At 40.9% G+C, this 144,179-nt stretch overlaps 4 protein-coding genes across 7 annotated transcripts in view; 3 read left to right on the top strand and 1 right to left on the bottom strand.

The window, feature by feature from the left end:
• Positions 1 to 30,459, top strand: part of maml2 (mastermind like transcriptional coactivator 2) — a 199,336-nt gene extending 168,877 nt beyond the window's left edge. For both annotated transcript variants that reach the window (XM_003219310.4, XM_016992675.2), the window contains 3 exons: positions 17,381 to 17,566; positions 21,725 to 21,836; positions 26,471 to 30,459. In XM_003219310.4, the coding sequence (XP_003219358.2) occupies positions 17,381 to 17,566; positions 21,725 to 21,836; positions 26,471 to 27,441 (1,269 nt within the window). In that variant the 3' untranslated portion in view covers positions 27,442 to 30,459. The remainder of the gene's footprint in view (positions 1 to 17,380; positions 17,567 to 21,724; positions 21,837 to 26,470) is intronic.
• Positions 30,460 to 39,236: 8,777 nt separating this feature from the next.
• On the top strand, positions 39,237 to 90,778 carry mtmr2 (myotubularin related protein 2). Of its 2 annotated transcripts, XR_010004047.1 has the most exons (16): positions 39,237 to 39,579; positions 56,049 to 56,142; positions 64,519 to 64,594; positions 65,541 to 65,635; positions 66,846 to 66,956; positions 67,660 to 67,761; positions 71,637 to 71,720; positions 74,528 to 74,677; positions 75,273 to 75,461; positions 75,879 to 76,064; positions 78,075 to 78,281; positions 84,275 to 84,367; positions 85,411 to 85,524; positions 87,546 to 87,722; positions 89,244 to 89,496; positions 90,455 to 90,778. XR_010004047.1 is itself a non-coding variant. In XM_062974562.1 (15 exons), exons 1-15 carry the CDS (start codon positions 39,491 to 39,493, stop codon positions 89,403 to 89,405), a joined length of 1,929 nt encoding a protein of 642 aa, XP_062830632.1. In that variant the 5' UTR covers positions 39,237 to 39,490; the 3' UTR covers positions 89,406 to 90,378. The 2 variants fall into 2 exon arrangements, 1 of the variants encoding a protein (XP_062830632.1); XM_062974562.1 differs by lacking the exon at positions 90,455 to 90,778 and having other exon boundaries at positions 89,244 to 90,378.
• cep57 (centrosomal protein 57) lies at positions 89,500 to 121,921 on the bottom strand. Of its 2 annotated transcripts, none has more exons than XM_062974564.1 (11): positions 121,589 to 121,921; positions 116,490 to 116,646; positions 113,486 to 113,665; positions 110,524 to 110,645; positions 109,956 to 110,072; positions 108,713 to 108,790; positions 107,755 to 107,874; positions 103,792 to 103,872; positions 102,280 to 102,506; positions 101,744 to 101,888; positions 89,500 to 89,863 (listed from the first exon to the last, which is right to left on the bottom strand). In XM_062974564.1, exons 1-11 carry the CDS (start codon positions 121,616 to 121,618, stop codon positions 89,636 to 89,638), a joined length of 1,485 nt encoding a protein of 494 aa, XP_062830634.1. In that variant the 5' UTR covers positions 121,619 to 121,921; the 3' UTR covers positions 89,500 to 89,635. The 2 variants fall into 2 exon arrangements, with proteins under 2 accessions (XP_062830634.1, XP_003219360.2); XM_003219312.4 differs by lacking the exon at positions 89,500 to 89,863 and adding an exon at positions 99,840 to 101,270 and having other exon boundaries at positions 121,589 to 121,914.
• A 133-nt stretch (positions 121,922 to 122,054) lies between these two features.
• Positions 122,055 to 134,739, top strand: fam76b (family with sequence similarity 76 member B). The gene is made up of 10 exons (XM_003219313.4): positions 122,055 to 122,443; positions 123,878 to 123,942; positions 125,051 to 125,105; positions 125,572 to 125,727; positions 126,742 to 126,944; positions 128,156 to 128,203; positions 128,754 to 128,834; positions 129,291 to 129,426; positions 130,242 to 130,343; positions 131,562 to 134,739. The coding sequence occupies exons 1-10, from the start codon at positions 122,288 to 122,290 to the stop codon at positions 131,649 to 131,651; spliced, it is 1,092 nt and encodes a 363-aa protein (XP_003219361.1). The 5' UTR covers positions 122,055 to 122,287; the 3' UTR covers positions 131,652 to 134,739.
• The last annotated feature ends 9,440 nt before the right edge of the window (positions 134,740 to 144,179 follow it).

Raw genomic sequence — 144,179 nt, 5'->3', positions numbered from 1 at the left:
AGAGCACCATAACCTTCCACCAGGATTGATACTTCTCCATGTCAGAGAAGTAGTGCATATCCTTTGGGTTTTCATCTGGAGGGAATATTTATTTATTTATTTATTATTTACAGTATTTATATTCCTCCCTTCTCACCCCGAAGGGGACTCAGGGTGGATCACAATGTACATATACATGGCAAACATTCAATGCCATACGACATACAGACAGAGACAAAGACACAGAGATAATTTAACATTTTCCAGCTTCCAGGCTTCATGAGGGTATGCTCGATTCCAACCACAGGGGGAGCTGCTGCTTCATCATCCATTGTGACACCCAAGTCCTTGATGGGTTATTTCCTCATTCCTTTCTGCACGCTGCTGGATGATTTTCATGGTGTTGTAAATTAGTTAAATTAGCCTCCCCACATAAGTGGTACCTAAATTACCTACTTGATAGATGCAGCTATCTTTCGGGTTGCTTAGGTCAACAATGAGCTGGGCTATTTTTAATGGTCGGGCGCTCAATCCAGCATGGGATGGCTTCAAACTCATGACCTCTCGGTCAGTAGTGATTTATTGCAGCTGGCTACTAACCAGCTGCGCCACAGCCCAGCCCTCAAGATGCTGAATTGGGAGAAAATGAGGATATTTTAGGAAGAGGGTATCTTGAGTCGTTCATAGTTGGACTAAAACCCAGAGTGGATTAATCAGCCCTCCAATACTTGCTGTCCTATCCTCTACCAACATACGGATAAAATGAACTCATCTTGGAAAGCTTCTGAAAACACCCTCAAACTAAGAGACCCATTAGATGTGTTTTCAGTCCTATTTCCTTGTCCCTTGACTGAGATTGCACTACCCTTCCTCCACAAAGCATTTAAGGCCTGACATTTTCAGAGTGCGGACACTAACTATATGGAAGGAGTTCCAAGACTATTCCCAGAGAACAACTGTTCTGTTTGTGGAAACCAAGTGGTTACATGAAATCCCAAGACATCAATGCTTGGCAAAATATTTAGAGCCTGTAGCTAAACTTAATGATAGGGATAAAATTATATACTTGCTGTCCAATTCAATTAAGTTAATGCATCCAGATTGCCAGTGAAAGCAGCCCAACTCAGAGTCCCCATGGGAATAATTGAGATTAATTGTTTCTTATAAAAATGTGGACTCAGTAAATATATCTGTAAGTATATTGTCAGTATTCTGTATCAGCTATTTAGTTAAATATGCAGTACAAACTCACTACCAATCAGTACTGATACCCATGGCAGCACTTTAGGAATTTTCTAGATTCTCCAGGGGATTCTATGGTAGGTTTCTTTTACTACAGAATAGACATGGGAAAGCTTCAGACCTCCAGGTGTTTTGGACTTCAACTCCCACAATTCCTAACAAATTACCGGCTGTTAGGAATTGTGGGAGTTGAAGTCCAAAACACCTGGAGGGCCGAAGTTTGTCCATACCTGATATAAAATATCCCAAAGGACTAGAAAATCCCTAGAGAGGATACCTATTTAGGAATTGCCTAGGTTCTTGTGGCACATTTAAAGCTATATTTTAATAGTGTAGACAGGAGCCGTGAAGGTGCAATGGGTTAAACCCTTATGCCGGCTGAACTGCTGACTTAAAGACCTGACGGTCGGAGGTTTGAATCCACAAGACGGGGTGAGCTCCCGTCTGTCAGCCCCAGCTTCCCATGTGGGGATGTGAGAGAAGCGTCCTACAGGATGGTAACACATCTGGGCGTCCTCTGGGCAACGTCTCTGTCGACAGCCGATTCTCTCACACCAGAAGCGACTTGCAATATACTCTCAATTTGCCTCTGAAACAATACAAAAAAATAGTGTAGACTTCCTCAGTTCCTGAAATAAGTTAATACATTGTTAAGAACAGAGTTTAAGAGGGTTATTTTTTTTTGGAAGGACTACATTTTCCAGAATCATCCAGTTGTATTCTGGGTGTTGTCATCAGAGGAGGAAAAAAACAACGATGCCAAGCTCTGATTTAAGATGCTGGAATCATACTTCAAGACTATATTTTATGACTGATTGATTGTGCTTATATTCCGCTCGTCTCCCAAAAATGTGATTCAAAAATAATGGGAAACACATAAAGTCTTCAGATTAAAACCTGTGGGATACACTTCTGTCCCCTTTGTTTTGCATTTGGAAAATATGTGTCTCGGGCTTCCTTTTTTTTAATCAGTTGAAAGATGAGATATAGTGATATGTTTTAGCGAAATGTGCCTAAAAGCAGCAGAAACAACAAGCTTTTTAAGTGGTTGTTTTGCTCCTTGTTCTGTGCTGATTAAAAAAAAGATTGTCAATAAAATTAAACAAGCCTACCCTTAAAAGAGGGGAGCACACATAATCCTCCAGAAAAGAAGTACTTCATTTATCACAGTCATACTTATCTCATACAGAGAAAGGGGATTAGGTGATAGCTTTTGTGTCCTGAGTGATTGCACCAAGACAAGTCCTCATATCATAAACTGGCCACTGGCAGCTGAAAGCTGAAACCAGTATGTTCTTTGTCATATGATTTCGCATAGACTTCAAGCAATTACATTTCAACAAAAATTAGGTTGTGCTGATATTATATATTGACCAACATTTCACGGATTGAAAACTAGAAGACATGTGGCCAAGTAATATCAGAGAGTAGTCAAGGTGGCCGTATCTCTGGATTAAACCTCTGGAAAAGAGAAAAAGAATAGCACAATCATGCACTTCCCAGGAGGGTCAAGGAAAGCAAACTGCTGCATCCTCTTTTAGCTTCCTTAGGAATAACTTTTGCCATCTTGACTTCACTCTGGTGTTGTTTGCATTGCACACAGCTCCCATTTTTCAAATGTGAACTGTTGTGTATAGAGTAGAGCAATGAGATTGTGTCAATCTGATGTTACCCCAGGCTATTCTCCCCATTCTTTCCATTTTTAATTCAATTTTTAACAACAACAAAAACATAAAGAAAACTACAAATGCACAACACAAGCTTTCAAAGCTCCACTGGCTTCTTTATCATTGAAAGATGTTTAAAATCTGTTAACACCATCACTAGTGTATCTGCCAATTGTTCTATTATGCAACTTAAGCCAAAACAGTTGCTGTTTTTGCAATCCTTTTTTTTTTTTTTTCATGTCAGGAGCGACTTGAGAAACTGCAAGTCGCTTCTGGTGTGAGAGAATTGGTCATCTGCAAGGACATTGCCCAGGGGACGCCCGGATGGTTTTTTTAAATGTTTTCACCATCCTTGTGGGAGGCTTCTCTCATGTCCATGCATGGAACTGGAGCTGATAAAGGGAGCTCCTCCGCACGCTCCCCAGGTTGGATTCGAACCTGGCAGTCTTCAGGTCAGCAACCCAACCTTCAAGTCACAAGGCTTTAACCCACTACTTCACCGCAGGCTCCTTGCAATGCTATTGAACTAAGTTGAAAGCACTGATGAATATTTGAGTGGGGGTTCAACACGTAGATAAAACAATGTAATTCAATGACTCTCTTGGTTTTAAAGATACCAGGATTTGGGCACACATGAAATGTTTACTCTTGTCGTATGCAACTATGAACTGACTATGTCATTCAGCAACTATAACGCCTAGTCCCTAGTTGATCTACACTATTGTTATGCAGCCTTGCAGTTCATCCCATGCCCCCTTCCCATGGTTACAGCTTTGCACTTATCCCATTCCCTGTCCAATTGTTTACAGTCTGGCCAAGTTTACAGTAGCTTACTGCCATTGGTTGATGACTGCTGTTTTAATTGAGTTTTAAGTTGTTTTATATGCCTATTTGTTTTTTTTAATTGTATTTAAAATTGTGTTTTATTTTATGTTCTGTTTTTAGGCACCTTGTGCCGTGTGTAAGCCGCCCCAAGTCCCTTCGGGGAAATGGTGGCGGAATACAAGAATGAAGTTGTTATAGTTATTATTATGTCACTTGTGCAATTGCTAATAAGGTACAACTACAGCCAGTGTGTCATAATGGTTTGAGCATTGGAATACAACTCTGGGGACCAGGTCAGAATCCCCATTTGGTCATGAAAACTCACTCTGTGACTCTGGAATACTGGGATTTCTACTTTGGCGAGAGACTTAACCATTTTCTGCTGAAGAGTTGTAATGCAGGAGATTGGGTTAGATAATTGTATCAGAGTACTCGAAGTTCTTCACCAAACTACAAATCTCAAGATTTCACCAAATATAGCTACAATAGGTGTCAATAACTTATGGCCTTTAGTTCCAAGAAGTAACCCTCCTGACATTCCTTATATCTTTCCAACTTCATTGAATACAAAATATGTGTGTAACAGACTGGGAGTTGTAGTCCAAAAATTACTTTTCCAAGTTCTTTTATGAGAGGGGAGAGAGGAAGATTGTGTAGAGAAGACACATTTCTACCATATTTGTAGTATAAAGAGCTACCCATTGATACCTAAAGACCTTGGTAATTGTTTCAAGGATGAATGGAAAACAGAGAAAAACAAACAATTGAGCATATCCCTACTTCATAGTTATAGCAGATTGATGCCATGGAACCATGGAACCATCCTCCTATGGAACCATGGGCTTTGTAATTCAGTAGTAGTTAAGTCCCATCTAAGAGCCCTGGTGGCGAAGTGTGTTAAAGCACTGAGCTGCTGAACTTGCAGACCGAAAGGTCACAGGTTCAAACCCCAGGAGCGGAGTGAGCGCCCACTGTTAGCTCCAGCTTCTGCCAACCTAGCAGTTCGAAAACATGCCAATGTGAGTAGATTAATAGGTACCGCTCTGGCGGGAAGGTAACGGCGCTCCATGCAGTCATGCTGGCCACATGACCTTGGAGGTGTCTGTGAACAACGGCAGCTCTTCAGCTTAGAAATGGAAATGAGCACCAACCCCCAGAGTCAGACATGACTGGACTTAACGTGATGGGAAACCTTTACCTTTTTACCTAAGTCCCATCTACACTACTATATAATATAGTTGGCATTATATGATCAGTGTAGACTCATATAATACAGTTTAACTGTATCAAACTGCATAATATCAGTCTACACAGACCATATAATGCAGTTCCAAACTGCATTATATGGTAGGGTAGATGAGGCCTTAGAATTCTCTAATCCATTCCCCTGAACTACAACTTTCTGTCTGAGAATTCTAAGTATGACAAAGAATGACACATCCTACGATTCTATAGGATGGACTCATGGCACTTAACATGGTATCAAACTGCTACTGAATTTACCCCTGAACTAGAGTGCATTGATTGGGTTTAACTACACACTTCTCCTTCAGATTTACCAGATTTAGGAGGGAGCCGCAGTGCTGCAGTGGGTTAAACCCTTGTGCCAGCTGGACAGCTGACCTGAAGATTGGACTGCTGACCTGAAGGTTGCGAGTTCCAATCCACGAGATGGGGTGAGCTCCCATCTGTTAGCTCTGGCTTGTGGGAAAATGAGAGAAGCCTCCCATCAGGATGGTAATACAACATCTCTGTAGATGGCCAATTCTCTCAAACCAGAAGCGACTTGCAGTATGTTCTCAAGTCGCTTCTGACACAATTTTTAAAAAGGAAATTTAAGTCCAGCCTTTCTCACAAGATAGTCGTGAGTATAAAATATTAGGGGATGAGAAACCACACTGAGTTGCCCAGAGCTTCTTATAGGAAAGGTATGGAAAAGTTACTTCAAATGAAATGTGGTTTGGAGACTTCAGCGACTGGACGGAGTCTGTGTTCCAAACCATGTCCACATGGAGTGACCTCCCAAGAATGAAAGTGAAAAAGAATCCATCCCGCCTATGACTTTACGAGGGATCTCTAGGTAGCTCTGTTCAGGGTTTTAGCCTGTCGCTTTACCACCCCCCATTTCCTTTGTGCTGGCACAAAAGAATCTGGCCTTTAGGATTGGCTGGAGAGAGATCAGTGCAGCCATGTGAAAAGTTTAGAAGGCACTGGAGCAAATGTGTCATTAAACATTAGAAGTCATTCAATCACACCCATGTCTTCATTTACCAAGGGGAGGGTGGAGGGAGAGGAAAGATCTCCATATAGCCAGCCACAAAAGAATAGTAGCCACTCTGGAGGGAAAAAATCCTCTTCTTCATACTGCCAGCTTTCCTTATCCTCCAACCAGTCACTTTATTTGTGGGGGAAATTTGAAGAGAGGCCTCCTAAATCCCTTTTCATTGCAATGCAGTGTTGCTTTCTTCTCCTCTCCTTGAATCTAGGTTGTGTAACCATTTTTCAAGGAGAGAGGGTGAATTTGCCATGTGCTTTTCTAATGGAGTGAAAAGGTGAACGGCCGCATTCCCAAATGCCACAGCCAACTTCCCGGCTATTTTTAAACTCGGCTTGGCCTTCCCGAATGAATACCTGTGTGCCTATTTTGGTTCTGTTTTAAAGCGAAAACTTCAAATGTTTCGTAATTGAGAAATAAAAGAAGGAGAGAGTAATGTCTCTTTCTGCTTGTTTATTTGTTTGCTTGTTTTAAAGTGGAGAGGAAGAACAGAGTGGCAAAGAGAGAGTTGTTTTCCCCCACCGATCAAGAGGGGAAAATAAATACGGAGGCTGGAGAAAATAAACCCAGAACAATTAGAATAAAGAGATGTCTTAATTGCCTTGGGCACAAAGGAAGCACTTTGCTAGATGCTTGGGACAGGCGCCATCTGCCGGAGATGAATCAGGCAGATTTCGGGATTGGTAACAGAATGCAGAAACCAGGGATGTGTCTACATTAGTGTTGTGCATTTGTATGGAATTACTGTTTGTTTTGTTTCATTTCATTCATTTTGTCTCATTTTTGTATTTGTCCCCATTTCCGAAAACTGGATGCCTATACGAAAATAATTTTATCTTGTGTACGAAAGCAACAAACATTTTTATGCCATTGGCAGCAATGGGAGGGTTTCTGGAGCTTGCCCTATGCTCATATTTAGGGCTAGAGGGGTGAAAATCGCCAAACACGGAGGACATGTGGACCCGTTTTAGCCCCCCAACTTTTAAAACATTTGGGTCTTCCCCCGATTTCTAGTGATTTTTTTTTCCTTTTTATAAATAAATCCCCTATAAAAGCATTCCATTTTTCTCCCAGTTGACCGGGCCTTCTTAACTTCTGCAGCAGAAGAAGGAGGGCCAGCGGAACTACCGGCCAGCCAAATGGGAAAGATTCTCCACACAAACACACAGCCTAGCCCCAAGATTTCACTTCTTAATAAAAATATTACACCATCAACTCCTTCAAAAGCTTTTTCTGATCCTTGGGGGGGGGGGGTTATGAAAACGTTCCTCAAAGGCAAAAGGCAAGCCAAGCCGAGCGGAGACACAGCAACAGCAACCCAGCCCCAGCACCCAGCAGCATCAGCAATTTATTTATTTATTTATTTATGGTATTTATATTCCGCCTTTCTCACCCCAAAGGGGACTCAGGGCGGATCACATTATATACATATAGGGCAAACATTCAATGCCCATATACACAGAACTGAGACAGAGACAGACACAGAGGCAATTTAACCTTCTCCTGAGGGGATGTTCGATTCTGGCCATAGGGGGGAGCAGCTGCTTCCATCATCCACTGTGACGGCACTTCCTCATTCCAACGTCGTAAATTAGTTAAATTTGCCTCCCCACTTTAAAAGTGGTAACTTATTTCCTACTTGATAGATGCAACTATTTTTCCGGTTGCTAGGTCAGCAACGAGCAGTGGCTATTTTTTTTTTAATTGACAGGTGCTCACCCCACTACGGGCTGGCCTCGAACTCTTGACCTCATGGTCAGAGTGATTTATTGCAGCAGGCTGCTCACCAGCCTGCGCCACAGCCCGGCCCCGGCAATGGCTGCTTTAGGGGCAGTCCCCCCCCCCCATATACCCTCCCTGCCCTTCCTGCCCAGCCCACTTCAGTGATTCCTTGGCCTCTGATTGGCCTCCTCCCCGCCTCCTTCTCTGACGTATGAGGAAGTGATTGCAGGCATGGAGGCCATGTGGCCAGAAAACGAAAGCAAGCACGATGACAGTGCAGCTTTCATTTTTGTGTCGCCTTATGTTTTGTATGAAAATGTCATCATTCATTTCGTGTAGACAAACGGTTGACACAAAACGAATGCACGAAGGAAACGAGGGAAACAAATACCGCACACATCCTAGTCTACACCAGTAGTTCTCAATCTTTGTAATGCCGCGACCCTTTAATACAGTTCCTCATTTTGTGGTGATCCCAACCATAACATTATTTTTGTTGCTACTTCATAACTGTCATTTTGCTACTCTTATGAATCATAATGTAACTAACTGATATGCAGGACTTATTTTCATTCACTGGACCAAACGTGGCACAAATACCCGATACGCCCAAATTTGAATGGTGGGGTTGGAGGGGGGTGATTTTGTCATTTTGGAGTTATAGTTGCTGAGATTTATAGTTCACTTACAATCAAAGAGCATTCTGAATTCCACTAACGAGGGAACTCAACCAAACTCCGCACACAGGACTCCCATGACCAACAGAAAATATTGGAAGGGTTTGGTGGGCATTGATCTTGAGTTTAGCTGTAATTCACCTACATCCAGAGAGCACTGTGAACTCAAACAATGATGGATCTGGACCAAACTTGGCACCAATACTCAGTATGCCCAAATTTGAATACTGGCGGAGTTTGGAGAAAATAAACCTTGACATTTGGGAGTTCACCTACAAAGAGCACCTTGAACCCCACCAACAATAGAATTGGGCCAAACTTCCCATATAAAACACCCATGACCAACAGAAAATACTAGTCTTTGGCAAATCCTCTGACACCTCCCTTGTGACCCGCCCCCAGGGGTCCCAACCCCCAGGTTGAGAAATTCTGGTTTACACTATGGAGTCCTATAAGTGAGGATTGTGGGACTTTCACAATTCTTTCACATCTCCTAAACTAGCAAATACATGGGGGGGGGGGGGGGGTCATCAATATGAAGCAGTCACAAACTCATCAGTCTACGTTACACGTTTGAACTGACATGGTGTAGTACAGAGCTTTCCAAACTTTGTGTTGTGACACGTTAGCGTGTCAGCTGCAATGTGTAGATATGTTTCACGAGCGTAACAAAAAATGATGGAAAATCTTGGGAATGTATGTTACTACCTTTAAAAAAGTAAAAGTTTTCCCCTGATGTTAAGTCCAGTCGTGACCGACTCTGAGGGTTGGTGTTCATCTCCATTTCTAAGCCGAAGAGCTGGCATTGTCCATAGACACCTCCAAGGTCATGTTGCCGACATGACTGCATGGAGCGCCGTTACCTTCCCCTCCGGAGCAGTACCTATTGATCCACTCACATTTGCATGTTTTCAAACTGCTAGGTTGGCAGGAGCTGGGGCTAACAGCAGGCGCTCATTCCGCTCCCGGGTTTTGAACCTGGGACCTTTTGGTCCGCAAGTTCAGCAGCTCAGCGCTTTAACACACTGTGCCACCAGGGGCCCCTATTTTACTATCTTACAAATCATATATTTTTTAAAATATAAATGAAACGTTTTCATGAGGTAGTTGTGTCCCCATACATTTTAGTATTACAATTTCTGTATATGTATTTAAGGGATTGGTTTAACCTCCGCTTTACTAGTGAAACTGAATTACTGTGTCGTGAAATGATGCATGTCTAAAAAGTGCATCAGCTACATGAAATGTTTGGAAAGCTCTAGTGTAGTGATTTGAGTGTTAGACTACAGCTCAGAGGACCAGGGTTCAAATCCCCACTCAGCAATGGAAGCCCACTGTGTGACTTTGGGCACGTCCTGCTCTCGGCCTCAGAGGAAAGCAAAAGCAAATCCTCTCTGAACAAATCTAGCCAAGATGACTCTGTAAAAGGTTCACCTTCTGGTCTCCATACACTGGAAATGACTTGAAGGCACACAACAACAACAACTGCCTTAGTGAATGCTAGCCTAGGTTTGCCAGTAGAAGGTAGGGTTCCCCAGATTCCCCCCTGACATATACAATCGTGTCTCTTTGACTATATGAAGACTGATACTCAGAAAATGTGTTCTCTATTAATGTGTGTGTGTGTGTGTGTGTGTGTGTGTGAGAGAGAGAGAGAGAGAGAGAGAGAGAGAGAGAGAGAGAGAGAGAGAGAACATCACCCGCCCACACAGACAAACTGCACACCAGCCCACTAATAGAGCAGAGTCCACCGTATAATCACTATTGGGCTTGATGTGGGTAGAGGGCATGTTTCCCACTTTTAAATGCACAGCTGCTCATCATATAGTTTGGCTCTAATTTGAAAGAGCCGCAGAGAGGAGGTGACCAGATATAATAGGCATTGTAAGCAATTTGAACCAAAGCGCACACACACACACCCTCACAAGAGCATTCCAGACATGGCCTGATTATGAAGTAACTTGCAATAAAAGAGGCTTGCACCTGTCTTTTGACCCACAGGACTTATAAAGCTGCCAAGTCAAATTATATTGAGACTTCTATTGTCTATACTTTTTTAGAAAATTGTTTTTTTACAAGTGGGGTCCCACCCTCGCATTGTTATCCTTACCTTTTTACTTGGACTGAGAGTACAGTGAGACCTCCATATCCATGGAGGATATGTTTCTGGCCAGGCCACAACTATGGAACATGGTTAAAGTAGCTTACTTCTTGTCACAGCATACCTTAGAGTTGTGCTGGAGGGCCTAGAGATTCTTAGAAAAGTATCCTCAAGGAATTTGCTGGATTCTTCCATGCAACTCCATGGTAACCTTTGTGGGAGCATGCTAAAGTCCCTTGAAGGTCCTAGCAAATTCTTAGAGATACCCTTTTTACCTGGGAGTGGATAAACCACGGATATGGGTTCTGTGGTTATGGGGGTCTTACTGTAATATGCAACAATCTCCTTGCTGTGTAGTTCATTTTTCTATCTTTATTGCTTACTGGAAAGCTGTGCTAACAGAATAGCTAGCAGCAGTCTGTTTGTGTCAGTAAAGGTTTTCCCCTGACATTAAGTCTAGTCGTGTCCAACTCTGGGACTTTGTGCTCATCTCCATTTCTAAGGTGAAGAGCTGGCGTTGTCCACAGATGCCTCCAAGGTCATGTGGCCAGCATGACTGCATGTAGCACCGTTACCTTTCCGACAGACTGGTACTTATTGATCTACTCACATTTGCATGTTTTTGCACTGCTAGGTTAGCAGAAGCTGGGGCCAAGAGTGGGAGCTCACCCCGCTCACCAAATTTGAACTGCTGACCTTTCGGTCAGCAAGTTCAGCAGCTCAGTGGTTTAACCCGCTATGCCACCTGGGCTTTGTTAGTGTAAACCACTGTTAATGCTACCATCAATGGCAGAGATGAAGCTGAATTCCCCAGTGAAACATTCCTTATAGTTCGAATGTTGTGGCACAAGATAAACGACCAAATTTGCTTTCCTATGAGACCTCCTCCAAAGCTGCTGCATGTAGAAGCCTCCTGCTTGGTTGACTTCCAACCATACAGACTAATAGCATTTCTTTTTAAAAATATATTAAAAATCAAACACGCAGATAAGTTAAGGCCCAGTTTGGAAAGTGCCATTTTATCTTCAGTGATAGATTTTTCAGACCCAGATTCCATAAAAACATACACAGTATGCAGATACTTTAATCGTTTTGTAGCAGTGGCTTGCTTGCTTCACCAATTTTAGTATAAAGTTCCCTTATATCCACAAGCATCTCTGGAGACCAGTGTTCAATTCCCTGCTCAGCCATGGAAACCCACTGGTGACCTTGTGTGGGCCATAAGCTCTCAGCCTAAGAAAACTGCAGGATAAGATTGCCATGTTGGAAACAGCTTGATGGCACACATAAATAAGAATATTGCATACTCTTTTGAAGGTTCAGATTGAAATCTAGAATAGAGTTACTACCCTACTGACAACATCGTCACAACCTGCTGTTCATAATATCAAGTCAGACTATTGATCCATCTAACTCAGAATTGTTCCCTCTCACTGGGAGATGCTTTTCTAGAGCTTAGTTGGAAGTCTTTCTTTTCACCTGCTATCCTTTTTTAAATGTAAATGATATGAATCAAACTTTCAGAAAACATATGCACGAACCCTAGTCTCCTGCTCTGTGAAGGGGGAAAGAAAGCTCATTGCAAAATGTATAGACTTGGTCCCTCTCTCAGTTGTCTCATTCCTAAAAGCTTTGCTCTGGCTGGTCTTCTCCGATCCCCCAGCCCCCATTTGGTTTGCTCCACAGCTGGAAAAGAAGCATAATAAGTTGGGGATGGACACAGCAGGACAAACTGTAGCTATGATCTCATTGTCAAACTTTGGGCATGAGAAGAATGCAAATGGTGTAATGAGTCGCTGACATGCATACCTGTGGTTGGAGTGAATGGGGGAAGGAAGGGGAACAAACGACTTTTCTGTCCAAACTGTTCCAGAGAAAACCATCACCGGTTAGGCATGTATTAATTCAGCCCTCAAAAATCTTTTATTTGCTGTAAGGTGGAAAATATATAGTGCGTACCCAGCTTTTAAAAGGGCGGGAGGAGAGACAATCTTTTAAACCACATCTTTTTTTTCTCCATTATACTTTGTGTATAATGATGATGACAAAGAGCATAAAGGAAACAATTCACCTAGAGAGAGATATTTGCTCTTGGCTGTCATAATCTTTCTGTTCTGCCTCAGTTCATCAGCCCTGAATAAAAGATTACACTAATCTCTTAAGAACTTGATGGTATCAGAATGTTTTCCTTCTTTCCAAGCTTCCTTCTTGTAAACCTATGTTAAATCCATACCCTGTTCCCCCACATTTTTTCTTTACCTCTCCTTCTTTCTCTTTCTCTCATCATCCTGAGACTCAATGTAGCTGACATTAAAAAACACGGCACTGCTAAAAAGACAAATGATTGGGCCCCAGAACAAACCAATCTCAAACTCTCCCTAGAATCGAAAACTAAGACTGTCATAATTTGAACATGTCACGAGAGATTCATTCAATTGGAAAATATGATAGTGCTCAGGAAGATAGAAAACAGTAAGAGAAAAAAAGCAAACACATTAAAGGTGAATTGAGCATATAATATAATACAGACAGTCCCCATGTTACAAGACAGCAAAAAAGTGAATCTGTCCCTAGAAAGGGAAATCTATCTCTAGAAAGGGAAATTCACTCCCGAAAGAGTTATTATGGGGAAAAGATGGCTCAACTGAAACTTTACCATCAATCCTTGTTTACACAATAAGCCAGATTTTTCAAAATTCAATTATCACAGGCACAAAAGGTGAAGTGAAATCTTCTGAACGGGGGCACAGGCAGCTAAACAAACACTACAGGGACATTAACCCTTTCCTATGCTATCCAAAGCTTGTTTGTGTGCAGAGCCGGCCCTAGGTATTTTTCAAGTGTAGGCGAACAGAATTTTGGTGCCCCCCCCCCCCAAATCAATCACTGAAAAATAAAAGCATTGGATAAGTGAAAATGTTTGATAATAAGGAGGGATTAAGGAAAAGCCTATTAAACATCAAATTACATTAAGATTTTACAAATTAAGTACTAAAACATCATGTTTTACAACAAATCAACAGAAAAAGCAGTTCAATACCTTGCGGAGGCAGGTCGCAGGAGACAGGAGTTGCCTCGATGGCGCCCCCAACAAGATGGCGCCACAGGCAACTGCCTAGTTGGCCTGGTGGTTGAACCGCCTCTGTTTGTGTGTGTGTGTGCATTTATATGGATGAAGTTAAACTTTTAAAATCACCTGTTTTGACCTACATACAAATTCAACAAACTTATAGAACCGATCTTGTTTGTAAATTGGCGACTGCCTGTACTTGGGTGATCTAAAGCAAAGCTTTCTAAACTGTGTTGCAACATGTCAATATGTTGGCTGCCATGTGTGTGTGTGTGTGATGCAAATATAATGAGAAATGACATAAATATTGGAAAAGTACATTATTGCATATCATATATTTTATGTCACCATATATTACTATTGATGTATATGTCTATATCTCTTCTAAGGGGTTGGTATAATCTCCGGTTTCTTAGGAAAACTGAATTACGGTGTCGTGAAACAATGTGTGTATAAAAATATGTGTCACCAAAATGAAATGTGTGAAAAGCTCTGCTATAAAGATTTTAGACAGTGTAAAACAAACACATTGCAAAATAAATGTTGGTTTCTTGCATTTTGGATTGGAGGTATAGATTCATAACCTAGAGTTTCAAATTCATAACTCCTTCATTTTTAGTAAAGCTGTGTAGTTCAGTTGTTGCACCGTTGCCATGATGATAAATTACCAAGTCAGGTAAAATGAATTAGCGTGTGATGATGACTAGATAGAGTCCGCTGGGGATCCCTTTTCTTATTCAGGAGCAGGAGACAGAAATGGAGCCCTATGTATGGAAAAATTCCTCTTGGGATGCCAACCAATGGCACAAAGAAAGCTAGTAGAGGCTGATCTCAAATGGGCCGGACTCCCTCTTCCTTATCCACAGGGAGACTGGAGAACACAAGATCTACTTTTCTGTGTGTGGCAAGGGACTCCTTTTGTTAGGTGGCTTTGGAGATTTTTTGTTGCATTTCCCATCTGGTTGCCAGTTCCAAGGTGTCTTTGGAATGCAGTCAGTTTCTGTAGCTTTGAAATTTTCTAAGCTGTGTCTGGAGAAGGATTCCAAGAAATGATACCCAGAAACCTGATGTAATCCCTCTTACTTAGAATAAAACTCTTGTAGCTTCTCTGTTAAGCCTCAAAAAGCTTTTGGTTACTTGGTAGTCTTTCTTGTCTAGGGGAAGGGAGGGAAAAGTGCTTGATGATGATGAAGAGGAGGAGGAGGAGGAGGAATTGTATTTATACCCAAATTTCTCCAGGTTTGGGATCCAGTGTCTCCCAGTCTGGATCAGGAGATCTTAGGAGCCCCTGGTGGCGCAGTGCGTTAAACCCTTGTGGGGACAGGACTGATTGTTTATTTATTTTATTTATTTACAGTATTTATATTCCGTCCTTCTCACCCCGAAGGGGACTCAGGGCGGATCACATTATACACACATAGGGCAAACATTCAATGCCCATAAACACATCAAACAGAGACCAAGACAGACAGACGCAGAGGCAATTTAACCTTCTTCTGAGGGGATGTTCAATTCTGGCCACAGGGGGGAGCAGCTGCTTCATCATCCACTCTGACGGCACTTCCTCATTCCAGGTCGTAAATTAGTTAAACTTGCCTCCCCACTTTTATAAGTGGTACCTTATTTCCTACTTGATAGATGCAACTATCTTTCGGGTTGCTAGGTCAGCAACGAGCAGGGGCTATTTTTTATTTTTAATTGACGGGTGCTCACCCCGCCACGGGCTGGCCTCGAACTCATGACCTCATGGTCAGAGTAATTTATTGCAGCTGCTCAACAGCCTGCGCCACAGCCCGGCCCCTGATGACTCGAAGGTTGGGTTGTTGATCTGAAGGTTGCCAGTTCGAATCCAACCCAGGGAAAGCGTGGATGAGCTCACTCTGTTAGCTTCAGCTCCCCATGCGGGGACCTGAGAGAAGCCTCCCACAAGGATTGTAAAAACATCAAAAACATTTGGGCATCCCCTGGGCTACGTCCTTGGAGATGACCAATTAGCTCATACCAGAAGTGACTTGCAGTTTCTCAAGTCTCTCCTGACATGAAAAAAAAGGAGATCTTCGGGGCACTTTGGCTAAAAAACATGCATTGACTACTAATTAGTACACACTTTGGAGCATGTGTTTAATCTTACATTCATTTTGTACCAATAATGTGTCCTTTTAGTCACATTTTCCCTGTCAAAGTGACACAACATTTGCCCAGCAAGACTCGACACCTGTGTTCTTGAGCATTGTGTGGGCATTTTTGCCAAGGAGCCCCGAGTGCCATCCTGCTAAAGCCCAAGCAGGAAATATGGCAGACTGCCCTAGCAGAAGGCTGTACTGAGCACGTGCAGAAACGAATGAGACACTGCTTAATGCTTAATCACTGTCAACCTTTGTTCTTGTTAAAGACTTGATTGTTGGCCGCGGCGGGGTAACGAGGCACGGTTTCCTAGCACTGTTGCCACGAGAGATTGTGAGAGCTGATCCGCAGCCCAAGAAAAGACATAACGCGCTGGGCTCTTGGAGTCAGGCAACGTTATTGCTTTTCCTCATAACCCAGCAGAGACAATGTAAAATATATATATATATGAGCAACAGGAGTAAAGTATGGGCTTTGATTGCTGTTATTTTTCTTAACATGTATGAAGGATGGATGAATCAGTCTACCGGCATCACTAAGAGGTTGAGAACCACAGTTGGTGACACTGATCCAAGGGGATGACACCCAAATGACTGTCTTGTTTCCACAATGAATGTTTGCATACATACATTACATTAGCATACATTTATTACTTTTATAAAGACATCCCTCTAGTTAGATATAACCACAAAAATATTTTTCATAAGACCAGCTCATATGTACTATCATCATCATCATCATCATCGGGTATCACTCATGACCAAGTATAATTGTCTTCCAAGGATTAGCGGTGGATCTGTAAGTGACTGTAGTGACCTTTCCAGATCCATATGGTCTTTTGCAGTAAGGACATACATTTCCAAATGAAAGGTGGTCCCGACAAACATTTGCTTGACATGCCTTCCTCTTGGCATGTTTCTCCCTTTCGGCTTCTATTTGTGCCTTTGCGGTGTGTTGTCAAGGCCGAAATCACTGGGTTGTTGTGAGTTTTCCAGGCTGTATGGCCATGTTCCAGAAGTATTTTCTCCTGATGTTTCACTCACATCTATGGCAGGCAACCTCAAAGGTTGTGAGGTCTGTTGGAAACTAGGCAAAGGAGGTTTATGTATCTGTGGAAAGTCCAGTGTGGGAGAAAGAACTCTTGTGTGTTGGAGGCAAGTGTGAATGTTGTAATGAATCAGGATGATTAGCATTTGAGGGCCTTGCAGCTTCAAGGCCTGGCTGATTCCTGCCTGGGGAAATCTTTTGTTGGGGTCTCCTCTCCTCTCCTATTCATAGAATAGATGTACCTATTGCCAGAATTGGGAATAATTCTATTACACGGACTGCTTTGTCGTTCTCTGTCGCTCTAGTTGTTGCTACATAATAACACTGATTTCTACTTGTTGTTAGGAAAGCTTCCCAAATGGTTCCCAGGCAACCAATTACTTTTTTTTTTTTTTGGCATTTCTACAAAGCGTTTGCTAGAGAGCAGAGGTTTGCCACAGCACCCGCCTTGTGATTTGTCCCAAATGTATAGATTTCTTCCACCAGGTTTTTGTAGAAGGCATTTCACTTTGCGGATTCTCATTGACCCATCAGAAGGTTGAGAAGGGGTGCTTTCTAGTTTTGCATGTGTCTTTGGTAAACTTATTTTCCCCAACTGTTATTTTTCATCTCTCTCTTTTTTTTCTTTTCTTTTTTTGGTGCCATTTCTAGGATCAACACTCCGTCCTTGGCCAAAGTACAGCCCCCAGCCCAAGTTCTGGCACTTGTACAAATCCAAATGCTGGAAGCAGTTACATGAATTCACCCCAGCAAGCGTTGCTGAATCAGCAGCTGAAACAACAACTTCTCCTGCAGCAGCAGCAGCAACAACAACAACAACAGATATTAACAGAAGCAGTAAGTTTTCAAGTGTCCTGATTTTACTGCCCAACTCCCTGTCATGCAAGGCGCTATACCACGTATGGGCAAACTTCGACTCGCCAGGTGTTTTGGACTTCAACTCCCACAATTCCTAACAGCCTCAGGCCCTTTCCTTTTCCCCCTCAGCCACTTAAGCATCAAGGGAATGTGTCCAGAAAAGGGTGAATGAAATGATCAAGGGTCTGGAGAACAAGCCCTATGAGGAGTGGCTTAAAGAGCTGGGCGTGTTTAGCCTGCAGAAGAGAAGGTTGAGAGGAGACATGATGAAGGCCATGTATAAATATGTGAGGGGAAGTCATAGGGAGAAGGGAGAAAGCTTGTTTTCTGCTGCCTCTGAGACTAGGACGCAGAAAAGTGGTTTCAAACCACAGGAAAGGAGATTCCACCTGAACATTAGGAAGAACTTCCTCACTGTGAGAGCTGTTCAATAGTGGAACTCTCTGCCACGGAGTGAGGTGGAGGTTCCTTCTTTGGAGCCTTTTAAGCAGAGGTTGGATGGCCATCTGTCAGGGGTGCTTTGAATGCGATTTTCCTGCTTCTTGACAGGGGGTTAGACTGGATGGCCCGTAAAGTCTCTTCCAATTCTATGAAGGGTTCCATGTCTGAAAAAAGTTTGGGAACCACTGCCTTAGCTCACCAATAAAGCAATTGATTCAGTGGGTCTGCTTTATTTGAGCCTAACTAAAAGAACTTAAAGGACTGTCTTTGACCGCAAAACTGCCATTATTGAATAAAAGAAGTTCAAAGAGATTCAAATGGGAAATTGCAGAGCAAGAATTTATGAAGTTCCGCTGTGTCTTCAGTGGCTCGGACAGGGCTTTGATCTATGTGAGCTTGTCTGTATTATCAACCCAACTCTTGTTTCGTTTTGTGGTGGTTTGGACAGGGACTTTGCCTCATGGTTTTCTTATTTCTTTCCTTCTTATTTCCTTCTAATTCATGTCTCCATCTCTGAGGCATGAATTAGAGTCCAACCATTAGACAAAAACTGTTCCACACCATTCAGATGTTAATCTACTCATCTGTACTAGGATCTCCTTATCACCTCTCAACCATTGTTAAACAATTGCTGTTAACACAATCATCTGCTCGTATCTTTTGCATTTCCCTTCTCTGTAGACCTGCACACACAAGCACACCATGCATATACATAAATATCTGTCAACAGAGAGAGTACTCCATGCAGCTGATGAAGCGAGCTATAATTCATGACAGCTTATGCTAAATAAAACAAGTTAGTATTTAAAAGTACCCACAGAACTCGTAGTTTTATTTTCTTTGGGACTTACATTGGCTTCAAAGCTCCTAGTATGAAAATGTCATAGCAGAACTTTGGACATCATTCAATGATGCAAAAAACTTTATTTAGTCTAGATTCTCTTGACTTGAGTTGGGCTTTCAACAATGCAAAACATAATTCAAGTGCAGGGTGATGCATATTAGTGGCAGGGTACATTCATTTAGCTCTCATTTTTGCATCTCCCTGAAATGAAGACATGTGTGAATGCATACAATTTCCTGCTCACAATGCAATTCGCATACATAAAAATGTATTCAAAAAATTTATTCTTTTGATAAATATTCATGGAAAAATGCATTCATGCTTTTCTCCATAGGAAAATGTATGCTAAATTGTGTACATTTGAAAAATGCATGCAAAAATGTACACATCTTGACAATTGTCCCAAGAGGCATACATTGCCAGGCATGACTTAGATGAGGACTTATAATCGGATTTTGTTATCTTCAAGTCTGAGAATAGAAAAATCTTAGTTTGACTAGTTTGCCACAATTTGATAAAGTTACTTTTTGATATTTCATGTTCCATACCCTCTTCCAGCCACTGTGCTGTATTTTGGGAGTTGTAGTTAAAAAACTAACTTCCTAAAACTCTCAGATACACACATCCCTCCCTTGAAATATCTGTGATCTTTTGCACTGAATATATGGGGAAACCAACCTGAATTTTTTTGCCGGTGGAGCATGTGTTGTTTTCTCGTTGAGCAATTTCCAGCCCTTCAGTCGTGATTCCATGATATAAGTAAACAGCACAACACATGATTGCAGATGAAGGGTGGGAGGTTTGTATCTTCAGCCCCAGGGAAAGCAGGTTACAGGGCAGCCAAGTTGTGCAGACAACGTCAGGCAGATCCCACTTCTTCCTGAGCAGCTGCTTCCAGGGCAAGAAAGGACCACCCGGGTGGAGTCCCTGCATACCTTCAGGCGACACTCACTTTCCCACTGGGAAACCTCTTTGCATTGGGAGTGCAGAGCCAGGCAGAAAGTCATTCCCTTTTGCAGGGAGAACAGACACAACATGTTGTCGGAGGGTTTCATGACTGGAATCAATGGGTTGCTGTGAGTTTTCCAGGCTGTATGGCCATGTTCCAGAAACATTCTCTCCTGACGTTTCGCTCACATCTATGGCAGACATCCTCAGATTTTGTGAAGTCTGTTGGAAACTAGGCAAGTGCGTTTATATATCTGTGGAAGGTCCATGGTGGGAGAAGGAACTCTTGTCTGTTTGAGGCAAGTATGAATGTTGCAATTAGCCAGCTTGATTAGCATTAAATAGCCTTGCAGCTTCAAAGCCTGGCTGCTTCTTTCCTAGGGGCATCCTTTGTTGGGAAGTGTTAGCTGGTTCTGATTGTTTCCTATTGTTTTTAACACCTGTATTTAAAAACTCTAAAATTAGGACAGTAAATAATGAATAACACTCAGAAGCCAGGGAAATGCCAGACAAGAAACAATCAGGGCCATCTAACACCTCCCAACAAAGGATTCCCTCAGGCAAGAAGCAGCCAGGCTTCTTCAGGTTTTCCCCTGACGTTAAGTCCAGTCATGTCTGACTCTGGGGGTTGGTGCTCTTCTCCATTACTAAGCCGAAGAGCCGGCGTTGTCCGTAGACACCTCCAAGGTCATGTGGCCAGCATGACTGCATGGAGCGCTGTTACCTTCCCGCCAGAGCGGTATCTATTGATCTACTCACATTGGCATGTTTTCGAACTGCTAGGTTGGCAGAAGCTGGCGCTAAAAGCGGGCTCTCACTCCGCTCCCGGGGTTTGAACCTGCGACCTTTCGGTCTCCAGCTCAGTGCTTTTACACACTCCGCCACCAGGGCTCCTATCTGTAAGGCTATTCAATGCTAATCAAGCTGGCCAGTTGCAACATACATACTTGCCTCAAACAGACAAGAGTTATTTCTCCCACTGTGGACCGTCCACAGATATATAAACCCCACCCTCTGAGGATGCCTGCCATAAATGTGGATGAAACATCAGGAGAGAATGCTTCTGGAATGTGTCCATGCAGCATGAAAAACTCACAGCAACCCAGAACAGACACACTTTAACAGATACTAAGAGAGATAACAAGGAAGGAAAACAGAAGGATCAGCAGTGTTCCAAAAATGAGTTTTTAGCTTATGTTACTGACATTCATCATAGGCAGCATGACTGGGTCAAATTCAAAAATAAAAATATATATTAATAAAATTGCATTATTTGAGGCATCGGTAGGATAAATGTTTTTGAATATTTATATAAAACCGTAATTTAAGATAATAATAAGACTTTAATAAGATAAGACTGTCCAACTCTGAATACCTATATACTCAAGTATAAGCCGACTTGAATAGAAGCCGGCCAGAACCCTCACCCAAGTATAAGCCAAGGGGAGCTTTTTCAGCCCTAAAAAAGGGCTGAAAAACTAGGCTTATACTCGAGTATATACAGTAATTATGATATTATATATTATTATATTGTACTATATTATTACACCACACTATATATAATACACGACCAGTATATTATATTATTGGTATTATATAATATATTGTACTATATCATAAATAATAATAATATTCATCATCATCATCAACAACATCATCTCCCCAAGAAAATGCTAACCCTTACATCAGCATTCCCAAGCCAGCATTCTCCTTAGATTTCTGACAGGGATTAATGGGAACTGCATTATTATTAATAATAGTAATAATAGTCTGAGCTGGGGATTAATGTTTTACGTGCTGTGGGATCCTTCCTATTCCTCTCCTTTAGTCTGGTCCATGCAATGACTTCCATAGAATGAATCTAAACAACCTGTTTCCTTCTCTTTTTGTTCTGCTCTCATTAGGAGAAGATAACTCCTCAGGACCAGCTGAATCGGCACCTCGCGAGGCCACCACCGGACTATAAAGACCAAAGAAGGAATCAAGTCAACATACAGCAAACCCACCAATATTCCAGTAAGCATATTTAAACACAAAGATCGAGACCTGGATCTGAAAGATGAAATGGTTTTGAGTTTCTGAAATGGAGCTCAGCCCTCTCTGTGTATAGTTTTTCTTTTATCCTTTTACTGTCTCCTTGGTCCCTTCTTCCATCAATTTCTCCCTTCTCTCAATCCTCCTGCCTGTTAATTTCCTCTTCACTGTCGTCTGTGCCAAGTACAAAAGTCCTCTTGTCCCCAGAGCCCCTGCGAAGATCCCCCTGCCCCAGAAAAACCAGCTTTCCACTTTCTTCACAGAAGATGCATTGATTTTCTTTTCTATATCGCTTGATTGACCTTCCCTCCCCGGCTCTTAAAATGTCTGTGGCATCAGAGTAGCTCAACTTGAAAGGGGTGACTCACAGATTTTGAGCCTACTAAATGTATAGAGAAGCCATGAGATCAATTATGGTGGATTTAAAAATAGGAGTCTATTTCATTCTGCTGGAATGTATCTGGTGGCTGACAGTTGAAGGATTTGTCCAGAGAAGAGAGACATGTAAAATGCAATACATCTTCAGTTAACTTAAAGCACCCTCCATGCCACTCATCTTAAAAATAAGTGCACAAAGTTGAATTGCAAAAAGCCTAAATTTTCAGAGATCCCATAATATTAAATGTAGACCAAGGTCTTACATCATCACACATAGCTACAACTATGGAGCTCCATCATTGTAACTACAGTAGAGTCTCACTTATCCAAGCTAAACGGGCCGGCAGAAGCTTGGATAAGCGAATATCTTGGATAATAAGGAGGGATTAAGGAAAAGCCTATTAAATATCAAATTAGGTTATGATTTTACAAATTAAGCACCAAAACATCATGTTATACAACAAATATGACAGAAAAAGTAGTTCAATACGCAGTAATGTTATGTTGTAATTACTGTATTTACGAATTTAGCACCAATATATTACGATATATTGAAAACATTGACTACAAAAATGGCTTGGATAATCCAGAGGCTTGGATAAGCGAGGCTTGGATAAGTGAGACTCTACTGTACATCTTGTGATGCCACCCCCAAAAAACATACCTTTTTCATCCAAGTAACATCCCAATGAAAGGCACTGCAAATCAGCCATAGATGATTTGCATAACTCTAAGGTAGATGATGAAGACATTGAAATAGTTAAAGGTTTTCCATTCCTTGGATCAATCAGAATAGAGATTGCTTGATCCAAGTCAGAAAACCAATCAAAAAGTCAGAAAACTAGGATTTGGAAAGACAGCTTATAAGGTAACTACTGATTAGACAAGATCCTGAAGGGTAATGATATGTAATTGAATAGGTATTAAATATAGAGATGTCCAAGGCATCATATTTCCCATTTCTACATTTCATTGTAAAAGCTGGATGGTAAAGGAAGCCAATAAGAAGATAATTCATTTGAGATGCAGAGTTCTGGGATACCATGCGTTTGCTGAAAAGACAAATTAATGGGCCCTAGAATATATCAGGTCTGGACTCTCCCTATAAGCCATCATGAATAAACTACAACTGGGTTGCTGTGAGTTTTCAGGGCTGTCTGGCCATGTTCCAGAAGCGTTCACACATCTATGGCAGGCATCCTCAGAGGTTGTGAGGTCTGTTGGAAACTAGGCAAGTGAGGTTTATATATCTGTGGAATGTCCACACTGCCAGATAATTCAATTCAGTGTGCATTTTATACAGCTCTGTAGAAGGGGCCTCATATAATCCAGCCCAACCCTTTCTACTATGCAGCAGGACACAATCCAAGCATTCACAAAACATGGACAACGTATATTCTATACAATACTACACAGGGACATAGACCCCCCCCCCTACCCTCACGACTTTCACAGTACACAAACAACCAAATGCATACTAAACATAAAGACAACCATACAACAGACATTCAAAACCACCACTACCTCAACAAGTTCTCACCAACACCACCAGACTATGCCACAGCAACGCGTGGCCGGGCACAGCTAGTCTTATATATGGTCCTCAAGAAATATTGCAAATGCTTCTGTTTGCACGGGCAGTGTTAAGCGTATAAATCCCTCCCGGAGTCATAGGCCTGGGCAAGAATTGTAAACTGACACATTCTCTGCTACCACTCATTTCTTTCGGTATCTAAAGGTCTGGTTCTGTTCTTTTCCCGACACTAATTGGAATGCAATTCCTCCCCATCTGGGAGAAATTAGAGTGGCAAAAAGGGAGGTTAAAAATAGCAAGCGATTCAGAGAAAAAAGGAAACTTTGTCTTTGGGGTGAGATAGAAAGCCAATGTCCCAACCACGGTGCCCTTTGAAATAACTCATGTCATTACTCAATAATACGGGGTGTGGGCCATCTGTGTACGAGTCAACATGTTCCATCTATGCTGGTGTTTAAGATGCCCCGGCAGCTCTTTCATGCTTTTATGGCGCTGAGCTGGCAGACTGTCTGCCTGGAATGATTTTTCGTCACAATGACGGTCTTAACTAATTCTGGAAGGATGCAAACTAGCCTCCAGTTGCAAGGGCTAATTAGAGGTGCGTCTGTGTTGTGGAGTTAATGCAATTTGACAGCGTTTCAACTAACATGGCTCAATGGTATGGAATCCTGAGAATTACAGCTTGGTGAGGCATCAACAGTTTTTGGCAAAAAAGGCTAAAGACATTGGGAAACTGCAACTCCCGTGAGGCCATAGTGTTGAGCCATGGCAGTTAAAGAGGTGCCAAAATGCATTAATTATTCAGTGTAGATGCATCTGAGGCATGTATATACTAACATGGTTCTTCATATTTTCATTCATTTCTAATCCTCCATCTATATCCTTCCACTACTCCCTTTGATTTTTTTTTTTCTGATGGATTTTCTGCCTCATCTTAGGATAGTGGGATTTTCTTTGGGCTGAGTATTAACAATATGCAATATCCTGTGTGCACAGGAGTGATATCCTGAACTGTATTTGCACTCCATAGTGTGAAAGGCTCAATGGATCCTGTTTAGGGAGAAAAGTGGGACATAAATAAAGATTTATTATATTATCTATTATTATAAAGGGGCTGGGACCCCCAGTGGCAAAGTGTGTTAAAGCACTGAGCTGCTGAACTTGCGGACTGAAAGGTCCCAGGTTCAAATCCTGGGAGCAGAATGAGTACCTGCTGTTAGCCCCAGCTCCTGCCAACCTAGTAGTTCGAAAACATGCAAATGTGAGTAGATCAATAGGTACCGCTCCAGCGGAAAGGTAACGGCGCTCCATGCAGTCATGCCGGCCACATGACCTTGGAGGTGTCTACGGACAACGGCGGCTCTTCGGCTTAGAAATGGAGATGAGCACCAACCCCCAGAGTCGGTCATGACTGGACTTAACGTCAGGGGAAACCTTTACCTTTACCTTATAAAGGGGCTGGGCTTAGCACAGCAGGCTAAACCGCTGTGCTGCAGAAAATATCCTGCTAATCATAAGGTTAGTAGTTTGAGCCCAGGTCGGGGTGAGCTCACCTGCCCACCTAGTAGGTCGAAAGCAGAAATGCGAGTAGATAAATGGGTACTGCTTTTAGCAGGAAGGTAATAAAGGTGCCCTTAAGGACATAGATCGGAGAAAAGCTCCTTGGCATGAAAAATGAAGCAAGACCACCTCCCACGCTACCCCGTGGCCAGAGTCAAGCACAGCCTCCAAGATGCCGGAAATAAGATGGAAAAAACTGCCTTTACCTTTGTTTGTGTTGTCTGTCCTTGTTAAATGTATAATCGGCATTGAATGTTTGCCGTATGTGTGTTCTATAAGATGCTCTGAGTTCCCTTCGGGGGTGAGAAGGGTGGACTATAAATACTGTAAATAAATAAATAAAGGAGATTTCTAGGTAGAGCTAAGAAATAATCTTGTCTGAAGCTCTGGCTCCCAAGCAGAGTGGACTGTGATGGACTAAATGGATCAGTGATATGGTTTGTGCCTTTCTAGAGTCATGCTTTGTACACTCTTTCATATCCCACCTTTCATCAGGAAATTGGAAGCTGTCCCAAATATTGCTGTATCTCCCATTTCCTGGTGGGAAGAACATCTAATTTCCTATATAGTCTTAGGAGCTGTCAAAGGCAAAAAATAACATCATTGATGTCCAACAGAGTTTTAGAGTGGATGGATGATGTAGGAAAGGTGTTACGATGGGGAAAAGTCTTACTGGTGATGGTTAATAATAATAATAATAATAATAATAATAATAATAATAATAATAATAATAATAGAAAACACTATGTCACATGATTTTTGATCCTGGGTTATAAATGTCATTTCCCAATTGATTATATCATAAAAACAAGGAAAAGGTTTATTAAACTGCAAAAACTTTGTTTTTGCAGGATAGCCTGCAGCACGTTTTGCTATAATTTTTTAATTAATATCTCATCAAGTATTGACCAATTCAACATAGTTTGTGGAAGCCTCAGAAATGAAGTTTCTGGAGTATAACAACTATTTTCAAAGTAAGCACCACACAATTGAACAAGAATAACGATTTCAAACCAGAAACAGAATATTTTTCAAATTTTGTTACATAATGTAGTAATTATTTAATACCTGCCGCTCCTTGTGGCTTGAGCCTTAAACTGATAGATCAATGAGATTTCACTCACCATCTTATCTCCTTTTCTAGGTGGATCAGCCACTGTGAGCATCAGTTCCAGCCTATGCTTTTCCAACCCCATTTCAACTCCTTTGACACAAACGTCAACTCTACTATCGACAGCTCATGGAACCAGGCTGCCTTCTCTTCCGGCCAGTCACCACATGAGCTGTTATGGGAATGTCCCTCGCAGTCAACCCAACGCGTACAATGTGACATCTTCAAGGGTGAGCCCAGTCCCACAGAACAGGAACCCAAATCCAGTTGTATCTAGTCAGAACAGTCCAGCAGCCTCTCAACAAGTCCCTCCTGGGCAAGGAAACAACTTACCGACATTTAATAGTGGTCCCGGGATCAACCCCCAGCAAGGGAAGCTTGGCTTGAGCCAAGGGACCGCCACACAAAGACCGGCAAACGTGTTGGTCTCTTCGAATTCCACATCTCAGAACTGGGTTTCTCCAGAAACAGGAGTAAAACAAGAAACACGAAAGGCCATGGGTTCCCCTTTCCCAACAGGGAGCCCTTATACAAACCAGCAAATGCAACGCACAGCTGCTCACCAGCAATTCTCCCAGCGTGCCATGGTGCCTGCTTCCCAGTTGGCCACTGCCCAGATGAGGACACCCGTGAGCCAGATGAACCAGACTCTAAATGGACAAGTGGCTGGGTCACCAAAATCCCAGAATGCAAGGTCTAACCAGGTACGGGCACAGGCCATGCCACACTTAAATCCAGCTGGGGTTGGCATGGCATCTCCACCACACACCTTGCCATCCAACCATTTTTCATCCTCTGCCAATCCAACACCTGCCAGGGCTTATCAAGGAACTGATCATGCTAGCGACCTAGCATTTGACTTTCTGAACCAGCATGGAGATAACATTGGGCCAGCGCTCAACAGTGATCCGGACTTCATTGATTCTTTGTTGAAAACAGAACCTGGTAATGATGACTGGATGAAAGACATCAATCTTGATGAAATATTAGGTGGCCATTCCTGAGACAATGCAGTTGACAATCACAAACGCATGGTGTTTCTTTACGGTCGTTAAATATGTTTGCCCCCAAAACTTGGATATCACACTGTAATGTTTGTAGACAAAAAGAAGGTATCCACTGGATTGGATCCAGGCTTAGTCGTGACTGACTCAAGTGCTATTGATGTCAGTCAGCCTCCCTTAGTATATGATGAAGCCTGGATTAGGGTTGTAAAGAACAATTGCAAATTTTCTCATCCTCATTGAGAAAAGGGGTCTCAACACAATAAGACACCCCATTGGGACTGCTGCAAAATTTTTTCACATTTCAGGACTTTTGTGGAAATTTCATTTGCACAAGAAAACATTTGTTTTTGTGTAAAACAAAATCCCATTTTTTTGGTTGGGATTCTGTGTTTTGCTCTGCAAAAAGTCCCTGAAAGCAAAAAATATTGGAAAATGTCCATGATCTCACTTCATGAGGGGAAAACATTTGAAACAATTTCTTCATTCATGCAAGAATGAAATAAGCAAGGATTTACATCTCTAGTGTGGATCCAACCCACAGCTTTCCGAATAATCAAAGGGGCTGTTAGTGGTTTACCCTGGGAAACCATGCAAACAATTACTATATTTGCCTACACACAAAATCTACTTTTTCAAACTGAAATAATATTTACATCTATATGTCTAAGTGGAAACTCAGGAGGAAATGTCCATGACATTAGATATACTATATATACTCATGTATGAGTCAATCAGATATAAGGGAAGGTTTTGGAGCCAAATTATGGATTTTGATATTATACATGGATAATCTAGTAATTCCATGGAGAAGGAAAAGCAACAGCACTGTCTCAGAGGCCACTATTTTCCATGCAGGCTTTTTAAAAAAAAGGCTTAGAGGGGATCAGTGCTCCAGGATTTTTTTTTCGTGTCAGGAGCAACCTGAATTGCTTCTGGTGTGAGAGAATTGGCCGTCTGCAAAGATGTTGCCCAGGGGACGCCCGGATGTTTAGTGCTCCAGGATGGACTAAGCTCTTTCCTTTTGCTAGGGAAGGGTTTCTTTTTGTTACCTGAGTTAAGGCACAAAACTTAATGGATAAGTTGACTCAGGTTTTGGGGGTCAATTTTTGGACTAAAATTATTTGACTTATAGATGAATATATACAATATATCTGCTGTTCTATTCAGCTGGATAGAGCGAGGGCACATGTACATACAGACATATCTGGAGCAGTGAATGGGGAAAACAAAATATTCAACCAGAAACTCTTTAGGAGTTATCATAGTAGTCACCAGACATGAGCAAAAAATAGTTGCTCTATAATAGGATACACATTTTCATATAAAAGGTCCCAGGCTCTTCTGCTATCCTCCAGGTAGAACTGAGAAAGATCCCTGCCTGAAAACCTGGGCAGCCACAACCAGTCAGTCTTGGTCAAGGATGGAGAACTTACGGTGCTCCAAAGATTTGGGGTTACAACTTCCATCAGACCTAGCTGTTATAGCCAGTATATTGAGGAATCAGGGGAGCACCTGTGCAACAATTTCAGGAGGGGTGTGCCTTCTTAATTCCTGGATGGATCAATGAGCTGACCAAGTACAAAACAGTATTTATGTTCTTAGATCAGATAATCCAAAATGCAATGCCTTCATTCTCGGTACTTGTTTATCATGCAGGTTCACTGCCATCCCATCTCTTCCTAAGTCTTATCCTTATAGGATAATGTCATTCTTTAAGCACTAGAGACCTTCAAAAAAATAAGTATTCAGCCATTTCACACCTCAAACGTCATCCATCTTCAACACTTTTTTTCCTACCCATAATTTCCTGCTCCAAGACCCTGCTCGTTCCTAGACCTTTTTGTGTGTGTCCTATTTGCCCGTTTGCTGAGCTAATCAGGCTTAAGGCAGTGCTTTCAACATTTCATTGTATGCTGCCAAAAGATCCTTTGACAGAGGACAGAATATAAACATTTTAATTAATTATTAGGGTACATTTTGGATTCATTTGTGCCTTTCAGCTTAGTGCAGCTTCTGTCAGGATATTTCAGTGTCTCACGTGCAGAGAAATTGAAATATTTGTATCCATAATGACAGGAAAATTCTAGGAGTTTATGTCCAAAGGAAAAAACTTCTCCAGGCTGTGTTTATTTTGACGGGAGGGTGCAGTTAAAGAAATGTAAGCTGGAATGCTCTATATTGCATAAGTTTACACATACTTAGCTGTGTAGGAAAGGTGATAAGGAAACCTGTTAATGAATTGTGAAGATGCCCAAGACTGCCCCAATGGATATTAAGTTGCAATGTGTATCAATATGCAGTGGTCAATTTGCTGGCTTCCCTACAGAGTAATGCAACAGCAGCTCCTAGCTGAATATACAGACATTGCAAAACTGCTCAGTTCTCTATCCTACAGATGTTAAGCCTACTTACAAAAAGTGAGTCCCAAAATTAATCATTTCCATAGGTCTCCATCCTCCTCTTCAAGGACATAGAAGAGCTAGACACCATGGTAGCTTAACATTTCTGGTTTCCCATCATTTCATCCTTCTGCCTCTTGGCACACATCCCATTTTTCAAACGCACAATATCTTTGGAGCAGGTGAGTGTTTATTTCATGGCATCATGTACTAATAGTTAGTGTTGGCTGTGTGACCAAAACGCGGCAAACCTAGGATGTATATGTATCTTTGGAAACAACAAATCCTACATCCTTCATAACATTATGTATCTTCTTTCTCTTATTTGTTTTGAAACCATTCTGGTTAAATGCACTGCCCTTTATTTTTGCATTATTGAATCAGGAGCATTTCTCAGTATTGGCTTGTAAATATATATAAAACCATTTTTGTAAACTTTTGTACAAAAAAATGTAATATTTTGGTAGGAATACTGGTATCATATTCTTTGGGTTATATTTATACGTATGTGAAATAAAAATGTACTGTCTAAACTTCGTATTTTGTATAGCCAAGGAACAAAAAAAATTGCTTACATTTTGTATCTCAATATATGACGTTGTTGTTGAGGATTATATTTATTTGGTATTGTTTTCATTGTGTATATATAACACTTCAGCTGCAGCTTCTAATGTGGGAGAGAAAAAGAACTATTTTTTAAAAAAGAAAAGAAACTCGTCCCTTATAAATTTATATTGATGCTTTCACTGCTAATTTTGCAAAAATTACCACTGATATTGCTGATTCCCCCCTCCCCCGGGGATGTGTGTGCATTGCTCTGCTCATTGAGTGAAAACAGATTGCTCTTTGGGTGTTTTTGCAAATTCAAACTTCTGTATTCTCACAGGATTTCATACTTGATTTCATTAGCAGTTCCCATTTGCCTAATGTTGTTTTTCACAACAACTGGGGAAAGTACTTTTTAAAACTGAAACTTTCAAAGTACTTATCCAACATAAACGGGCCGGCAGAACGTTGGATAAGCGAATATGTTGGATAATAAGGAGGGATTGAGGAAAAGACTATTACACATCAAATTAGGTTATGATTTTACAAATTAAGCACCAAAACATCATGTTTAACAACAAATTTGACAGAAAAAGTAGTTCAATATGCAGTAATGTTATGTAGTAATTACTGTATTTACGAATTTAGCACCAAAATATCATGATGTATTGAAAACATTGACTACAGAAATGCGTTGGATAATCCAGAATGTTGGATAAGCGAGTGTTGGATAAGTGAGACTCTACTGTATCGCAACCTGGCAGCTCCTGGTAAGTCATCACTTTTCCAAGTGTGCTTGACCAAAACACAAGGCTCCTTTGCATTTTCGCTTATAATGAATGGTAGTCCATAGCTTCATTCTTCCAACAACTGGAATACCTAAATGGGAGAAGCTGGGCGAACTGCTGATATTTTGGGAGTCTTAACTTCTATCAGCCCCAGAATATCCAGCTCTGGCAGGAGATGTTGGGGGTTGAGCCTGGGACCTTTGGCTGAGTTCTGGCCATTCTGTACAAGCTCTTGATCGAATGTCTGTGTCTGGGAACCATGCCACCAAAGTCCATTGCACTCTCTCTATCCACAGACATCGCCATGATGTCATTTGAACAGGATTGCAACTTTACTCAAGCATAGCTGCTATTAGCTAACCAGCCTGCGCCACAGCCCGGCCCCGCTGAGCTGCTGAACTTGCTGACTGAAAGGTCAGTGGTTCAAATCCGGGAAGCAGGGTGAGCTCTCACTCTTAGTCCCAGCTTCTGCTAACATAGCAGTTCGAAAACATGCAGATGTGAGTAGATCAATAGGTATGCTGCAGCGGGAAGGTAATGGCACTCCATGCAGTCATGCCGGCCATATGACCTTGGAGGTGTCTACAGACAATGCCAGCTCTTTGTCTTAGAAATGGAGATGAGCACCAACCACCAGAGTCAGACACGACTCGACTTAATGTCAGGGGAAAACCTTTACCTTTAACTATAGTAAAGAGGGGAGCTATGGCTCACCAGTTACTGTTCTAGAGTCTGTTCTAGATTCTCATTTCACCTAGTTGTTGTTCTGTTTCTTCAAATTGTTTCCAACTTATTGCAAGCCTAACAAGCGGGTTTCATGGTAAGATTTGTCCCGATGGGCCTGCCTTTGCTGAGGTGGAGTGAGTGTAACGTGCTCAAGTCACTCACTGAATTTTCATGGCCAGGATTTGAACCCTGGTCTCCAGAGTTGTAGGATCTCATCCCATGAGGGGGCAAAGCATCATCTTACCATGGCCTTTTGTCCCACTGTGTTTGCAAACAAATTTTCTTTTCTCCCCCAAAATCATCAATTTTCAAATTTATCACACAAGTAAGTGCAATTCCCACCCACTCCTTTAAATAAAACCTGAGGAAAGTTTGAAATTGCGGATGTTCAAAATCTTATCCGTTACCGGGATTTGGATCCCTAGGGTATAATCATCACTAATGAAATTATTTTGGAAACACTGTAATGTGGGGACTTGTAATTCTTTCAAATGTATGGCACAATTATAGTACCGGTAGTTATTATTCCAGAGCTTTCTATTGATTACTACCTCTGGTTTAAAAAGGGGAAAATAAAAGGCAGCAAAAGCACAATTTCAAAAGGTAAGAATCAAGAGAAGCAAAGTAGAGATCTCTAGAAAATGTGCAATTTCTACTGAATACATTCAATTTTTAAAAATACGAGGATCACACAGCTAGGTTTGGGAGATTACTGGGGTAGCAGTACATAGTAGGACAGCAGCCATAGCAACACACATTTCCCCAAGTCACTGTAATGATTCAATGCAGGCAAATCTGATAAATCCCATCACACATGTTTTTTTTTCTGCATGCTACCATTTCCAAGTGATTCCTGTCCTGTCCCTCCAGTTTCTAGACATTTTTAACACAGTTCCCTGACAAACAGCCCCGCATTGCCCCCTCCACATTTTGTTGTTAATTGCCACAAGTCCACTTTTTTGGTTGTTCAGTTAGTATTTCCTTCCCATTGTTGCAACAACTGAAGTGCCCACAGGACTATTCTATAGCTGGTAGATGGGGATTTGGAGAAACATGCAAAATGAAGACTTCACCCCATCAGATCTCAACAAATGTTGTAAGTATTCTATGCCTGGCTTTGGGGACATGGTCAAATGCTTTTAAAGCTATTTGCATTCACCAATTTAAAACAATGAAGCAAAATTCACAACGCTGTAAATTGCAGTCAAGCCACAGTCACTGAATGCCAGAAATTTGGGTGAAGAGCCAGGTTTTATTTAGGTGCCAAAATGGGGCTTCCATTGGTATCAATTGTTCCTACAAAATAAGGTCATTACATGATGCCACAAGGAAAAGTCAATTTTTCATGTCTTTACATAACACATTGCTCCCATTGGGCCCCGGTGGTGAAGTGCGTTAAAGCGCTGAGCTGCTGAACTTGCAGACCGGAAGGTCCCAGGTTCAAATCCCGGGAGCAGCGAGCATCCGCTGTTAGTTCCAGCTCCTGCCAACCTAGCAGTTCGAAAACATGCAAATGTGAGTAGATCAATAGGTACTGCTCCAGCAGGAAGGTAACTGTGCTCCATGCAGTCATGCTGGCCACATGACCTTGGAGGTGTCTACGGACAATGCCGGCTCTTCAACTTAGAAATAGAGATGAGCACTAACCCCCAGAGTCAGACATGAGTGGACTTAACGTCAGGGGAAACCTTTACCTTTACCTTACCCATTGGTGGGACACAAAAAAGAGTCTCTGGCAGATTTCAATACTGCAGCAATTTTAGGAGAGGTGCTCATTTGAGATCTGAGATTGAGAAAAACGTTCAGTGAAATAAATATTTTTTTAAAATAAAATTGCTGCAGAGTGTGGGAGTCATGTGAATATTCTAAAATGTATCCAACTCGTGGCTCAGTGTGGCCTGGAATAACCTTTACATCTAAAATAGAATCACTGTGTACAAAGAAGGGAAAACTAAAAGGACTCCAAATGGGCTTTTAGTCTACTGAGGACTTCAACCACTTTTGAGTTTACCAGAGTGAATGGTATTGTATTGGATATTGTTCAGTATGTACTGCAGGTTTCCATCATGCACAAATGTGAATTATTGACATGCTTTTAAAAACTTTGATAACAGCATGACTTTCCATCATGCATCACTTCCTAACTAAACCAGTGGCTGCTGTAGATTGTGTTTGCTCTGATGCAGGGAGGATATCTTTTTTGTACCACAACTCCAAGACCACAATCCTTTTGGCAGATATAACTATGCCAGTGAAGATGGTGGACAGAGCATTAGCACCACAGCAATGGGAAGGGAGGGTAATACAAGAGGGGTTTTTTGTGTGTGTGTCAGGAGCGACTTGCACCAAGTCGCTTCTGGTGTGAGAGAATTGGCCGTCTGCAAGGACATTGCCCAGGGGACGCCCGGATGTTTTGATGTTTTTAGTATCCTTGTGGGAGGCTTCTCTCATGTCCCCGCATGGAGCTGGAGCTGATAGAGGGAGCTCATCCTTGCTCTCCCCGGGTTGGATTCGAACCTGGCAGCCTTCAGGTCAGCTACCTAACCTTCAAGTCACAAGGCTTTAACCCACTACGCCATCGAGGGCTCCTCACAATACAAGAAGTCATCACTGTCGAGAGAGGAAGCTTCTTGGCTGATTCCCAAGCTGCACAAGACTGGACCAGGAAGCTTTCTATAGTGATAGAGTTGGCATTTCCTTCTGACCCAGTGTTCTGGTCCATACTGTTCTTTTAAAAAGATGGCTAATTGTGGCACAAAGAAGCAATACATGCAATTGCAACTGACCAAGGAAAGCCAGCATGGTGTAGTGGACTTTGAGGGTTGGTGGATATGACTCTGGAGACCAAGGTTCAAATCCCCGCTCAGCCATGGAAACCCATCGAGCAAGTCACATACCCTCAGTCCCAGAAAACCCTGTGGTGGGTTTGTCTTTAGGATGTCATAAATCAGAAATAGCTTGAAGGCACATATCAACAAAGTCAACAAAAGGATCCCAGCCTTAAATTCCAGCAGCTAAGTGAACTTGAATTCACCCTAAAACAATGCTGTTGAAGAAAGAGGGCAATTGCCCATTATGAGCATCATCAAAATGGACAGCCCACACTGTATAGAGTCTTAAGATAGGAATTATAGTTTTTCTCTGCCAAAGAGTGCTGGTGCTTCACCAACCAAAGCCCCCGATAATGCAATGAGTTAAACCCTTGTGCCAGCAGGACTGCTGACCAAAACATCAGCAGTTCGAATCCGGGGAGCAGAGTGAGCTCCCGTCTGTCAGCTCCAGCTACCCATGCGAAGTCTCCCACAAAATGGTAAAACATCCGGGCGTCCCCTTGGCAACATCCTTGTAGACGGCCAATTATCTCACACTAGAAGTGACTTGCAGTTTCTCAAGTTGCTTCTGACACACACAAAAAAACCAAACTACAAATCCCAGGATTCCATAGTTGCTATTATTGTTGTTATTATTATTGTTATATATTAATACCCACCCTTTTTCTTTATCTAAGGAGACCCACCATGGCTAACACTAAAAATTGTAACGTTTAGCCATGCCAGTTAAAGTGGTGTCAAACTGCATTAATTCTACATTGTAAATGCACCTCCAGATCACTATAAGGCAGCTTTCCACATTTCCTTATGTTCGAATATTTTTGAGAGACATATCAGCTCTCAAGGCCAACTGTGCATGAGCAGCATACAATTTGTAACAGGTTAAATAATAAAGTATGATGATAAATCCCAATGTAGGAGGAAGCTGCCCATCCCACTACATTCATTCCATGTTATGGCTTTGGCCTGATTCTTTGCATGTAAAACCTCTTGTCCTATAAACTCCAGGCCACCCTTCCTCCCCTTTTCCTGTTCTGCTGATAGAGAGGATGAATACAAGGAAATACCAGTTTTTCTGACCAAACACATGAACGCCTGTCATTGTTGTTGGCTAAGAACCATAAAAGGTGTCACTGCACTCGTGTCCTTCTGCAAAGGGAAAGTGGGTTGAAAACTGTAAAGATTAATATATTTGTTACTGCATCCGCCTCTACATATGTCACCTAGAGTTTTCGTTTCATCTTTTCAAAAGATATTTTATTGGTTTTCCTGTAGGAGATAACATAGCGACTTTCTGGAAACCCCTCCTGACCAGAAAGGGCTGCAACTTTTCACTATATGGTTACATTGCCACACTTATGGGAAACATTGTTCATCTGCCATTGTTTGGGTGCTGTCCAGACTGTATTTTTCCCCTGGCAACTTTTCTGTGGTTTCCTGTGACTTCCATCCTTTAAAAAAGGAAAAATAGATTTTTTTAAAAAACATGAGGCTTCAGAACTGGAGAGGGTTCACAGGTAAAGAAGGCTCAACATTAAAAGCCATTTTCCAGATTTTAAGTTCTTTCCCCTTACAGTACTTTGGATATTTCATGCTACCAATTAGAAAGTAGTGTGCAGGAGCTTTTCCAACTTTTCTTTCATTCCAGAAGATGAAAGAAACAATGAAAAGAAGTAAAAAGGGTCATAAATGAAGGAATCACAGAGTTGTAAGTGTAGTAAGATACTACACTGACACAGAAAAAATGAAATGCAAGAATGCAGGATGAGTGGAGGAAAGTCATGGTGCCTTTGTATTCTGCTTTGGTTCCCCCAGGCAGGGAGCAGCCAAGTTTTGAAGCTGCAAGGCTATTCGATACTAATCAAGGGTGAAGGCCTTTAAAATATTTAAATACAAACAAAAACTTTAAAATATACTATTGTACTGCAAAGAAGAAGAATGGAAGTACAAACTTACCCTCCTATTTTCCCCTTCTTTTTCCTACCTGTGCCTCTACTCCCTTTACTTCCATCTCTTTTCCAAAGACTGTCCTATCCCTCTTTTATTATACTTTTGAAAACCTTCAATAAACATTATTATTATTATTATTATTATTATTATTATTATTATTATTATTAATAATCAAGGTGATGTAATACTGTTTTGGGCTTGTCCCAGTGTAAGCCGCCCCAAATCCTTCGGGAGATGGAATGTATGCAGCAGAGTCTCACTTATCCAACATTCGCTTATCCAACATTCTGGATTATCCAACACAGTTTGCCTCCCACCCAGATCCACAACTGTTTATCTAGGCAGCAAGGACTGAACTTTTTATGGATTTAACTTCTGACAATGTTGTTACTGTAAGTTCATTTTATGTAATTCTAACTTTATTTGTAGTCAATTTGTTAGTAGCCAATGTTTTTGTAGTCAATGTTTTCAATACATTGCGATGTTTTGGTGCTAAATTCATACATAATTACTACATAACGTTACCGTGTATTGAATTACTTTTTCTGTCGATTTGTTGTAAAACATTATGTTTTGGTGCTTAACTTGTAAAATCATAATGTAATTTGACATTTAATAGGCTTTTTCTTAATCCAACATTTTAGCTTGTCCAACGTTCTGCCGGGCTGTTTATGTTGGATAAATGAGACTCTACTGTACTTTTGAAAACCTTTAATAAAAATTATTATTAATAATAATAATAGCAAAGGTAAAGGTTTCCCCTGACATTAAGTCCAGTTGTGACCAGCTCTGGTGGTTGGTGTTCATCTCCATTTCTATGCCGAAGAGCCGGCGTTGTCTGTAGACACCTCCAAGGTCATGTGGCTGGCATGACTGCATGGAGCACCGTTACCTTCCTGCTGGAGCAGTACCTATTGATCTACTCACATTTGCATATTTTCGAACTGCTAGGTTGGCAGGAGGTGGGGTTAGCAGTGGGCGCTCATTCCGCTCCCGGGATTTGAACCTGGGGCCTTTTGGTCCACAAGTTCGGCAGCTCAGCGCTTTAACACACTGTGCCACCAGAGGCCCCTAATAATAATAATAAAGGTGGTAAATTGAAACATTCACACAAACAGACAAGAGTTCTTTCTCCCACCCTGGACCTCCCACAGATATATAAACTTCACTTCACTTCACTTCACTTTATTTCTTAATTAGTCGCTCTCCACCAGAGTGCTCCGAGCGACTTACAATTTAAAATATCATTCCACAATATAAAAACATTCAACATAAAAACATTTAACAGTGACTATTTGGCAAATTAGATCTGATTTACTTAAATGCACAACCAAACCCCACTTGTATAGTTTTCCAACAGACCTCACAACCTCTGAGGATGCCTGCCATAGTTATGGGCGAAATGTCAGGAGAGAATGCTTCTGGAACATGAACAGGCAGAACGGAAAACTCATTGCAACCCAGTGATTCAGGCCTTGAAAGCCTTCGACAACACATTGTCCAGAGAAGGGCGACTAAGGGGCCGGGTTGTGGCGCAGGCTGTTGAGCAGCTGCAATAAATCACTCTGACCATGTGGTCATGAGTTCGAGGCCAGCCCGTGGCGGGGTGCGCACCCGTCAATTAAAAATAAAAAATAGCCCCTGCTCAGTTGCTGACCTAGCAACCCGAAAGATAGTTGCATCTATCAAGTAGGAAATATGGTACCACTTATAAAAAAAAGTGGGGAGGCAAGTTTAACTAATTTACCACCTGGAATGAGGAAGTGCCCTCTGAGTGGATGATGAAGCAGCTGCTCCCCCTGTGGCTATAATTGAACATCCCCTCAGGAGAAGGTTAAATTGCCTCTGCGTCTGTCTGTCTTGGTCACTGTTTGATGTGTTTATGGGCATTGAATTTTTGCCCTATGTGTGTATTAAGTGATCCGCCCTGAGTCCCCTTCGGGGTGAGAAGGGCAGAATATAAATACAATAATAATTATCAAGGTGATCAATTGAAACATTCACACCTGCCCCCAACAGACAAGAGTTCTTTCTCCCACCCTGGACATTATTCCACAGATATATAAACCCCACTTGCTTAGTTTCTAACAAACCTCACAATGGGTTGTTGTATGTTTTCCGGGCTGTGTGGCCATATTCCAGAAGTATTCTCTCCTAACATTTCACCTACATCTATGGCAGGCATCCTCACAACCTCTGAGGATGCCTGCCATAGTTGTGGGTGAAACGTCAGGAGGGAATGCTTCTGGAACATGGCCAGACAGAGCAGAAAACTCATCGCAACCCAGTGATTCAGGCCTTGAAATCCTTCAACAACACATTGTCCAGAGGAGGGCAACTAAAATGGTCAAAGGTCTGGAAGGCAAGCCCTATGAGGAGCAACCTAGGGAGCTAGGCTGAAAGGTGATAGGATACTAGCCATGTTTACATATTTAATGGGATCTCCTAGGAGCTGAGCCTCCAGGGATGTGGGCGTCCCTGGGAAGGGGGTCTTGGAAGCCACCCCCGGCGGATACCGAGGGTTTAATGTCTTCCAAATCCTGGCAGGGGGGAAGGAGGAAAGCAGCTCCTGCCTCCCGCGATGCGGCTCCTCCCGAAGCGGAGGAGGGAGGCTGAGCATCGAGCATCACATCCCCGCCTTGCAATGCGCACTGCACTGTGGGCTCAACATGGCAGCGCCCGCGCCCTCTCCACTCCCGTGACAGCAGCAGCAGAAGCAGCCTGATCTCTTTATCTATCCATCCATCTTCCTTCCTTCTCTTTCTTTCCCTTTCTCTCCCCTTCTCCTTCTTTCTTTCCCCCAACCATGGAGAAGAGCTCCAGCTGCGAGAGCCTGGCCTCCAAGCCGGCGCAACCCTCCGCCACCCGACAGCCCAGCATCGACTCGCTCTCCAGGTAACGGACGTTACTTCTCGTTACTCGTTACTCCACCCAAGGGGGAAGGAAGGAGGGAGGGGGATGTCGTGACTTTCCAGCTCTGATCCTTCCCCACATCCCCAGATTACAGGGAAATCTGTGCTTCTAACCAAATGCGGCTTAACACGCCTCCTTAGCCGAGCTTCTCTAAAAGAAGGGCTTGGTTTCCAAAGAATGTACAATAAGATGCTCAGGGTCTGGTGGAGGGATTTGAAGGTTGGGCGTTTGAATAGTCACTGAGTGACTATAGGAGTGAGTCACACTCTCTCAGCTGGTGGTAAGGCTCCAATGAACAGAACACCAGGCATGGGCAAACTTGGGCTCTCCAGGTGTTTTGGACTTCAACTCTCACAATTCCTAACAGCCGGTAGGCTGTTAGGAATTGTGAGAGTTGAAGTCCAAAACACCTGGAGAGCCCAAGTTTGCACATGCCAACACAGTCTTTATCATTAATTATTGGTTTTGGTATCAACACTGTATGAAAGATATTAAAGAAGACATGAGGGTGGGATTCGCGACCAAAAAAAATCAGAATTTGGGAAGAATATGGGGAAAGGGAAACAAAGCGTTAATCTCCAGATTATACAAATACATATAAAGCTACAACATGGAGGATAACGGAGTCAAGACCATAATGATATCCTGGGCCAAGGACCTAGGTCAGTGATGGCCAACCTATGACACGCGTGTCAGCACTGACACGCCTAGCCATTTTTGCTGACACGCTGTAGATTGATTGGATGACTAATGCCTTTTGTGGCCAAATTTGGTGTGATTTGGTCCAGTGGTTTTGTTGTTTACTCCATGGGAATTATCATTCTATTATTACTCTATTATTATTGTAGTATATTATTATATTATTACTATTATATTATTATTAAATTATTCATTATTCATGACTACACTGAAACTAGAATAGAGAGAAATCAGCGAGAAAACTGCAAGAGGTACCATAGATTGTTGTACATGGAAATAATGGCAGTAAATAGTTTTTGATTTATTAAATACAGTTTATATATTACAATTATATATTTTTGTTATTTAAACTATATATATTGTGAAATTATGGGTTTTTTTCTCGAAGTGACACACTACCCAAGTCATGCTAGATTTTTTGGTGAATTTTGACACACCAAGCACAAAAGGTTGCCCATGATTGACCTAGGTCAATCAGTAGAATTAGTTAACTAAGAATACCTATGGAATCAAGAATTCAAATTCACACTATCTGGATCCATTAGGCAGAATCAGTATAAAATTTTTTATAGATGCTATATCACCCCAGCAACATTGGCGAAAAATAGACAAACACAACAAGGTATTTGCTGGAGGTGTAGGAAACAGAAAGGGACATTCTCCCATATATGGTAGACCTGTGGGATAAATAAAATGTTAAATAATAATAATAATAATAATAATAATAATAATAATAACTTTATTTTTATACCCCGCCCCATCTCCCCGAAGGGACTCGGGGCAGCTTACATGGGGCCTAGCCCGATAAAACAATCAATATCAATAGCACGACTATAAAACAATTATACCAGTAAAACATCAATAGCAATAAAACAATCGTTAAAATCAGCAAAAAGCATACAAAAAACATACAATATTAAAACAGGAGACTAATACATAAAATACAGAACAGAATGTGATATCCTACATGATATCATATAATACATAAACTTTTATTGAGGCTCCAAGAAAACCTTTTGGTTCAAAAAGGGCTCTGTTGCTAAAAAAAAAAAAACTTTGAGAACTTTTTAAAACTTTGGATTGTGTCTTTTAGGTTAACACCAGTGGTTCTCAACCTTTGGACTTCCAGGTGTTTTGGACATCAGCTCTCACAGTTCCTAACAGCTGGTAATCTGGCTGCAATTTCTGGGAACTGAAGTCCAAAACACCCGAAGACCCAAAGTTTGGGAACCACTGGTTTACATAGAGTAGTGGTTCTCAAGCTATGGGTCCCCAGGTGTTTTGGACTACAACTCCCAGAAATCACAGCCAGTCTACCAACTGTTAGGATTTCTGGGAGTTGAAGCCCAAAACATCTGGGGACCCACAGGTTGAGAACCAATGACATAAGGAAAACATCAAAAGGACCAAGAAATCTACCAATATAGCTTTGTTGTATCAAGATTAACCATAGTCAAAGACTGGAAAGGGGGGAAAGTTTAATTAAAAAGGATCGGAGGGAAATAATGTGGAAATATATTCTAATAGCTAAACTACCCAATAATAGGAGGAACAAAAGTAATGAGGACTTTTTGGCAAAATGGGAGCTGGCCATGGCATATCTGTACTGAGAGTTAGTGACATAGAGGAGCTCCACTAGGAATTTAGGATTACAGTAGAATCTCGCTTATCCAACGTTCTGGATTATCCAACACAGTTTGCTTCTTGCCCAGATCCACAACTGTTTCTCTAGGCAGCAAGGACTGAACTTTTTACAGATTTAATTTGACAATGTTGTTACTGTAAGTTAATTTTATGCAATTCTGTCTTTATTTGTAATCCATTTGTTAGTAGCCAATTTTTTTGTAGTCAGTGTTTTCAATACATTGTGATATTTTGGTGTTAAATTCATAAATACAGTAATGATTACATAACGTCACTGTGTATTGAACTGCATTTTCTGTCAATTTGTTGTAAAATATGATGTCTTGGTGCTTAATTTGTAAAATCATAATGTAATTTGATGCTGTGGGGTCCTGGGAGGTATAGTTTTACCAGATCTTGTAGCCTTTTCTGCCAGAGAGAGCTTGTGCCTCCCCAAAATACAACTCACATGATTCCATAGCATTGAACCATGGGTATTAAAGAAGTGTCAAACTGCATCAATTCTACCATGTAGATGCACTATGACCATGACACCTAGTCCTGCACACATGGTAGATAATTATGCCATCCTTCTCCCGGCTGATGCTTTTATATGTGATGAACTAGACTACAGTTCTCATAATCCCCAGTGAATGCCTGTGAGATCTAGTCATGTATGAACAGTAATCAATCTCTCCTTTCATCTTGTTTCCCCTGAGCCCATAACTATGTAATTTAAAGCTGCCAGACTGTTAGGAAGAAGTTTCTCCTATTCCTTTGTTGATTTATAGAAAGAGGAATTTCAGTGGGTGTTGCTTAGACTCACAGAATCATAGAGTTGGAAAAGACTACAAGGGCCAACCTCATTCTGCCATGCAATAAAACACAAGGAAAGCACTCTCAACAGATGACCATCCAGCCTCTGCTTAAGAACTTTCACAGGAGGAGCTCCGCTACAGTTCCAGGCAGCAAACTCCACTGCGGGACAGTTCTTATCATCAGGAAGTTCTTCCTAATGTTTACATGGAAGCTCTTTTCCTGTAATTTGAATCCATTGCTCCACATCCTAGTCTTCAGAGCAGCAGAAAACAAGCATTCCCCTCCTTGATTCGACATCCTTTCAAATATTTAAACATGGCTATTATGTCTTATAGAGCCCCCGATGGTGCTGCAGGTTAAACTGCTGAGCTGATGAACTTGCTCACCGAAAGGTTGCCAGGTTCGAATCTGGGGAGCGGAGTGAGCTCCCGCTCTTAGCCCCAGCTTCTGCCAACCTAGCAGTTTGAAAACGTGCAAATGTGAGTGGATAGATAGGTACTGCTCCAGTGGAAAGGTAATGGCACTCCATGCAGTGATGCTGGCCACATGACCTTGGAGGCGTCTATGGACAACACTGGCTCTTCGGCTTAGAAATGGAGATGAGCACCTACCCCCAGAGTCGGACACAACTGGACTTAATTTCAGGGGAAAAGCTTTACCTTTACCTTTACCTTTACTGTTATGTCTTATCTCAACCTTCTTTTTTCCAAACAACACATGCCCAGCTCCCTAAGCCATTCCTCATAGCGCTTGACTTCCAGACCTTTGACCATCTTGGTTGCCCTTCTCTGAACATATTCCATCTTGTCCACATCCTTCTTTGATTGTGTTGCCCAGAACTGGACACAGGGTTGTTCTAGATGATGTCTGACCAAAGCAGAATAAAGCGGGACTATGACTTCCCTCAATCTAGACAATATACTCCTATTGATGCAGTCTAGAATTACAGTGGCTTTTTAAGCTGCCGCATCATACTGTTGACTCATGTTCAGCTTGTGGTCAATTAAGACTTCTAAATCCCTTTCACAAACACTTTTTTCAAGCTAGATGTCACCCACCCTATATGTGTGCATTTCATTTGTATTGCCTACATGTAGTATCATACATTTCTCCCTGTTGAAATTCACCTCAATGCATTGTACACACAGCTTGAATATTGTAGTCCTTCAGCTGCAGTTGAGGAAGTAGATGAAAGTTTCTGCTAAAATAAATCTTACTCTAAAAGATGCCACCAGACTCCTTCTCCATCACACCTTTCTTCCTTTCTCTTTCTATCATTTATCTAACTTCAGTCTTGTGTTGGGAAAAAGTGATCACATTAGTCAGTCAAATCCAGAAAGTGTTACAGACTTCAAGTAAATCCATTGGAATCAATGGGAATTGTTTTAGTCACTAACTAGATTGGAAAATCTGTATAGATTTGCCTTCCTCATTTAGTTTTTGGCTTTATCCATCTTTTGAAAATAAATTTTGGGGAAACTATTTTTAGTTGTTGATAATTTGCATTCCCAAAATCTTTTAGCTGACTTTATTCTCTGGAGTATTCTGCTGGCTGTATTGCAAAAAAAGTAACTTGAGGAAGTTGTCTTATAATATGTCTGATCCAAACAGCTGATCATGTCTGACTAGCAACTGCTATCTGGAATCCAAACTGCAGATATTTCACATTACACGCTCCTTTAAAAAAACATGTGGAGATAAGACTTCAACCTATAAATTTTTCATGAGAATCATGTGCTTTACTGCTGAGCCATGGTTTCACTTACAGAACCTTGAAAATGTTCCTTACCCAAGAATTGTGTTGTATCTACTTTGACGTGCCAGATCCCTTATTGCTGATGTTTGCATCCGGATCCAACAGGATGCTGTTGCCTGGATGGCATTGCCTTTGAAAGCTTCAAAGCCCCGAGATCGCCACATCTTAATTAAAAAGTAGATTGTAGTAAATTATGTGAAGTATCCTGCTGAGACATTGTTGTCTATTTAGATCATATGGTTAGGAGTAAAGAGCCAGCATGTAGTTGTGGTTTGAGTGTTGAACTGGGAATCTGGGAGACCAGGGTTTGAATCCCTGCCAAGCCATAGAAACCTGTTGGAAAGTCACATTCTCTCAGCCTCAGAAGAAGGCAGAAGCAAACCTCCACTGCACTAATCTTATAAGACTAACCTGCGATAGGTTTGCTGTAAGTTAGAAACAACTTGAATACCCACAACAACAATAGGCTAGATATAGTATAAGGCAGCTTCCTCTACAGGATTCAGGTTGAATGAGATGGGGATCTAGAACATGCAGGTTATTCTTATTCTTATTATTATTCTTCTTGTTGTTGTTGTTGTTGTTATTGTATGACACAGCATACAGAATAGATATGCTGGATTTCGTATCACAAAATCACAAGTCAAACACTTCCCAAGTGTCTAGGACTGTGTGATGTATTTTCGGATGATGCGTGCAGATCCCAGTAGGGTGGCTTTTTGCAGTTGGCAGATCATAATTTTGTCAATGCCTATTGTTTCCAAATGCCGGCTGAGATCTTTTGCACGGCACCCTATTATTATTATTATTATTATTATTATTATTATTATTATTATTATTATTATTGTGAAGTAGTGAGTTAAACCCTTGTGCTGGCAGGACTGCTGACTTAAAGTCAACGGTTCAAATCCGGGAAGCGGGGTGAATTCACGTCTGTCTGCTCCACCTTCTCATGCAGAGACATGAGAGAAACCTCCCATAGGACGGCAAAACATCAAACACCCAGGCGTCCCCTGGGCAACATCCTTTCAGACGGCCAATTCTCTCACACTAGAAGTGACTTGCAGTTTCTCAAGTTGCTCCTGACATGAAAAAAATATGATGTTTATTTATAATAACTATGTATTAAATATCATTAAACATTGTATTATACACAATATTGTAACTACAATTTGTCATACAGTGAATGCAACAGTCATTTGTAACCATTTATCTGAAATTTATATTCGTTTATTGTGTATAATACAATGTTTAATGATATTTAATACATTGTTATTATTCCATTTAGTGGACACTTGTTAGTTCAAGTCCTTGGGAACCCATTTTTTCTTATAGATGTTTATTTATACCCCACTATTTCTCTCCACAAGTAGACTCAAAGTGGTTGAATGAATTGAGGATCTAGAGGGCATGGGTTAAATGAGATGGACATCTATAATGTGGAGATTGAGGTGAGGATCTACAGCAGTGGTTCTCAACTTGTAGGTCCCCAGATGTTTTGCCCTTCAATTCCCAGAAATCCTAACAGCTGGTAAAGTGGCTGGGGTTTCTGGAAGTTGTAGGCCAAAAAACTGGGGACCCACAGGTTGAGAATTACTGATCGACTGCATGCAGAAAATGCTATGTTCAAATCATGACATGCAGTTCAAATGGCATGAGGATCTTCAGTGTGCAAACTGAATGAGATGGGGATCTAAAGCATCTCATTCAATGGAATGAGGTAGTGCTCTACGTCGTGGAGGTTGATTGAGTTAGGGATTTACAGCATAGAGGTTGAGTGAGAGGGGTATCTACAGCAGTGAGACTGAATGAAAGGAGGATCAATGGGATACATGCTGAATGGAATGGGGATCAACTGCATGCAGGTTGAATGAGACTGGATCCACAGTATGCAGGTTAAATGAGATGGGAACTTATAGTATGTGGCTGAATGAGATGCAAGGTGCAAGTAGAGTGAGATGGAGACCTACAGCGTGCTGGTTGATTAAGACGAAAGTGTCAGTTGAAAGGTTGCCATAGTTGGAAAAGAGGGCCAACAACCGGTTGTTCCCAGTCCAGACTCTCACCAATTCTAGTCCTCTGTGGCTTCCAAAATCTGATGAAGTTAGGGATGTTCATGGTGGTATGGAGGTTATTTCCCTATCAGTCTTGATGGATTATTGGAACCAGTCTTGATTTGGGGGCAGTGTCACGGTTCCATTTACATGTATCATTTCTTTCCAGTTCAATGCTTCTGTTGCTGCACCAAGTAAACTTTTAAAAATTATCTTATTTTATTAATTATTTTAATATGTTGTTGTTGTTTTTCTTAATGTATCCAAAGTTATAATATCTAGGATTCCAGCAATTATCAAATATAATTAGTGTTTGGGAAGCAAGAGTACATTTTTGAAGGCCTTTTTAAGATGATTTTCTTCCACTATTTTATTTCTTAAAGCAAAAGATTTCAAAATGATGCACACTGGATGAGGGAGGCAAAGGGAATGAAGTTGCTTCTATATTCTATTGCAGTCTGTAGGATGCACTGAAAATATGCCATCTGTGCTTCTATTTTGGGCTTTGATGTTCCTTGGAGAAGATTTGTCAGAAAGTCTTGTTTTGTATGCATCGTGTATCTCTTGATTTGTAGGCAGGTGAATCGTAAGACATCCAGATGATATATTTACCTTGTAGTCACGCTGCCTTAATCACAGAACATTATATAGGTTGGTTGTCATTTTGTGCCTTCAAGGCGTTTCTGACTTACGGTGACCTGAAGATGAACCTGTGGCAGGGTTTTCTTGGCAGGATTTGTTCAGAGGGGGGTTGCCATTGCCACCCTCTAAGGCTGAGAGATTGTGAGCACAGGCATATAACCCAGAATATCAAAGAAGATAATCCACAATATCTGCTTTGAACTGGAATATCCGAGTCCACACTGGCAGATAATCCAGTTCAATGTTGATTTATACAGCTGTGTGGAAGGGACCAGTGACTTGTCCAAGATCATCCAGTGGGTTTTTATGGCCAATTGGGAATTTGAACCCAATGTCATAGCCACCCAGTGTCATAGCCAGTGTCACCCAGTGCCATAGCCAAAATCTCAGATCACTACATCATGCTAGTTGCCTAGGGTACAAGCAATATTGTCTTGAATATCATCAGTGTTAACAATGTTATCATCTGTTCGTAAATTTGTTAAATTGATTCTATTGTATGGTCAGTCCTCCATACTCACTGGTCTTAGGGGTGCAGGATCCCTGAAAAAGTGGAAAATTTGGTAGAAAACCTATCTAGATATCTCTAGGTTCTCCAGCATGAGAATCGCACTGGAGGGTCTACACATGCCTAGGCAAGCGTTCTCTCTAGAGTTTCTAGAAAAGGGGTCCCCAAACTTTTTAAGTGGAGGGCCGGTTCATGGCCACTCAGACTGTTGAGGGGCCGAATTATCATTTGAAAAAAAAATACAAAGAAATTCCTATGCACACTGCACATGTCTTATTTGTAGTGCAACCCCCCCCCCCAACAACAACAATTATTTATTTATTTATTTATTTATTTATTTACTACATTTATACCCCACCCTCTCTCACCCCGAAGAGCAGCTTACAAGTTGTATGTACATACAATATATTATATTACTAGCATAGCATTATATATTACTACTAGCTGTGCCCGGCCACGCGTTGCTGTGGCGAAGTATGGTGGTATGGGAAATAAAGTATTGAGGAATTGGTGGTAGTTAAGGTCAAGGGTAAAGGTTTTCCCCAGACATTAAGTTCAGTCGTGTCTTACTCTGGAGGTTGGTGCTCATCTCCATTTCTAAGCCGAAGAGCCGGCGTTGTCCGTAGACTCCTCCAAGGTCATGTGGGATGACTGCATGGAGCGGCGTTACCTTCCCGCCGGAGCAGTACCTATTGATGCACTCACATTTGCATGTTTTCGAACTTCTGGGTTGGTAGAAGCTGGGGCTAACAGTGGGGGCTCTCTACGCTCCCCCAATTTAAACCTGTGGCCTTTCGGTCCAGAAGTTCAGCAGCTCAGCGCTTTAACACGCTGCGCCATCAGGGGATATTATTTCCTAAAGGTTGTGAATATACAATATTTCTGATTGGTTTTTTTTGTTTGTTAGAGGCAAGTATGAATGCTGCAATTAGGAAAAATGATTAGGATGTAATGGCCTTGCAGCTTTAAAGCCTGGCTGTTTCCTCCCTGAGTGAATTTTTTGTTGGGAGGTGTTAGCTGGCCCTGATTGTTTCCTGTCTGGAATTTCCTTGTTTTCAGAATGGTGTTGTTTGCGATATTTTATGTGCTTCTACTGTCTGTAGCCCTGAGAAAACAGAGGATTTGCCAGACTTTGATGATGGGAATACTTTGTTGGGAGGTGTTAGCTGGCCCTGATTGTTTCCTGTGTGGAATTCCCCTGTTTATTTACTGTCCTGGTTTTAGAGATTATATTGTTCTGCATTATTCTATCCCAGTAATTATTTCATATTAAAGAAGAATCTCACTTATCCAACATTCGCTTATACAATGTTCTGGATTATCCAACACAGTCTGCCTTTTCATAATCAATGTTTTTGTAGTCAGTGTTTTAAATTCATTGTGATATTTTAGTGGTAAATTTGTAAATACAGTACAGTAGAGTCTCACTTATCCAACATAAACGGGCCGGCAGAACGTTGGATAAGCGAATATGTTGGATAATGAGGAATTAAGGATAACCCTATTAAACATCAAATTAAGTTATGATTTTACAAATTAAGCACCAAAACATCATGTTAGACAACAAATTTGTCAGAAAAAGTAGTTCAGTACACAGTAATGCTATATAGTAATTACTGTATTTATGAATTTAGCACCAAAATATCACGATATATTGAAAGCATTGACTACAAAAATGCGTTGGATAATCCAGAACGTTGGATAAGCGAGTGTTGGATAAGTGAGACTCTACTGTAAATACTACATAGCATTACTGCGCATGGAACTACTTTTTCTGTCAAATTTGTTGTATAATATGATGTTTTGGTGCTTAATTTGTATAACGATTACCTAATTTGATGTTTAATTGGCTTTTCCTGAATCCCTTCTTATTATCCAACATATTCACTTATCCTGCCGGCCTGTTTACGTTGGATAAGTGAGACTCTGCTGTATATTTCTAATCTTATATTATCTGCTCAGAAGTGGATTATATGAGGCTCCTTCTTCACAGCTGTATAAAATGCACACTGAAGTGGATTATATGGTAGTGTGGAGTCAAGATAATCCAGTGCAAAGCAGATAATATAAGATTATAAATGGGTTATATAGCTGTGTGGAAGGGCCTTGAGTCTACACTGCCATATAATCCAGTGCAAATTAGATAATCTGTGGAAGAAGTCTAAGTGAGGCCTCAATCGCCCTGTCCCCTAACTGAAACCTGGCTGTCCCTTGGTTGCTAGGCAACCAAGTGGGCAGAGATTAGCCCTCTAAACTGGCAGCAATTGGATAAAAAAAATTATTGCTCTCTCTCTAATTAGGACTTTATTTTTCTTTTCTTTTTGTTGTATCAACCTTGAGGCGTGGATGATGGGTTGTGTTGTCAAATTTTGAGGTTGGGGGGGCCTGTACTTTTGTTGTTTTGTGAATCGCCGTGATGCCATCACTCTTTTATATATATAGATATAGCATTAGCATTATATATTGCTATATTGTACTATACCACTGTACTGTAATATTATTAGTAATATTACATTTAATATATAATATGCAATTAACACACTGAGCTTCCGGTGGCTCAGTGTGTTAAAGTACTGAGCTGCTGAACTTGCAGACCAAAAGGTCCCAGGTTCAAATCCACGGAGCGGAGTGAGTGCCCACTGTTAAGCTCCAGCTTCTGCCAACCTAGCAATTCGAAATGTGAGTAGATCAATAGGTACCGCTCTGGCGGGAAGGTAACGGTGTTCCATGCAGTCATGCCAGCCACATGACCTTGGAGGTGTCTACGGACAATACCGGCTCTTCGGCTTAGAAATGGAGATGAGCACCAACCCCCAGAGTTAGACATGACTGGACTTAACTTCAGGGGAAACCTTTACCTTTACCTTTACCTATGCAATTAATATTATTATATTACACAATATTATTTTATTGTATTATTATTATTAGCCACCCTGAGTCCCCTATTGGGTGAGAAGGGAGGGGTAGAAATACTGTAATAAATAAATAAATAAATTTTATATTGTATTGCATTATAAGATTATTATCAATATTATATGTATACACAATATATTATATTATTAGGATTGCACAGTATTAGTAAATTAAAGAACAATACAATATTTAAAAATAAAAATAATTTTAACCAACATACTGTGTAAACCTATCAGGATTTCAATGGGAAGTGTGGGCCTGCTTCCGGCCAATGAGATAGTCAAGCTAAGTAGGATTGTTGTTGTTGTGTCTTCAAGTCATTTTGGACCTTGGGCGAGCCTAAGTCTAAAACTGAGGGCGGGGGCCAGGTCAGTGACCTTGGAGGGCCGCATCCGGCCCCCGGGCCTTAGTTTGGGGACCCCTGTTTTAGAACTTGCAGTACTGGACCTTCCACAGATAAATAACCCCCACTTGCCTAGTTTCCAACAGACCTCACAACCTCTGAGGATGCCTGCCACAGATGTGGAAAAATGCTTCTGGGACATGGCCACACAGCCCAGAAAACTCACAGCAACCCAGTGGTTCCAGCCTTGAAAGCCTTCGACATCATATTGTTACTCATTTTTTATCATCATTTACTTCTTCCTCCTCCACCACCTAATCATAGAAAATAAGTAAATGAAAAGTTAGCTATCAAACCTCTTCTGAAGACAATCCAGATAGCTGGGTAAATTTCCTGTCTTTGGACTATAGCTCCTAGAATCCCAAAGCACCATAGTTACTAACTGTGCTCATTGAGGAATTCTTGCCCCAAGAATTCCCCAATTAAATAATAATAAAATATATCTCAACGCTGGCAACTTTTCTAGCAGCATCTTTCCCATCCCATGCTGATTCCTTTTAGAGATACCAGATGCTTTGCATGTGAACCAGGTACCCTCCCTGTTGAGTTGCACTTCCTCTCCGAATCTTGATGGCTCAGCTCCTGTATTGAGTTGTGTATCCATTGCTTTTTAATAGAAAAGAACATAGCTCTGCCCTAAAAACCTAAATTCCAACTGACAGTAAAACTGATTCTGCATAAAGTCAACAAGCTTAATCTTTTAAAAGAAAAAACCTATCCAAGAAATGGGTGATAAAGATGAATTATGCAAACTCAGAGGTGAGCCACATATGTGTAGATATAACTTCAAGTCCCATGTCAACTTCCAGTGACCCCATGAATTTCATAGGATTTTCTTAGGCAAGAAGTGGTCGTGCCAGTTCCTTCTTCTGAAATATAGAAAGCAACACCTGATATTCATTGGCAGTCTCGTATCCAAATTCTAACCAGGGCTGACCCTGCTTAGCTTCCAAGATCATAGAATCATAGAATAGTAGAGTTGGAAGAGACCTCATGGGCCATCCAGTCAAACCCCCTGCCAAGAAGCAGGAAATCGCATTCAAAGGTGGCTGAGATCTTTTGGCACGACACCCAATGTGCCGATCACCACCAGGACCACCTGCACTGGTTTCTGCTAGTCTTTGAAGTTCAATCTTGAGGTCCTGATAGCGGCTGAGTTTTTCCTGTTGTTTTTCATCAATGCGACTGTCACCTGGGATGGCGACATCAATGATCCAAACCTTTTTCTTTTCCACAACTGTGATGTCTGGTGTGTTGTGTTCCAGAACTTTGTCAGTCTGGATTCGGAAGTCCCACAGTATCTTTGCGTGCTCATTTTCCAATACTTCTGCAGGTTTGTGATCCCACCAGTTCTTTGCTGCATAAGTTCCAATGAATCATTTGGGCCACATGGTTGTGCCTCTGTTTGTAGTCTGTCTGTGCGATTTTCTTAAAGCAGCTGAGGATATGACAGTGGTTTCATCAGGTTCCTTGCACAGTCTGCATTTTGGGTCATCAGCTGATTTTTCTATCTTGGCCTTAATTGCATTTGTTCTGATGGCTTGCTCCTGGGCTGCAAGGATCAGGCCTTCTGTCTCCTTCTTCAGGGTCCCAAAGGGGACTCAAAGCAGCTGTTGTTGCTTCTAAAATGCTGTGTTGGAGGGCTGATTTGGGAGGAGAAGTCAATCTTTTTCTCAATTAAGTGTACTTTTAAATTTGTTAAGTTGTTCATATTATTCTTAAAATAGCAAGTAATAACTAACACATTACAAGAGCAAATAAGAACTTAATTATGAAAGCATTACTTTTGGATTGTTGGTAATATTCTGGCCACAGTTCTCACTGTCTCCAGGTAGGGTGACCACTCAGCAGTGTTACGGTCTCAAACACACTCTTAAGAAGAAAGGGAAAATGAAATCTAAGACTCTCAGGGGAAAGCGGGCTTCTATAACCATTACCAAAGGACTGGGCTCTTCAAGCACTTTGACTCAGTGAAAGGCACAATTCAGTAGCCGTTTTTCCATAGGAACCCTGTATTGCATTTCAATGGGTGGTTGGCTTTCTATCCTCGGAGGCAGAAAAAGATCCCAACAATCCATGCTTTGTTTACTAAGTGACTTACGCAGACTACAGGCGTTCTTTTTTTTCCAATTTAGCTTCCCCCCTCCTTTATTATTTTTTAAAAAGCGTAATAGTGCATGAACACTGCTCCAGACACTGTAGGCTATTGTGTGATGATGGCAACATGAAATGGACCCTCTTGCGGGTGGGGTGGGGGGAATGCTCACAAATGGACAGAATATAGGCCACCTTTCTCCATGGCTGGCAGAGAATACATAGCTGTGTGTGAGCTCACACATGTGATTGTGTATGTGTGTGTGTGAGAGAGATTTGGCTGGAGATGTTTGAATGTTATGGGCCCCATCATTTCATCTTGTTTTTCTACCCTTCACATGCTGATTTTAGATTCAAATACTGGATTGCTTAGAATCAGCTGCAAATCTAACTCGAGCGCGTAATGTGCGTGTGTGTGAAAATATCTGATTTGTAAAAGATTTCCCCCTTGTAAATAAATTCTGGAAGGGTGGCTGTGCTTGTTGTTTACACTAAATGCACAAAAAGTATTCCATCGTCCTTAACATATTAACAAATTTATAGAAACAACCTTTTGCAGACTATAGACTGCTTTATACAAGATACGCAATGTGTTGTGCTTCAGTGGCAGATTTCTATATGAGTTCCTTAGGGAAGATGCTAATTGTAGCCCACTCTTTCCAAATGTAGCATCCACCAGAGGTAGTAAAGTGTATTTTCACCAATCCAATAGATAATAAGGAAATTTTGAAAGCTATAAATCTACACATCTAGACGGCACTCGGTTGGGAAAAGCTGATAATAGTCCCCTTGTTTGTCTTTGTGAAAGCAAGACATAGCCTCGATTATGTGTCTCTTCCCCAGGCCCCTCCCATATAGCTGTATAAAATCCACATTGAACTGGATTATCTGGCAGTGTGGACTCAGATAATCCAGGTCAAAGCAGATATTGTGGATTATCTGCCTTGATATTCTGAGTTATATGTCCACGTGGAAGGGCCTCCAGTTTTATCACATCCTATTATGTCCTGTATCCAATGCACTCATACCCAGTAGGATGTTTGGAAAGGTTTGGATACATTTGCAGGCAGTCTGTATTTTCTGGGAAACCCAACTACAGTAGACTCTCACTTATCCAACATAAACTGGCTGGCAGAACATTGGATAAGTGAAAATGTTGGATAATAAGGAGGGATTAAGGAAAAGCCTATTAATCCTTAAATTACATTATGATTTTACAAATTAAGCACCAAAAACATCATGTTTTACAACAAATTGACAGAAAAAGCAGTCCAAAGGACGGTAATGTTATATAGTAATTACTGTATTTATGAATTTAGCACCAAAATATCGCAATATATTGCAAACATTGACTTAAAAACTAACAAATTGACTACAAATAAAGACAGAATTGCATAGAATTAACTTACAGTAGCAACATTGTCGGAAATTAAATCCATATAAAGTTCAATCCTTGCTGCCTAGAGAAACAGCTGTGGATTGGAGCGGGAGGCAGATTGCGTTGGATAATCCAGAACGTTGGATAAGCGAATGTTGGATAACTGAGACTCTACTGTATGTAATGATGTCAACCATGTAAAGTGCCTGGTTTCACAACTAGGGAGCCCATATGCATTTCTTAGTGGACCTGAATACTTCCTCTTTTAATATCAGCACTGGGGAATCTCACGTCCTGCCAGTCAACCAGCTTCAAGATTGGCGGCTTGTGCTTGCTGCAGGGCTTCTAAGGAGGAGGACCTGCTGCCAGGCACATAAAAGGATGGCCCATTTCTGCCCCTCCATAGAGGCCAAAAGGGATCTTCTGGTAAGCCAAGAACTCTGTCACGTGTGCACTGTATCCTAAAGGCATCAGATCCCAACCAGTTCTAGAAGCTAAGCAGGGTGAGCCCTGATTAATACTTCATTATGAGGCTGCCAACAAATAAAAGGCAATGTCAGGAGGAATTGATGAAACCTCCTCCAAGTATTTGTTGCCTAAGAAAACCCTATGACATTTGTGGGATCTTCATAAGTAAACCAGTGACTTGAAGGAACACACGCATCATATGCAACTTTATGTCCCAAGAACTTTCTTTTAAGGTTTCTGCAAGAGGAGCTGATAGAATTTTTTAAAAATCAGAGCTAAGGGTAAAGTAAAAGTAAAGGTTTTCCCCTGACGTTAAGTCCAGTCATGTCTGACTCTGGGAGTTGGTGCTCATCTCCATTTCTAAGCCGAAGAGCCAGCGCCGTCCGTAGACACCTCCAAGGTCATGTAGCCAGCATGATTGCATGGAACGCCGTTACCTTCCCGTCGGAGCGGTACCTATTGATCTACTCACATTTACATGATTTCGGACTACTAGGTTGGCAGGAGCTGGAGCGAACAGCGGGCGTTCAATTTGCTCCTGGGATTTGAACCTGGGACCTTTCGTCTGCAAGTTCAGCAGCTTAGCGCTTTAACGCACTTTGCACACCATAATATGAATTGGAAGTGGCAATGATTCTTCGGAAAATAAGGGTTTTCAGAAGTCTTGGGGTTTTTCCACACAGCTATTTAACCCAGAATATCGAGGCAGAGAATCCCACAATATCTGTTTTGAACTGAGTTATCTGAGTCCACACTGCTATATATTCCATTTCAAAGCAGATAATGTGGGGTTTTATTCAGCTGTGTGGAAGGAGCCTGAATGACAAACTAGACCATCCAGTAGGGTTGCCAGAGTGAAAACTGAAGAGGGCTCCTCTCCCTTTAAAGTTGGTGTAGAAGAGGAAACCCTTAACCTCCACCAAGTTGAGGGCTTACTGTGTATTCGATCAGGAGAGATAAGGAACTAATTTCTTCAATTACTTCTTTAAGAGAGGCTATGAGAATTCCCCTCTCCCGCATATCATGCAGTTCTGCAAGAGCAAAGAGTGACTTTAGATTAGCTAAATTACCTCCTTCTTTTCTTGTTCTTCCAGCGCTTCCACCTCTCATTCAGAGCACTCAACCCATACAAGATCTGCTTCAGACTCTATCTCCACCTCTACAGAAAACTTTTCTCCGGATTTAAGGGTAAGTCCTGGCTCCAACGGATATTCTACACCAGAGCTGTGGGTCATGAACTGTATTGTGTTGCATTTTAAGTGTGGGAGAAACATGTTTCAATGTCCTCTGTATAATATTTCTATGAACACACATATATATGGAAAGCCTTGAAGCAAAGACTAAACCAAGTACTTTTAATATTTATTTCTGGGAAAACATTTGTGTTTGCAGCTCTCCTGTAATAGAAAATGTATCGAAAGTTGAATAGCCATCTGTTAGGAGTGCTTTGATTGTGTATTCCTGCATGGCTGGAGGTTGGAGTGGATGGCCCTTGGGGTCTCTTCCAACTAGATGCAAATCATTTGAATTCAGTTTGCAGCAATTGAACTTAACTGAAGACATAGGGGGAAATGGAAAGAGGAGAGAAAAACCAGAGCATTTTAAAAACAGCTGGAGAAGTGGGACAGTAAAGGATTACTTGAGACTGTCCATGTCAAAGCAAAACAGTTGGAGGGTATATATGTAATTTCATTCATTTTTCAATGCCACCGTAAATGCGTACCTCTCCACCAGAGTTAATGCAAGGCTTTTATGGTGGGCTGACCATAAAGATAAGCTTGAAGCAGTTGATCAAATGCAGAGCTTGTCTTTAAAACCTGGAAAACAGCATCAAGAGCTGTTTTGAACTGGAAGTAGGATTTTTATAGGCAATTTCCCAGTGCATGGTACAGATTGCTGAACTAGGTGGCATTTTAGACTGATTCAGCATAGCTTTATTTATGTTCTTCTCTAGGTGCAGTAGGTGCGGCACAATTCCAAACACATTAACCTTGTAGAAAGATTGCTATGTTTGCTTACTCCCAGATCAGTAAAGAAATGTAGCCTTTGTCATCCCATTGCTTAGTTTAACACTTTGTTTTAAAAAGTGGCTGTAATTAATTAACCTTTAGAGCTAAACTTTTCAGAGAACAAAGTTATTTAAAAGAAAAAAAGACTGCAAAATTCTCTGGCACCTACACAGACACTGGAGATCATGCGGAATCTGAAGGATTTCTAAGTATTCTACTGGATTTTCTAGTTGACCAGGACAGTGTTTCTTCTTGTGAGATTTTTGGATTTTATTTTGCTTCATTATTCACATGGCTATCCTTTAATATGTTTGGCACTTACTCGGAATTGTTATTATATGCCTTCAGAATGTTTCCAACATACAATGATCCTAAGGTAAACCTATCATTGGACTTTATTGGTAAAATTTCTTCAGAGGAAATTAGCCACTGCCTTCTTAGAAAACAGAAGATGAAAACACACGGTAGGGTTGCCAGAGTGAAACTAGCTCCTGTCAAGATTGTGTAGATAGGACGTGGAAAGGACTCTTGTCCCTTTAAAAGATGAAGAGAAGAGGAACTTTCAGGAAGCATTGCTTGTTACCTGGTTCCATGACAAGCAATATCTGTTAATTGGGTTTTTATATCGGGATATGATGTTTTAACTGATTATGTATTGTGGTTGGATATATTTGTATGAATTTTATATGTTGTACGCATCTTTAAATCCCACCCACGGGGAAAAAGTAGGACAGAAATGAATAAATAATAGTAATAATAACAACAATAATAATATCTGTTGAAACACCCTCTTATTTATTATTTATTTATTTACAGTATTTATATTCTTACCGAAATATATTTATATTCCCGAAAGGGACTCAGGGCGGATCACAATGTACATATACATGGCAAACATTCAATGCCATTAGACATACAGTATATAGAAAGAGGCTATTAACATTACCAGTTTCCGACTTCATGAGGGAGCTGCTTCTTCATCATCCACTGTGACACTGAGTCCTTGGTAGAGTACTTCCTCATTCTTCCGCATGCACACTCTGGACATTTTTATGGTGACATAAATTAGTTAAATTAGCCACCCCGCATAAGTGGTCCCTAAATTTTCCTACTTGACAGATGCAAACATCTTTTGGGTTGCTTAGGTAAACAACGAGCTAGGCTAATGGTTGGGCACTCAATCTGACCCGGGCTGGTTTCGAACTCATGAACTCTCGGTCAGTAGTCATTTATTGCAGCTGGCTACTAAACAGTTGCACCACAACCCGGCCCCTCTTCTACAGAACCATCAAATGCAAAGGACCCCAATCAGTTTTCACTCTGATAGCCCTAAGACCCAGTAAAGATTATTTTTTTTCACAATGCATTGTGTGGCCCAATAGGACATCACATCAATTTGGGCATGTTGAAACAAGTCAAACTGGCAGATACAACATGAAAAATGGCCCCCTGCTCCCTATACAGTTTTCCAATCCGTATTGTAGAATATGAGACTATTGGGTGTTTTGCTATAATTTTGTTAACATCACAGTGTCTTGAATGTTTTCCCCCAAAGATTGCACAATCCACAGTCACTGCAATGTCCCTTTTTTGGTCTCTTTTTCCACCCCATTGTCTCCTGATCCAGGAAAATTGTGCTTATCCCAGCAAAGATCCATTTTAAATGCTGCCCTTCCCTTCTCCTTCTATTTATAGCACTTGCCTCATAGACCTGTCAAAGCCCAAGTTACAATATATTGATTTAGTGTAAATTAGATCAGAGAAAGCCAGACTCGGTCAATCCTCTGTCTCTGAGACAAGGAAGAAGGAAGCTGCCTCCAGTGAGTTCATGTTTCAGAGAGGCGAGGAAAAAAGTGATCTTAATACCATAATATTAAAGGTCCCTGGCTGTTGGTGTGGTCTCTCCAACTATAGCCAAAAGTATTTACGATTTGTCGCTTTGTGGGTGAGGTGAGGAACAGAAAGCTTAAGAGAGTAACCCTGTGGCCTTGGTATGTCCTTTTGAGAAAGAGGTGATCTATTATCCTTTCACGGGGCTCTGCATCGACCTGGAAACTTGCTACAACCTTTTTGCAGGTAAGGGATTTTCTCCTGCTGCTTTAGTCAAAAGAAAAGGAACTTGAGCTGTTTTTAACAAGCTTGTTAAGGTTCTAAAGAAAAAAATTATTTGTTCATTTATGTATTTACTTGATTTATATTCCTGCTTTTTCTCTCAAACATTATACGGTAATGACTTTACCCAATATCTGCAAGACTTTTATAGTTTTTAAATATTACTATTTTTAGCTCCGATGTCTTTGCTGAATTTTGAAGACATACTACTGTTATATTGTACTTGGTAGCCCTCATAAAAATAATGTTTGTAACTGAAATACATCCCTGGATGATGCAACCAGAACATGTTATTTTAGCAAAGTGGCAAAGAAATTGTTAGAAATCATGTACTATGTGTGTTTATGTATGTATGTATGTATGTATGTGTGTGTGTGTTTGTTCTGTTGTCTTTAATTGCCATCATGTTGGCTTTGAGTTACAGTGACCCTGTGTCTTAAGCTATACACACTAGGGGAGAAGGATCAGTGCAATTTTGCAATTTTTTCCTGATACCTTTCTCATTCATATTTACTAGGGGCTAAAACCAACTACTTCACAGATTCAGCACTTACATTTAATTTCCTGGTAGGTAAAAGTAAAGGTTTTCCCCTGACATTAAGTCTAGTCGTGTCTGACTCTGTTTCTAAGCCAAAGAGCCAGCGTTGTCAGTAGACAACTCCAAGGTCATGTGGCTGGCATGACTGGGTGGAGCACCATTACCTTCCTGCCAGAGCAGTACCTATTGATCTACTCACATTTGCATGTTTTTGAACTGCTAGGTTGGCAGAAGCTGGGGCTAACAGCGGAAGCTCATCCCACTCCCCAGATTCAAACCACCGACCTTCCGGTCAGCAAGTTCAGCAGCTCAGTGGTTTAACCCGCTGTGCAACTGGGTGCTCCTAATTTCTTAGTATCCAGCAATTTATTTTGAATGAAGTATTTATTTCTGGACGTCATAGGCAAAGTATGATATTTAAATCATGGCACCATGCTGCTTTTGACAGAGAGGGCACTGCTGAATTGAGTTCATGGAGGGCATATATAGTCCACCAATGACATTTTCCTTACCATTGATATAGGCAGGGGGAGAGAACTGGCTCAAATCTATATAAAATTGGGGCTTGTTTTTCCAAGAGTCTCAGAGGGCCCTATATCCCAGGATCCAATCCCAGGTTTTCTGCTTTAAATTGGATTATATGAGTCCACACTGCGAGATAATCTGGGATAAACAGAAAATTTGGGATCAGATCCTGGGATATAAGACCTATCTGGAAGGGCCCTAATAAAGAGCTCTAATCAAGAAGAATGAATTGGTGCAGGAAAGCATGTGAGATGACATGATTCATTAGAAAAGACAATAATACTTAGAAGGCGATAGGAAAAGAGGAAGGCCACAATCCCAATGGATAGAGACAATCAAAGAAGCCATTGCCCTGAATCTGCAAGATCTGAGTAAGGCTACTGAGGAGAGGTGACTTGGAGGTCTCTTATTCATGAGTCACCATAAGTTAAAGGTCAACTAGGCAATAAGGACCTCATCAGACAGGGTGTTTTTCTTCCTCTTAGCACGCTGTTGGGATGGGTTTGGGAAAGAGCCCATCATATGGTGCAGACTACTTCTGATGGGTCTCCATTGGGCTCCATCCCAGCTCCATCCTGATGATGTGCTAAAAGGAAGCCCTGAGGATATGAGTGACTACCCATATTCCCATTGAAGAAGTTGGGGACAGCGTGGGAGGAAGCCAGGGACACGTTGTGGGATAGCAGACCATGACCAACCATGGTAAGGGGATTAAGGTTGGTGCTGCCCCATGGTTTCCCCCACTGTCCTCTGGCTTCTGGACCTCCATGTAATGAGGTCTTTAGTGGAATGCATAGTTAGGACTACTACAAATCAGCAATAGGGACTAAACCATTGCCTGGAATGTTGTTTGGTTGTATCAAGGATGCAACGGGGAAGAGAAGAGCAGTATTTTCACATCCTATCTCTTCAGAGGTCAACATGTATTGTGGGCTGTGGTGCAGGCTGGTTAGCTGGTTAGCAGTCAGCTGCAATAAATCACTCTGACCAAAAGGTCATGAGTTCGAGGCCAGCACTTATCAGGGTGAGTACACGAAAATTAAAAATAAAATATAGCCCCTGCTAGTTGCTGACATAAGCAACCCGATAGTTGCATCTATCAAGTAGGAAATTTAGGTACCACTTATATGTGGGGAGGCTAATTTATGACACCATAAAAATCGTCCAGCTGCCATTGGAATGAGGAAGTTACCATCGCAGTGGATGATGAAGCTGCTCCCTCTGTGGCCGGAATCAAGCATACCCTTGGGAAGCTGGAAGCTGGAGAAGGTTTAAATTGCCTCTGTGTCTGTCTCTGTCTCTGTTCTATGTTATATGGCATTGAATGTTTGCCTTATATGTGTACAATGTGATCCGTCCTAAGTCCCCTTCACGGTGAGAAGGGCGGAATATAAATACTGTAAATAAATAAAAATAAATAAAATAAACACTCCATAATTCATAGATGAAAATCTGGACCCATGGGTGAGCCACAGCAAAAGAGTGTGGCCAGATAACATGAGACAATGATTTGATGAGGAAAAACAACAAAAACTACTAATTTAGGCAGAGGAATCCTGGAATGTATTAATCAAATTTAGGGAAAGCAGGTTTCTGCCTCCTCCTCATTCTACTTCTGAGTGAATTTAATGTGAACTACTTTTGCACTTGGAATTCAGTTTGTAGTGACTAAGCTGAGGATGAAGGGAGAAAGTGGGAGGAGAAAGAAACTGGGACATTTTAAAGGCAACTGAGAAAGTGAAACATTGAAGAATCCACTGGGACTTTTCTTGCCAAATCATGGCTGTTGGAGTTGATTTGCTCAGCACCTTGGATAGATCCAGAAAAGTTCATACTAAAACCTGAGTGGATTTACTGTCACATAGCTAAGGAAACTACCAGCTGCCCCTACCCCATATTTACTCTGTTCACACTTTTAAACAGAAGATTAAGGGAGTAATCTTCAATTGTACAAGAGGATGGTCGAAAGCCCTTTGAAAACACTGGAGGTCCTGGCCCACCAGTAAAGAAAGGAGTTTCCAATGGAATAATGCAAATGCAGTTGGAGATCTCATAGTCTGCCTGCTGAAAATCACATCAGTGTCCTTGCTCCTCCAGTGGCATCCCATCAGTGGTGGGCAGAAAATCAGACAGAGTATTTCATTCCCTTCATCATAGAGCCATACCCTGTATCAGTTCAATTCCTTCCCATTTAAGCCACACTGAACTCAGTTATTTGATATAGGTGTGGGTGTATCAAGTCTGATTGCCAGTTTTGTGCAGAAATGCAGAAGGAAAGACAGAAGGAAAGGAAGGACAAGCATGCAAACAAACAATACCAACAGTTGTCAGAAGTCTACTTTGGTTCTAGTAACAGAGTAGGGCTTATAATTAAATAGTCCAGAAACTCCTGCAGTCTATTGAAAGCATGAGTATCTAAGAAAAGCATTGAACTCTTTTGGGAATCCACACAGATCAAAGGCAAAAACAACTTTTAAAAATGTGTTGTCGAAGGCTTTCATGGCCAGGATCACAGGGTTGTTGTATGTCTTTCGGGCTGTGTGGCCATGTTCCAGAAGTATTCTCTCCTGATGTTTCATCCACATCTATGGCAGGCATCCTCAGAGGTTGTGAGGCATGGATAAACTAGGCAAGGAAGGTAAATATATATCTGTGAAGAGTCCAGGGTGTGACAAGAGTCCTTAGTCAGTTGGAAGCCAGCGTTAATGTTGCAATTAATCTCCCTAATTAGCATTGGAAAGGTTTGTCTCTTGCCCTGGGGGGGGGGGGGCATCCTTTGTTCAGAGTCATTAGCCGTCCTTGGGGCTCCTCTGCCCTCAGAGTGTTGCTTCCCATCTACTGTTCAGATTTTTGAGTTTTTTAATACTGGTAGCCAGATTTTGTTCACTTTCATGGTTTCCTCCTTTCTGTTGAAGTTGTCCACATGCTTGTGGATTTCAATGGCTTCTCTGTGTAGTCTGATATGATAGTTGTTGGAGTGGTCCAGCATTTCTGTGTTCTCAAATAATATACTTTTAAAAATTGTGTCAGTACAGCTGGCACAAGAGTTTAACCCATTGCACCACTTTGCGGCTACATGTGGCCCCAGGACCAGATTGACAATATGTGACTTCAGCCCATGTGCCCATTCATTTTGAGTGCCTTGCAAGGAGAAGACCAATGGTGCCTTATTTATACTGTCTTCTCTCTTCTGCAGAATCTTAGGGATCATAAACATCTTTTCAAGGGACGTGCTCTTAGGTTTTAAACGAAGGCTGAAAGGAGGGGAGAAATCCAAGGAAATCAGGCAGGGACTATTTGCTCAGCTCAACCATATCAGACAAAGTGTGGCGAATGTACTAAAGCAGATAAAAGGCATCACGCTAATCCTTGTATCTGAGAAATCTGTGGAACAAAGGTCGTATTTTTTTTTCTAACATCAGCTGCATCTTCTTTAGGAAAATGTTTGCCAAATGGAAAAATTTCAGTTGTATAATTGAAGGGAGCAAAAATAGATAGCCTGTTGGTTAATTCTAGTTCTCCATCTATCTATCTAGACATGTGTAAATTCTCATAATAATTATTTTACAAAATCAGAAAAGAAATAATGTCACTCCCTTGAAATTGTTTATCATCTGGAGCACAAACCCTGGCAAAAAAAAAAAAAGCAGAAACCCCATTAAGATGCAATACTTTATCAGCTTCTATTATCTAATGGCATGGTGTGAGATTGTCCTTTGTGTCCAGGTCTTTTTAAGGAGATTGAAATAGTGTGAGATAATCTGCACAATCTGATTGGCTGGCTAGCTTGCCGCGTATCACTGCTCCAGAGTTTTTCCATAGACATCGCTGTAAAACAACCCCATCTGCTTGTGGTGTTTCTACTTTGTGCCCCCACCCCCACTATATTTTCACTCATGAAACCCCAAAGATTAAGATGTGTGGCTTTTCTGTTGGATTAGTGATTCTTTTCCCCTCGGCTTCAATTGATCTAACTTGAGTTATTCACCACATCTGTTTATATAATCCCCAGGGAAACTACACTCCCTTCACTGTAATACAGCAAGGTTTTGGTTAGTGCATTCGTTTTGAGGTTTTCATTGCCTTCCTGCTGAGAAATTCATTTAGGAAATTGGGTAAATCCTTTGTGTGAATCATAAAATGGGATGGTCCAGTTTGGGAGCAAAATCAGATTGCAGTCTTAAACTAAAACAGTTCTAGTGATTGGTAGAGGCTGGACATGTTTCCACGATCTTGTGAAAAGTCCAAAACGAAATACAGCCAGATTTCCACTTTTTCTGCAATTAGGGCACAGTATCCTCGTGAAAGTGAAAAACCACAAATAAATTTTAAAATGAACTATCAAAGTAGCTTGTGTTAAGTGTGTGGTTTCTGTCTTAGGTCCTCCGAGAATCTAATAAATTGGCCGAAATGGAAGAGCCCCCTTTGCTACCAGGAGAAAACATAAAGGACATGGGTATGTGCAGAGATTTCTCTTTTCCAGAATGAATAATTCTGAGTTGTAGAGATGGCTGGTGGTTTACCTGCCAGTGGGGTGGTGAATCTGCCCCAGATTATCATCTGAGGCTTCAAGAAGCTGCCCTTTTGTGTAATTTGGTGATTGATATTAGCATCTCAGACCCTCCAACATTTCACAGATAAAAACTGGGATGTGTATTGCAAAACCAGATCAGATTTACCTCCCTAGTGCCGATGGTGTACAAGGTGGGGATCATTCTGCTTGATTTGCAAAGAAATTACATAGAAGAGGCTTCCTCAACCTAACATTCTCCAGATGTGTTGGTCTTAAAGGTTTTAAGACACATCCCCCACCCTGCAATTACCATGATGGCTGAGAAAAATTATTTCAAAGCACTTCATCAAATCTGTTTTTGAAATCATTAAACTTCCAGTGAATCTACACTGTACAATTAATGCAGTTTGATACCACTTTAATTCCTCTGGCTCAGTGCTGTGTGATCCTGACATTTGTAGTTTCATGTGACACCAGAACTCTTTGTAAGAGAAGGCTAAAAAACTTGTAAAACTATAACTTCATGATTCTATAAGCATTCAGCCATACCGGTTAAAGTGGTGTCAAACTGTAGTGTAAATGAACTCTTCATGCCTATTTTTAACCTGATGTCTAAAGAAATCAATCATTATTCTTTATTCACTGTTCACCTCACTGCTGTCCTCACTTAGTAAAGGGATTTAAGATTGTCATAGAATCAGACAGCTGTAATGTTGGCAGGGTTCCCAAGGATCATCTAGTCCAACTTTCTGCCAAGGCCAGAAAATCCACAGCTAAAGTGTGCCTTTTCCATAACCATTATATTTGTCTCATATCAGAAGGATTTCAAGCCTCATATAAGTAGTCCCAATTATAATCATTTATAATGTGTTACCATTTTCTTTTCTAGCAAAAGATGTTACTCATATCTGCCCATTTACTGGTGCTATTAGAGGAACCCTGACAGTCACAAATTACAGACTATATTTTAAAAGCATGGAAAGGGTAAGACATAATTTATTTTTTCTTTCCTCCTCCTTTCTCTGTTTTTGTTGTCATTTTGTGCCTTGTGGTGATTTCTGATTAGTAGCTACCCTAAAGCAAACCTATCACAGTGTTTTCTTGGCAAAGGTTTGCCATTGCATTCTTCACTCAGTAGGCTTCCATGGCAGAATGGGAATTTTAACTTTGGTCTTTTAGAGTCTAAGGGCCCTCCTACACAGACAATTAATCCAAATCAGAATGGGGATAATAGAGATCTGATTTGCACCAAAGTGCCTACACAGACACCATACAATGCAACTGCAAGCTGCAAAGGAATCCACACAGAGCCACCGGATCTCTATAATCCACATTCTGATTTGCTTTCACTGCTGGGCGGGGGGACATTCATTTACCTTCCATCTGGACTATGCAACCGGTTTCTTATTCTGACTGCTCCAGCTTGAGCCCTATTTACATTTGCACTCTGTATTTAGCATTTGGTTCCTTCCCATGCTTGGTTTATGCACAGGAGGGATGCAGTGAATTTTATGGCTGGATTTAGGATTTCTGGTGGGGGTATTTTTTTAAAAAAATCACACAGTTCCTAATAAAGTGATCACAAGAATCGACATTTCCAGCAAGGCTGGTATATTAAATAAATAAATAAATGCACTTCTGCTGCAGAACTACCCATACATCATGTGGACTGCTTGTAGTGGAATCAAGGTGGGTTCATTTTATTTGGCCCATGTAGACATGACCCTACTTAATCACTGAAACCATGCAAGCTCTCTTTCTTACCTATTATTTCAAGTTCCTGTTGGGGAGGGACCCATAGCTCAGAGCACATGCAGAAGAACCAAAATTCAAATTATTTGAAGTAAAAGGGTTGCCTGTAGTGATTATGAGGAAGTACCTATGCTTCAGAAAATCTTGAGAAGATGGTTTACTGGATTACAACTCCTAAAATCTCTCACTTGGCTGGGAGATTCTAATTCACAAATTGGTATGCCTGAGATGCTGAAGAGTCACACTCAGAATACACAGCACTAGAGTAGATGAATCAATGATCAGACTTGGTACAGTATTGCTTCTTATGTTCATGCATAGCTAGTTATTGCACAACTAACCATGTCTAAAGTCTTGAGTTCTTGGCTATGCCAAGCTCTGTACAATGCAGTAGTAGGCCTTTCTTTTAGACTTTTCATTAATAAACTATTCTCTTCTCTAGGACCCTCCTTTTGTTCTCGATGCACCCCTAGGAGTGATCAACAGAGTTGAGAAAATTGGAGGAGCATCTAGCCGTGGGGAAAATTCATATGGTTTGGAGATTGTGTGCAAGGTAAAGTGGTCTAAACTTGGTGAAATGATGTAGCAAGAGTGATCTGCAATAGTGGTCTAAATTATATTACAGTATAACCCCATTCCCATGGTTTCCCCTACTCACATCTGGAAAAAAAGTCATCTCTTTTATTTTCTAGGTTCAGCAGATGATTCTGTTGGAAGTTACCATACAGTTACACAGGTATAGCTAGAAAATTCCTACTCAGGATACTACTTTAGGAATTTTCTAGGTGCTCCAGGGTGACTCTATGGTAACTACTGGTAGAAGTTGTTCATTTCAATAGGGTTCGCTATTATCCAGGGGCCGTACTGTACTAAAATTAATTGATATATGTACATTCTTCTTCATTGGCTTGATAGTAGAACTCAAACCACCATTACAGAAGTCAGGCATGATGAATGGTCTCTTCTGTGTTAATGGAACAGTAAATGCAACCATCATGTAGAGTTTTTTTAGACAAAACCTAACAATTTTCATTCAAAACATTAATGTGTATTTCTGCACGGAGTAATTTCCTGAAATATTTCAGTGATGTGAGGAGAAAACCGTGGGTAGTATTTGTCCTTACTATGCAAGGATGAAATAGTCAAATATTTATATCATTATTTATGGCAGATGGGCAACATTCCCTTGGCAGATAAATCAGTATTGTGTTGTGCCAATTTTACAGCAAGCCTGAGTTTTACCCAATGTTTTGCAGGATGTCCGGAACCTACGTTTTGCACATAGGCCTGAGGGGCGCACAAGAAGAGCCATATTTGAGAACTTGACAAAATATGCATTTCCAGTGTCAAACCATTTAGTAAGTCTTTTCTGCTATTCTTAATATTACATAGTATTGCAAGTTATAGATTTTTTAAATTGTAGGATGGAAGTCAGGTGCTAGCAACAGCATTTAAACTCAAAGTTAGTTGTGATGACTCCATCATGTTAGAATTCTCAATCAGAGCATTCAAGTGCCTATCAAACTACAAATCCATGTACAGTAGAGTCTCACTTATCCAAGCCTCACTTATCCAAGTTTCTGGATTATCCAAGCCATTTTTGTAGTCAATGTTTTCAATATATCGTGATATTTTGGTGCTAAATTCGTAAATACAGTAATTGCCACATAACATTACTGCGTATTGAACTGCTTTTTCTGTCAAATTTGTTGTAAAACATGATGTTTTGGTGCTTAATTTGTAAAATCATAACCTAATTTGATGTTTAATAGGCTTTTCCTTAATTTGATGTTTAATAGGCTTTTCTTTATTATCCAAGATATTTGCTTATCCAAGCTTCTGCCGGCCCATTTAGCTTGGATAAGTGAGACTGTACTGTATTTGCAAAAACTAGGCTATGTTTAGGCTTTTTTTATGTCCTTCAGTGCCATTGTATGGTATGCTTCCACCCATAAAGCCATGCTAGAGGGCCAAGAAATGATAGACAAGTTTTCTCTGTAGGCTTTTTTCTAGATCCTCTAGTGCAATTCTATAGTATACTTCCACCCAAACATGATCACAGTTATGTAGGAGGGCCAAGTCATGAGAGAGAGGTTTTATCTATAATTTTCTAGGTCTCCAGTGCAATTCTGTAATGCATTTCTATCAGAAGATCACATGGAGTTGTGCAGGAGAACCTAGAAATGCTAGAGAAGTATATTCAATAGGCATTTTATAGGTCCTCCTATGCAATTCTATGATATGCATAAGGTTTGCTGTTGTCTTTGGAATGTAGGACCCAAGATATAGGAGTCAGACTGCATTCCAGTTGTGTATACGGCCTCCCTAGGCTTTGTACATTGGCAAGGCATTTAGAATCCTTTGTGAGAGAGTTCAGAGAAGTGAACTACAGCTCTCCAGCAGAAGATTCAAAGTACCACACTAAATTACACATCTCATGAGTCCGTAAAATGGAACCATGACATCTTAAGTGGAATCAAACTACTATCTCTGCATAGTGTTGTTATACTTTGAGAGATAAAACAACAGTCAGTTCTGTACTGTTCCATTCTTAGAGAAAGCAGGTTGGAGAAGGATTGAATATTTAAATGCTTTACCACATATGTATTGGGTCAGCCCTTCCTCTGACAAGTACATATTTCAAAAGAACAACATCTGTGCTAGAGCAAACAGCTCCAACTACTCATGTGGATTTTCTGCTCTTCTTCAATGTAAAAAACAGAATATAGGGTTGTGTGTTTTTGGTGCTGTATGGCCATGTTCAAGAAGTATTCTCTTCTGATGTTTCGCCCACATCTATGGCAGGCATCCTCAGAGGTTGTAAGGTACATTGACAACACATTAAAGAGAATATACTTTGCCAAAAGCTAGTGTTCAGAAATGTTAGTGTTATATTATTATTATTATTATTAACTTCATTTCTATCCCGCTCTTCTCACCCCGTAGGGGACTCAGAGCGGCATACAATATACATTTAGGCAAAAATTCAATGCCTCATTATACAAAGAAAATAAAAAAACATAAAATAATAGAAACAATAAACATATAAACACAATTTAAAACCATTGATATATTAAAACTTAAAACAGCATCTAGATACACCCTACTAGCCCCCCTCCCCCTCCCCCTCCCCCTCCCCCTCCCCCTCCCCCTCCCCCTCCCCCTCCCCCTCCCCCTCCCTCCCCATCATGATCTTAAGGTATTCTTTGGCTGTCTTGGATGGTGCTGGGTGCATTATAGTCAATGCATTAATGTTGAGCTATTAAAAATTAACTCACGAATGTAAACACCGAGATACCTTTAAAGTAATTTGTTAACATTTTAAAACATTAATCAAATATAATTATATTATTAAATAAGCATAACTATATTATTATTGACACAACGATATTGTATGACACAGCAAACCAGATAGATATGCTGGATTCCGTATATATTGTGAGATTTCTTAGATGTTTGATAGCCGAGATTTGTTTTTTGTGTTTGTTGACAGAGGGATCATGGTAATAATGAAAAGCAGAGGCAATAATGAGTCTCTCTGGAAAATTCCTCTTCTGATGTTGACAAGTCCATAGCTTTCATTTCCAACAAACAGTTCAGTTTTCCAGTGCTCCATCATGTTTTCAATAAAAGTGCCAACGTTTTTACTAATCCCGATGGCGTCCAGGCACTTGATGATCCAGCTGTTTGGGAGTGAGTCAAAGGCCTTTTTGCAGACAATCCACATCATGTGAAGATTAGCTTTTTGGCTTTTACAGTTCTCCAGAATCATTTTGTCAATTCATAACTGGTCTTTTGTGCCCCTGCTTTTCCGTTTGTTGCCTTTCTGTTCATCTGGCAAGATGTTTTTTTCTTCAAGATATTATTATTATTATTATTATTATTATTATTATTATTATTATTATTATTAAAAACCAGCCAACAACAAAATTGAGCTCTGTGGCCAGCTAGCAGTGGCAGTAGGAGCAATATGGGCATGATCTATCCCCTTTCCCTGTACATTTGCAGGAAAAAGCTGATCACGCAGGTGCCCTGTCTGGACAATGGATCAGAATGAGCTGGTCCCGATACAGCTGTACCAACTTTCTCAAAGATGTGGGATACTCCAGAGCTTTCTAGAAACTGTGTCACACAACTTTGTCTAAAGTGGGGTGAAGCTGGGTCAACGCTTAAAATCACAGGATACAAACTGAAAGTACCCTATATACTCATGCATAAGCTTAGAAATTTTAGTTAAAAAGTCAACTCAAAACACCTGGGTCAACGTATCTACACATCAATGTGAGTACTGTATCTTGACTCTAATAAAAAAGGAAGTATCCCCAGATTGTCAAAAGGCGAGAACTTAATCCAGGCCTGGGCAAACTTCGCCCCTCCAGGTATTTTGAATTTCAACTCCCACAATTCCTAACAACCTACTGTTAGGTAATTGTGGGAGTTAGTCCAAAACAACTGGAGGGCTGAAGTTTCCAAGCCTGGCTTAGTCCATCCTGGAAGACCTAAAGGTAGTACTGACCCCTGTTACTCTCTCCACTATGGTGCTGCTTCTGGCTTGTTTGAATGCTTGGGTGAGGAAATGACAGCAGTGAGTAAGAGGGCTTACACTCTGAGACAGCCTTGTTGGTTTCCACTCTCCTTGACTTATCCACGGGTCCATGTAAAAATCCATAATTTTTGGCCCCAAGGCTTTGCCCTTGAAATATACACACGGTCGACTGATACATAAGTATATATAGGTTTTGACTAGTGCAGACCAAACATTAGTTGTAAGTTCTACATAGCTAAAGGGGACTGGAGGATCTGTACAAAATTCAGACATCAAGCATGTCATGGCTATTTTGAAGTGACAAACGATACAGGTACACCGATGTAAACCTATGTGCTCAAAAGAGTAACGTCTGCATGATATTTGTTTCTAATACATCTTCTATGTTTACGCTGTTGCACTAGAATTCTTTCCAAATTATTCTGTCTTCAGGCGGCACTTTCAACTTTATTCCCGTCGGGATCTTGTAGGTAATAGATCCGAGAACAAAGGAAGACAGGGACACATACATTGATGTGTTAATTACAATGTACAAAGACAGATTTCTGAAATGCTCTGCGTTTCTTTCATGCTCCAGTGTTATAGAAACAAAAAGACTACATGAAAATTGTTATTTGAGATGCCAGATAAAATGGAAACTTGGTTGAAAAGAGTTGAATGGTCTCTTCCCTCTCTTTTGTTTTAAAGTCTCTTTTTGCATTTGAATACAAAGAGGTTTTCCCAGAAAATGGTTGGAAGGTTTATGATCCTGTTTTGGAGTACAGAAGACAGGTAAGAGCTTCTATCCATTTCAGGTTGCACTTGTCTCTCTCTAGCAAACTTTATTCTTTCCAATCATGGATCCTATTGAATAATCTCAAATTCTTTTTTCAGAGTTCAGAAGTCTATGATCTTTATGCAAAATCAACACACTTTTCTCTGTATGTCTGTTGAGGCCAGTTTATGATGGTGATAAATATTCTAGAATGCAGGTGGGAAATCTTTAGCATGAGGGATATTAGCAATGTGTACATTTGTGGACAGTGAGACTCCAGGAAAGAGTAAGGGGTCCTTTCGGCTTAACTCTAGTACCAGGCTGTTATCCTTTCTATCATGTAAGACAGATAATCCCGGCTCACAAAATTAACAGTCAAACAACCCCAAAACTTGAATAGTTATAGTAGCAGATGTTGGAGAAATGTTTATAAATGACCTGCAGCAACCCCATAAAAATATTTGTCACTAACACTCTATGAGCTCTGGTGGCTTGTGACTTTGTTTCAGTATGGGAGCAAATCCATTCTGGGCTTTAGAGACACTTCCAAAACATTTGAAGAAGCTTACAGTTACTTAGGTTAGCTCTAAGCTGTATAATTAATTCAGTTTGCCTTTGGCTGCTTCGACACAGCCATTTAATCTGGTCAGGACATGGATGAAAGAGAATCAGTTCGATATGGAGTGCCTACACAGGCACCTCACAATACGGATGAAAGCTGCAATGCTGGTCACAAAGATCCGCTGATTGCAAATCAATCCAATCCAAGGGATAATTTTTATTCCTACCTCCTCTGGCAGGATGTGCTGAAAAGAAGCAGTCTATCTGATGAGAATCAGTGCTAGCCCAATTAAGGGCAAAGCAAGAAAGGGAAAGTGATTATTCCCATGGAATGCTGCAGTTTCCTTTTCGAGGAAATGTGCTTGTTTACTTTTCGACTCAAGTGTGTATCTGGGTTCTTTCTCTGAATGCCTGTCAGGACCCAGGCTGCAGAGCACCAATAACCATACACAGAGGCCAGAATCTATCTAATATCTTTATTGAGGAAATATATAAGGTTAATAAAAACAAGTGTAGAATATAGTTCAGAAGTAGACCTTTCAGGAAAGGTCAAATATAGTCCAGGAAAACAATGTCCAATATGAGATATTAAAGTCCAAAGTTGTAATCCAATAACCGAAACACCCACTTTGCCAAGCAAAGTGAGGGGAAATGACAAGGTCCTTTAGTCCATGGAGCTTGATGCAAGGCTGGGAAGCAAACTAGATTCTTGGCAAACAAGGCTTGATTCAAGGCAACAAGAAGCGAGGAGCAAGAACAGGGTCCGTGGCGAAATCCGTGGCGAGGTCCGGGGAACAAGGCAGGGCTGGAACGAGAGCAAGGTCCTGGAAACTGGAGTAGCGTAGTCCACACACAATCTACTCCCGAAGCTGACGAATTGACTCCGCAAGGAATCCTTTGTGGCCAAGCATCTATATAGGATCTTGTTTTCCCGCCAAAGCACACTTCCTCTGGGGAACAAGAACCGAAACCTATACTGTCCAGATGCAGGACTCCTTAAACTTTCCCAAGGGAAATAGACTTAATCATCTAATTGTCTGGCAGCTATCCGGGCGCTTCGGCGAGTCGCCTCCCGCGCGTGTCTATCTTGATTATAATAAAGACGGCGAGAAAATGGGGGAGATTTCTCCTCAAGGCTTGTTTGTCTGACTTCTTGTGGGCAAACATCCTGCAGCTGCAAGGGCTCCAAATCTGGCAGAAACGGTGGGAAACCCAAGTTTTCCTCTTCATCTGTCACAACAGTACTAGGAACGGGACTACATGGCCCATAAGTCATCACAATGCCTCAGCATTAGCCCTTTCCACACAAGTGCTCTGCAGTTTGCTTCTGAATTCCTGCTGTGCATTGTATATATACACTGATCACCTCACCAAATTTTGTGGCTTGATTCAAAACTTCCAGTGAGTTTTTTTACACTGTTTCCCTCTGAGTGCATATTGCAGCTCACATTGGATGTGTATGTTTTGTAAACACCTCAACCTTGAGCTGAGTTAAAGCGATTTTAGTGCCTGTGTAGAAGGGCCCGTTGCTGTTTTCCCTGTGATATCGGTCAGGCTTAATGAAAGTAACTTTTATTCATGGTCACCAATACATACCAAATGACTAGGGCAATGAGAAAATCCACATAGCTATAAGGTAGGCCCTCCAGATTAAGGGTGCAGGCCTCAAGAAAGTGGAGGAAATACAATTTTTTTAAAAAATGGAGTGAACACCTCCCTAGGAATCTGTCAGTCCACAAGCATTACTCTATGATCAACATCTGCCAGGGCCTATAAATGCTTAGATAAATGTTCTCTCTAGGGATTCTAGGTCCTTCAGCATGACCAGAAGTTGACTATAGAGTTAAGCTAGAGATTCTAGAATTGACTAAAGAGGAAACAATAACCAAATCTTTGACCAAATCAAATCCACAAAAGTTAAACCTGCGGATGTGGATAGCTGACTGTACTAATTGTGCCTTTGGTAAGAATGCTGCAAGTCAACTTTTAATAGGTATGTACCATATGTGAAGTTTGATAGCATTACTTAGTAGAGGAAGAATCAGATGTATTTGGAGTTTAGATGAAATAAAGGTGGATATATGTATTTTATTTGCTACGTCTTAATTGTTTTATGTGCTAAGCATAGTTTTATTCTAGGTATTTATTAATAACAAGTAAATATTAAAATATATAAATATATACTATTAAAACAAAGTAATTACTGCTCTTAACCTCCGGTACAGGAGTAAATTTCTAACCAGCTGCATTTCTTCCAATGCAGGGCATTCCTAATGAAAGCTGGAGAATGACCAAGGTCAATGAGCAATATGAGCTTTGCGATACCTACCCTGCCTTTCTTGTAGTTCCTGCTAATATTCCAGATGAGGAATTGAAGAGAGTGGCTGCTTTCCGAACTAGAGGGCGCATACCAGTAAGTATGGCAGAGCAAGGTGACTTTGAGTCGACTTTATTCATGTCTTAAGATGAGGAAGGCCAAAGAGAAAGCAAAAATGCAATGTACATTGCAAACAGACCTTGTTCTGGAAAGGTAGAAATTCTCTTATTATCTTGCTCTAGAGCAGAGTGAGAAATGTTCAGTCTTTGAAGGGAAGCAACAAAAAAAAATAGTCTGCCTTCGATATCCAGATTCTCTCTATATAAATTCAGTCATCCATGGTATTTAGAAAATATTTTCAAAAGCAAACAGTTTTGCCATTTTATATAAAGGATTCAGGTTTGCTACACCACTGTGTATAATGGGACTTGAGCATCCATGGGTTTTTAGTATCCAACCAGGTTCTGAAACCAAACCCCAGCAGATAACAAAAGTCCACTCTTGAGGCCTGAACTTATAAACACCCTACTGTTCCATACTTAAAGGGAGATGGCAATATTTTAAAGGTCAGTCTAATACCCACAGTGGATATACCCCTCCATTAACATGGAAGCCATCAGTTGCCACTGAAATTAACTTGGCTATTTCACCTGTCTTTTGTTTTGTGTCCAATTCCTATTTCTTCTGCAAGGTCTTGTCCTGGATTCACCCGGAGAGCCAAGCCACCATCACTCGCTGCAGCCAGCCCATGGTTGGAATGAGCGGCAAACGGAGCAAAGAAGATGAGAAATATTTGCAGTCCATCATGGACTCCAATGCCCAGTCCCACAAGATATTCATCTTTGATGCCAGGCCAAGTGTAAATGCCGTCGCTAACAAGGTTGGGTTATTACAACTCTATCAGCTCCTACAGCAGAAAAAGGCAAAGGGTGGCCCATTTGCAGGGATCCCAAGGGGTCAAATTATATTTTTTATAAAATGCTTTCCATAACAGTTGGCTTTCCTTCCTCCATAATACCATCCAGGATAAGTTGGGGGAGGGGGGGGGGACACACAGTTTGGCCAGATTTTGCCCTCCTTTTGGACCATTTTAGATCCAGGAAAGACCTCTTCAAGTTCTCCTGGGAGACTAATGTGGCTCCTTCATATCCCACAATTGTCCAATCCTCTGCTAGAAAATCAATAATGCTGACAAATCTAATCAGAATTCATAAAATTTCTAATACCCAGTACAGGATGGGTGGGTAGTAGGATCTTTCCTAGACAGAGACAATCTAAAGTGTATCTTCCCTTGCAGGCTAAAGGAGGAGGTTATGAAAGTGAGGATGCCTATCAGAATATAGAGCTGGTCTTTCTGGACATCCATAATATTCACGTCATGAGAGAGTCATTGAGGAAACTAAAGGAGATTGTATATCCCAATATAGAAGAGACTCACTGGCTGTCTAATTTGGAGTCAACACACTGGCTAGAACATATCAAGGTATGTTGAGTGGTGAATGCATGTGGCTATCCTTTGGGATTCTTACTACGAATAGTAATTATACCACTTTATTTATATTCTGCCCTTCTCCCCGTGGGGACTCAAAGTGGATTACAGTATAAACAGATACAGGCAAACATTCAGGGCCTTTGTTACAATACAATGAGACACACACATACACAGTCAAAGGCAAAGGCTTCATTTATTTATTTATTTTGTACCCTGTTTTTATCTCGTATGGGACCCATAAACAATGCAGTTAGCCCTACACATTTGCAGGTTTAACTTTTGCTGTTTTGATTATTTGTGGATTGGATTAATATGTTATCTCTAGAATCTCTAGGCCCTCCAACAAGACTCTGTGGTCAACTTCAATTGACGTTGACCATAGAGTGACGCTTAAGGACCTAGAGTTTCCTAGCATTTAATCTCTGTTGTATGTATTTTAATAAGTATTTTGTAGAAATACTTTTTAATATGTATTTTTATAGAAATAGATTTTAATATGTGTATTTATAGAATTTTTACAATCTTCGTGTTTTAATTATGCTGTAACCCACCTCGAGCCACGAGGCGAGGTGGGTAAGAAATAAAATTATGATGGTGATATTATTATTATTATTATTATTATTATTATTATTATTATTATTATTAGCAGGGGCAATTTTCTAGGAATTATTAAGTCTTTTAGTGCAATTCTGGAAAATCTAAAGATTGCTAAAGAAGTGTTCTCCCAGGTTTTTAAAAAAGTGGTTTTTAATTCATATTTTTTCCACTATTGCATGGGTCCTGCATCCCTAATCCCCAAAACTAAAATAATCTGTAGTAGATTTTTAAAAAGAAAAGTAACAATTATCAACTCAAATATATTAATTTAGAATATGTTATGAGAAAGCATATCCATTGCACCGCTGAGGCAGCCAAACACTTATTTAAATAAGATGTGTTGTCAAAGGCTTTCATGGCCAGAATCACTGGGTTGCTGAGTTTTCCAGGCTATATGGCCATGTTCCAGAAGCATTCTCTCCTGACGTTTCATCCACATCTATGGCAGGCATCCACAGAGGTTGTGAGTTCTGTTGGAAATTATGCAAGTGGGGTTTATATATCTGTGGAACCAGGGAAGTCAGCCACAGCAGAGCACTTGATGAACCAGCCTGAACACAGCATACTATTTGAGAAAACATAAATGCTGAACCACTCTAGCAACCACCATGTCAGACTACACAGAGAAGCCATTGAAATCCACAAACATGTGGACAATTTCAACAGAGAGGAGGAAACCATGAAAATGAACAAAATCTGGCAACCAGTATTTAAAAAAACTGTAAAATCAGGACAATAAATAAGGAACAATACTCAGAAGCAGAGGAATTCCAGACTGCCATCAATCAAGTGCCAGTTAAGATCTCCCAAACAAAGGATCCTCCCACACAGCAACAACCAGGCTCTGAAGCTGCAAGGCTTTTCAATGCTAATCAAGGTGACCAATTGCAACATTCACACTTGCCTCAAACATACAATAGTTCTTTCTCCCACCCTGGACATTTCTCAGATATATGAACCCCACTTGCCTAATTTTCAACAGACCTCACAACCTCTGAGGATGCATGGCCTAGATGCATTCATCAGGAAAGAATGCTTTTGGAACATGGCCATACAGCCCAGAAAGCTTACAGCAACCCGTTAAATAAGATGATTTTTCCTTTCAACAAAAAGAGAGCAGAGACGTAATCTTAGAAGATAGTTTTATAGTCTGGGAGCAGACATCAATAAGGCTCCCTCCTTAGTCTTCACCAATCAGTTTTGTTTATCAGACTTTATTAGTATGGTTTCAGCAGCCCAGTACTTAATCCCTCCTGGTAAAAATTTCCAGGCTCAGTATGACTGCTTCTAATAGCTAGAAATCAATTGTGGTTGTTAAGCAGATGGGCCGTTCCATGGACTTCCTTGAAATCCTTCCCTGTTCATAATGAATATTACAATCACAGAATGCCCCTTTTAACCCAGCTGATTCTTGCTGGTGCTCTCCGGATAGCCGACAAAGTGGAATCAGGGAAGACCTCTGTGGTGGTGCATTGCAGCGACGGCTGGGATCGGACCGGCCAGCTCACCTCTCTTGCCATGATCATGCTGGACGGCTACTACCGGACTATCCAAGGCTTCGAGGTGCTGGTGGAGAAGGAATGGCTGAGCTTTGGGCACAGGTTTCAACTGGTGAGTTGGTGACCTCTGGAGGGATTAACACAAATGCTGTTGTAGGCTTGAAAACATAGTTGTTTCAATGCGCTTTTGAATAAACCAGCTTGCACTTTATTGCACAGTCCCAATCATTCCTGCCCGGTTCCTAGCACTTTATTCCACTCTGGTTCTATTATCCACAGTTGCACAGCCTGCCCCTTCCATGCAATTTGAACAGTTCCACTTTTGCTCTGTAATTGATATGGCTGTGCATTCATTTTAAGATGGTTTAAATAATTGTTTTGCTATGTTTTGATCTTGTAGTTTGTATTGTGTTTTAATAGTACATCAAACTGATGTTTTTAGGGCTTGTCCCCATGTAAGCTGCCCCGCGTCCCTTCGGGGAGATGGAGGTGGGTTATAAGAAATAAATTATAAATTATTATAGGCATTACTCTTAAATGATTTAAGACAGAACTTGGTAGACATTCGAATCGTTGCCTGGAGATTAGCAAGGCCTCAATTACTAACAAGAGCAGCAACTAAAAACTTTACACCTCCTGAGAAAGAATGTTAGGGGGAATATCAGGGCCAAATCCTACATTGCGCTTATCTAATGTAAATCTACATGGTACCTAGTGGTTGCAGTAAAGTACCCTTCCATTGAATTCCCAAATCCACAATTCTCCAAAATCTGAAATTGTCCGCTTGGATAGCTGAGACTAGTTATTCTTTCTAAATGGTTCAATGTGCACAGGCTTTGTTTCATGCACAAAATTGTCAAAATATTATGTACAGCATATATGAAGCATGAATGAATGTTGTGTTTAGACTTGGGACCCATCTCCAAGATCTCTCATTATGTACGTACATGCAAATACCGATTTTCAAAATCTGAAAGAAATCTGAAATCCTTTTGAACAGAGGCTGGATGGCCATCTATCAGGGGTACTTTGATTGTGCTTTTCCCACGTGGCAGGCAGTTGGGCTGGATGGCCCATGTGGTCTTTTTCAGCTCTATTATTCTATGATCCAAAACACTTCTAGTCCAAAGCATTTTGGATAAGAGATACTAAACCTGTACATTGTAACCAGTTATTTATCTGCTATTGTGTTTGCTTATCGTGCAATGGGTAATGAATACTCAGTAGTACCTATTTCTTCAGTCCTAGTGAATCAAGTTGTAATAAAGACACTGATAGATAGTTGTGTAGAATTTTAAAATGTATGACTGAATTCTCATTGGTTAATCCCAACTAGAGTAGACCTATTGAATCAACACTAAGGTAAATCTGATTCAATGGTTCTTCTCTAGTAAGGATTAACATTAGGAATTAGGTTTAAGGGAAATGATTACATTTCCTTATGCAACTGGAAAGTGAATACAGCTGTACAGTAACCCAAAATGTATGCCCACATCTGTAAGGGAATGTATGCAGATATATGGCACCAACAAGATTGCAGTCCAGGTGTGGATTTTTGTGTGAAAGGATTTGTGATATCATTTCTCATTGCTGTGTGTTTTCAAGTCATTTTCCAACCTAAGGCAGCCCTTAAGGCAGTATTTCTCAACCTGGGGGTTGGGACCCTTGGGGGGTCGCGAAGGAGTATCAGAGGGGTCGCCAAAGACCATCAGAAAACACATATTAATTCACAGTGTTCTCCAGAAGTAGGTGAACTACATCTCCCCTAAATCACTATCAATTCCTCCCAAATCCCTCCAGTGTTTTCTGTTGGTCATGTTGGTTCTGAGTGGGAAATTTGGCCCAATTCTATCGTTGGTGGGATTCAAGAGGCTCTTTGTAGGTGAACTATAAATCCCAACAACTGCAACTCCCAAATGTCAAGGTCTACTTTCCCCAAACTCCACCAGTGTTCACATTTGGGCATATTGAATGTTTGTGCCAAGTTTGGTCCAGATCCATCATTTATTTATTATTTATTTATTTACAGCATTTATATTCCGCCCTTCTCACCCCGAAGAGGACTCAGGGCAGATCACATTACACATATAGGCAAACATTCAATGCCTTTTAACATAGAACAAAGACAAGACAAACATAGGCTCTGAGCGGGCCTCGAACTCATGACCTCCTGGTCAGAGTGATTCATTGCAGCTGCTCTCCAGCCTGCGCCACAGCCCTCCAGACTGCAAATCCCACCAGTCCAAGGCTTACACTGCAATAAAAAAACATCTGGAGGGCAACATAATCATCACTCTTCTTCTGGGTAGTGGTGTCCATTGTTCTGCCAGGTGCCTTGGACTTCAGCTCCCAGAAATCTTGACAACTTGTCCAAGCCTCCTGGGAATGGAATCCAAAACATCTGGAGGTCCAACATTGGACACCACTGTAGTGTTTCTCACTCTGCTCCTCCAGATATTCAGGACCCCACCTCCCACAATTCCTAACAGTTGGTAAACTGGCTGGAATTTCTGGGAACTGAAGTCCAAAACACCCGAAGGAGAAGAGTTTGAGAAACACTACTGTAGAAGGTCACCTATCAAGGCATTGGGACAGAGTTGGAAGGCCTTCTCAGTAGTTAACACGTCAGATGGACAGTGCAACGTTTGTGCAGAAAAAAGGTCGGATTGTCTCCCGAGTTAATGTTCCCAAGTAGATAGTATAGATAAATTCATTGGTATCTGCATCAAAAAAGTCCACCCAGCCTTCTTCACAATCCAGAGCCACATGGATCTTCTTGGGTTTTTGTCCCAAGATCAGAGGGGTGGGCTTTGGAGAAGTAAAAGCAGTGACTTGACCAGGTGAGGATAAATCACTGACAGATTCCCCTACAACCCAGATCCCGTCACTAGGGTTAAAGTCAACAGGCCCTTTCCTTGTTTGAGTTCACAATGCTCTCTGGATGTAGGTGAACTACAACTCCAAAACTCAAGGTCCATGCCCACCAAACCCTTCCAATATTTTTCTGTTGGTCATGGGAGTTCTGTGTGCCAATTTTGGTTCAATTCCATCATTGGTGGAGTTCAGAATGCTCTTTGATTGTAGGTTAACTATGAACCCAGCAAGTCCAACTCCCAAATGACAAATCAATCCCTGCCCACAACCCCACCAGTGTTCAAATTTGGGCATATCAGGTGTTTGTGCCAAATTTGGTCCAGTGAATGAGAATACATTCTGCATATCAGATATTTACATTATGATTCATAACAGTAGCAAAATACAATTATGAAGTAGCAACGAAAATAATTTTATGGTTGGGGGTCACCACAACGTGAGGAACTGTATTAAGGGGTTGTGGCATTAGGAAGCTTGAGAACCACTGCCTTAAGGCAAACCTGTCGGAGTTTTCTTGGCATGATTTGTTCAGAGCTAGATGCCTTTGCCTTCCCCTGAGGCTGAGTGGGACTTGCCCAAAGTCACTCAATGGGTTTCTATGGCTGAGCAAGGATTTGAATTCTGGTTTCTATCTAATAACAAGTAAGCTCTAATGCTGAGCAAAACTTGCTGAGGGATGCTGTATTCCTTATCTTGCAGAAAAAGTTGGCCTGCTTGAAACTAATATTTTGTACCTGGTTCTGACTGATGGACCTTAAGGATCTGATTTCAAAAAATAGGTCCAGGAAGCCTGAAATCAGCCACCATCTACTTATTTGAATAGACATAGAGCACACAGAGAAGATAAGAAGCTACTTTGCAGGGCTATCAGTCCCCAAATCTCCTTGTAAGCAGTCTTGTTGGCTGGGGGATTCTGGATGCTATGATAAAAAATTATTTTTTCCTTAGCTTTGTGAAAATAGACAGCCAATGTTTGTTTGCAGCTGCTCAGACTCTGTTGGCAAGAGAACAAGAAGAGTTCTAAAATGCCTGGCATAAAGAGAAATGGCTGAAGAAGGCTTGGGCCATGAGTAATGCAACCACATTAAGTCACATGCTGGAAGGCTTAATGCTGTGCCCAGATATTTCAGTGACTGGGGGAAGTGTTTATAGCTCTTTTGAATAAAGAATACTTGCATGACAAAGTAGCATGTGCAGCTTCTTTCTCTGATATGGATGTATCATACTTTTTGCTCTCCTTCCCACCCTAAAATTTGAAGGCTGATAGTTATTCTTCTTCCAGCAAACTTTTGCATATTTAAAATACATGCTGAAATTGCTGCAATTCAGATTATTTTCTTTGTCGACTATAATGTGGTGGTTGCCATTTAATATCCTTTTAAAAGATTTATTCTGTTCTTTAAAAAAGATAGTAAGGAGCTATGTTATATTGGGGGAGGCTATTAGTCCTTCTGGTCTGGCATTGGATGTTCTTATAAGAAGCTCCCTACGTTCTCTGTCAAAGGACTTTTCCATGTCCTAATTCTTTTTCCGTAGCCTCCCGTGGTGCAGCGGGTTAAACCACTGAGCTGCTGAACTTGCTGACCAAAAGGTCCGCAATTCGAATTCGGGGAGCGGGGCGAGCTCCCGCTGTTAACCCCAGCTTCTGCCAACCTAGCAGTTCAAAAACATGCAAATGTAAGTAGATCAATAGGTACCTCTCTTGTGGAAAGGTAACAGCGCTCCATGCAGTCATTCCAGCCACATGAACTTGGAGGTGTCGATGGGCAACACCGGCTCTTCGGCTTAGAAATGGAGATGAGCACCAACCCCCAGAAAATCTTTACCTTTACCTTTAATCCTTTCCCCTTCTAGTTCAGTGATTATGAGGAATTACAATATCCACCATCCTTCACCATTTATTATGCTGCATGAAACTGATAGGAGTTGTCCTCCAACAACTCCTGGAAGATCATATGTCTCCCCATAACTGATTTATGCTCTTCTTTTGCAATGGCAATATAGCCAGCAATCCACTGTGTCTGTTTTGCCCATGCAAAAGAGGGAAGGAAATGGGAGAAACATACACATGTAGCACACAGAAGGGAAAGGAGAAGACTCCCCATGTTTCCACAACATCACTTAACCTGCAAATCCCAGATCCTTTTCCTGTCCCTATGTGCTGCATGTTTGTGTATCTTCTGCTACTTCTCTTTCCTTCTCCAGGTGAAACAGAGATACATGATACTCAGAAAGGGTATCCACAGGGTGACATTAATATTATGGATGTCCATAACAAGAATATTATGGATGCCCAGAAAGACCAACTATCTCATCACAGAGCTTGGATCCACTTTACATACACTTTAAATCCACTTTAGGGAGGGGGCTTTAAACAGCTCAGCCAGACAGGTCCTGGGCCTCACCAAGCTACAAACCACAGAATTCTGCAGAATGCAGAAACCAAATTTTAGATGGACATGCTCTAGTGTGATGAGGCAGCTCCTCTATATTCTGATAGGCATCCTCACTCTCATAGCTTCCTCCTTTAGCCTGCAAAAGAAAACACACTTTAGATGTCTCTGTCTTGGTAAGACCCTGTCACCCACTCACCCTATGATAAGGCAGATAAATTATGGCCCTCTTGATATAGTTGGACCACAGCCTCCAAGACAGTGTCATCAATGGTGGGAGATGATAGGTGCTGCATTCAGCAACATCTGCTCCTCCTCTTCGTGCATGACACATGTGTTAGCTTTTTTCAGGCAAACACATGTGACACACTTAGCTCCCAAAGATGGGGCTGCCTTGTAACCATTAACACAGCAGCCTCATCCTCAGGAGGTGAACTGGGAGTGCAATTCATGGACCACAGTGCCAACTAATCCACCACTGCATCATCGGGAGCAAGCAGCTTGCCAGTAATGTTGCTTCTGGTGCTATCATGCTACAACGCCCAGTCATGTACCACAATGTGCCCTCAGTCTGGCTGGCCACATGGGGCAACCATATGAGGTGCATCAGGGCAGCTCTGGAGCACTTTAACCTTGATTACTCAAATAAGCATAGATGCATCATGCAGCCTTAGACTGTAACTCCTGTCAGCCACAGCCAGCATGATCAGTATTTGAGGATGGTTTAGTTTGTAGCCCAATCAATCCACCTGGAGGGCATCAAATCTTATACTTTTGCTCTGATGTTGGCTTTTTTGTTGTTGTTTTTGTTATTGCCTAGTCTGCTGTTTTATTTCAGAGAGTGGGCCATGGGGATAAGAATCATGCAGATGCAGACCGGTCCCCTGTTTTTCTCCAGTTTGTCGACTGCGTGTGGCAGATGACGCGGCAGGTACATAATCTGGGCTGGAAACAAAAACACCCCCATGTCTTTTTCCTTTGCTCCTTCTCTTTGCAGATATTGCCGAGGCCCCTTCTACACTGCTGTATAAAATCCGGATTATCTTCTTTGAACTGGATTAAATAATGTATAATGTGTATATAATCCAGTATATAATATAATGTGTATATAATATAAAGTGTATATAATCCAGTTCAAAGCAGATAATGTAGATGATCTATTATCTACTTTGATAATCTGGATTATATGGCAGTGTAGATCCAGCCTGAATCTGTTATTTTTTTATGCAAAAACTTCATAATCCTGTGTAGATGCATCTGGGAATAAATCCGGTCAAATCTAATGGGACTGGGTTCTGAGCAGAAACAGCATTGCATTGATCAGAAATAAGCTGTCCCTCCAGATATCCAGTTTTTGGATGCCTTCTAGTTTTTGGATGCCTCTGCCTTCTAGTGTTGAGTAGCAGGAAAACAGAAAACATTAACATAAAGAAGCAACAACCTTTCCAGGTTTGTGTCTGCTTTTTGTTTCCATAATCAAAACGTTTTTGTGTTATTTGGCACAAAAATTTGCTCTCCCGCTGAATTACAGCTTTCTACAAACTTTAGGAGGGGTGTGTGTTTGCATGGGCCTTTTCCAGATTTTGGAAAAGTTACTTTTGCTACTTCCAGAATTCCTCAGCCAACATTGTCATACAGTCATTCTGGCTGTGGGATTCTTGGAGCTATGGTTCAGAAAAGTAACTTTCCTAAGCTTTGGCTCATTTTCTATGTAGTCTTTGGCTTTCACCCAGCATACTTTACTGAATATGTAAAACAGTCATTTTTTTCCTTTGGAAAGCAATAATATGGCTTCATAAAGAGAAAGGTTGCCAGACAGAAATGCAAACAGATTCTTCATCAGGATGGTCCATTTCTTCCCAGATAAATGTTTCCCCGACCTCCAGTGTAAATTCTTTGCAGGAGTATGTTTTTATGTACTGAGTGAGAAGTGTCCAGTGAAAATAAGCAAATTGCACTGCTTTTCTTTTGAAGTTTCCCACAGCCTTTGAATTCAACGAGTGTTTTCTGATTACCGTTCTGGACCACCTCTACAGCTGTTTGTTTGGGACATTCCTATGTAATAGTGAGCAGCAGCGGGTGAAAGAGGTAAAAACCCAGATGCTCTCTTAAAAAGGAAAAAAAATGTTTTGCTTCTGAATTTGTGCCAACTTTAGGGGCCCTTTTTAACCTCTGAGAAATGAAGTGGGTTTGAGTTGTGTGAATTAGGGAGGTCTTTTCTGATCTCAGTCAATTGCAAGTTATAAAAATGCCTTCCTTGCAAAGGAGGGTGCAGAATCAAGTGAGCTCTACTTGGAGGCTGAAAATGCAGGAGTCTTAAATCAGGAATGTAAATCATACCCCTTCCTCCAGTTACCTGATCACACTAGCTTCAGACAAAATGTAGAGAAATTGTTTTAGTGAAGAGACAAATAGGATCTGGAGCAAAAATGTCACAAATGCATAGTGGTCCCTGTTCAGGATTCCTTTTCTTGTCCCAATTGTATCACAAAATCCTTGGTTTTTTACTGCCGCCGTGAGAATGGGCATTCCTCTTTAGTAATTTCCCCAGAAGACAAGGATGGCTAACATGTGGCCCATTGACTCTTATTGATTTTGTTATTGTTTTCACTAAAGAAAAAAGAATAATATGTCTAGAAGCCCCCAGGAAATATGAGCATTCTTTGAAACAGGAATGGAAACTCTATGGTTCTGCAGATGTTTTGGGATGGCAATTCCCAGCATTCCTTATCATTAAGTATACTAATTGGGGTTGCTAGGAGCTGCAGGCTGATATGATCTGGATGAGCACACCTCCTCTCTAAAACACCCCAGGCCCTGGAACCTTACTTTCAAATTTCTCAAAAATAATTTTTTCCTTGAGTGCATGTACACTGTAGAATTAATGCATTTTAACACCAGTTTTACTGCCATAGCTCAAGACTGTAGAATCATGGGGGTTGCGGCTGTACAACAGTGGTTCTCAATGTGTGGGCCAGAACGAAAATCCGATCTGCAAACCTCCTTCCTCTTTATTTATTTATTTTATTCAGTCAGTCACTGACTATTTTATTTTATTAATTTTTATTTCCACTCCTTTCCACAGAGCTGACCATTGCATTGGATAGACCACATCAGCTCTAGATTATTAAATATGGTTTTCTATGGGTGAGCAGATGGCAACGACTGGATGACATATGTTCTGTATCAGAAACTAGTGCTGATGTGGTCTATCCAATGCAATTTTCTGAATTAGCACCCCAAATAACCAAACCAAATCTAAAGTTGACCAAAAACTGGAGAGTGGTCCCTGGTCAAAGTGGGCCCTGGTCAAAAAAAAGGTTGGGAACCACTGTTGTACAAGGTCTTTGAGCCAAAGAATACCCATGCTCCACCAAATCACAAATCCCAAGAGATTGTAGCATCTGTGGATTAAACCATCAATGGCTTCAAAATATTTTCCCTCCCCCACCCCACAATAAAATCAAAGCAAACCTTGATGTTGCCATTTTATACAAAAGTACTATTTTAATATACCATTGTATATAATGGGACTTGAGAATCCATAGATGTATCCAAGTAAAGTCCTTGAACCAAACCTTAGTGAATACCAAGAGCCCACCTACCCAGTTTTCCATTACACGTTGCTCAGACAAAGTATGCTTAGTATTTCCCTCCTGAACTGTTTTCTAGTTTTTTTCTGGAGAAAGAACAGGGAAAGAGTGGGATCTCCATAGCATGTTGAACTGCTGCCCCTATGAATCCTCACGGTTGACTACATTATCTAGGGCTGATGGGATTAGGAGTCCAGAAACATCTAGAGGGCCAAAGCATCACTGACATTCCAAACCTTTGATCCTCCAGATGTTTTGCACTTCAACTCCCAAAAATTCTGAACATTGGCTATGGGGAAATAAAGTTCAAAAATCTAAAGGGTGTATCCTTGATAGAAATAATGTATTGGGAAATGACTGACTTTACAAATTCTATTATAATACTTACAGTGTTTAATATATATGAGCATGTGTGTATATAGGACCAACAACTGTGCTAAAGAGTTGCTGTAAATGCTGTCTTGTACAGTCTTGATATTCCTCCGGTATAAAACAACTCCTCTTATTACTTTCCAGGGCATTCCAAAAAAGACCGTGTCCCTGTGGTCCTATATAAACAACCAGCTTGAAGACTTCACCAATCCTCTTTATGTCAGCTATACCAACCACGTCCTCTATCCTGTGGCAAGTATGCGACATCTAGAGCTTTGGGTGGGTTACTACATTCGCTGGAACCCGCGGATGAAGCCACAGGTGAGTGGATGGAATGGGAGCAGAACGGGACAGAAACATTAGCCTTTCCCCTCCTTTTGCTATGTTCATTGGTGTAGCAGTTACGCTCAGCGAGATACTTATCTCATTAGCATTGTGGCACGAGACCAAGGTGGGAGGTGGGGATGCATTTTCCCAGCAGTTACATACAGTTGTAAGTTGTCCCTGTTGCAATGTAAAATATTTGGAGGTGGCTTGATCTTGAGTGGACAGTCAAGGCTCATTAGCTTTATAATGCACCTGTTCTGGGTAAAGATGAAAACTTCTATGAATGTTTATTTTTGTGGATTAATGCAGTTGCCTAAACGTGTGGATTGTCCTTCAGAAAATGGCTTTGGGGATTGGCATATTAAGTATGTATGTATTTACTAGCATGTATACTTGGCATAAAAGGTTAAACTGCTGAGCTGCTGAACTTGCTGACTGAAAGGTCGGTGGGTCGAATCCGGGGAGCGGAGTGAGCTCCCGCTGTTAGCCCCAGCTTCTGCCAACCTAGCAGTTGGAAAACATGCAAATGTGAGTAGATCAATAGGTACCGCTCTGGTGGGAAGATAACAGCGCTCCATGCAGTCATGCTGGCCACATGACCTTGTCTACTGACAATGCCGGCTCACAATGTCAACATGGCAAAGGTGGACAGGCTCTTTTTATTGCTCTTTTCTTCCTTCCTGTCTTTGTAAGGATTTGTAAAAGAGACCCCATGGTGTTGTGAGTTGACTGGAAAGGCATGTGTCGATAGCTGATTGGCTGAGCCAGCCAGGAGCCAGAATTCCGATTGGCTGCTGTCTCTAGCTTGGTGCTGAGACTAACAGTTTTAACTGCCATTTTCACCTCTGAGAGTGAAAAGAGCGCTGACTGAAAATGGTCAGGAAGGAAATGGTTGCCATACTCTCCAAAGCCTGTTTACTTATAAGGCAAATGAGGCATATTTAAAGACTGTTTAAAGGGACTGTTTATTCCCTATGTTCTCTGTGTGAATTCAGAAAAACTGCTATATATATATTGTTGCTGTGTTTGATTTTTTGAACTGAAGTAAAGATATTGTTACTTGTTACACAAGCCTGAGTGACACTTTATTATACTGCAGGGTTTATCTTGATTCAGAAACCGTGGTAAAGCTTCTATTTATTTCTACCTACAACCTTCAACAGTCTTCCCCTCATACACATGTCCCTTTTTCAAAAAAAAAAATCCCTCCACTCCATGAATGTTGTTTTTTTCCCCCATTCAGTCCAAGGTAATTCTTTTGTTTTTGTCTCTCTGTGATGACAGCAACGGAATGGTTCATATACTCTTATTTAGAGTCCTGTGGACCATGACTTCGGTAAATCTGAACTTCCTAATTCATGCCGTCTTCCATCATTCATGAGGAAAATGGTGGAAAAAAACCTTTTTAATATTCAAGTGTTTTGTTATGCTTGCACTTCTAAATTTAGTACCATGTGACTGATGATTGGTTTCCTGACCCAAGACTGAGCATAAAGCTTCTTCTGTCCCCATTAGGAACCAGTGCACAACCGTTACAAGGAACTCTTGGTGAAACGGGCAGAGCTTCAGAAGAAAGTAGACGAACTCCAGCGAGAAATCGCCAACCACTCCACTCCATCTTCGGAGAGGGCCAGCTCCCCCGCTCAGTGCATTACCCCAGTCCAGACTGTTGTATAACGCAATAACCTCTCCAGAACTATACCAACATCATGAGGCAGCTTTTCTAGAAAAGGAGCCTTAAAAGAAAACTTCTGCACTTAAAAAGCAGGTATTTTGGAGTCCATTCGCTCTATTTATTATGCTCCATCTCTGCAGGACATTTTATTAGGACTATAACTCTACAAGAAACAAATGTTTTACTTTACTTTTTTAAAATGCTTCTTATATATTATTAACCTTCTTGAGGGCTAATTATGAGGAAAGCAATTGCAAGCAGAACATTTGTAAATGGAATTTGAGTTGTTTTTCTGTTCTAAATTGGAGAACACGATGTACTCCTTTAACTGGAAGGATGCAAACATCAGACCCAAATGCAAAGGGTGGCAGGAGGGGAACGGGCCGATTCTGGTTGTGTGCATTGGGTTCTTCCTGTACCCTTTGTGAAGGAGATGCTGCTTAAAAACACTCAGAAGAATCTGAAAAACACACAGCATAGGATCAAAGAGGTGCATTGTAGAAAAGAGAAAAATTCTGATTTATACACCATTGGGAGTGTGGCTGTTGTTGAACAGAGGGCTTATCTCAGGCATGGGTAAACTTCAGCCCTCCAGGTGTTTTGGACTTCAACTCCTACAATTCCTTCAATTGTGGGAGTTGAAGTCCAAAACACTTGGAGGGCCAAAGTTTGCCCATGCCTGATTTATCCTTTTATTTTTCCCTATAAGCAAGTATAGGAAGTATGTGGACCTCCAGTTATTGTTACACTCCAGTTTTCATCAGGCTTACAAATATAGCCAATGGTAAAGGATGGTGGCATGCCACAATAAGGAACATCAACTGATAGTTTTTCAATCAGTGTAACATGAAAAAAAAATGTGTCCCAAACTCTTTGTTACTGTTACAAGAGCAGGGTAGTCAGCCTTCCACATTTGCTGGGGTCAGGGCCTCTGTGAAAGTGAAAAAACACAAATAAAAAATCCTATTTTTACAACCCGAGAGAACATCTGATTCTATCATCAACTATCATCTATCTACAAAGTCCAACAAATTCCTCACTTGCCTTGCAGATAATTTTATGGTCCAGAAGGTAGAAGAGGCAACAAGGGGATCAGCAACTCTTGATCTAATCTTAACAAATGTGGAAGACCTGATCAATACAGTTGAAGTGGTTGGATCCTTAGGGGCAAGTGACCATGTGCTCCTGGAGTTTGCAATACAAAGGAATGCTGAAACTAAGACAAGTCAAACACGCATTCTCGACTTTAAGAGAGCTGACTTCCAAAAAATGAAGGAATTACTGAGCGGCATTCCATGGACGCCGATATTAAAAAACAAGGGAGTTAAGGATGGATGGGAGTTTTTCAAAAGTGAAATACTCAAGGCGCAAATGCAAACAGTGCCAACAAAGAAGAAAAATAAGACAAGTGCAAAGAAGCCAGAATGGATGTCCAAAGAACTTCTAACTGAGCTAAAGCTCAAAAGTGACATGCACAAGAAGTGGAAAAGGGGAGAAATCACCAAAGAAGAATTCAAACGTATAGCCAACACCTGTAGGGAAAAGGTTCGCAAGGCTAAAGCGCAAAATGAGCTCAGGCTTGCCAGGGACATAAAAAACAACAAAAAAGGCTTTTTTGCTTACGTTGGTAGAAAAAGGAAGAAAAAGGAGGCGATAGGGCCATTGCAAGGAGAAGATGAGGTGATGGCGACAGGGGACAGGGAAAAGGCAGAACTGCTTAATGCCTTCTTTGCCTCGGTCTTCTCACAAAAAGAAAGCCATCTTCAACCTCAGCAACATGGAATGGACGAAGGATTGGGGGAAATCCAACCCCAAATAGGGAAACAAGTTGTCCAGGAACACTTGGCCTCTCTAAACGAATTCAAGTCCCCAGGGCCAGATCAGCTACACCCAAGAGTACTGAAGGAACTAGCGGAAGTTATTTCAGAACCACTGGCAATTATCTTCGAGAGTTCTTGGAGAACGGGAGAAGTCCCAGCAGATTGGAGGAGGGCGAATGTGGTCCCTATCTTCAAGAAGGGAAAAAAGAACGACCCAAACAATTACCGTCCGGTCAGCCTCACATCAATACCAGGCAAAATTCTGGAAAAGATCATTAAGGAAGTGGTCTGCGAACACTTAGAAACAAATGCGGTCATTGCTAACAGTCAACACGGATTTACCAAAAACAAGTCATGCCAGACTAATCTGATCTCTTTTTTCGATAGAGTTACGAGTTGGGTCGATACAGGGAATGCTGTGGATGTAGCGTACCTGGATTTCAGTAAGGCCTTCGACAAAGTCCCCCACGACCTTCTTGCAAACAAACTAGTAAAATGTGGGCTAGACAAACCTACGGTTAGGTGGATCTGTAATTGGCTAAGCGAACGAACCCAAAGGGTGCTCACCAATGCGTCGTCTTCATCATGGAAAGAAGTGACAAGTGGAGTGCCGCAGGGCTCCGTCCTGGGCCCGGTTCTGTTCAACATCTTTATTAACGACTTAGACGAAGGGTTAGAAGGCACAATCATCAAGTTTGCAGACGACACAAAACTGGGAGGGATAGCTAACACTCCAGAAGACAGGAGCAGAATTCAAAACGATCTTGACAGACTAGAGAGATGGGCCAAAACTAACAAAATGAAGTTCAACAGGGACAAATGCAAGATACTTCACTTCGGCAGAAAAAATGGAAATCAAAGATACAGAATGGGGGACGCCTGGCTTGACAGCAGTGTGTGCGAAAAAGACCTTGGAGTCCTCGTGGACAACAAGTTAAACATGAGCCAACAATGTGATGCGGCTGCTAAAAAAGCCAATGGGATTCTGGCCTGCATCAATAGGGGAATAGCGTCTAGATCCAGGGAAGTTATGCTCCCCCTCTATTCTGCCTTGGTCAGACCACACCTGGAATACTGTGTCCAATTTTGGGCACCACAGTTGAAGGGAGATGTTGACAAGCTGGAAAGCGTCCAGAGGAGGGCGACTAAAATGATTAAGGGTCTGGAGAACAAGCCCTATGAGGAGCGGCTTAAAGAGCTGGGCATGTTTAGCCTGCAGAAGAGAAGGCTGAGAGGAGACATGATAGCCATGTACAAATACGTGAAGGGAAGTCATAGGGAGGAGGGAGCAAGCTTGTTTTCTGCTGCCCTGCAGACTAGGACACGGAACAATGGCTTCAAACTACAGGAAAGGAGATTCCACCTGAACATCAGGAAGAACTTCCTCACTGTGAGAGCTGTTCGACAGTGGAACTCTCTCCCCGGGGCTGTGGTGGAGGCTCCTTCCTTGGAGGCTTTTAAGCAGAGGCTGGATGGCCATCTGTCGGGGGTGCTTTGAATGCGATTTCCTGCTTCTTAGCAGGGGGTTGGACTAGATGGCCCATGTGGTCTCTTCCAACTCTACTATTCTATGATTCTATGATTCTATGATTCTGCTGGAAGCTAAACATAAAATCACATTGGAAAGGCCAGAGATATCTGGAGAGGTGTTCTTCAAAAATCTCTAGGTCAGGCATGGGCAAACTTTCTAACTTGGGGGCTGCATGGTGGGCTGGAGCAGGGTAGTCAGGGCGGGAAAGAGGGGGTTCTCCCCAAGTGCCCTCCCTGCCCTTTCTTCTCCTTCCTCTTCCCATTGGCGTTTTTCGCCGCCGCATCACATTGTAGGCTCATGTTTAACTTGTTGTCCATGAGGACTCCAAGGTCTTTTTCACACGTACTGCTGTCAAGCCAGACATCCCCCATTCTGTATCTTTGCATTTCATTTTTTCTGCCGAAGTGAAGTATCTTGCATTTGTCCCTGTTGAACTTCATTTTGTTAGTTTTGACCCATCTCTCTAATCTGTCAAGATCGTTTTGAATTCTACTCCTGTCTTCTGGAGTGTTAGCTATCCCTCCCAGTTTGGTGTCGTCTGCAAACTTGATGACACCATATTGCCTACTCCTGATATAGAATTCTAGAGTTGAAAGAGACCCCCCAAGAGCCATCCAGTTCAACTCCTTGCCATGCAGGGAGGCATAATCAAAGCACTCCCAACAGACAGCCTCTGCGGAAAAGCCTCCAGAGAAGGAGACTCCATACACTCTGAGGCAGTCTATGCCACTCTCCAGAACGTTCTTCCTAATCTTTTCAGTTAAATCTCTTTCCCTGCCATTTGAACCCATTGCTCCCTTGTGTCCTGATCTCTAGAGCAGCAGAATGTCAGTTTTTCCCCTCCTCCTCAATGGGACATCCTTTTAAATCTTGGAACATGGTTCCTTTGTTCCCTCTCTACCGTCTTTTCTCCCAGATAAACATCCCCCAGGAGAAAAGGAGGAAGGAAAAAGAGAAGGAAGGAAAAAGAGAAGGAAGGGAGGGAGGGAAAGGAAAGGAAAGGAAAGGAAAGGAAAGGAAAGGAAAGGAAAGGAAAGGAAAGGAAAGGAAAGGAAAGGAAAGGAAAGGAAAAGATGGTGTGAGAGAGGAGGGCCTGAGAAAAGAGTCCAAGGGGCCACATCCAGCCCCGAGGCCTGGGTTTACTCATACCTGTTCTAGGTTCTCCAGCACTACTGGAAGAAGTTGTCCATACAGTCACACCAGAGGACCATGAGATTCATAGGGAAAGTATTTTTAATCAAATCTGTAAATGATCAAATTTGCAAAAGTCAAAACTGCAAATGTGGAGGGATGACTACTCTGAAGCTGCCCACATCTTTGTTGAGGGATTCCAATCACAAGGATCTAGTACAGAAAACCTTTTCCCTTCTGATTTGAGGAATAACACCAACAGCTGGCAACAGTCACTTAGTTGGGGGATGCCAGCTGAAAATTATTAAACTTTTTCTAGACTTGGGAAAAGCAGTCTGTTGTTTAGATTTCAAAACAGAACAAGGGAGACTTGTTCAAAAATGCTGGAACTTTATGCTGTCAATGATCCAAGTACTTTTTGCTATAATTTGTGATCAAATAGTGGCCAGAGTTCCTATATGGCGTCAGTCCAGTAATATGGGAGCTATGTTATGTTTTCACTGTACAGTTCCTGTACTGGATAGCAGTGTAGTACAATAGCAATGCACAGGGTGCGTTTGCATATGATTTGGTGAACTTAGATGGACATCTACATGGGCATTAGTTCCACATGCAGAACACTGCTTCTGTTGCTGTGAATTGGATACGACTGTTCTTCTCAAATAGAAAATTCATTCTGCCTGCACAGCGCAACTTCATGCCTGCCTATGTCAGCAAATAGGTGCTGGCCATTGTTAGCCATGATCCATTGCTAAAAGCAATGCCTTACTTAATATAATTTACTAGGAAATAATTGCCATACCAAGACTTAGATTCTTTTTATAGGAAACGGGGTTTTCCCCTTTTTACAGCCACCTCTCCTTTTCCTTTTTGAAATAAGACAATTGTCCAACCCAGCCTTCCATGACTAGGTCTCTTCCAGAAGTACTGTTCTCATTTCTGCTGACCACTGTCCTTACTGGCTGGGAACAATAGGAATCCAAAACTATCTGGAAGTCATCAGGCTAATAAATATAGAGTATTATTTATTTACAGTATTTATATTCCACCCTTCTCACCCCGAAGGGGATTCAGGGTGGATTACAATGCACATATACATGGCAAACATTCAATGCCATTAGACATACGACATATAGACACACACAGAGGCAATTTAACGTTTTCCAGCTTCATGAGGGTATGCTCGATTCCGGCCACAGGGGGAGCTGCTGCTTCACCGTTCACTTGCAATACTGAGTCCTTTAAGATATTACTTCTTCATTCCTTTTTGGGCACTGCTGGCAATTTTATGGTGTTGTAAATTAGTTAAATTAGCCTCCCCACATAAAGCAGTACCTAAATTTCCTACTTGACAGATGCAACTGTCTTTTGGGCTGCTTAGTTCAACAGCGAGCTAGGCTATTAATGGTCGGGGGCTTAACCTGACCCAGGCTTTGATCACATGATCTTTCGGTTAGTAGTGAGTAGCCATCAGTCACAATGAAACAGATGTCAAAGGTGCTATTCCATGCAACTCCAGCCCCTAAGTAGTTTCTTTTCATTGTCTTTTCTGAAGTCATGGTGCTTGTAAAAGAGATACATGGTTAAATGTGGCCAAAGACCATGCTTTCCTCTTCCCCAGTAATGGGCTATGTTAATTTTTTTTTTTTTTTTGCATTAGATGGTTGGATAAATGTTGTTGAAATGGCACTGTGAAGTGATAGTGAGTAGTGTACTTTTGCTTTCCGGCAGCCTGATAGCTATTGTGTAGCTCTACAGTATTGTAGCAGTGGCTTGAAAAGAGTATATTATGTCTTGGGATGGGAGAGGGAGGCACATCCCTGTTATATTCCTGTAAGTTCCTGTAAGGGTTTAGTAAGGGTCCCTTTTCGGATGACAACTCCCAGATTCCCTCAGCCAGCATGGGAGTTAACAGTCTCCATGGGTACATTTTCTAAACTGTCGCAATGTTTTGCCGTTTCTGTTTGTGTTTACATGCCAGATCTAGACATCCTGAAGCCCACTTTCTCTATCAGGAGATAAAAGGAGGCAGCAGAGTGTCAGGATTGATGCCTGCTGGAAAGGCACTATTGTACTGAGCATTACTAAATGAAAATGATGATCCAATATACAAAACCTGTCTACAGTTGGCCTTGTAGATAAACAGAACAGGATTTCCAAAAACCTGGTGCCTTTGCACTCTACAGAATTATAGAATTATAATTACACTTGAAATGACTTTCTTCCATTCCTTGCAATCCTGGGATTTGTAGTTTGTAGAAGGGTGGTGAGAATTGCCTCAACTCACTACAATCCCCACAATCTCATAGAATGTAGTGATCACAGTTAAACGATTTCACAGGTGGGAACTGACACATATGTGGCCAAACAACATTGGATCATGGTCAAAATGACAAAAGTTATTAGTGAGGAAGAGCACACGAGCTAAGGAGAGACTACAGCAGTTTGCTTTTTTCTTAGCCTACAGGAAAGAGCAAGATTTGATCCTCTCCTCTCTCTTCCCCCTATAAACTGAGTACAAACTACTTTTTCACTTTAAGTCTGCAGCAACTGAAAGAAGTAGACAAAAAAGGGGGAAAGTGGAGGAAGGGAAAGAAACTGAGCTGGACTAAAATAAGGCCACATAGTTAAGGACGAGCCCCATCCTAGGCTGAAATGTGTCTCATCTGTTCTAGATCTCTCTCAATTTGTGTCCAGGCAGATGTTTTAGACCACAATTCCCATCATCCCCAGTGGCTGAGAGTTGAAGTTAAAAGTCCAAAATATATGCTGGGTTGAGAAAACCTGTTCCAAAGTCTTTAGCCATTAGTACTGTTCACTTCTCTGTCTGATGATAGTTATTAACTCCAAAATGTCACCGCATCTCATTCAAGGCAGATTTTCAGGATGAGCATTGGACCAATTTTGCTTTATCAAGTGCAATGTATTTACATGCCTTTTTTTTTTTTGTTAACCGCAGCATCTGTTGATATTATTTGGAAGCAATGCGCACAGTTATTCTTTTGTGAAGTTGTGACAGTGATATAGAGAATGATATGATTTGTTAAGGATTTATGTAGGTCTGTTCATGTAACTATATCAGGTATAAGTGAGACTGTCCCACTTCAGGTAGGAGGGTGCATTTAAATGGGTTAATTTTCCTTTCTGGGGGGAAAAACATCTTCCTGCAAGTAAACAAAAACAAACGAGCATCCCAGGAAGACTCAGCAGAGATTATTGTACTAATTTTCTGCTACTTAGTTATTTTTTTATGTAAGGGCATTTTTTAAAGTGACATACACATGTAATATGAAATGGGACAATTGTTCTGTTATGCATAATAGACAAATATGTATCAAAAGACCCCTTGACTGTATCAGCAATTTGCGCTGGATAATAGCTTTTCTGTATATTACTGTTTTTTAACATTATTATTGACTCTGTATTGTCTCAAGGAAAGAGATATTATAAACTGAATACCAAAACTTGTCGCTTTCTTGCTTGTTGATATTTAACCTATTAATGTGAGCTGCATGCCAACAACTGGAGGACATTTCCTACATCTGATTATACCCTGCTCTTCCACTGCAACATCCATGTTTAGTGTGGCTACATAATCATCCCTCCATCTACACGGATTCTGCATCCACTGATTCCGCTACATGTGTATTTGATAGTATTTCATCCCCATGCAAGAAAATTACAAAAAAGCAAACTTTGATTTGGCTGTTTCCTATAACGGACACCATTTACTACACTATTGTATATAATGGCACTTGAGCATCCACAGATTTTGGTAACCCTGCGGGTCCTGGAAACAAACCTTAGTGGATACCAAGGCAACATCATACTAAGGTTCCTATTGTTCAAGTGGTGCATATGATACAGCTCTAAAGCACAACTAGGAAACATGGTTCTTCCAATGTTGCTCCCAGAACCCACCACTATTGGCTCTGTTGGCTTTATAATTTCCACTGACATGTTGAAGACACATATTCTCAAAGCCTGCATTATGACAAAAGACAAAACAGGTGCACTTCCTTCTATCAGTTCTTTCTGCATTCTTCAGAGATCTGTTTGCATGAGAATAAGCAATTGTAGGTATGTCAAAGGACAAGCATGACACCAAATCGAAAGGGATCAGAATCCAAAGTGACCTTAACAGATTAGAGAGCTGGACCAAAACTAGCAAAATTAATTTCAAAGGAAGATGTGTATGGTTCTTCACTTAGGCAATACAAATCAAATGCACAGATATAAGATGAGTGACACTAGGCTTGAAAACAGTCCAGACGAAAGGGACCTAGCAGTCTTAGTAGAACATGAATCAACAGTGTTATGTGGAAGCTAAAATAACCAATGTGATTCTAGGCAGCATCAAAAAGAATATAGTGTCGAGATTGAAGTCAGTCATAGTCCCACTTTATCCTGCATTGGTCAGACCACTTCTGGTCACCACAATTCAAGAAGGATATCGACAAGTTGGAACGCGTCCAAAATGATCAAAGGTTTGGAAACAAAACACTATGAGGAGTGACTGGGGGAGCTGGGGATGTTTAGCTTGGGGAAAAGAAGACTGAGAGGGGACATGATTGCCATGCTTAAATATTTAAAAGGATTTCGTATCAAGGAGGGGGCAAGCTGGTTTTCTGCTGCTCTGAAGACTAGGACATGGAGCAATGAATTCAAATTGCAGGTAAAGAGATCTACCTAACATTAGAAACAACTTCCTGACAGTAAGAGCTGTTCGACAGTGAGATATGCTGCCTCAGAGACTTGTGGAATCTCCTTCTCTGGAGGTTTTTAAGCAGAGGCTGGATGGCTATCTGTCAGGGAGGGGGCACACATGGGAGTGTGGAGAAGAGCAAACCACAGACCACCTATCACAATACAGGCTGAGCCCCTTTTTCATGTCAGGAGAGACAGAAGTCCCTTCTGGTGTAAGAGAATTAGCCGTCTGCAAGGACATTGCCCAGGGGATGCCCAGATGTTTTACCAGCCTGTGGGAGGCTTATCCCATGTTCCCACATGGGAAGCTGGAGCTGACAAACAGGAGCTCACCCCGATCCCAAGATGTTGTGGGTTACATAGGGAAGGGTTAACATGCCTATGGTGTTTATTTCCTTTGCTGTCTGTGCCCCTGTTCAGAAGATTTAACCTCACTTTCTGTCCTTGTGATTATTGGACTTTGAAAAATTTGGCTTGCTATGGAAACCAGGATTGGAGATAAAGCTTAATTGGAGCCCCCCTTTCCCTCTGACAATAACAACTCTTCCAGGAGTGGATTTCCCCTCCTTCCTTCCAAGGGGAAGATTCCTCTCACTTCCTGTTGTCTCAGCCCCATTCTTCATTAGTAGTAGTTTTGTAAGTCGGATGTTTGTAACTTGAGGACAGCCTGTATGTATGTGTATAATACTAATACTATATAAGAACAATAATATAATATGAATACTAATAATATATAACATATGATTCTTCTCACTTTCTGCTATCTCAGCTCTGTTCTTAACTAGGAGTCATTTGCACATTTGTAACTCGGGGACCTTGGACTGTATCTGATTTTTCAGTCTGAGTCCTGCCACATGCACAATGGAGGACCTTCTTATAGCAACACCAGAGGCATTCCAAGTGGCCAGTTACTGACATTTAGTATAATGCCAAGTTTTTAACTTTGTGTTTTTAAATGCATTACAATTGTGCCCTCAGTTCGCTTCTGACATGATAAATATAGGGAAGGGGCTGCTGCTGTGATTGTGTCCTCCTGTGATTGTGTCTTCCTGGGTTGGATTGGATGGCCCTTGTGATTTCTTCCAGCTCTAGGATTCTATGAGAATGGGAACAGGAGGAGTTCCTTATGCATATTTGCTTTAGTAGGAAATGGTACAAGGATCATACTAGGGTCCAGCAGCACACAGTACCAATAGAAAAGACTACTCATAAACTAAGGTAAAAATGCCAATCCCTGATACAAACAGTTTGAAATATCTATTAAATAGATGCATTTTTATTGTTAAGTGTACATTCAAAAACAATGCTTCCCATCTACTTTTGTAACTTAGCAAGTTGCCTTTATTGGATTCCAATTAAGCCTCAAAAGCACAGGCAATGTTGAGTCATCAGTACATTCCAATCATTGGAAAGCCTTTCCATTATTAATGTAATAAATAATATCTGCATGTGTAAGTGTGCCTGCAAATCATTCTGTATTGCAGCAGCCCACAAATACCTTAGTCCAGTGAACCATACATTTAAGTTAAAAACAAGCTGCCCATAAAAGAACAGTGTGATCCATGGCATTATTAGTTTTCAAAAAAGATATAGGCTGACCTCACGTTCTTCTGTAAAAAAAGAATCGAGAACCAATTCAGTTCCATTCTGAAACCACATTATCTGGATTCCATGGATCAATCTCTGAAGACAACCTCCTTAATGAAAAGTGGATGGTGTTTGTTTTTAAAAAAAAAAAAAAAAAAAGATCATGGTACTTAATGTCAAAGAAATTGATCATCTGCTTGCTCCTTTGCAAAATTTCCATTTTGGAAAATGGTAGCTTTTTCTCAAGTTACAGAGGCATAGACCACGCAACAGACAGTATAAAAACATTTTGCATAAAAGATTGTCTAGTTTAAAAAGCACCAAAAAGGCCATGGAAGATTCTAAAATTCTCAAAGACCTGAATCAGAAAAATGTAAACCACCACAGCTTATGATGTGTCTTTTATCCCACTGTTTGGTCCAAAGGTATTTGTCTGAATTGTGATTTGGGACAAAATCTTTTACCAAAGACCACAGGGGCAGCACTGCCCCACCTTCAGCTCTGTAGAAATAAGATCTGGCCTGCCTCACCTCCAGCCTGAGAAGAATAGCAGCTCCAGGTTAAAAAAAATGGAGTCTACTATCTCAGGCAGAGTTATAGGACACAGATGAAGCTCAAGAGCAAAGTGGTTAGAGACAGGAATGTAATGGAACAGATTGAAATATTAACAGGATTGTTCCCCTTGTTCCCCTTTCTCCAATTTCTCGGGATTAGGGCCGTAATGCAACCAGGCCTAAAAAAGGAAAATGAGAGGTTCTCATTTTGAAAGTGCAGCAATGAGGACATGTTTCACCCAGCAGAGAAGCCAGCTTGGCCTCAGGCAGAAGAACAAAAAGGGTGCAAAAAAACCCAAAATAAACACACTTTAAGAGGCCTTAGTAGTCCCAACTGATGTCATCTTTCTGAAGGGAGGTCTGTATGCTCTGCATATCTCTCAGCAACTGCAAGTTTCTCTTGCCCCGATCACCAGGCCTCTTTTTCGTCCCAGAGCATTTCACCTTGACAGGGGCAGGAGTCATCTTCCCTACTGCACTGACTTGTGTCTCTTGGGCACAATACCGCTTGGCCTTCCCTTCTTTATGTTTCTTCAGCTGTGATGGAATTGGGGAGAAAAGGCATTTAAGTGTGGCCTCTTTTCACTTCAGCTCACCATACTGGTGTCTGCTGCTTTCATCCATTCTCCTTAGCCTATTGTACAGACATTTCCCCCCAAACAGAGGTAACCACATTCCATACATTTATTTTTAGGAGTACTTCTTTCTTTCACCACAAACTTTGGTATCAACAGAAGATTAAGTGCGTCATAGTTACTGCTATCACTTAAGGTTATGCTTCTAGAGGCCATGCTTTGTACTTGTATTGAAAGCATACTCAAATTCCTTGGATGCTGGCTATGACCGGACGTTATATACCACTTCTATGTAGTTCTCTATTTCTGCTTACTTGCAGTTTGCACATTTCTGTAGCAAGCTATTTTATTTTTATATCAGCTAAACAAACAGCTGGAGAAAAATATCCCAAAACATTATCCCACAGATGTTGGAATGGAGACAAGGCAACTCACCCGTGTCTGATGCCTCTGGATTCTAGAGATCTGTTCAGCTTTGGCCTCCATCTTTTTCACCAAGACTTCCAACTCCCTCTCCAGGTCTTCCCGTAAGTCAATGGAGGCAGCATTATGGATGAGTTTTGCCAGCTGCTGGTGATCGCTTAGGAACAATGGAAAATAGGGATCAATGTGATTCCCCCAAGAAGAAAGCAGTTTCTATATATTTTCACAATCACATTGGTAGCTTAGGAAATTCATTCTTTCAGGACATTGACTATGATGGCCAGAGGATTCCAAGAGATGTGCTTTAAAAAGTAGTGTTTCCTTGGATGCAGGATAAATAGGAGCGTAATGATAGGAACTGATTCAAAGCCAGCCACCATAAGGGACACCATCAATGACAGATTTCCACTTGTGGAGCCTTCTGCAGATATTATAAAGCTTGGAATGTGCCCTGTCTACCCACTTGGCTTTTTCAAAAGTGAAGGACCTCTTGGAATCTGTATGAACCCCCTTGGTAACAGAATATTTCCAGGAAAGTTTCAACTCACAAACTCATCTGTCCGAGCTCATCTTGCAATGTCAGCAGCACCTCAGACAGGTCTCCCTGCGATGAGGATGAAGAAGATGATGCGGATGATCTCCTGCCTTTGCTCATCTGCTCGCTCAGAGGGATGTCACTGACCACACGGTCGTTGCAAAGGGTTTTCGAGTGGTGCTTCATGAGGTACAGCACATGTTGGACATTGGCTCCTACTGAGTGGCTAGGGCTAGTGGACTGGAAGTAAAGAAGAGTTGAAGAGCATAAAAGCTATACATAGATGCAAATACCATTTACACTTTTCCATTTAAAGTGGATTATTAATTACCAACAGGGTTGATGACTTCAATTAACTGAACTTAGTATAAATGTTGACATACCAAACTCCCACTGACTCACTGAGTCTACCACATTTGAAATGTGGTGCTGAAGTAAACGCCAGAAGGTAGTATGGAATGCCAAAATGACCAATACAGGGTGTTTGAAATAAATTAAATGGTGAATAGGGAGTTCTTTTTCAAACACCCTGTACATGGGTCCAAGATAAGAATGAAACTAAGCTCTCTCTAGAAGCCAAAATGACTAGATTGAGGCTACATATGTTGGCCATACCATGAGACAACAGGAATTCATTTGAAAAGACAATAAGCTTAGTAAAGTGGAAGGCAATAAGGAAAGAGGAAGACTGCATTACATGTGGATAGGTGCCATCAAGGTAGCCACTATGAATTTGCAGAACTTGGTGATCTCTCATTCATAAGATCACCGTTGAAGTTGAAGCAGACTTGACACAACAAATTATAGTTGGAAAAACCAGTGTGGTGGGATGCAGGGGACTGTATAGGATACTGACTACTAGACTTACATGTGTTATCTTCTCTGAAAAAAGATCACATGTCTGGACCAGGTTTTTAGCCAGGGTTGCATAGTGGTTTGAATATTAGACCACTACACTGAGAGACATAGGTTCAAATCTCAGTTTACCCATGGAACCCTCCCCCCCCCCCCCTTGGGCAAATCACTTTCTCAGAGTCTTAGGGGAAAGCAAGAGCAAACCTTGCCAAGAAAATAAACAAATTAGAAAGCTTTACAACCAATAGAAAATAACTCAATGTGACAATACAAACATAAAAACAGTAAATACAAACACCCATCCTGCTGGCAAAATCATGCCATTAACATGCTCATAATAAACATGTTGGTAATAACCCATTTCAAACAGAGGAACAATGGCAACTTTGAAAATCTAATACTGATAGGAAGGAAGCAGCAATATGCACTTTTTTACCAAGACAAATGTACAAATCTGTCTTATTTAAAGTGAGAACAGTGGTTCCTCGAGCCAACACCGCCTACTGAGTCTGGGTTTGGACTTCAACCCCCCAGAAACCCTGACTTTTAGGCTTCTAAATGATGGGAGCGATATGCCAATGCCACGATTTGTACTGGATAGTGAACTACTACCTCTGAACATGAAATTCCCAATGAGTTATCTGGCTACTGAAAGTGATCCCCTCCTTACCTTTCCAGCTACAAAGGGTACATCACCCAGCCGTAACCTGTAATGGGGCTGTGCATGGGAATGAATCATTGTGGAGTCATTCTAAAAGATAGAAAGACAAAAAGAAACTCCTTTCACTACAAGAAACCCAGCTATGCTCATCACCATGATATAGTGATTGTTAATTCAGTCTTTCTTCAGTTTATGGTACTCAGCAACATTTCACTTTTTAACTACAATTTCCTGACTCTATGTGTGTTGGTGGATTCTGGGAGCTCATGTCCAAAAAGAAAAAGAAAGAAAGAAAAAAGAACACTTCTAAGCTTTACGCAGTCACTCATGGTAGAAATGGCTTTGATGAATTGGACGGAAACTTTATCTCTAGTCCAGCATTCAGTTTAAAGATCAATTTAGAGGAGCCCTGCCTTTCTATAGTTGTTTTTGCAGCTCTTGACTTCTGCACTCTCACCAGACTGTATGAATACTAAGCGCAAAGTAGCTGCATGCAATAACATCCTCCGGAAACTTACCAGCAGGCATGGGGTGCAGACCCAAAATTAGTAAGAACATCAGCCCTGGCCTTGTCTTACTTAACTGCTGTGTATGCCTGTCCTGTTTGGCACAAGTCTGTCCACGTGAAGCAAGTGCACATAGCACTCAATGAAACATGAAGAATGATGTCTTAAGCCTACATCTGTTGATAAACTCTACAAGCTAGCTGGCACTGCCCCCCTTGATGTGCGACGTGAAGTTGCTGCTAACTGGGAGAGAAATAAGGGTGAACACTGTGAAAGTCATCCTCTGCACGGCTATCAGCCTCCTCCCTGTAAACTCAAATCAAGGAAAAGCTTCATGAGAACACCCACTCCTCTTAATGTTCCCCCAGCAACAGCAAGCTAAACCAGGGAACCCCAAATGGATGCCCCCTTCCCCGCAATGGTTTGCCTCCAGAGGCAAACCAAGAATGGACAACTTGGAAGTCCCTGAATAGACTCAGAAGCGGAGTGGTATTGATGTGGTATTGTTGTAATATTTATTGATTTTGTTATTGTTTTATTGAATGTGTTTTGGGCAATGTAAATTGCCAACTGTTGTAAGCCGCCCTGAGTCCCTATGGGTGAGAAGGGCGGGGTAAAAGTGATGTAAATAAATAAATAAATAAATAAATCAAAAGACAGCCTGGTAAAATGGCACTACCTTAAAGAATCTATAGAAGAATACATAGGTAGAACATTTAAAGACTGGTTTATAATAGTGTTCAGTGATTAAAAATACATTCTCAGAAAGAAGATCAAGATTATGATAAACATTGTACAATTGGGTCACTTTTGAATACTTTATTTACATATATATAAATATACAGTGCTTGGTAGGACAAATTATTGTAAGACGCTATTTCGGTGTAGAGTCGGGACGTTTACTTTCAAATAAAACATATAAGTTTTCCTATTTTTATAAAATGTACAATTACTGTGTTGTCGAAAGCTTTAATGGCTGGAATCACTGGGTTGCTGTGAGTTTTCTGGGCTGTATGACCATGTTCCAGAAGTATTCTCTTTTGACATTTCACCCACATCTATGGCAGGAATCCTCAGAGGTTGTGAGGTCTGTTGGAAACTAGGCAAGTGGGGTTTATATATCTGTGGAATGGTGTCCAGGGTGGGAGAAATAACTCGTGTCTGTTTGAGGCAAGTGTGAATGTTGCAAATTAGCCACTTTGATTAGCACTGAATGATCTTGCAGCTTCAAAGCCTGGCTGCTTTCTGCCTGGGGGAATTCTTTGTTGGGTGGTGTTAGCTGACCCCTGTTTTCTGGGTGTTGCAACATTCACACTAACCTCCAAAAGACAAGAGTTCTTTCTCCCACCCAGGGCATTATTCCACAGATATATAAACCCCACTTGCCTAGTTTCCAACAGACCTCACAACCTCTGAGGATGCCTGCCATAGATGTGGGTGAAATGTCAGAAGAGAATGCTTTTGGAACATGGCCATACAGCCCGGAAAACTCACAGCAACCCTGTAAAATTACTATTGTTAACTGATGAATTTATATAACAACTAGTTGTGCCCGGCCACACATTGCTGTGGCTTAGTCTGGTGGTGTTGGTCAGTCTACATTAGGTTGTATTTATGCTGTGACCTCCACCCTTCTTTATACTCACATTAGTAGTAGTATTTGAAGTCTGTTACCTTCTTCAATTTTTGTGTTGATTGATAATTGCTTGAGATCCCTGTTGTCTTTGGTTTGTTGTTAATCGTGATGAGTGCGGTTTAAATTTTTATTGTGGTACAATAGTCTTTTTTTTTTTTGCCTGTGTAGGTATTTATTATTATTGTTGTTGTAGTGGTCATGAAGGTTGGATAAGTTATTTATTTATTTATTTATTTATTTATTTATTACATCACTTCTACCCCACCCTTCTCACCCATCAGATACTTCTCACCCATCAGACGCTACTGTATTGTTTTTTGGAGGCCCAGTGTAGCACTGACTGGCCTCTCAGCCTCAGTGTCTGGCTGCTTCTTGCCTGTGATGGTGTTGATTCTTATTGTTGTTGTTGTTGTCATTGTTATTGTTGTAATTTTTTTTGGAGGCCAAGTGTGAATGTAGGGATTGGGGAGGTGGATGAGCAATGAATGGCCTTGTAGCCTCAGTGCATGGCTGATTCTTGCCTGTGTAGGTGTTTATTATTAGTGGGTGAGTGGATGGATGGATGAGTGGATGGATAGATAGAGTGGGTGCTCTCATTGTTTCCTTTATTCCTATGCTGTTCCCTTTCTCTGCTCCGATCCTGAACTCACTGATAAGAACACACTGGTCAGAAAGGAGGGTAAATATAACCGGATCAATGGTCTTTCTCTCCCTTTTGCTCTTGGCCTTCCAGGCAGAGAGGGAGGGCTCTTGTCCTTGGTGTTCCTTCGCTTCCCTTCCCTCCTTCTTTCCTTCGTTCTATCCGTCCCAGCCTTTCCTGTCTGCAGAGCCATGGAACTGGGTCAGTGGGTTGGATGGTGGGGAAAGGGAGAAGGAAGAGGCCTCTAATTGAAATGCATGGACTCCATGCCATGGAGTGCTGGGATTTGTAATTTGCATCCAGTCCAACCCCTTTCTTTCTTTTTGTCATGGAGGAAGACCCCACCCAAACCCCTCAGACAGATGGCCATCCGGTTTAGTTGTGTTGTTATAGTCACAATACATTGTTGTGAGTTTTGTGGGTCCGGATTGTGGTTTTGTGGTGTGGTTGTGTTGTTACAACCGAGAGGGAAGGGTTTGGCGTTGTGTTGCCAAGTTTTGTATTTCTGGGGCGTTTAGTTGTGTGCCAAGTTTTGTATTTCTGGGGCGTTTAGTTGTGTTGTTATAGTCACGATGCGTTGTTGTGAGTTTTGTGGGTCCAGATTGTGGTTTTGTGGTGTGGTTGTGTTGTTACAACCGGGAGGCAAGGCTTTTGTGTTGTGTTGTCAAGTTTTGTATTTCTGGGGCGTTTAGTTGTGTTGTTATAGTCACTGTGCAAACAACTTTATCCTTTTATATATATAGATACAGTAGAGTCTCACTTATCCAACACTCGCTTATCCAACGTTCTGGATTATCCAACACATTTTTGTAGTCAATGTTTTCAATATATTGTGATATTTTGGTGCTAAATTCATAAATACAGTAATTACTACATAGCATTACTGCGTATTGAACTACTTTTTCTGCCAAATTTGTTGTCTAACATGATGTTTTGGTGCTTCATTTGTAAAATCATAACCTAATTTGATATTTAATAGGCTTTTCCTTAATGCCTCCTTATTATCCAACATATTCGCTTATCCAACATTCTGCCAGCCCGTTTATGTTGGATAAGTGAGACTCTACTGTAGTTACGTTATAATCTCCACACTTTAGAAGTAACAATAATAAAATTCATTTTTTTTAAAAAATCCCACATAAAGAGTTTATAAGCTTACAGCCTCCCTCCTGTTATCATCAGTATTGTACCTTCTCCAGATGTTTTGATTTCTTCTTCAATTTCTTTGGCTTCGAAGGTATTGACTCTATGTGCACCAACTGTGTCTGTGCCTCCAGCAACTTCCTGTTTATCTCCAATCCAGATTGAAGCTGTCAAGATAAAGCAAGGAATTATTTTTTTTCTATAAATTAAAAATAGTCGATGAAATCTGGGGATGAAGTAACCCTTAGCTCATCACCATTTGATCACAATCAGCAGGCTAAGGCTTTTTTCCAGACAGAATTCTAGAATTGATGGCTTTTAACAAAGGGCTTTAAGTGCTTTTTACAGTTTCACATGTAGTCAATAGCTCAATTCCATTTTAAGGTTGACTTTTTGAATATTTTAAAACACCCTGATTACCAGGCTTGACAAAAGGATAGGAGGCTGAGGAGGCTGATAAGATTAAAACACCCCTGGCTCACTTGTACACTCATAAAAGCACTTTGTTCAGCAGACAGTTTATTTTCTGCCATCACATCACATTTGGCACTGAGCAATATCAAAGCATGATTTGGGATGAACCAAAAGGAACCCCACCAAATCTCACACGCTATGGACATCATGGGCGTTGCTGTCTAAAGCAACACAGATACTAACCGTGTTGACTGAGGATTCCGGGAAGCAAGTTTCCTTGGTTTTGATCAAAGTGTTCTCATTACCAGAGATTGAGGTATAACTCCAACAAAGTAAAATGGGACATATCAGGGGATGGGGAAAGGAGTCCAGAAAATCTGAATGCAGGTTTTCATCTGAATGTGCTTCCTTCGTATTTCAAATGAAGAACTTGTAAGCTAGAAGAACTTGGGCCAAGCTATTGGCTGCCCAATCAACAAAGTGTTATTCTACTTGTTGGCTAATCTGAACGCCCATAATGGAGTCCAACACAAGGTTTGGGAAAGCCGGCATGTTCAGACAAAGCAAACGGACTATATCACCATGATTTACCTCGGCAGCTTTTTGCTGCACCAGTTTCCGCGCATGTTCCTCCTCCTGTAGTTTCTTTTCCAGCTCTTCCATTTTTTTCTAAGTCAAAAATAAAACGTGGGGGGGGGGGGGGAGAGAAACACAAAACAATTGGCAAAATATTACTCACAGCCAAGTATCATCACAACACAGAACACAGACTATCTTCCTCAACTGTGGTTTCTTCCCATAATCCCAGCTCAAGCCAACAATGAGAACAAAATTCTCTTTTGCCATGTGAATAAAACTAACACAGAGAATTCATGTATTTCACTGTTCCAGTATTTTCTTAAGGTAACAGAAAGACATTTAGGTATGTATTCATACCGCTATCTTAAGCATCCTTACTTGGAAGTAAGCCCCACTGACTACAATAGGACTTAGCTCTAAACAGGATGTACTGTTATTTTCCAGTATGTCCACCTTTAAAAAGTGCCAGTTTTTGGCAAATATATGATGTCATCTACTGACACTCGGCTGTTCTTTGTGTCTCTTATTTATTCCTAGTTCCTATCCTTTTCTCTACAATTCTTCCAATGCATATACAGAGGCAAGAAGAGAATTTAAGAGGAGAAAGACCCTTATTCTTGTGCCAGCTTTTCAGCTGCTGATGAATTTTGTCATTCTAATTAAAAGAAAAAACTGATCTCCCAAGCCTGAAATTTGGCTGTCTTGGAGTTAAGTTCCAAACATGGCTTGTAGAAAGCTCATTTAAAAAGACTTGAAGAACCAATGCTGTGCAATAGTTAGAGTAGGGGAGTGCAAAGTGTGACCTCACAGTTCACCAGCGGTGTCCCAAGACCATTTTGTGACCCTCTGAGGACTTCGGCCATTCAAGAAGTGAGGGAATCATTTTTCAGCCAACAATTGATGTCTCATTTTCCTGGAAGTGGTGGTTTCCAACTACCTATCCTCATCTAAAACAGAAGTGGACGTCTCATCTTTATTTTTCTAGTTTGGGGGTTCGGCTATATTCACAAAGGGCAATGGAAACCAAAAATTGACACCTGAAGCATCCAAAGTTGCCTGACCCTGAGTGAGAGTGTTGGACTGGGATTTAGGAAATCCAGGTTCACATCTCAGAGCAATCTTGCATATCTTTGTATCAGAATACAGTGTGGAAATCAGACTCCTCATAAGGAATCAGCAGGTAATAATTACAAAAAGATTCTTGGCATCCACAATCAAGACAAGCCTGGCTGCAAATGCTGAGCCCAAGACTCACCTCTGCAAGAGACTGCATTGTGGTAAGCCTGGCATATTCTTTCTCAAGGAGATCCAGCCTTTCCAGTTTAGATTTCAAATGGGTTTGATCAACCATTCGCTCTTTTTCCAATGTGGCCTAGAAAGAAAAGGCGAAAAGCAGAGTACTTTATTGTATGGTGAGGGGGAAGTGATGGTAGGTTTAGATTTTAGAAGGTGGCATGAAAATCAGCAAATTAATATTTGCAGATATCACACTACCATCAGAAAATACTTGAAATGATTATTCAAGGAAGGAAATGCAAAGATGTTAAGAAAACAAAAATAACAAGGACAAATTTAATAACTTTAAACTAGATTATGAAGACATTGAAATAATTCAAAAATTTCCATACTTTGACTCAGCCATTAACCAGAATGCACACCGCAGTCAAGAAATCAGGCGAAAACTAGAACTTGGAAAGGCAGCTGTTGGAAAGGTTACTTTTATGCAGTGCAATGTCTAGCATGGCCATTTCAAAAAGTGACTTATCTAGGCTTTGAGTGTATCACACCTAATGTGACAGGAATTACACCAAGACCCAACACACCTGCTTCTCCAAGACAGTGGTCTTCTCACGTTCTGCCTGCGCTATCATCTGCTTCATGTATTCCAGCTGCTTTTCCAAAAGGCCACAGCGTGCTTCAGCACCTTCCAGGTTTCCTGCCAACTCTGAAAAAGGGACAATGAGAAGAAGATTAGTTTTCATATGAGGGAGATTCCAATCACACCAGACAGGACATTTATATAACAGCTAAGAAAGAAGTAACAGCTTTGGAGAAATAGGCTACTTGCTAGAATGTCGTTTGTCATCAATCAACTTGAATATCCAGCAGACTTGGTGACCAACAGCTCTGTTCAGGTCTTGCAAATTATGGGCTTCCTTGATTAAAACCACCTGTAATGTGGTCTTCCTCTTTTTTAATTGCCTTACAATGTACTGAGTATTGTCTTTTCCAATGAGTCATGTCATCACATGATGTGCCCAAATTACAATAGTTTCAGTCTAGTCATTTTGGCTTCTATTGAGAGTTAAAGTTTAATTAGTTCTTAGAATTATTGTTTCTTTGGCAGTCCATGGTATATGAAGAAAAAGCTACCTGGATTCAGCATTTCTGCCTGATATATTTTGGAAAAAGTGAACACAACAGGATTCCACCCAAGACGCAGAACAACTCATTCAAAATCCCTTGAGAGATATCCAATCAAATACCAAAGGATACACCAAGAATCATAAATGGTATCGTACACATACATGTAACAGCTAGATGTTGCCTAAAACTTAAGGTTGAGATATTCCAACCAGTCACCTCTATTTCATCGAAGAACAGTCTATAAAACACAGCCTCAGGTATTGTCTCTTCTTTGTTTATTTGAGAGACCTATGGAGGTGTCTGTCAGCTCCATAAAAGAAAGAACAATTGGATATGATGGTGGCTGCACCAGTTCTGGAACCAGACTACGCATTCTAATTCCATGAAACTGTCAATACAGCAGAATAAAACAACCCTAAGTCTCCTAGACATTTAGACTTCAAATTCCAAAGTCTCAGCAAGCATAGCCAAAGGTCAGGAACTGTGGGAAGTACACTTCAAGGATCAAAGGTTCCCGACCTCTGCTAAATAAGAAAGGATATCTGCACCCCAGTCTCTGGACCTCAGCTAACAAGAGTTTTGCCATCAGGGATATTTTGTGCTGATGTCTAGAAGAAACAGCACACAGAAACTTGTGTCTATTAGATTATACATCCCCAGCCCTGGAAAGTCTTTCGGGGGAGTTTGTAAGGCTGTTGTATCTGTTGGAGTAAGGCTTTTTATTTGTATGATCTGTGCGGAGGCTTCCTTGCTTGTGTTATTAGTATTTTTATTGCTTTTCGGTGAGTTCGTGTCTGTTGGATTAAGGCTGGTTGTTTATAAAAGTTGAGTGGAGGTATGTGTGTGCGCATTAGTGTTCTACTGTATATAGCCCCATGTTCTTTGCTTGAGCACATGGTCTCAAAGAAGTGGGGCATCTGCTGAGAAGGAATAAATCACAGACCACTAGTTCTCTACATAGCTGCAGCTCCAGTTCCTGGAGGTCAACAAACAGGAGCTCAGCTAGCAGGAAAGACCAAGAGGGCAACCTGCATGGGTGCTTAGCAGGGAGTTTTGAGGGGGAAATCTGAAGTTCTATTGCAGTGCTTACTAAAGAATCGTGAATGTGAATGATGAGGGAACCACTGCATCACCTGCAATAGCTGTGGTATGTTTGTGTTCTTGCCAGAGAATGTAGTTAAGCTATAGCTGCAGCATGTGCAAGTGAGTGGCCTTGATGAAAAAAAAGGTGAGGCAGCTTGAAGCCCTTGTATCTCTTCTTCAGCCTATTAGAGAGCATGAGTTTTTCTTGGATAGTGTGGAGAGTTGGTAAATTTTACTTTTTTTAGTCTGCCAAAAAACAAGAAAGAGCCACTGTTCCTATAAAAGGACTGACAAAGTAATATTCACCATACCATAAGGGATCCCAGCACTTTTCTCATTCTGAAAAGCTTACTGAAAATTTCTCATTAGAGACTATTGCATAGTCTATGCTTTCTTCTGAGTCAGAAGATAACAGGCCTTCAGTCACCCCAAACATTTGATTTGGGTAATTCTACGCAAGCATAGAGGTGACAGAAAAGAAACAGGTTTTCACTGTCATTACTGCTATGAAGCGGGTTTCAGAAAGGTTGCTCAACCCCATGTTGCTCAGATTCATTCCACATTTTCTGCCAGCACTGCTCTAGCCAGCATCCCATCTGTTTCATCATCTCTAGCTCTGTAACAAACCCAGAGAGCTTGTCTGGCTCTACTCCATAGACAGAGGTGTTTGCGAATGCCTATGGCAGCCTTCTGCCTATTTCTCTATTCCAGAGGTCAACCTTTGCCAATATAGTAGAATCTCACTTATCCAACACTCTGGATTATCCAACACATTTTTGTAGTCAATGTTTTAAAAACATTGTGATATTTTGGTGCTAAATTTGTAAATACAGTAATTACTACATAGCATTACTACATATTGAATTACTTTTTCTGTCAAATTTGTTGTATAACCTGATGTTTTGGTGCTTCATTTGTAAAATCATAACCGAATTTGATGTTTAATAGGCTTTTCCTTAATCCCTCCTTATTATCCAACATATTCACTTATCCAACATTCTGCCAACCCGTTTATGTTGGATAAGTGAGACTCTACTGTATGAGCATTTCTGGAGGACATTTTTCACAATATAATGCTATTTTCACTCCTATATACATTTCTGCGTGCAAGTGTGACCAGATGGAGGCATTTTAATGCCATTTTTGATTATACAATTTTACTGCAAAATGATAAAAGTGTGCATATTTCAGTGCACATACCAATCTGAAAAAAGATAGATATTAGGCAAGTTAACATTAAAATGAGGGCCAAGAGAATTCCCTTTCCCTCATCCTTGAATAATAATAGAAACAGTTATCACTTTGAATTTGTATCAAGGAGAAAAACCAATCTACCTTCATTTTTCTTGGAGACCTCTATCTTAGACTGCTCTCGTTCCATCAGCTGCTCGTTTAACACTTTCTTATAATCTGAAGTTTCTCTGGTCAGGTTTTTCACATTCTCCTCTGCTTGAATCCTTTCCAGCTCCAGCCGTCGTATCTTTTCCTGCAGGTTCTTTAGAGCTGAGAATATTGCTAATGATAAAACACAATGGCAAACATAGTAAGATTGGTCTCTTGATGAGCTGCTATGAGGCTGTCAACAGAGTGTAGGATTTAGGATCGGGATAGCTGAATTCAGATTTCGTAATGATGTCATTTACTCAGTAGTCTCATACAAAACACTTTTCTCTGGGTCTTAACTTACTTCACAGGGGCAGTTGAAAAGATAGAACAGCTTAAGCCAATGAAGCTGTTCTGATCTCCTTAGAGCAAATGCAGAATGTATATGTGATAAATAGAAATACATAAGAGTTTTCTGCAGATCTTATACATTTCAACACCTATGAAAACAGCCTCAGGGCCACTGAGAGCACATTTGGGCCCTGACGAAAAGTAATTTTAGAGTTTGAATGTTTACTTTCCCCTTCAAAGTCACTTGAGTGTTTGTGGGGAAGAAGAGACACACAGAATCACTGATACCCACAACTATTGCTCCACCTTCATCTCCTCCATGACTTTTCTCCTTAAACACAGAAGCCATCCCTGCCTGTGTCAGATTTCCCTTGGTGGCCAATGTGAGCCAGACATATGATGTTTTAGAGCCACACTGGGAGTTGTTAGTTGCCTACAGAGATGGTGAGGTCTCCTTCTCTGGTTGTCTTCAAAAAGAGGCTGGGCAGAAACCTACTTTGGATGCTACATGTTGTAGTTCAGCCTTTGATTGTGCCTGCACCTTAGGTCAGTGGAGATTCTGGAACTGCAAGCCAGCCTGATGTTACTGGGGATTCTGGGCCTACAGACTAGCAGGAGAGTCAGCAAGAGATTTTAAGTCCTGAAATTGAGCGGTCTATGTCTGAAGACCACATTCCAGAAAGGCAGTTCACTAGGGAAGCAAGGTCAGAAGCAGAGATGAGCTCAGAGGAGTTCAGATCTAATGAGCTGTTAGGTAGGATATTTACATTCCGTCAACACAGGGCAACACAATAGTTTGCGAAAGTCAAGACGCTTGTTAGCCAAAAAGTCATGGGCTAGTCTGTGTAAGCCACCCCGAGTCCCTTCGGGGAGATGGAGGCGGGATACAAGAATAAAGTTATTATTATTCCCAGGACAGAAGGCATGATTTTCTGTCTATATTAGCAAGACCAAAAGTCTTTTTCGCCAGTCTGGTCAACACTGGTGTTTAAGGATACATCTCTTGGCAAGTCAAGCCTGTTAAGGGATTTCTAGTTCCATATTTCCTGTTGCTTATGTTCCATGCTTCCATGTTTTAAGGATAGTTCCTGAATCTCATCTTTTGGATTTATTCCTAGGTTTTGACGCTATTCTTGTACTTTGAATTCTATGGACTATCTCTGACAATTTGACTTTGGTTTATATTCTATTTTGCTGAACTGCTTTTATATATATTCTTCAATAAACTGCTTTGCTATTTCACTTTGGACTGGAGTATGGTGTTAAAGTACAGAGGTGCTTTCCAGCCTTAGAGTACAACACTATAGCTGCACTAAGCAGAGGGCTGGACTAAGTGGCCTGTGAGGCCCCTTCCGACTCAATAACTCTGTGATGTAGAACTGGGAGAGGTACTCTCCTAGGTCATAGAGAAGGATAGAGATGGAGGACGCTTCTCCACCAGACAGGTTCTACAGTGGACTGAATCCCTCTCTCTTTCCAGTCCCTGCCACCATTGCCAGAGGTCTTGCATTTCACCTGTGGCTTTGTCCACCACCACCATCACCTGCCTACTCAGCTCATTCTCTTTCTCTTTGTTCACCTATGACTTCTTTTTCTCAATTTGCAACCATGCTTTCTCTTGGGAAAGGTAGAATGGCTAAATATTTAGCATTTTGTAACACAGAGTGTTGTCCATTGTTGTTTTCTTTGAAATCCACCTATTTTTCAATGGATGTCTAAAAGCAAGCAACATATACTACTACTACCATGAAAAGCAAAATATCAGTAGCACACTTGGGTCCCAGCCCCTAAGAGACCTCCAAACCACTGCAATGTACCAACTTGGCCCTAAACAACTTCAAGGCCTAAGCACTGACAATGGGGTGGATTCCAGATTTCGGCATGTGGCATTTGGTTGGGTGAAAAAGACTTCACCAGCCCATCTTAACCATGAGAACCCCTCTGTGAGTTGGGGACATCCAACTCAATGGAATAAACTGTAGCATGAGTCAAAACTGAGAGGCAAAGGGCTCTTTCTGTCATTCCACCTCTAATCTTTGGTGACCAACTAGCACTTCCTTAATGAATGGTACTTTCTCTCATTTCTCTTTGGCTGTTTTAAGGTCAGTAAGAGTGTCTTTAGATGATGGCTGCAGTTTTCATCTTAAAACAGAGGTGGACAAATTGCAGTCTCTGGACCAACTTCTATGCCCCCCAAAAATCTTCCACCAATTCCCCAACCTTCCAAGTTGATTTTCAAACCATTTTTGGCTCAAAGATATGCAGAAAACTTCCCAAGTGCATGATCATATCCCACCCCAATAAACACAGGTGTTTGGACTTCAACTCCCACAATTCCTAACAGCCTACTGTTTTGGACTTCAACTCCCACAATTCCTAACAGCCTACTGGCTGTTAGGAATTGTGGGAGTTGAAGTCCAAAACACCTGGAGGGCTGAAGTTTGCCCATGTCTGCTCTAACATGTACTATAGATCCAAGGAAGGCTCTTCCATCAGTTATAAGCAGTCAGACTGATTTTTAAAACACCTGCAGTGATTTACATGATTTAAAACATAGTATCTTCACACTGGCTTTTCGTTACAAAGTTTGCAGCCTGATTTACCTATCAAAATTGACACATAATTCCCAAAAGTCAACCCCACTTCCTCTGGAATACAACCCTACCTCTGCTGTTACTCTCTGGATATGCAGTAACTGGTCTGACAGGGGATCGCTGCAAGTCGGTGTTAATGAAAGGTTTGTTCCTTGGGTACTCTGCAAATGAAGCTGCTGAAAACCCATCTGTGAATGATGTGGATCTGTGGCTTGCACGAAGACTGTCCTGAAAGCAAGTAATACATCGTTACTCTAGTTCTCCAAGAGACACATGGTTCTTCTACTTTGATTTGCAAGAGGAAGGAAAATGAAGTAATGCAGAACCATATCTTACTGGTCATTAATCATACTATCTGGGTTTGATGGGGCAGAGTGTTACAATATCTGTACATTCAATAGCAAAGTTAGGATTGGAGGTCTTTCATTCATTGGGCTGCCATAAGCCAAAATAGGTTTGCTGGCTATTAGCAACAACTACCAAAGAAATACAATGGGAGATCAATGCTGGCAAAACCACAAGCTGAGCTGACACGATGTAGCCTTGCAGATCTGGCCCTTACCTGCCTCCCACATACTCTCAATGAATGGCCTGTTTTACACACTACATCAACCTGAGTCTAAGGTGAGCAATCAATACTTAGTTTAAGCATGTTGCTTAGCTGGTTTCTATGCAACATTATGATTAAATCCCTCTTGTTGAATTCCTAGAATTGTTCCGAGCTGGAGAAGTACAAATTAGGGAGTAGACTAAGAATGATTTACTCTTCTGAACTATTCATGCAAACCCTTGAACACATGGAGACAATGAAAAGGACGCATCAGAAGATGTTTCAGAATTGCTAGGGAAACTTCACTGAAAACCTTTAGAACTACACATATTGAAGGATTTAATAAAAGTTGATTTTAGGGTCCTAATTATACACTTTCAACTGGATGTTAATTCCAGTAAACCTATGTACAGGACTACTTTGTTGGCCAAATAAGTGAAGAGAACCCAATGCTCTCCCAACTGTATTGAATTACAAATTTTATCATACATCACCATTGGCCATGCTGGCTGGTCCTGATAAGAGCAGGGATCCAACAGCTGAAAATATTCTCTTTCATCTAGACCAGGCATATATTTTCTATATGACAGTTCATATTTTCTTTTAAGAAGACATAAAGTTTCTGTTTCCATTGTCAATAAATTCCACAGAAGCCATACTATGAGCTGGAGCATTTGTGCTGGACTGTCACTCCCATTTGTTTGGTGCTATTGTCATTGCTGACTACTCCTTTTTCTAATTATTCTCATATTTCACTTTATCTCTCAATAAAGAGACCCAAAGCAGGCCTAAAATACACTCCTAAAAACAACTCTGTTTCGTACCCAACATTATTAGAAACACAGTGTACAAAACTACCTTCAAGCTATATGTACAAGGTATCTATGAAAAGGAATGTCATGTTTAGTTTTGGATCATGTCTCCAAGATATCTTCTTACGGTATGTAGGTATATGTAAACCCAGGTATTCCCAAATACAAAAAATAAATCCAAAACACTTCTGTTCCCAAGCACTGTACATACCCAACCTGTATTATTATTATCACTTCCATCTTTTCATCTTTCCATGGGGTTCATCTGCACTGTAGAATTAACACAGTTTGACACCACTTAAACTACAATGACTTTCACAAAACAACTAAAAACATGGATATGGAAGCAGGCCTTCAACAATAGTTGACTATAAGTGATGGAGGCTTTTACATTGATTCCAATACAAACTGGACTTTTAATGAGCTATGAATAGGAACTAGGTTTTGTTTGCCTCTTACGTATGTTTTATTCCAGTACAAATTTTTATACTTTGTGATGTTTTGAGATTATAATTTAACATTTTTATGGCTGCTTTTGTTTTTGTATTACAGCTTGTTGATCTGTGTTGTTTTGTTGCTATTATTACTATGTATTTTTGTTGTTGTTGTTGTAAGCCACCCCGAGTCCCTTTTGGGATAGGATACAAATAAAGTTTGACTGTACCTCAAGAAGCCTGACTTGGCCACGGTGGTCCATGTCTTGGTTACATCCAGATTAGACTACTGCAATGCACTCTACATGGGGCTGCCTTTGAAGACGGCCTGGAAATTGTAATTGGTACAAAGGCCAGAAGCCAGGCTTCTAACTAGAGATAATTATATGGCGTGCACAACGCCCCTATTAAAGCAGCTCCTCTGGTTGCCGATAAGTTTCTGGTCCCAGTTCAAAGTGCAGGTTATAACCTATGAAGCCTTAAACCAGGGGTCCTCAAACTTTTTAAGTGGAGGGCCGGTTCACAGTCCCCCAGACTGTTGGGGGACTGGACTAGGATGAAATAGTCCAAAATTAGGATTGTTGTTGTGTGCCTTCAAGTCATTTCAGACTTAGGTCAACCCTAAGTCTAAAGTTTAGGACAGAAGCCAGGTCAATGACCTTGGAGGGCCTTAGTTTGGGGACCCTTGATCTAGACGATCTCATAAGACCATAGGTAAGCAAAGGGACCTCCAAAGACCATCTAGATGGTCTCATAAGACCATCGGTAAGGAAAGGGACCCTCAAAGGCCATCTAGATGGTTCCATAAGACCACAGGTAAGCAAAGAGACCTCCAAAGACCATCTAGATGGTCTCATAAGACCATAGGTAAGGAAAGGGACCCTTAAAGGCCATCTAGATGGTCTCATAAGACCATAGGTAAGGAAAGGGGTCCCCAAAGGCCATCTAGACAATCTCATAAAACCATAGGTAAGGAAAGGGACCCTCAAAGGCCATCTAGACGGTCTCATAGGACCATAGGTATGGAAAGTGACCTCCAAAAGCCATCTAGATGGTCTCATAAGGCCGTAGCTAAGCAAAGAGACCTTCAAAGACCACGTAGACTTAGGTCAACCCTAAGTCTAAAGTTTAGGACAGGGGCCAGGTAAATGACCTTGGAGGGCCGCATCTGGCCCACGGGCCTTGGTTTGGGGACCCCTGCCTTAAATGTTTGGGTCCTACCTATCTTTAGGCCGCATCTCCCCCTATGAACGGGTGCAGGCTCTAAGATCTGCCAGGGAGGCCCTCCTCTCGCTCCCACCACCGTCACAAGAACAGTTGGTGAGGACAAGGGAGAGGGCCTTCTCGGAGGTCCCCCCCCCCCCCCCCCCACACACACACACTTTAGAACTCCCTTCCAAGGGATATTAGGCAAGACCCCACATTGTTCTCCTTTCACAGGGATTCGAAAACTGAATTTCAGCTTGCATTTGAGAATCCCTAGTCCCTAATTATAAATGCCCAGTCTCTAGGTTCCCTAATATTATTTGGCTCTGCACTTCATCCAATGCCCAGCCCTATGATACGCTATTTCCACTATCCCTTGCTGGCCCTTTTATAGCCTGGTCACACCCATTTTTCTACTTGCAATTGGTTTGTTGAGTATTGTTTTGATTGAGCTTTATGCTGCTGTTTTATATTCTGATGTTTTTTTTAACTGTGTTTTATTTCGACTGTTATAGGTTGTATTTTATTATGTTCTTATTTTAATTCTGTTTTTGCTTTGATTGATTGTTTCTTTTTGTATTAAGTGTTTTGTGGGCATTTGGCCCCATATGTAAGTCTCTCCAAGTCCCTTCAGACAGATGCTGGCGGGGAATAAGAAATTATTATTATTATTATTATTATTATTATTATTGGGTTGCTGTGAGTTTTCTGGGCTGTATGGCCATGTTCCAGACGCATTCTCTCCTAATGTTTCACCCATCTATGGTTTTCATGGTTTCCTCTTTTCTGTTGAAATTATCCACATGCTCGTGTATTTCAATGGCTTCTCTGTGTAGTTTGACATGGTGATTGTTCAAGTGTTCAGCATTTCTGGACCACTCTAACAGAGAAGTCAGCCATAGCAGAGCACTTGATGAACCAACCTGGACACAGCATATTATTTGCGAACACAGACATGCTGGATATACAGTATGTAATGTATGTGTTGTTTTTATGATTGGAAACCGCCCTGAGTCCCATCCCTTATCCAACATAAACGGGCCGGCAGAATGCTGGATAAGCAAATATGTTGGATAATAAGGAGGCATTAAGGAAAAGCCTATTAATCATCAAATTAGGTTGTGATTTTACAAATGAAGCACCAAAACATCATGTTAGACAACAAATTTGACAGAAAAAGTAGTTCAATACGCAGTAATGCAGTGTAGTAATTACTGTATTTATGAATTTAGCACCAAAATATCACAATATATTGATAACATTGACTACAAAAATGCGTTGGAAAATCCAGAACGTTGGATAAGCGAGTGTTGGATAAGTGAGACTCTACTGTATAAACCCAACTTGCCTAGTTCCCAACACCTCACAAACTCTGAGGATGCCTGCCATAGATGTGGGCAAATCATCAGGAGAAAATGCTTCTGGAACATGGCTATACAGCCCGGAAAACTCACAACAACCCAGTGATTTCGACCATGAAAGCCTTCAACAATAACATATTATTATTATTATTATTGCTATAGAAAAGTCATGTTAGGAATTGTGGGAGTTGAAATCCAAAAAATCTGGAGGGCTGAAGTTTGCCCATACCTGCTATAGAATGATGAGCGGTGTATTTTGATGAAGCACCATTGCCCTTTCGCAGAGAAGGCTAAATGTTTTGTAAAACTCCCACGATTCCATAACATAGCAGTTAAAGTGGAATCAAACTGCATCAATTCTACAGTATAGGTAAAGGTGGGAAAGGTGTAATTCACTACTAGTCCAGAAAGTTCTTATTTTAATGAACTCTGGTCCTCCAGGTATTTGGGACTCCAACTCCCAGAAGCCTCAGTTGCTTTGGCCAATGAGAAGGGATTCTGGGAGATGAAGTCAAAAACACCTGGAAGGCAGGCCAAAGTTTGGGGAACAATATTTGATTCAGTGCTTTTTCCCTTGAAAACCTCCCTCCAGACTGATGTAGCCTGATAAAAAGGCAGCAATCGTTAGAGATGCTCTAACTCTTCCTTTGTTTATATTTTCAGGCCTAGTATTATTGAGCATCCCTTTTGCCATGCGCGTCTCTGAGCATGTGCAGAGTGCTTTTCCCTTTCGCCTCTCTCTCCGGGGAACAGAACCTTCTCCCCACAACTTCCCAGCTATTCCCATTCCCCCTCTGTCTGTCTCACCGAGCGCTCCGGGTCCCTTGCCATCGCCATGCCGAAAAAAGGGCGCCTGTCTCTTTAAGAATTAGCGGCGACAGGGAAGCAGCAGCTGGAGACCCACTCCGACTCCTTTATTGAGTGACACAGCGCCTGCCCAATCGAGCCGCGCCTCACCTCCCCCCCCTCCCCCGCCGACAGAAACCCGCCCTCCTTTGCGTCACAGAGTCGAGCAAATGATTGACATTATGACTAGCCACTGCGCTGAGAGGAGGCGGGTTACCGTCGGCTAGGCTAGAGCATCCCTTTCGATCTTAGGTCAAGGGAAGGGAGGGTGGCGACTTGTGCCACTTCTGCGCAGCCGCAGAAAACGTGTGGCGTCGTTCGTGCAACTACGTTGGTCCAATGGAGGCCCGCCGGCTGCGTTTCGGGGACTTGATTGGTCGTGACGCAAAAGGACGCGGCTTTGATTGGCGGGGAGGGGCGGGGTCATAGCGGGCTCCCTCGCTCGCCGATTGGCTCTTCCTTCTCGCGCTCTCCCTCTGTTTGTGTGAGGAGAAAGAAGCCGCGGCCTAGGTGGGAGTCGTGAGGAGGAAGGAGGAAGGAAGGAAGGAAGCGGCCGTTTGAGAGGCAGCACCGGCGGGTTGCGCTTTCGTGAGGGTCCCCGGTCTCCCCCTTTTTACCCGCTTCTCCCACACAAGGCCTCCTGCGCTGAGAGGAAGGCGGATGGCGGCAACATCCGGGGCCTCTGGGGCGGCCTCAGCAGGAGCAGCAGCAGCAACGACGACGACGGTGGCTGCGGCCCCGGCTCTCTACGCCTGCACCAAGTGCACGCAGCGCTACCCCTTCGAAGAGCTCTCCCAAGGACAGCAGCTCTGCAAGGTGTTGGATCAGGCGCTCTTTATCTCCCTCTCCCTCAGAGAACTCGCATCTACACTGGGAAATTAATTCCGTTTAGCACCACTTTGGCTGCAGAATCCTGGTACTTGGCAGACAGAGAGAATGGACCAAAGGCTATGCCAAAACCACAACTCTCACGATGCCATAGCCTTCAGCCACGGCAGTTAAAGTGAGATCAAACTGCGTTAATTCTACAGTGTAGAGCAGGCATTGGCTAACTTGGGCCCTCCATTATTTATGTAATTAGTTTATTTTGTAGCCCCCAGTGGCATAGCGGATTAAACCGCTGAGCTGCTGAACATGCTGACTGAAAGGTTAGCGGTTTGAATCTGGGGAGCAGCTTGAACTGCTATTAGCCCTGGCTTCTGCCAGCCTGGTAGTTGGAAAACATTCAAATGTGAGTATATCAATACGTACCACTCCGGCAGGAAGGTAAAAGCGCTCCATGCAGTCATGCTGGCCACATAACCATGGAAGTGTCTACGGACAATGCCGGCTCTTTGGCTTAGAAATGGAGATGTGCACCAACCCTCAGATACGACTAGATTTAATGTCTGGAAGACCTTTGCCTTTACTTATCTAATTCATTTATAAAACCGCTTTTCACACTTAGCAGACAAAGAGAAGACCAAAGACTGTGCCAAAAACCACAACTCTCATGATTCCATAGCTTTCAGCCATGGCAGTTAAAGTGAGACTGAACTGCGTTAATTCTACAGTGTAGAGCAGGCATGGGCTAACTTGGGCCTTCATTTATTTATTTAATTAATTGATTCATTTATAAAACCGCTTTTCTCACTTGGCAGACAGAGGGAACCAAAGACTATGTCAAAACCACAACTCTCACAAAACCACAACTCTCTCTAGCCTTCAGCCATGGCAGTTAAAGTGAGACTGAACTGCGTTAATTCTACAGTGTAGAGCAGGCATGGGAAAACTTGGGCCTTTATTTATTTATGTATGTATTTAATTCATTTATAAGACTGTTTTTCGCACTTGGCAGACAGAGAAAGGACCAAAGACTATGCCAAAACCACCACTCGCGATTGCATAGCCTTCAGCCATGGCAGTTAAAGTGAGACCAAACTCCTCTAATTCTACAGGGTAGAGGAGGCATGGGCTAACTTGGGCCCTCCATTGTTTATTCATTTATTTAATTCATTTTCCTGCTTCTTGGCAGGGGGTTGGACCATGAGTTCTCTTCCGATTCAATGATTCTAGTCTATGGTTATAAAAGGTTAAATTATTGTTTTCTATTTTCTCTAGTATTGTACTCAGAACTTGATGTGCTACTTAGCTCCTTGCAGGAAATCTTAGTGATTTGTTTTATCATATTTTGTGTCCTGAATAAAAGTGAATGTCTAATATCATTTGTTTCAATTTAATAAAATAATGCATTTTTCTTTTCTTTTCTAGGAATGTCGCATTGCACATCCTATGGTAAAATGTACTTACTGTCGATCAGAGTTTCAGCAAGAGAGGTAGGTCTTTTCTGTGTTTCCCACTTTTACACAAACAGCTATTAGTTGTCCCTGGAATGTCATTTCTACTTACCAACCACATTTAAGTTCAGCCCTACCAGCAAGGAGTGAGGAAATGCTGGCCCCCTGCTTCAAGCATATGGTCCTCTCCAGGATGTACCCCACCACCCTACATGGATTTCCTCAGAATCACATCATGTATTCCTGTTAGAATATTTTCTTATCATGCACATTTAGAAGCGATTTTTGTTAGTGAAAGTCATGCTGAACTGCAATATTCAGTACCAAAGCAAACTGAGGTGCTGCCAGATCCCTTTGCATAGTGCTAAATTCGCTGTCCATTTTCCAAGAATGTTTAAATAGTTTTAATGCATTTTTACATTGTTTTAATATGTTTTTATGTGCGCATATCTCACTGCAGAAGGCCCCAGGTTCATTCTTCAGCATCTTCAGACAGAAATACTATAGAGCTACAACCAGTTAGCATTAACAATACTGGAATGAATGAACCAAAGCTGTGTCTTGTTTAAAAAGTCCTTTAGGAAGACTTGATCATCCTGCCCACTCACAATCTTTTTTATTAGAGTTCAACATTTACTTATACCAGCTGTTTTAGGTAACACAGTTTATCCTATTTGTTCTGTCTTGTGCATTATATTAATGAAAATAATCCTGAACATTTGAGTATGTTCAAGAATATTCTCAGTCGATTTCATGCTACTCAGGACACACATTACAGCTTTAATTTTTCAGGTTACTAAGTTATATTTAAAGTGGAGTCTTTGAGAAATTTCACTGGTTAAGTTGGTCTAATATGGAATTTTGCCTGAGCATCAAGAATGTTCAAATTGCACGTTTTATATATTATTCATTTTCAACATAAATTTCTACAAGAATGGGCCAATAATCACCAATTCCATTTTTCTGAGCTACAAATGTATTCTTTTTTCCACTGTCATATTCTTCTTGGAAGCATCCAGGAGAATATTGTTAAATCATGTTATTTAATTCACTATACGATACATCTAATTGCTTCATTTTGTCAATAAGCATTGTAAACGACTTGTCACAAAGTATCTAACATTAATTTGATGTGCTTTCTTTTTAGCAAAACGAACACAATATGCAAGAAGTGTGCCCAAAACGTGAAGCAGTTTGGAACGGTGAGTTAATATCTATATCTCCATTTGAGATTTGGCTGCTAAAGTGGTAGCTTACCAGATTTTTATGGTAGTGAATGTGATTTCATTTGGTACTCCCAACTCTTTTGGAATTTGATATGTGCATCATTAGATGGAAACATTTTGGATAGCAAAACATTTTATTCTGTTGTTGATATTAGGGATGTCTATGTCTACTTGACTATTCAGTTTCAGGCAATTTAATCACATCAGAATAGCTTATGTTACTTGTTTGTCCAGAGCGCTGAAGAAATTCTGTGATACTTGAATTTCTTGTTTCATTGTTAAAATACAACAGCCACAGCAAATGAACATGGTCTTCATCAAGTCTGTCCTAAGCAGCTACGTACACATCTGTTTTTCTTTTAGTGACTTGGTTATCAAATAAAATACCAACAAATTTTAAAAGAAAAAAAAATAGCATTTCTGACCTGTTTTTCTTTTCCAGCCAAAACCTTGTCAGTACTGCAACATCATTGCAGCTTTTATTGGCACAAAATGCCAGCGCTGCACAAACTCTGAGAAGAAGTATGGGCCTCCTCAGACTTGTGAACAGTGTAAGCAGCAATGTGCTTTTGATCGCAAAGAGGAGGGAAGAAGAAAGGTATGTGCTTGTCTTGTTGCTATTAAATTTTTGTATGGAAATGATACTTTGAACTCTACTAACACTTTAAATCAAACTTAGGCCCCATCTACATTTAGGGGCTATAAATTATTAGTGGCAAAAACACTAGTGTATATTCTGAACAGCTGCCTTTAAGGGAGCACACTACTATAAACATTTGGAACTTAAAGCAGACTTCTAGGATAGTTTCTTACTCAGGTGCTCATTAGAACCAATAAATTACTGTACCATGTACCTTGGATCTCTTTAGTAAAACTTTAGTAAAAGTGTCATAGTTTAGACAGTTTCTCTAGAGCTGGAATCTGTCCCAAGGGATATAATACTGAATGTTGAAGATCCCTCCATTAATGTGAACTAAGAACTTTGCTTCCAGACATGGTAAATTGTTATCAAAATTGTTATCAAAGATCTGTGTAGCAACTTGTTGAGTTGATCTTAGTTATATCTTTCAAACCTAAGAAGAACTATGCCATATTAGGAAATCGGGTCAACAGTCTAGAGAGTAGATGCAATGAATTTTGTCCCTGGAACTCTGAGCGGTTGCTAATGAGAGGTGGGAAAACGTCTCATTTTCTATTCTGCGTCTGAAGATCTGCATTGGATCGCTGAGAAGTTCTCTGAAATAGTGCAGAAAGTGAACTTTGAAGCAAAAGAGAGAGAATGAATGGAGAAAATTAACTCCCCACCTTCCATTGGGAGACTTTGTGGGATGGAAGGGCATTCTATCTACAAAATGAATTCTGTCCAAAGCATCCATCATGGCCTGCCCAAAACAAATATGCATAGAGCTTTCTCCAGTTTTCAGAGGAGAGTTCAAAATGCTTACTGTGATGCTGATGTTTGCTATATATTTAATTAGTTAATATTGACATTTTTGTGGGGGGGGGGGGGGAAATGACAGCAGTAGTATTTGATAATTTTATTCTGGCTGTTGTGTGTCTTTTTAGCACTGAGTACGTGTAACATAATTTGCTGTGAATGATTTCCCAAAAGGTTGATGGGAAGCTGTTGTGTTGGCTCTGTACTCTGTCCTACAAAAGAGTGCTGCAGAAGACCAAGGAGCAACGGAAGAGCTTAGGGTCTTCACAGTCAAATTCATCCTCCACAACTCTCACTGAGAAAGACCAGCATCATTTGAAACACCACCATCATCACCGTCATCATCATCACCACCGCCACAGCAGCGGGCATCACAAGTAAGTGCTATGAAACTTCGTGGAACTTTGTTGCCATTTGTGGCTCTTAAGACAAAATAATGTTTTGTCTTCTCACAGGAATAATATATACTTAATATTTTCAAATTTTAAACAGATGCACTGTGGTGAAAGAGTTCATGCACTCTGAGAAATTTGATTGCATTAACCAAGAGCATTCCCTGTTGGTTCTCAACATTGTACTTATTTGTATATCATATCTTCTTTTCAAATCCAAGGCAGATTTCATGGATTCTAAGCCTCTCTCCTATTTAGGGAGAAGACAAAGCTAGACCTCCTTGGCTTTAGCTAGATGAAGGCCTCACATGTCTTCAGATATTTCTGAGGCTTGTTGATAGGACTTTACCTAGGTTGAAGCTGGGACATGGAGTTTTGTGTAGGAGCTTAAGTAAGCTAAATGGGGCATTTGGCCTATCAAATCTAAGCAACCATGCCATACTTAAAGATTCCACTATTATTTGTTCCTGATGATTTTGGAGACTTAATACAATACACATTTCAGTCCCCAAGAAAGTGGACACCAGGGATTGCAGTCACCGAAGGATCATTGCATTAATTTACCAAGCAAAGTGATGTTCGAAATTCTACAACAGAATCTCACCATATGTGAAGTTAGCAATGCCAGATGTCTAAACTAGATTCAGGAAAGGAAGAGGCACTAAGGATCATATGGCAACTTAGATTGGACAGTGGAAAAGCACATCAGAGAATTTCAAAACAAAACCAGCCTATTCTATATAGATTATATAATAATTGTATGGATTATTAAAAACTTTTGATTGGTCTTAATAAAATGGGTCTGCCCAAACATTTCATTGCCTTAAGCAAACCTGTACTCAAGAATACATGACTCACTAGAAAATACAATGATGCTTAGTTAGGTAGAAGACAGTAAGGAAAGATAAAGACTGCATTCTGGATGGATAGGCCCAGTCAGGAAAGCCATGGTTCTTATTGTACAAGACCTAAACAGGATTTTTGGTGATAGGGTGGCTCGAAGGTCTCTCCTTCATGGGATCAGCATATGTCAAAATTGCCTTGATAGCAGTTAGCAACAGTAAGATTTTAAATATATATTTCTTTGCATTGATTATATTTTTATGGGCAGAGAGGGAAAGATCTGGTGGAAAAGTAGTAAATATTTACTATGCAATCCATGCTTGGGTGTCATTGTTGCACATTTTATGTTTCAGAATCAGCAGTCTGAGTCCAGAACAAGATCAGGGATTGTGGAAACAGAGGTAAGTGCTGATACAGATATACATATTTATTGAAAAGGACAGCTGTTGATACACATCAGTGATAAGATAATATTTTTCAGTCCAAAGTCCTCATCCTCCCATGGAGATAATGCTAGCAGAACTTTCTCAGAATTCAGGGAGACCAAAAAACAGGCAACCCCCCCCACCACCACCACCACCATTTTTTTTTTTTTTTACTATCAAGGAAGGTTTTATATAATGCTTCCATAACTTCCTAATTGCTGCCCAGATAGGAGATTAGAAATTGCCATGGAAATTCAAGGAGTTTGTAGTATAAGTGACATTTAACTATTTCATACCAGCATTTCCCCCTACTTGCAAATGCCCCTCTCTATCGCAGATCGCCTTTATGAGAAGTCTCCACTGGTATCACTTTCAGAGACCGCTTTCACAGGAGTATGTGGTCCACATATAGGAAGTGTACTGCCCTTCTATTAAATAGTGGTCAAATTATTTAGAAATCTATATGATATATATTTTGTCTAAACATAATCACATATTCTATGAGATTGCATTTTGTGTTTTTCAGCCATAAATCCTCTGCAGCTATTCAGAATGAAACTCCAAAGAAAAAACCCAAAATGGAATCCAAGCCATCTAATGGAGATAGGTAAAGAATGTAATCTTCCTTACAGGTTTTTCCAATTTTGATTAATAAACTATTGGTTCAACAAAGTGGAGTTTTGTTTGTGTGCCTTCAGGTAGTTTCTGACCTATAAGAACCTAGCAATGGTTTTCTTTCAACATTTGTTCAGAAGGGGTTTGCTCTTGCCTTCTTCTGAGACTGGGCTTGATAAATTAAGAAAGTAGAATGCTGAAGGCTCCATACATTTGTCGGAACTGATATATAAGATGACTGCTTTAATCAGCAAGTATTTGATTCTTTGAAAGCTGTTTAATTCAGTTTTAGCAAGTATATTAATGTGTGCCATTACGAAGCCAATTTTCCAGCCTGATCAACTCCTGTCAAGTGTATCATATCTGTTATGGATATTTGGGAAGGTGTTAGCTTTAAATACATACCAGTTGTGTTTTTCTCATTGTCTCAACTTTCTCACTTTTACAGTAGTTCTATAAATCAGTCAGCAGACAGTGGCGGGACTGACAATTTTGTCCTCATAAGTCAGTTGAAAGAAGAAGTTATGTCATTGAAACGTCTCTTGCAGCAAAGAGATCAAACTATTCTGGAAAAAGATAAAAAGGTAAAAACCTCAATGATTTAGTTTATGCAAATGTTCCATGTGCAAAAGAAATGTGTCAAATTTACATGAATCCAGAAATCATTTTAAGTGGGTTTCCTTCTGCCTTTTGGTCAGAGAAAGGAGAAAGAGCTATACGAACAGCATGGAGAAAGGATGTAGAATCCCCCCCCCCCCAAAAAAAAACACACACACACACGAGTACACTACTTTGATTGATCAAAACCTCCCACATCAGCCATCTTTTAGTGATTAGAGGTGAAAAGTTAGTCTATCTTTAAACCTTCACACACTGAAACCTAAGAACCAGTGCTATCCTAAATCTTTGATGTCTTATTTTGAAAGTGCTAATGCTTTATATATTCCTATCAACAAGTTTTGTTGTTGTATTCCTTTAAGTCATTCTGACATATAGGCTACCCCAAGGAAGCCCTATCCTGGGGTTTATCTTAGCAAGGGGTTTTTCAAGTGTGTGGATATCTTTGCCTTCCTCTGAAGCAAAATGTGACTTTTGCTGAAGGAAAATCAGTGGATTTCCATGGCAAAGCAGGGATTTGAACCCTGGTCCCCATCATTTACATAATTAAAGTCTTTACCACAAAAAATGTGAGTAGATAAGGAAGAATACTAAGCAAATTTTACAGTGTTATAGAAATATAATCTGCATATTTTACTTGCATAAATACAATATCCATGCTATATGTTGTTGTTTTTTACTGGTCTTCAAACCAACAGAGAAAACTATATGATTTGCCTTTAACATTTTCACCCTGAGAGAGTGTGCGCATATGGATAAAGATCTCAACTCTTTTTCTTAGTTGACAGAGCTCAAGGCTGATTTTCAGTATCAGGAATCAAATTTGAGAACAAAGATGAATAGTATGGAGAGAGCTCATAAGGAGACTGTGGAACAGTTACAGGTAAATTTCATTACAGGTACAGCATTTCAGAGAGAATAATTTGGGACCAGGAATTCCTCGCATAAGGGCAAACATTTGGTTATGAAGTCAGCATTTTAAATCTGGCATACCTTCTTGTGATACCAACATAGTCTAAAAGACATGGGCAACCTTCAGCCCTTGAGGTGTTTTGGACTTCAACTCTCACAATTTCTAACAGCCAGTAGGCTGTTAGGAATTGTGGGAGTTGAAGTTGAAAACACCCGGAGGGCCAAAGTTTGTCCATCCCTGGTCTAAATGTAGTGTTGCATCCCAGTGTTGCATCTAGAAGTGAAATTGGGTCTGCTGTCTGGTTTCAGATTGAACAGTTTATTCAGTGAAATAATCTGAGGTGACACAGAGATCCCAAGACTAATATATGGTAATTTCCCCTAATTTGCCCCTTACATCTCCCATACGCATTCCTTGCTGTTTAATTGCCTAATGTATATAAAGTACTTCACTTAGGGACCTAATTTTAGCAAACTAATGTGGGCATCATTATGACCACTGGATTAGCAAATAAAAATTAAGTACGAACACTAGTATTTTGGGCACTACTTTTATTATGGATGTTTTGAGCAAAATTTAGTTCTGGTTCAAGATTGACAAAGTGATCTAATGAGTTCTGTTGGATCAAAAGAGCTTTGAACACATTTTTTTTCAAACACTAGCCTATTAGGTGAAGCCAATTTTGAAACTATGTGCAATAGGATGTGAAAACATACTGTTTAAATGAGTATATATGTGTTCCAAATCTCTTGGATGAAACCTAGTTTAGGTTTGAGAAGTCTGTTTGGAATCCAGACATTATCCTGTGCAGGTAAGACAACTGAAGAAAGGGTATGAACGGCTGTTACAATCTTAACAAGTATCATTAATGCAAGTTAATTTCAAGCTGAGACCCAAGCAGAAAAATTGTTATTATTTATTCCCCACTTGATCTCTCCCGAATGAGACTCAAAGCAGCTTCACATAAAAATTGCACTTTCAGTACTGAAATCATTGGAACAAAATATTTTCTCAGTGCCTGGCAGTGTGCAATAATGCAGAGTGCTTTTTTCTAGCCCAGTTTCCTTTAAATGTTTTGGATTATTCAACATGCAGTGAATTTTGGAAGTTGCAAATTCTCCAAAACATCTGAAGGGTACCTGGAAAGCTTACAAATATAAGGGATATTTTTCATCTTTTTTTTTTCAGGCAAAAAACAGAGAGCTCCTCAAACAGGTTGCAGCGTTATCAAAAGGCAAGAAGTTTGACAAGAGTGGGAGCATGCTGACCTCTCCTTGAATGACTGGGGCTTTGCATGGGTGTTAATATTCAAAAAGATAAGTGACTCTGTGGCAACGTCTAAGAAGCTTGGGTAGTCGGGGAAAAATATTTTTGCACAGAGTAGTTGGCATGTTTTCGTACACTTTTTTTGTAACTGATAATGCAGTGGAACTTTTTAAAGTTTAAACCAGTTGGATTCAACCACTTCAGCTGGCTTGAAGAAAAAGGTTTCTTTTTTTAAAAAAAAATACTAAACAATTTATACTGGAGGGGACTTTTTGCCAGTGATCAGCAAGAGTGCTCTTATTTTTAGCCACATCATGCAATAATAAATACATGAATGGCAGCAGCAACTTGAGGGAGAATTCCAGTAAGCACTGCCATCATGAAGTCTCCTTAATATAAATTGGATTAATACAGGGCACTTGAACAAGAACAAGACTTGCTTTGGAGCTGTGTAGACTCACATTTAAAAACAAAAAGCCAACACATCAATCACATCACTATTCCAACAGGAACTAGTTCACAAACAAAAGGGAATACTGGATACCTGGCAGCTGTGCTTTTTATCTTTCAGTATAAATAAGTGAACCGTTGAAGAGTATATTGAATCATGGTGCTTTTATTATCAGATGCTTAAACCTATAAATATATGTAAAAGAATTTTAATGATTTTATTCTTAGTGACAACTGGTGTTTTGCATTTCTTGTGATAGAAATTTAAAGAAATCCTCTATTGTAAGTAACAGAACAAAATATGGTTCTTGAAAATATACTGTAGACTTCTCTCTTGCAAGTGCCTTTTTCTCCCAACTGTTTATTTATAGGATTGTTGATATTTTGTATATAAAGGGTTCTTTTCCTTTTTTTAAAAAATCATGTTTAAATGTTTCTCCATGTGTGTATATGCATAATATATGTACAGAAGAATCACATGCTAAGATCACAGGTGTTAGGATGCTAGTGAAGGTGCTACGAACTGGGAGGCAATGATTTTTTTTATTACTATAGATAAATGTAACAGATATGTCTTTGTAGAGGGTATTTGTCTTAACTTGTGTGCCTAACTTAATTTTCCTTTTGCCACACTAAACTGTAGGGCTTCTAAAAATATATATTTCTTCTTTTAATTTAGCTAAATTTGCATTGTATTTTTGGTGACGTACTTTAAACTGAGAGACATAGGAACAGTGTTTGTATTCATATCTTTCTTTTCAGTGACACAAAGCCTTTATTTAAACATGCCTTTTCAGTTCCATGTAGTAAAGAAACAGCAGCCCCATAGATAGATGTTTTACCAAAAACTAGCGATATACAGTAATTCTGTGGAAACTAACCTGGGAGTAAAAGAAAAAAGTCCCCGGAAAAGGCTCCAAAGGACTCAAATTGAAAACCAAAGCCCCAGCTAGACGGTTGTGTGGATCAGGCGGGATTAGTGTGGGCTCAAGCAACAAATGTTCTAAAGGAGAAGACTAAGGAAAGCATCATATTTCACAATAAAAAGCCATGCAGATGTGCCCTAAGTCATTGACTCCTGGGGCTCCATGGGAACATAATCAGTGGTGTATCAGGTTACCCGAAGGAGAAGAGACCTTGTCTACCATAGCTCAGACTTCGAAATGCAGCTGAAGTAATTCAGAGATGTCATCCCAGTTAGTTCATGGCAGTCGTGAATCTAAACTAGGCCTGCACAACTTGGCAGTAGTGAGGGGGCGAAATTAAAACAGGCTGAACCTCTTTGGGCCGCAAATAAAAAATTTTAGCACCTAGAGGTAAAACAGCTGGAGAGGGGAATTGCAGTTCCAGTTGCTGCTCTGCTGTAGCGTTGTGTGTAACCTCCCTCTGGAGTTTAGACCAGGCATAGGCAGATGTCAACCTTCCAGGTGTTTTGACCAACTCCCACAATTCCTACCAGCTGTTAGAAATTATGGGAATTGAAGTCCAAAACACCTGGAGGGCCTATGTCCTACTTATTTCCCCAAAGGCAGTCCATCTGAAAGGAATGAGATGTATTGAAAGGGGATTTTAATGTTCTCTTTGGGATGGTAATACAAATTGTTAAAAATGTCACAGGTCATTCCAAAAAACACTGTTTTCATCAGCTTAAAAGATAAACCTTTCCCATACAAGGGTGCTAAAGGTACACCTATGAATTAGTTGCCCTTCAGCTGGCATTGACATGAGTTTGGGCCTCCAGCTACCTACCCAAAAGATCAGGAGGATTTATTCCCAAGAGACTACTAAATAATTGTAATTTGCAAAGAGACAAAAAGCTGCTTTCTACAATACTGAGATTTTTTAAAAAAAGAAATATTGTACAATTACTTTGTTTAAATGTATAAATATTATTTGTTGATTTTACATAATTATACAGCTAGGGTAAAACAACCTGCTGAAATCCTATGTTCAATCACTGAACATTTGGGTGAGTTTTATAAAATTCCTGACTTCCATTTCAGAGTATTTTGATACTTTTTTTCCCAGTCGAATGGCTACTTGTAACTGGTGGTTTTTGTTATTCTTAAAATAAATTCATAGAAAATTATTCACTTTCTGATCAAGTCATTTTCAGTGAAACCTGTTTATGCTGCAACAAAGACATTCTAGAGGAAGAGAGCTAATGTTTGTTTTTTAAAGTAACAGAGTTGTATAAAGGCCATTATGAAACAATTTACAGACGTTCAATGTTTAGAAACATTCTGGTTTTTCTTTTGCTTTTAATTGTATAACCTCTCTAGCCTGGGAGTTTTAATGGCTAGAAATAATAAGTGGGATCCTGGAGCTTAAGGTTTATTTTCAGAATGATTTTTTTAAAGGTGACACATTGTAATGACAAAATGCATTTTAGGTCAGTTTTTAAACTGTTAGCATTGAACAATAAGCAATTCATTTGGGCTAGAGTTATTTATGTGTTTTTAAGCCTGTGAATATTGCAGTTTCTTTTTAATTAGGATGTCTGTGTCCATTCTGAGGCAAAGCTGTTCAGGTTGCTCCATCTGTATATACTGTTCAAATAATGTACTGCATCACAGGTTGGCAGTTGACATTTTTTGTACTCTTTTTTCTAAACCCAATATTTCACAATAAAAGCTTGTTTAAAACATCAGCACAACCTCCTTGCTTTTTAAAGAGCTGCTTGAACAACTGTTTGGATTCTGTGGTTCTAAAATTGAGACTGATGTTTACTTGTTGATCATAATATTTAACTGGTTTCACCATTTTGGATGGACTGGGAATGGCCTGAGCCCAGTAATAGAGCACATCCAGAGTTGCAAACCTCATCCTCACTACTTCCAAGATATCTAAGAAAGAGTCCTTCATAAAATTCTGGAGAGCTTTTGACAATACTGAGCTGGAAGAACCCGTGTTCTCATTCAATATAAGCCTGTTCCTGAGCATCTTTGAAGAAGATGTATTAATCGGAACTGAAAGGGTGTTCAAGGATTTTGAAGGTCCTGTAGAACTTTGTTCCTCAACCGTTGGAACCCAAATTTTCCTGAACTGTAGAATCCTTTTGAAATTTGATAAAGGGAGATTTCTGTTGAAGTAACACATGCCCCAAACGTACACAGTTTCTCCCTTGGAGACTTGAAACAGTTTCCATGGTGTTGTCGAAGGCTTTCATGGCCAAAATTACTGGGTTGTTGTGAGTTTTCCGGGCTGTATGGCCATGCTCCATTCTGGAACATGGCCATACAGCCCCAAAAACTCACAACAACCCAGTTTCCATGGTTTTCTACCTTGGTGAGGCATTATGGGGATATGTTACTATGGACACAGTATAACAGTCAGTGAAAAATAATGTTATGCAGTGTATATTGTTTCATTTTGGTTTTGATTCCTATCATTTTCTAAACACATTTTTAGATTTTCTTGTATAACCTTTGGGCCACAGATTGCCTCTTATACATAAGCTGTCACATCCAACTGCAGCAACCTTTATTACAGACCATTAGGCAACACATAAAATACATATTTAAAACAGCACAGTAAAAACATTAAAATATATATTTCAAGCTGTAAGATAGTAATTTCCATTTGCTGGATAGATTATCACAAAATTGCACAACATTAAAAACAACTACAGTAGAGTCTCACTTATCCAAGCCTCACTTATCCAAGCTTCTGGATAATCCAAGCCATTTTTGTAGTCAATGTTTTCAATATATCATAATATTTTGGTGCTAAATTCGTAAATACAGTAATTACAACATAACATTCCTGCATATTGAACTACTTTTTCTGTCAAATTTGTTGTATAACATGATGTTTTGGTGCTTAATTTGTAAAATCATAACCTAATTTGATGTTTAATAGGCTTTTCCTTAATCCCTCCTTATTATCCAAGATATTCGCTTATCCAAGCTTCTGCCGGCCCATTTAGCTTGGATAAGTGAGACTCTACCTGTATTTGTTTGGCATAAGCTTGTACTTTTATTCACTTCTACCACAATATGTGTTTTATGGTTGTCTTGTTAGAGGCACACTTTTTAAAACCAGAGTTGATAAATAGGTTTGATAATATTTTGTGTTGCTGTAATTACATATTAGGTATATTCTCATAGAGAAGCACAAGACCACAAGGGCCATCCAGTCCAATGCCCCCAGCCATGCAAGAACACACAATCAAAGCACTCCCAACATAGGATGCTTTTACACTCCAGCTAGAATATTTTTGCCCCAGTTCTTTTAAAGAACCACTGCAAGTGGCCCAAAATGTGATGGAACTGTTCAGAGTAAAAGCACAGCAGATAACATGTAGGCTCGTATATACAATAGAATTAATATAGTTTCACACCACTTCAACTGCCATGGCTCAGTTGTAATTTGCTGAGGCACCAGTGCTCTTTATCAGAGAAGACTTATAATACTACAGCTCCCAGGATTCCATAGCATTGAGCCATGACAGTTAAAATTGTGTCAGACTGCATCAAGTCTACAGTATAGATGCTCTCCTGCTTGAATAAAGATTTTGCAACATACTGTGTTCAAAAGATTCCCTCTTGACTTCCAGATGTTGAAACAAAGAGGGATTGTGATGGTGGGAACCAGGTATGAACATGTGTGAAAATAGGATTATAGATTCATTTCTGGTTTATAACACATTTGTTGTTGTGCATATGTTGTGCATACATTACATTCCTTAATTTTGCGCTACATTGTACCTGTCTTTGATAGCCAAACTTGAAGTTTCTTCCAAAAAATCAAGTGATGACACTTGGTAAGGATGGACCATGTGCAACAAACCACCAAATCCTTTGTCTTTTAATGAAACTTAATTCAGATGTGTGTGTAATCTGGTTAAATTCAACTTGATTTACACACTTGCAAACTGAGCACTATAAATAGTTTCATATCCAACTGAATTTCTCCCATCCACCTCCCGATATTTTCTTCACTGCAAATAACTGCTTTTATACACTTGGCCACCAGATGCTGCTTAAACCCCATATAAGATATTATTATCATTCAACTGCTATAGAATACGTTTTTGTACAGGCTTTGAAAACATTAACGATCCCAAATGTCCTTGAAACATTTTAATTTCTTAGTAGCATCAGTCCTGGATGAGTGGCCTGCCTAAGGAAGAGAAAATGGTGATGCCTTAGAGCAGATGAAAATCTTTGCTTTCTCTCCAGGTTTTCAATTACAAGTTCCATCCTTTGCCATTGCACGTTATGGCTGGGGATTCTGGAAGCCAAAGTCCAAACCATTGAGAAGCCTAAAGTTTTCTCATACCTGCCTTAGAAATACTGATAGGCAGGTGCTTGGACAGTCATCCCTCCAAATTTGGAAACTGGACATTTGTGGATTTAGATTTCACACTGGAGGACCAAAAGATTTCCAGAAAGAACACTTTTAATCAAAGTCGTTTGCCTCTAATCATTGGAAATGTGGAGGGTTGGTTATAATGTGAAATACAGCATCAAAGGTGGAAGTTGTACCAAGAAAGCCGAATCAAGCCTATTTTTTTTTCTATTAGAGTATCAAAATATATTCCACAAAATTAAAGCCACCTCCACAAACAGAACAATTCATTCTATTCACATACGTTGGATCTGCCTTTTAGGTTAGAGACCCAATTTTGGACTCACTACAAACCAGACTCCGAAATTCAATGAAAAATGAGAAAACGAGAACGGTCCCTACCCACCCACCCCACCCAATAAAATCCTAACCACAGCCTATCTTAGGCAAGACTGAACCCTGGTTTGGTGCTGGCTATTTTATAAACCAGAAAGGGCATCAGTCCAACACATATGTAGTATCTCTACAGGGATCCTTTACAAGCTGCACATATTGAAATAAATCCAACAACACGGGACAAGTAATCATCAAAGTGACACCTCTTGGACCTGTTTCAACTTACAGCAACAAAATCAGAGCAGATCTGATATTGTCTGCAAACTGTTATGCCCATTCTGCAGAGAAGTCTCCCTCCCAAAAAACGAATGAAATCTTTACATTGTCCTAAAGGAGTTGTCTTCATTCACAGTTTTATATGTTAATAAATGCAGGTTAGGGCAGTATGCAATCCCTAAATACCTTTAGGACAGTGGTTTTCAACCTGTGGGTCCCCAGGTGTTTTGGCCTACTACTCCCAGAAATCCCAGACAGTTTACCAGTTAGGATTTCTGGGAGTTGAAAGCCAAAACATCTGGGGACCCACAGGTTGAGAACTACTCCTTTAGGAAGAGAAGAAAAAGTTCACATTTTAGCAAAAGTACCCCAGAGTCGGTCATGACTGGACTTAACGTCAGGGGAAACCTTTACCTTTACTTACTTTAAAAATAGTTTTGGGGAGAGCCACAATTGTATCATTATTAGCTGTTTAAGGGGAGACTATAAACATATTCCCTGGAACTGCATTAATTCTAGTCTTACGTGCAGGTGTGTATTTGTTGTGGGACAGAATGACTTGTTGCTTGTTTAACGTTATTTTTATTATTGTTTTTGAGCTATAGAAGTTAACGAGGTGTCAAACTGCATTCATTCTGCAGTGCAGACCAGGCATGGACAAACGTTGGCCTTCCAGGTGTTTTGGACTTCAACTTCTACCTGGAGAGCTGATGTTTGCCCATGCCTGGTATAGACTCATCCCTTCCTCTCAAATTAGCTGAGGCTGGAACTATGTTGCTATATGATGTGGTTTGAACTGCATTATATGGCAGTTCAGATCCAGCCTGAGTCAACTGAGCGTAAACTAAGTTCAAAGTACAAAGATAGTTTGCACTCAGTTAACTCAATGGGGGAAGAAAGAGCTGAACTGATTTTTTCCAGTAGGCTCAGGACAAAGCAAACTGCTGCAGCCTCTCCTAGGGCTCATTTACACTGACCACTTAAGTCAGTTCAGAACCAGTTTGACAGATACCAGTTTTGATGTGCGGATGATGAGACTGACAATTCTGAAATTGGTTTGAAGCCGGGATACTGACTACATTAACCATGGAAGACAGCCTCAAACTGCTTCCAGAATCTACAGTATCCACTGCTTGACAGGCACAGAGAATATGGTTCCTCCTCCCATTTCTGGGCAAGATGCACACCAGCACTCTAAGGGCATACAAGATGAAAATAGGATGCAGAGAGTAACAGTTAGTAGTGGAGATATTCAATCACCTGTCCCAGGGGGGTCAACTGGGATACTCAGCCATGCCCTTGGGGTGTTTTTTGACAAGACCATCCCCTGTTCTGAGTTTTACAATGAGCATCAATGCAATGGTTGTTTACAATGTGATTTACATTCTGCAAGGTTGATTTTACCATGCAGTGTGGTTTAGACTGCGCCTAAGCTGTAGCACATTCAGAGGAATATTTCAGAATTTCCTAAAGTTTTGCTTGACGTGCTTTAAATGCTTTAACTCACACTGCAGTGTGCTTTGTTGGCATGCTATATCTGCATTATATGTGCAGTATAGATTAAACCCTAGCTTGTGCGTTTCCAGTGATTAAAGATCTTTATTTAAGGAACAATAATAATAATAAAGATGTTTATTTAGGTAAAGGTTTCCCCTGACATTAAGTCCAGTCGTGACTGACTCTGGGGGTTGGTGCTCATCTCCATTTCTAAGCCAAAGAGCCGGCATTGTCCAAAGACATCTCCAGGTCACGTGGCCGGCATGACTGCATGGAGCGCCGGTACCTTCCCACTGGAGCGGTACCTATTGATCTACTCACATTGGCATGTTTTCGAACTGCTAGGTTGGCAGGAGCTGGGGCTAACAGTGGGCGCTCATTCCGCTCCTGGGATTTGAACCTGGGGCCTTTTGGTCCGCGAGTTCAGCAGCTCAGCGCTTTAACACACTGTGCCACCAGAGGCCCCGATGTTTATTTAAGGAGCAACAACAACAACAACAACAACGCTTTATTTATGTCCCACCCCCTAGGGGGACATGGGGTGGCTTACAACAAATAAGATACAGTATAAATAATAATGAACACATAACCAGATCAAAACAGTTAAACCTAAACAGCAAATCAAAAGGATAAATCATAATACATAGAGACATCACTAATAAATATAGAACTATGTAATAAATAAAGCACGTAATATGGTAAAAACATTGCAAAACCAACTAACACATCAATGGTTTGGATAAAGGAAACAAAGCTTTATTGTGGGAACTTCATTCTAAAATAGGAAAGTTATTCAGGAAGCTAATCTAAGATAACTACATCTTGGAAGGTTGAGAGAGGACTCAAGGGAAGAGGAAGAGGTGGGGAAACATCCCTAAGAGTATCTGTTTTCATCAAAGAGAGGTCAAGGTAGGTTGACAGATAGATGGAGAACACTCAAGTCATTCCAACTATCTAACCCTATTGCTACTGCCCACTGTGAGGCACCCTTCATTCTTCAGTGCCAAGCACTGTGGCATTTCCAATGTTATTGTTTTTCCTCATTAATAGCGTTTGCCAAATTGACCGCATTATGACATTGCTTGGCCTCATGTGTCCTGGTCTCCTGTGAAATTCTGGAAGGATATGCCTACGACAGAACTCCAGAGCCTGCAAAAATACCTTTTCCAAGCTTTGGTTGGGGTGGATGCAGGGAAATGCATTGGATGTTTGCTCTTGGATGATTGAACTCCACTAAGCAAGAGCTCTTTCTTGCAAATCCAAATCCAAATGTTAATGAATCCCAGGAGCAAACAAATAATTCAACCTAACCACTGTAGCTGTGTTCTTCGGACTCCTTCTCAGCGGCAAATCAGGATTAGCTGGTCCCTTGCTGTTGCCAGCAGAGGCTTTGGAAGCTCTCTTTGCCACTGTAGAGCTAATGAGCTTTCATAAGAAGAGAACCTTGTTCTACAGTTGGGCAGAAGGTATATGTTTACATGCTCCGATTAAGCACATGTATGTGGGTGGCATTCCAGATGGCAGAGAATATGCTACTGGTGAAACACAGATGATGCTTTCAACAGAACAGCAGTTATCTAATATTTAAGCATTACAATCACTTGGCACCATCAACCATCACATTAGACTACAGCAAAAATTGTTTCTAACCAGGCCTGGCATAAAAACATCTCCTTGAGTAGCTGGCAGAACCTATCAGTTCTCTCATGCCTGTCTTGGGTCCCCTTTGACTAAATGGCATTTCTCATAATGCTCTACTGGGAAACTATGTTGAGATCATTGTGGAGAATTAAACATGATTGGTAGGTGCCACTGCCATTGAAATCTGATGATGCCTACATATATAAAGGTCCGAAAAAGAGCACTTTGCTGAAGAATCTCTCAAACTTGGGAACATATACACTGTAGAATTAATGCAGTTCAATGCCACTTTAATTGCCGTGGTTCAATGCTATGGACCCCTGGGAGTTGTGGTTTTACAAGGTCTTCAGCATCCTCTTCCCAGTTGGTGCCTCACTCAACTGCAGTTCCCATAACTGCAATGCAGTGAGACATGGCAGTTAAATGTGGTGTCAAACTGCATTATTTCTACGGTATGGATGCACCCAATGGCTCAGAAAACAACCACCAAGTCCCAATAGTTAGTGTTTGGGGTATAAATTTAATCAAGTAAAGTTATGTGGAAATATAGAACTCCCTTGAGTGGGGAAGATGTTGGTCCTTCATTACATTTTCCCCAGATGTATGAAATAAGTCCATAAAGACTTCAAGACTTTTCAGGAGCTTCTAATGACTGCATTGCCTTGAGATCAGTATGAATGAGTCAAATGTCTTAAGTCAGCTCTAGTTAAAAGTGGTTTTCAAACAGTTCGGAGACAGCCGAGTAGAAGAGAAAATGGCTTGGCCTGAAGCCCATCACAGTCCCACATAACAGAAAGAAGTCAAAGAAAAATAATCTCACTGGAGACCTTTCCCTGCGTCTGGATCTTATGTGAACCAGGCAATGAAAGGAAGCAGAATTCCTATGTTTTTTTCCAAGGAACTTCATAGTTTATTCCTCGAACAGAGATAAGCTAAATCTTGTATAAACACTCCTCCTAGAAATGGGTTAGTCTTTGCTAGAGAGAATCACATGAATGAAATCATGTCAGTTTTTGTTAATCGGAATGTGCCTTTACATTAATCAACGGTATTTATATATTCATATTTTGCTCCTGTTTACGATGCAAATAAACTGACCCAACTATTCTTTTTAAAAATAATAATTGTGAACATTGAATTCCCTTGGCGCAGTGCAAACGGTTGATGTTACTTTGTTAAGAGCAGGATACAGTTCCAGTCCCGAAGAGTGGAAGGAAACATATTTTGTGGGTTACCTCCGCTCAACACCTCAGGCATTGAGCCAGACCAGTCTTGGCATCAATAAGCAAGATCCACCCACATGAACACACCATCCTGTTAGAAATGTTGCATGAGAAATAGTTCGTGTCTGTGTCGAATGCTGAAACCTTTTGTTTCCTTTGGGGTGTGGGTGGGGGACAGCAGAGGTGCTACATTAATGTCAAGAAGAAGAAGAAAACAGGAAACAACAATTCAGTTCAGGACTTGATGTTTTTGCAAACTGCATGCATAACTCTTTGCTTGTGACAGTCACCTATGGCTGTAAACAATAAATTGATTTGACTATGAAGCGTCCTTTCTTAACCCAACACGCGGTTGTTTCTTAAAATAATAAGAACAAGAAGTACTGTGAGAGTCAGCGTGGTGTAGTGTTGGGACTATGTGCCTTATCACATTAGAGTAGGCAACGAGTATGCATCCCATCTGAAATCCAGTGGCTGCCTTCTGCAGAAGTCTCCATGATAGCTTTGCTTTAGAGTCGCCATAAGTTGGCAATGACTTGAAGGCACACAAAAACAACAAGACTGCAATTCTAAGGGACAAAACCATTTCACTTTTTAAAATAATCGGAAGTTCTCAATAACCATTGTGTTGGTGGTATCATAATATGGGTTTCTCCAGGATAACAGAGATGTCATGCCAAGGAGACTTTTTGGGACTTATTTATTTATCTATCACTAGCTGTGCCCGGCCACACGTTGCTGTGGTAAAGTATGGTGGTATGGGAAATAAAGTATTGAGGAATTGGTGGTAGTTAAGGTAAAGGGTAAAGGTTTTCCCCTGGCATAAAGTCCATTATAAATGGGTTATATAGCTGTGTGGAAGGGCCTTGAGTCTACACTGACATATAATCCAGTTAAAATCTGATAATCTGTATTTTATAGGCAGTGTGGAAGAGGCCTAAGTGAGGCCTAACTCTGCCTGTCCCCTGGGCTGAGTGGGTTTCTAGGAGACCAAGTGGGCGGAGCTTAGCCTTCTAACTGTCAGCAATTGGATAAAAACAATTATTCCTCTCCCTCTAATTAGGACTTTCTTTTCTTTTCTTTTTGTTGTATGAACGTAGAGGCATGGATGAGGGGTTGTGCTGCCAAATTTAGTGTTTCTGGGATGTGTAGTTTTGTTGTTTTGTCCTTGGTCGAAATTTCATTACCCTTTTGTATACAGTAGAGTCTCACTTATCCAAGCTAAACGGGCCGGCAGAAGCTTGGATAAGCGAATATCTTGGATAATAAGGAGGGATCAAGGAAAAGTCTATTAAACATCAAATTAGGTTATGATTTTACAAATTAAGCATCAAAACATCATGTTATACAACAAATTTGACAGAAAAGGTAGTTCAATATGCAGTAATGTTATGTTGTAATTACTGTATTTACAAATTTAGCACCAAAATATCACGATATATTTAAAACATTGACTACAAAAATGGCTTGGATTATCCAGAGGCTTGGATAAGCGAGGCTTGGATAAGTGAGACTCTACTGTATATAGACATCAAATGTGAACCGAGGGTACAGTAGTAATATATTTAAAAACACAAACAAAATTAAAAACTTGGCATTATATGTCCTTCGACCAGTAGCTGGCCTCTGGCGTCGCTATAAGAAGGTCCCTCATTGTGCATGTGGCAGGGCTCAGACCTCATTGTAAAAGGTGGTCTGTGGTTTGCTCTTCTCCACACCCACATGTCGTGGACCCCACTTTGTGGCCCCATTTCTTAAGGTTGGCTCTGCATCTCATGGTGCCAGAGCGCAGCTTGTTCAGCGCCTTCCAAGTTGCCCAGTCTTC

The sequence above is a fragment of the Anolis carolinensis genome, chromosome 3 (assembly GCF_035594765.1).
Source record: "Anolis carolinensis isolate JA03-04 chromosome 3, rAnoCar3.1.pri, whole genome shotgun sequence".
Taxonomy (NCBI): Eukaryota; Metazoa; Chordata; class Lepidosauria; order Squamata; family Dactyloidae; genus Anolis; species Anolis carolinensis.
This window is presented reverse-complemented; position numbering and strand designations above follow the sequence as displayed.

What these genes read in the sequence shown, in the direction of transcription:
- mtmr2 (XM_062974562.1), top strand. Translation starts at nt 39,491, where the DNA reads ATGGAGAAGAGCTCCAGCTGCGAGAGCCTGGCCTCCAAGCCGGCGCAA. An exon ending in AGAAAACATAAAGGACATGG is followed by an intron (nt 64,595 to 65,540) that starts GTATGTGCAGAG and finishes TTTCTTTTCTAG; the next exon opens with CAAAAGATGTTACTCATATC. An exon ending in TGTGGCAGATGACGCGGCAG is followed by an intron (nt 84,368 to 85,410) that starts GTACATAATCTG and finishes TTTCTTTTGAAG; the next exon opens with TTTCCCACAGCCTTTGAATT.
- cep57 (XM_062974564.1), bottom strand. Translation starts at nt 121,618, where the DNA reads ATGGCGATGGCAAGGGACCCGGAGCGCTCG. An exon ending in CAATGCAGTCTCTTGCAGAG is followed by an intron (nt 108,791 to 109,955) that starts GTGAGTCTTGGG and finishes TTTTTGACTTAG; the next exon opens with AAAAAAATGGAAGAGCTGGA. An exon ending in TGCAGCAAAAAGCTGCCGAG is followed by an intron (nt 107,875 to 108,712) that starts GTAAATCATGGT and finishes TTATCTTGACAG; the next exon opens with CTTCAATCTGGATTGGAGAT.
- fam76b (XM_003219313.4), top strand. Translation starts at nt 122,288, where the DNA reads ATGGCGGCAACATCCGGGGCCTCTGGGGCGGCCTCAGCAGGAGCAGCA. An exon ending in AAGAGGAGGGAAGAAGAAAG is followed by an intron (nt 125,728 to 126,741) that starts GTATGTGCTTGT and finishes ATTTCCCAAAAG; the next exon opens with GTTGATGGGAAGCTGTTGTG. An exon ending in CAGGGATTGTGGAAACAGAG is followed by an intron (nt 128,204 to 128,753) that starts GTAAGTGCTGAT and finishes TGTGTTTTTCAG; the next exon opens with CCATAAATCCTCTGCAGCTA.